The 121,517-nt window shown below is 49.1% G+C and overlaps 1 protein-coding gene across 17 annotated transcripts; it reads right to left on the bottom strand.

Annotated features, from left to right (window-relative positions):
* Positions 1 to 16,815: 16,815 nt before the first annotated feature.
* MBNL1 (muscleblind like splicing regulator 1) lies at positions 16,816 to 120,889 on the bottom strand. Of its 17 annotated transcripts, none has more exons than XM_074878343.1 (11): positions 120,672 to 120,889; positions 93,659 to 94,627; positions 46,728 to 46,898; positions 40,774 to 40,974; positions 33,633 to 33,890; positions 32,613 to 32,666; positions 31,590 to 31,743; positions 26,112 to 26,147; positions 25,321 to 25,415; positions 21,944 to 22,018; positions 16,816 to 20,198 (listed from the first exon to the last, which is right to left on the bottom strand). In XM_074878343.1, exons 2-10 carry the CDS (start codon positions 93,830 to 93,832, stop codon positions 21,962 to 21,964), a joined length of 1,200 nt encoding a protein of 399 aa, XP_074734444.1. In that variant the 5' UTR covers positions 93,833 to 94,627; positions 120,672 to 120,889; the 3' UTR covers positions 16,816 to 20,198; positions 21,944 to 21,961. The 17 variants fall into 17 exon arrangements, with proteins under 17 accessions (XP_074734444.1, XP_074734442.1, XP_074734445.1 ...); XM_074878341.1 differs by lacking the exon at positions 120,672 to 120,889 and adding an exon at positions 113,358 to 113,525; XM_074878344.1 differs by lacking the exon at positions 120,672 to 120,889 and adding an exon at positions 113,141 to 113,262.
* Between the last annotated feature and the right edge of the window lie 628 nt (positions 120,890 to 121,517).

The following is a 121,517-nucleotide window of genomic DNA, read 5'->3' as shown; positions in this document are numbered from 1 at the left end:
TTTTATAGGATATTTCTTTAAGGATCACGCCGCCTTACCGGAGGAGCTATTAGAACAGCACAAGCTAACATGTTTACAGCATCACGTGTAAATTTGAAAATGTGTTTTCTAAACTGATGGCTGTATATTTTCAGACCTTTCCAAAGCACTTGTTTCCCTTTGTATAGCTTCTGTTTCATTATTCTAATTTAATAGAACCGTAGCTAAGGCAGAGAGCCGACTCTTTCCGGCTAATGACAGACTTTGATTTGTTTGTACTTATTGTTATAGATTATTCCTAATTACAAGCATTTTTCAGAGGCAGTTGAAAAAATAAACGAGCAGCTGGTTTGAATGTGCAACGTATTACTGTATTTCCTAGAGCTGTGGAAAAAGTATTACATTCACAGTAGGATGGTTTTCAACAGAGGAGGGCAGAAAAGGCATTTTCCAGTTGGGAGTCCATCTCACCTCCTCCCTCTCCCAGCGTTACTGCCAAGAAAAAGCTAATTTTTCAGCCTTTCTGGTGGCGGGTGGGACCCACTGCGGTGATAAGGAACGGCATGTAGGCACCACCCGAACAGGGGCTTCAGACATCAGCCCACTGAACAAAAAGCCTTCCATGCCAGTTGGTTGCAGTGTGACCCAATTCAGACGTATCTATACAGCAATTTCCCGTTAAACACTGATGGGGATAGCTCCCGAGGTAAATGCAGATATCTTTTTCCATGCAGATGATGTTATTTGCTGCACAAATGTACATATTTTAAAGTCATGTGTGAGCTCTTGCAGTAAGTGAGGGAGCTTGTGGTTGCGGGCAGGACCATGCCAAATACCGAAGCAGATCTCTCTTACCAAATAGTCCTGCAGCTGCCAGTCACAGTTTTGGCCACTTCTTGTCATGCAGTTCATTAGAAATCACGCACATATTATAAAACTGTATTGCTAAACTCCTGGGTAACTCATCCAAGTCAAAGTCCCTGCATGTTTGATTCATTCTGCGAACAAAGACTGATTTTCCTATGAAAACAAACCACTACATGCTTCTTTCCAACCCTGAGGCAAGAGCATTTCTGGAGGTGGTTTTGGTTTGGTTTTTTTTTTTTTTTTCCTTAAAGATAACATACTTGATTGGAGAAACCATTTTGAGACTCAAATCAAAAGAAAAATTGATCAGGAGCCTGTATTCTTTACTAGGGCAAGTTAGGAAAAAGCTGTATTTAAATCAAACAGTTCACATTTTTTCCCTTGGCACCATGTTGTAGAAGGGCTCCAACCCCAGAAGAGCCAGCCACCACTTAGCAAGTCTGTCTTTCAGCTGCCCCAGCTTTTGCAAAGCAGCAAAGAAACACAGCAACATGGTCATTAAGATAACACTGCTGGAATTCCTCTGCTAACTCCCCGGCGCGTCACTGCTCACTGTAGCAAGGTGCATTAGGCAGCAAATAGTTGTTCTGGATAGCAAGGTGCAGAGAAAATGCTGAGTGTTACACACAAGAAGAGCCCCGACCGCCTTCCCCGCGCGCATCGCTGCTGTGAGTCACCTAGAGATTGGCAGTGAACTGTCCATCCCTCCCAATGCCTGCCGGCGCGTGGCCGTGCGTCGCTCCTGTGCTGAAGTGCCGCAGAAGAGTTGGCAACTGGCGCTTCCCTTCACTCCCTCCTCCTGGAGGATGATTAAGTTAAAAAGTCATTAAACCGGAGCATTTAGGTAGTCCTGACGCTACATACGTGGCTCACTCCGGGCCCGCCACACAGCCGGGGGGTGATGCAGGGCAAGCGCGGGGCTGGCGCAGGGCGGTGCCATGGGAGCACCCGGCTGGGGCGGCAGCAGCGGGCAGCGACTGCAGACCCGACGGCGGGGAAGCACTCACTGCAGGGAGCACAAACCCGAGTTTGGGTTTATTCAGCCCTTTGTCATAGAATCGCAGAATCACAGATGGGTTTGGGTGGGAAGGGACCTCAAAGCCCATCCAGTCCCACCCCCTTGCCATGGGCAGGGCCACCTTCCACTAGCCCAGGTTGCCCAAAGCCCTGTCCAGCCTGGCCTTAAACCCTTCCAGGGAGGGGGCAGCCACAGCTTCTCTGGGCAACCAGTGTCTCACCACCCTCATTCCCATTGAAATAAAACTCAAAGGCCTTTCCATGGCTGCGTGTGTGCCTGCAGCGGTGGGAGGGAAAAGTGGAAGAGAAGCCCCTTGGCGCAGGTGAGGAGGGGGCTGTGGCTGCAGGTCTGTGGGTAACACCACATCCCCCCATCCTGGGTGCTGCTGGCTCGCTGGGTGCCCCGCGGGGAGGCCACTGCCCGTGAAGCAGCAGGTCACCAGCAGCAATTTCACCATGGGAAAGCAGCCCAGGGATGGGCAGGGCCTGGAGACAGGGAGGGGTGTGGGTGGAGGGGGCAGCTGGGGCTGGTGGGAGGGCAAATCTCCCTTTCGGGACCACTTTTACTCTGATGGGCAATAAAACCAAGATGAGTTTTGCTGAGCTGCCCCTTCCCATCGGGATCGCATCAACGTGGAAGCAAGGCCACGCTCCCCGTGGGCACCGGGCTGCAGTCCTCACAGAGCCTCTCCCAGGCTGGGAGCTGAGGGGGCTTTTCAGGAGGAGGGTGGTGTTTCATTATTCATGGATTCTGCCTGCTGCAGGGAGCGGGGAGGATCAAGGTTTACTTAGCCAGGATGCCTGCCTCCTGCAGGCAAGGCTTCTTCCGGAAAATAATCCTTCCACTCCCGCGTCATGAATTTTTTAGCATGATTCATTTAAAAGAAGAATTAATTCCAGTGTGGTTGGCCATGCAGGGCTTTTCTAATAGAAAAGTGGAGGCAGGATCACTAGTGGGAGGGCAGGAAGCTGCCGAAGGGCAGCCTAGTGTTTTCCTCTAGCTCTGACCCTTCACTTGCCCCTGCTTCAGCTTCCTAGTAAGTAAATGAGGATAATCAGAAATAACCACCCTGGTAAAACACTTGGAAATCTAGAAATGCAAAGGGCTGTAGAAGAGCTAAATCTATCGTGGAGGGCTAATAGAACTTTAACATGCAATAGTTACTATTTATGACCCAAGCGTTAAGAGCTGGTTCGGTGGTGGGGTTTGCACCCACTGCCCACGCGGTGTGGGGGGACGTGGGCTCTCTGGCCATGGGCAACACTCGCCGATCCTCCAATGGGAGCAATAAAAGCCAAAAAGTAGCAGAGGTGGAAAAAAACCCTCAGAAGTCCGGTTTGAAAACAAGGAAACAGCGTTATCAGCTCATTCAAATCCTCCTTGGCCATCCCTCAGCATGCATGCAGCCAAATTCTCTGTTTTTTCTCCCTGTGCTCGGGTGTCAGTGCCCTTGCTGCTGGCGCTGGGGGCTGGGAGGGGCGAGGGCTGCAGTCACAGCTCTGCCGAGTCCTCTGAGCCCCTGAGGAACCCCCACCGCTCCTCCAGCCGCAGGAGCATCCGGAGCCAGCCGGGCTGCCACGGCTCGCGCCAGGCAGGAAACAGATTTGACTCTATCTGGTGTCTTCTGCTGCTGCCCCAGCCCGACCACAACCGCTTTACGGTTATTTTCTCCTCTTTGAAATGGAGGAGCACCGAAGGAGGGCAGGCGCGGGGGGAGATCTCCTCCGGCAAGCCAAGCCTCACAACAGCATCTCTGTTTTCTGTTCAAGCTGGCACCAAACAAAACCCCCTCGGGAAAATCTTCCCTGAAATTAGTGGAGGCCTTCGACACAGGATCAGAATAAACCCTCAGCAGTGCACTACACTGGGAAGCAGCACATACACCAGTGTGCAGTTAATTGTGCATCTGGCAGCAGGAGACCCTGATCACTGATTTACCTCTTGCTAAAGCAGAGCAGAGCACAATCCAGGCACAGGAGCACCACAGCCCACTGCAAACGAGTTTTCCCTGAGCCCGGTTGTAATTAGACCCCAACCACCCCCTTCGCTCAAGACAGCATCCACAGGGCAATGCTTTCCACCCAGTTTGTGCCCGGGGAGGGGAGCAGAGCAGCCCAACACCAGCCTCCTCCCGGGCCATCCACCGCCCGAGTGCCCTGCTCTCAGCCTGGCAGGAACAACAGGGGATTTTAAACCTGGTTAACAAGCTGATTTTCAGATACACAGTGTTCAAACAGTGACAAACAGACTCGACTCACTGCTCAGGCCACCCGAGAGGCCCTTCTGCGTCTGCCCTCACACCCCTCTCCTCAGCACCTCCAGGATCCCGACCACTTCTCTGCTAAACGCAGCAGTTCTGATGATGCATAATTAATACAGGAAACTGCATTGCGTTATGCATATGAGCTCAATCTGACCTGTAATTGGAAATGGAAATACCACCAGTTCCTGCTGCAGAAGAGACAGCTCCCTCCCATCAGTCTGAAGTCAGAGGGGTGAGCCGAGCAAAGAGGTAAAGCAAAACCAGAGCCTTTGTGTTCTCCTTCTAATCCCAGGTGAAGGATTTTAATGGCATCCGTTTAGGGTTGTGGTTGGTTTGGTTTTGGTTTTTTAAGTGCAGAGTTTTTGTTATTTAAACAATAAAAAAAGAGATTGCACTCTTCACACAACTGGCAACCACACCTGCAAATGCCCATCCTCGCAGTGACGTGAGAAAGGTCACTTGAGTGGTCTAATTTGTGGTTCCCACAGTCTGGAAGCACATTTCTAAGCTAATCGCTCCCATGCCCTTTCTCTTTTCCTCTGGAAGCTGCTGTTGAGCAGTGGGCCAGGCCCCCTGAGCCCCGGGTGGACTGAGCGAGGGTTTCCCACAGCCCTGGGCAGTGGAAGGCAGCTTTACCCTCCCTGCCCGCAGCCCAGCTTCCGTTGGTGCTGCCCTCGCCTCCTGTCAGCCGCCCCGTGCCTTTCCCAGGTAACGCGGAGCTTAATGGATGCATTAGGAGCCGAGAGCTAAAGTACACACGCTTTCCCAGGAAAGCTGATTTTGCACAAGCTATTAGGGGTGTAAGTGCTGGCAGATGACAACAAGACCAGAAGATGGAGGGAGCAGCCGCTGCTCTCCTCGCCCAGGACGCCAGATGCCTCGCAGAGAGGGTATGTGGGGTGGCTGGCCAGGCTCAGGTCCTGCCTTGCGGGACAGGAGGAATGGATGGGATAGGACAAGATGGGAAGGATGGATGGGATGGGGTGGGACAGGACGGGATGTGATGGGATAGGAGGGGTGTTTGGGATGGAACAGGATGGGATGGATGGAATGGGGTGGGACAGGATGGGATGGGAGAGATGGATGGGATGGGACCAGATGGGAGGGATGGGATGGGATCGGGACAGGACAGGATGGGATGGGATCAGCTACCCTGCTCCAGCGCAGCTCCTGCTCCTGGATATGGGGCAGGGGGATGTGGTGACCCTGGAGGGCAGAGCCCAGGGGCTGGGGGGGCTCCAGCCCCTGACTGCAGCAGGACTGTGGGGTTGGGATCACCCTGGGGTTTCACAGGCAGGTCAAACCATTTTTACTGTTGCAAAATGCCAGCTGGTTTTCAAAGGCTGAGAAAAGTGGCCCCTAATGGCTCCTATTTTATCTGAACTTTTGGCTATTCATACCAGGGCCTTTGTTGACATTTTATAACTTTTTTATTTATAAACGTTCTTCCCTCCACAATAGGCTGTTCTGCAGAAACAGATGTTCTGCACAAACAGCTTTGCAGAGTTACATCTCTTAGGCTAACTGACCCCAGATACATGCCTGCTTAATAATTAATGACTTTTCTTTAATTACTGGAATACTGCACAGATTCCTCTGGCACACTGAAGAGGGAAACCAGACCCGCGCTCGGAGTCGGCAGAGGCGAAGCAGCTGAGCGCGGGGGCAGAGCCGGCTCCCCGGGATGCTCTCCTCTCTCGCTGGGCCAACACCCCCTGCAAGGTCACGCACTGGAGGTTTCTAAAGTTCGCCCCTTCCCACAGTTCTGGGGACTGTTTTCAGCCATGGAAAACCATCAGGCTGCTTAAGTAAGTCACCAGCTCTCCGAGACACCAAATGCTGTGATTTTCCAGCGGCAGCTTTGGTGGTGCTGGCTGGTGTCTGGCACCTCTGAAGACCATCACACATCTATTGAAAAGCCAAATATCGAAAGCGAGGCCTGGAAGTGCCTCCCCACACAGAAAACTGAGGGCGCGTTTCCTATCGGAAAGGGCTTTGACATGGGACATCAACGTCAGGCTCTGCCCTGGAAAACCCCAACGGCCTTTAGCCCGTCTCTGCTGCAGAGACCCACCACAGTTCATTGGCAAGATCAGAGCTGGTCAAAAAAAAAAAAAAAAAAAAAAAAAAAAATCAAAAAAATCAGTATTTCTGTTCCCTGGGAAATTTTGCCACATTTTGAAATGAGCTGCGAATTTTTTAACATTCGTATTTGCTATTCAGTATTTTGAGTCAAAATATTAATTTTTTCACATTGAATAGTGTTAAAACAAAAAGTGCTAGAGCATGGCAGCGTTTCAAGCTGTTAACAACATTTTACTCTGAAATGTTCCCATAAATAGGGAAGACTAGATAAATTACACCATACAACTTCATAAAACTAACATAAACTCATGAACAAAACTAACAGGAAATGAAACTTCTCACCAAAGCTTAATTCTGCACTGTAATTCTGTTCTCCAAAGTTTTCCTTGGTTAACCCTGTTTTTAAAAGACCTTTGAAAGTGTTCATGATTTTTTTCCTTTTTAAAAAAAAAGATCTGTGCAGTTTTGCAGTTTTGGCTGCCTGGGGCGAGCGGCTGGGCTGCCCTTTGTGTTGGTCGGTTGGTTTGGTGGGGTTTTTTTGATGTTAACATCCTCATTTGTCTGCAGTCACAATAAATCAAGCCGCTGTACTCCTCCCCCCACAAAAATCCAAACGATGGCCAGCGTACGTCCCCCGCACCCACGTCCTGCGGCCCGCGCCGGCCGGCCTCCTCCGGCCAGGGAAGCTAATCGGCTAATTAAGAGATAAACTCAGCTCTCACAGCCTCCGTAACCAGCGTGTGTCTGACAAGGCAACACTTAATTAAAACAAATCCCCACACGATTTGCAAACAATCTTTTTTTTAATTACAGCACATTACCCATCAGAATAATGTTTTTAATGAATTGTATAATACCATGGCCACCCCCCATCCACTCCTGAAGTTCAGGAGTATTCGTTCATTTTCTTGTATTTTTTTTTTACCCTGCACAAATATTCAAAGACCAGAATCCATCTGGAGATGCCCACGGAAGGGCTCGGGCATTACAAGACCACAGTGCCCGTGGGACCCCGTCCAGTACCACTTGTCCCCGCTGTGGCTGGGGGGACCAGAGGCTCGGCACCATTCCTGGGGGGGTCTGGGGGTGAGCACCCCACTGGCTCCATCCTGGTGCCAGGGTTGCATCCAGATTCCTGCAGGTTACACACAGAGGACAAAAACCAGCAGCTCCCCTGGGGCCACGGGATCAACATTTTGCATTTCAGCGTGTGAGCTTTGCCCGAAGCAGAGCTGGGGGGCTGCTGGCGGTGCTGGGTCGGGCTTGGTAGGAGGATGTGCTCCCCTTACCAAAACCACCTTGATTCAACCATTGGAGCAAGTCTGGGAAGGAAAGAGGTGCATGAAGCCAACACTGCGACAAAGATGCAGGACAAAATACAAGCTCCAGTATGGTTTTAACGCTCATCTCCTTCTTTCTAGAGAGAAGGTGTGAACACAGCCATATTTTAGCCCTAATTAAGCCAATCCCAACATATGCGGTGACAATGAGTGACCTGTGAGACAGGGCGGTACGGCGCCGGCACACGCTGTTCTCCAGGAACAATGACATTCAGGATGAAGTGGGAAGCCACCACACTCGCACGGGGGCTGAAGCCGTGCGGCACAGACGCCGGCACGCCTGGCGGGGAGACAGCTGGGCCTCCTCCGGACTATTAAAAACCAAGGGGATGACTCAGCCTCCCCCTCGAAGCAGCACGGGGAGGGAGAAACCGTGGGGCTCCTGCCTGCCGGCGGCAGGCGGGCAATGTCCCCGTCACCCACCCCGGGTACCCGGCCGCGGGCGAGGGCCACGGGGCTCCAAGCAGCATCCCAGGGGTGCTGGTGCCCGCGGCGCGGGGATGCGCTTGGCAGGCAGCGCGCCTCGCCGAAAGGCATTGCCGACTTGGCAAGGGCTGCTGCTTTCCAGACAAGAAGAGACACGAAGTTGTTGACACATTTCTTCCTGTTCCCATTCAAAACTACATCGCAAGCGGTGCTGCGAGAAAGTCACGTGCCGGATTTAACAGATTTCTTCCCAGAATGAGTCTTCAGCTCAGAAGGGTAGGACATGAGGGATTAAAAAATTAATACAAAATTCTGTTTGCCTGAGAGGACTGTCACAGCATGCTCGAAATAGGGTGCCAAATTCTTCACTGATTTCTGCCCTGTAGTAGCCTGAACTGATGCCACTTGGAAAGCAAAAGACTTAAGTAGCAGTTTAGTTTATATAATTATTAATATCCGCTCTACTTTACAAATAAAGTACAAGAAGATGTTGCCCATCCGTCACAAGTGGGTACCTTCAAGGTGCAGCGCTGCCCTCTGGGAACGGGGCTGCAAGGCACTGGGGAAGGGGAGCACCGAGAGTTACCGAAACAGGGTGAAATCTAAAATACCAGAAAAATCCATCGGGAAGCGGCGAGGCCAATGTTTTAGCGCTGAATATGAAATGACACAGAAGAGACACATGAAAAACAAGAGTTTGGTTCTGGCAGTTTCTGACGCTGGGTGCTGCACGTGGGAGTCACCCTGTACCAGCACATTGGGGCATCGCAGGGCATAGGGCCAGCCCCGTCCTGTCCCGTCCCATCCTGCCCCGTCCCTGTGGAACAGTGCTTGGCCCCGGAGTGGCCCCAGCTCACAGGGGGCTCATGGCCTCCAGCTGCAGCGTTCACCCCAGGAGAGATTCGGGGTTGGCAGGACCCCAGGACGTGGCTTGGGCTGCAAGAAGGGAGTGCAGGGGAGTAGGTCACAGCCCTGCGAGGTTGGGCGGGCAGGCAGGCACGTGGCTGCCGAGGCGCCGGGCACAGCCTCGCCTTCCTTCTTGTGAAAAATCAAGGCTTTTGCCGGCATCTGTTGAGCAGGGAGAGAGATGCATGTGTGAACTAGCAGCTGGATTAGGTTTTAGCTGTCCTGAAAGCAAAGCAAAGACTGAATTCCTGAGAAAGAAAACAGATTGGGAAACAGAAGATTGCCCAATTTACCTACCGGTGAGTCAGAAAGTGGCAAACCTGGCACATTTGCTCTGCGGCAGCGAGTGCTGTGTTTGAGGGGAGTACCCGAAGGCAGCCAGTAACGACCTGGGGGGGGACAAAACCCCTCGCTTTGCTGGCAGAGTACCTGCACGCCAGGCTCCGTGCCGGACTGAGCTGTGCCGCTGCCGAACGCAGAGAGTTCTGAGGGGGCTGAGCTTGGTTTGGCACCCAGTGCTGTGGCAGCACTGGGCAGGTCTTCCCAGGGACCCGGGGCCGGAGAGCCGTGGGGCTGCCCTGGCCAGCAGCATGCTCGCCCCGCGGTCCCCGAGACACAGCCTGCCCTGGTGACATGGCCACTGCCCCCTCTGTGGGGCTGACGAGAATTGAAATACCCCAATGTTTTCCTGACCAGTTCCTGCAATGGTGGTAAACAACCTCCTTAAGCTTACAGGGGTCGTTTAATCATTGCCATTAATACGTCTGTTACCGAGTGCGGGTGTGCAGAAGCCAGCCTCTGACAACAGGCCCATGGCCGTGTCTGCCAACACCTAGTTATATGAGGTTCCTCCAAAGGAAAATAATCTAAGCAAACTCGAGGGCATCATGTATTAAAGTTCAGTTACTGAGGCAGCATTGGACACAGAAGCTCATTGAGCCTGAAACAGGAGTAGGAGCCCCAGCAGCATCGCTCGAGCATTGCAGGAGAAGGCAACATGCAGCTCGGTGCTCACCCTCATTTTTTCACAATGTTTAAGGCTACTCACGGGCAGGGCCCCTGCTTAGGCAGCAATTTGCGGGTGCCTAAATATGGGCCAGCCACAACCCTGGGCTCGGCCTGTGTGGCTACAGACAGGCTCGTGCTCCCCACAGCACAGGAGCCAGAGAAACCACGCCTGGGTTGGACTTACTGCAGCTGAAATGATGGAGCTGCTTTGTTTTGTCTTTGCAAGTCCTCAGCTTGGTGATTTAACTCAAGGACAGAGCTGTAGATGCAGTTAAAAACCCTTTGGGTTTAGATTTTCTCTGTTCAGAACCACTAAGAACTGCCCACCCTTCTCAGCGTGTAGTAGGTCCAAGATGACAAACATCTTTTCAGCCGGTTTTGGTGAAGTCCCTAATGTACGCACTGACTCTCCCTGACCTGCTCAAGGGATAAATTACCTCCTAAACTGCTTGGAGAAGGGCCAGGATTAAGTTGGCATGATCAAGCCAAGCTCCAGAATTTTCTGTAAAAATAGTAAAGATCAAAGCGATGCCCTACAAAATACAGCGGGTGTAGGCTGTGACACCGGGGGGTTTCCAGGCAGCGGCTGGGTGGGAGGACTGCAGAGTTCCCCAGCATCCACCAGCACTGCGTATGGAGCAAGAGGACAAGATAAAGCTTTGTGTTATGGACAGCACGCGATTAAAAAACGTAAAAAAGCCTCAACCACACAGTGCTGACACAGGCATCGGCACCTGCCCCACCGCCGGCGCACAGCCTCCCCAGTGCCTTTGGCTGCTTTATTATGTGCCCAGGCTCAAGACTAAAGGTGAGCTGGACCACAGCTGTGCCGGGAGCACTGGGCCCCTGGAACGGGCTGCTCCAAGCTGCACAAAAAGATGAACAGACATAATTTAATTGCAGACTCAATTCAAGCTCCATTATAGCAACCCATAACCCCAAGCACAGTGGAAGCGGTAGGTCGTGCTCAGGTGTACGTTACCATCCTGGTTTTCCACACTGCACACGGTAATTCCGGTGTAACCAATGGCTGCGGCAGCGAGGGCACCAGCGGGGAAAACACCTCTGGGGTGCGTTTGTATTTGTGTAACCCCGTCTGCAGCCCCCCGGGGAGGACTGGGGCTCCTGCATGCACACGCTCTCTGCTTTAACTCAGCCGCGGTGTCAGCAGCTCCAGCAGAGCCCGGTCAACCGAATGCAAAGGGGTTTCTGAACCGAGGGGGATTTTGCAACAAATCGTGGCTTACCAGGGCCGCAGTGTTACAGCGATGGAAATGGGAAAAGCTCAGTTCCCTGAGCAGATTTGGCTGCAAGGCGGTTTGTGCCCAAGGTGCTGCTGGCTTCAGCAGACATGGGGATCTCCCAGCTAACTGGTTTGGTGTTACAGATAAAAGAGGGGAACACAGATCCAACGGTTTCACCGCGCTTCAGAGACGCACATCCTCCAAACAGCGTGGAGCTGTTGGAGAGAACCAACAGTTAAAGCGACTAATATCTGGTATTGGGAGAAATTCCTACAGCAGTGAGTGAAGTGAGGAAGGAATGCTGATAGATGCTCAGCTACCCCCAGAGCAAGTTAGATTCTTGTTAATTCCCTCAAGCTCTCTTCCATAAGTTGCTCCTTTTCACTCTGTATCTGTGCGCCTATTTTAGGATGAGATTTTCAATTCAGCACAGATGTTCAGAACTGGGTTTCATGCAGTAACAATCTTTTCACATCGTTTTCGTTTTTGCAGTAGAAATTACTAACAGAGGAAGGAGCTGGAGCCAGCAGCAGCTGTTGGAGGCTGGGTAAAACAGCCCCCTGGATGCTTTTCCCCCTCTTTGCTTACGGCTGCTGATGCCACAGGCCCTGTGACTGCAGTCACAGGCCCCTTCACCATCAGGCACTGGAGTGTCCCACCTCCCTCCCATCCCAAACCCCGCGCTGGGTAACGCACTGCGGTAGCTGGCCCGGGAGCAGCCCATCTCTCTGGCATGTGCACCAGAGAGATGGATCCATTTAGCACACGCACGTGTACTAATCATGAAAACAGCGTTTGAAACACAGGCATTATTTCACCACCAGATGAGCTTTGCTGTGGGATGTGTGGTACGGTTGCAACAGCCCCGTGCAAAGCCCGCGGTGCCGAGTGCGCAGCAAATGGCAAGGATGGGGCACAGATGGACCAGGTCACCCCGGGGCTGGGACCCCCCTTGCCCAAGTGCCCCAGACCATCTTTGGAATCATCCAAACCCAGCACTCGGCCCCTGCTCCTGCCCGCCATGGTGATGGTGCTGTGTGGGGGGACAGCATGGGGGCCACCATGCCGCTGGGTGCTTGGGTTGACAACACAAACCTGCAGCCCCCAGTGGGACACACACCCCGCGCGGGCTGTTGCCACACTTTGGTGGCAGAAATACCCCCTGAAATGAGACGCAGCGCATCCCACAGACCCGAAGTGCAGCAGCTCCCAGTGCCTCACGCTGGTTTTTATCCACTAACGAGCACACACTAACCGAGAGAGCCCGATGCTGAGCCAGGCCCTTCCTCAGGCTTCTCGTTCAGGATTTCAGTGCACCCCAGGCTTCCACCACGGCGTGTCCCATGCACGTGTGCCCAGGGAGCACCCAGGCCCGGCAGACACCGCTCCATGCCGAGCCAGCCCCCAAACTCACCCCGTGTTAAATGTGCTGAAACAGCCAGCGAGCACTGGAGCAGCTCTGCCGTGGGACAGCAAAGCCATCACTGCTCCCGGCTGCTCGGCAAGAGGCGGGTGCAGGAAGAGGAGGGAAGGGACGAGCAAAGCCCCTCCAAAACCTGGGCTCTGTGCCCAGACACGGCATGAAGTTGTGACCCGGGCAGGTCCACCTCGATTTGCCAAACACACACACAACTACCGAGATAGACTCCACGCTCAAGCAAGCGCCCAGAGCAGCTTTTTGTCTGTCACTAATGGCAAGACACAGTGCCAGACCCATGGAAAGCGTGCTATCAGCCCGACACAGGAGTCTGTTTTTAGCCTTACCAAGACAAGCAGCTCGGCTGAGACTTGCCCGCTCAGCAGAGGTCAGCTTGTCGCCACAGGAGTTTCCTCTGTGACACTGCACCCTGCTCACGCCAACAGTAAGATACACAGTTTGTTTTGTATAAAGTGTGGTTTAAGGCTCTTAAAAACCAGCCGTACTTGAGAGGAAGGTTAGAAAGCAGCAACTTCCACTACTGACCTTTTCCTGGACCAGAGGTTATGCATTTAGAGGGGAAAAATGAGACGTGGGTGGAAAAGCCAATTAGCAACACTGCTTTGCAGAAGGGTTTGGTTTGTTTTCCTTAAGCAGCGTTTTGCAATGTCCCTGCAGAGTGCCACGGCCAGGAGGCAGCCCCGGCTGCGCCAGCCTGGCTGCGAAGCTGCTCCTGGGCTGTGTGCCCGGCCCTGTGGCCCACACTGTGCTTCCCGCAGCGAGGACAGCCCCAGCACCACGTGCTCTGTGCACGGCTGGGGCTGGGTAACCAGCACATCCAGGCGAGGATGGCTTGGGATTCACCCCAGTGCCGAAGGAAGAGCGGAGAAAAAACAGTTCCTTTCTAACTGGGTGTTTTCTCTGGTGCCGCTGCTGCTCTCCAGCACGAGCATCCCACCTCCTCCCTGGCCAAGCCCATCTGGGCATCTCACCAGCACCCCATGGCTCAGCGGTTTTGTTCTCATCCCCCCGCACTCGGATACATCCCCCGTCCTCGGGAAGTGCTGCAAGTGCCTCCCACCTTGTGCCTGAGGACACGTGAGAACTCACATTTGCTCTTTCCACCCCCAAAGCCAAGGGTCTGCACCGTGCCTGCAGCACCCCCAGCCCAGCCCTCACAGAGTGGCTGCCAGGGAGGGGCCCCACCTCACCTCAGACCTGTCTTTTCCCATCCCGTAATTGTCACTCTTCCCTTGCCACTATTTAACCGAATGTTTCCCTGCTGGGGCTGGGTAACTGCCAATCTTTGCCACAAGCAGCGTGCTAAACTCCTGCGATGGGTAAGAGACTCCAAATTGGCTATTCCTAGGTACCGAGGAGGCGTGTGCGAGGAAAGCCGTTCGGCCGTACCCCCGCTGCACTTCGGGGTGCTCAGGAGTAACTGCACTTTTATTTCCAGCGCATTCCTGAAATATCACTGTGATTCATTTCCTCCTGTGGTTTATTAGCACAGGGATAATGCACCTTCTGACGTCTTCACCAACTCCCATGAAAAACACAGCACACAGACTTTCTGACCTGCTTTCAGTTTGTTCCTTAAGCCTGTATAAACAGGAGAGACTTCTGACGCCCTGGCCCAGGGGGCTGCGGGCAGTGGGCACCCCGCAAGCGCCGCAGCGCTGGGCTCTCCCACAGCACATGGCACAGCTCCTGCACCAGGCAGAGCTTTCGCAGAAGCACCACAAAGCACCATCGGGTCCCATTGCTCTCACCAGCCATCCCACCCCCCCCGGGGGCTTCCAGCCAGCAATGTACAATGAGAAATAGTGGCTAAAGCAGCTGCACATCAGCTGCTGCAGGGCCTTTCAGCCATGCCTTGCCAACGCTCTGCACAGCCACAGGCTGGAAGGCATTTGGAGAGGGGTGCACCCGTGCTGCAGGCAGGTCCCCTCCATGGAAAAGCCCCCCCACCTCGGGCAGGGCAGCTGCAGGAGGTCCATCCCCCTCTTAACACCTTAAAAGCAGCATCACAGACCCGTTACCATCCCGCACTTTAATCACCCGCTCTCACGGTCACAACAGAGGCATAAACCCAAGGGGAACCCCACGGCATCCCACCGCTGCTCCACACCATCACCCAGAAATGAGGCAAGTCAGGCTGGACCTTGGCCAGGCTCTGCAAGCACCAGGGCAAGGCCTGCCCCAGCGCTGGGCTGTTTCTGAGGCTGTGGATGAGCCGCTTCCCAAAGCATCTCCCCCAGGGACCCCCAGCCGTGCCTGCCCCAGCCACCAGCAGCCACCAGCTCCTACCTGCACGCCCAGAGATCCCCAGCTCCCTCCTGCAGCCCTATGCCACTGCCTCCAACCCTCTGAGCCCCAGCTGAGCCCCCTTAAGCCTGTCCCCACCTGCCCTCCCCACCCCGAGGCCACTCAGCACCACTGCCAGCACCTGTGTGATTCTCCAAACCTGCTTCTCTGCCAGCTCAGGGGCTGCAGGGGCTGATGCCCACGATGGGTCCCTCAGGCCCACAGCCCAGCGCGAAGCACCGAGGCAAGTGGTGCAATCAGCTCTGTTCAGGCAGGAAATAGGCTTTTTTAATTACAACTAATATACATATGCAAAAAGACCCTCAGAATGACTCTATTTCCCTCCTCCTGACAATTCCCTGCTCTCACAGAATCATCTGGGTTGGAAAAGCCCTTGAAGCTCCTCCAGTCCAACCATGAACCTCACCCTGACCGTTCCCAACTCCACTAGATCCCTCAGCGCTGGGTCAACCCGACTCTTCAACCCCTCCAGGGATGGGGACACCCCCCTGCCCTGGGCAGCCCATTCCAATGCCCAACAACCCCTTCTGGACAGAAATACTTCCTAAGTAAGTAATAAATATAAATATTTCTGGAAATATTTAAATATATAAATATTTATAATATACAAATATATTATATATCTATACATATTTAAATATCTATAAGTATTTAAAATATATAAATATTTCTGTAAAGAAGTACTTCCTAAGTGGGGAATACTCTCATCACAAATGGCACAAAGGCAATTCAAACTCCTTTTCAGGTTTCTGCTCCTCCTCCCCTAAAGGCTGAGAACCCTTCCCTCATTTCAGAAAGCATCTCAGCTGCAGACACACGTGGATCCCTTTGAACAAAACGCTTTTATTTTGGTTTTGACAAGGTCGCGGTGGCTCCTGCTCCCGCAGTTGTGACCCAGGCGAGGTGCCACGGCTCTGGGCTTTGCGGGCCGCAGGCGCCGACGCCGCTTTGGCAGGAGCTCCTTCTCGTGGCTCCCCTCAGCATCTGAGTGGTTTTATTTCTCTCAACTCTCAGGCGAGAGCCCCGCCGCGGGCAGAGCAGCTGCTCAGCCCCTGCAACACTCCCCCCAGACAGACCCAGCCTGGAGCAGACTCCTGCTCAAATCTGGCCGTGACCGAGAGCAACCTCATTAACCACGGGAACCTCCGTGGCCACCCTCATCGGTTAGAGGGGAAAATAAACTCATGTTATTTTTGACAATACAGAGCATTCGTGCTGCTCGACACATTATTTTTTCGCTCAGCAGCTGACTGCAATGACAGATTAAAAGACTGGTGTCATCACAAGCATCAACGTGAATGCAGTGCAAACGAGCCGGGTGTGCAGCGACAGGAATGAGGCGTCCTGGTGTGCCGAGCCGAGAAACGAGTAAATAAACCCTCTGACAGGCGAGCGCTTCGGTGAGGTCTCCCGGGCTGCGCTAAGGGCACAGGAGACACCTGAAATCCTTATGAAAAACAAGTGTTGGGATTCATTTCCTTTTCCGATGAAGCCCGTAATTTTTTTGGCTGGGAAGTCTGACTATCGGAGCGATTTGTGGGAGGCTACTGGAGGGAGACTAACGCGTGGAAACGGGGCTCCCTCTAACGTCAGCCGCCGCCTTGCTGCACCCCGTTTGCCTGCCGCGGGCCCCGGGGCAGATGTTGAGGGTCCCTTTCCCTCACCTGCAAAGAGGGTAACAACAGCTGGGGCTGGATCCGTGGCATCCTGATGCCTTTTATCCTCTGGATTTAACTCAAATATCACGTACACTTGGCATTCTTAATATATATCCCGTGTATTTAACACACTATGCGCTGTGGAAGAAAAAAGCCCAATACCAGCCCTTTTTTCCCACAAATAAATTATATCCCTTCAGTCAAACGTGCAGATAAAATTAAAAATGTGTACAAAAGCAGGCGGTGTGGTTTTTAACCTGATATAGAAAAACATAATTAAGAAAGAGAACTTTTATTAGGGCAATTTCACTTTATTTTTTCCATACAGCAAGGTCAACTATAGCAGTAATAATAAAATAAGCAGAAAAACAAATTGCAGCCCAGGACAGAGTACATAATTTGGAGCAACTACAAGCAAAAAGTAAGTCTGTGATTACATAATAGTAAAACCAAGCACATCTGTCCTTTCAGCAGATGAAAGTTGCGGGGTTGCAAATAAGTGCAACTTCATTAATTATTCAGTGTGAGTACTGGAGAGATCAGATACAGTAATGGCCTAATCACTTTTTCTTCCAGCTTTGGCATACATCATGACAAGGTTTCTTGAACGCTTTCCATTAAAACGGTAAAATTTCCCAGGGCTTTTTTTTTCACCTGCTAAAAGAACAGGACCACTACAGCAATAAAAAATAATCACATAACAACTACAGCTACGGTGTGCTGTTTGGTTTGCCTGTTCATGATTTAACTCTTTTGTGAAAGTCAGTATTTGTTTTGAAGAATCCTTTTTGTGAACAATAAACCACTGAAATTGTCAGAAACTGGTTTGAATAGCATATATCTTTAATATATTTTTTGATACTTTAAACATGCAGTAGTTTTTGAATAATGTACGGAATATTTGATCCATGATTTCACCTTGATGGTTTGAAGTACCTGCTTTTTTTTCTTTTTTTTTTCTGTTTTTTTTTTTTTTTTTTTATTAATGATTTTCAGGCAGATTTGAACCAGTGGAGCTTTTGTCAGTCATGAGATCTTGGAAGGATGGCATATCTTTCCAGCTGAAAAAATCCTGGCAAACTACAAGCTGTCCACAAAAAGCAAAGCAACTTTTTTGAAGGGGTATGGAGTGCTAACTCTGTGCCACTTTTGCAAGCAATTTTGTTCAGCCTGTCATTTTATTAGCCTTAACAAAACTCCTTGTAATTATAGACATTTTTATTCAAAATAAGATCTTACTATTATACAGGTTTCTCTCTTTTTTGACTATATACAGAAGTGCAAAAAGTCAACCTTCTCTCTATACGTTCCCACATGCTAAACTGCAGCATAATCAACCCTCAAGAGTTTGCACACACACACTATAATTCTTGTTACGTAAACTTTGAGTATTTGGATTATCAACAAAAAGTCCCTTGATCTATTGATTATGCAGCTTATTTATAACAAGGCCTGATATTCAGGGATTTCAAAAAATATTTAAACAATATTTTAACATTTGAAATGGATACAGTAGAAAATAAATTTTCTTCTAATATCTAGGAACTAGATTTTCTCATAATAACTAATTACAAACAAAATAAATCATCAAAATATTACTCAATTGTCTGCCAGGATTGTTGCGATAGCAACAACTTAACTTCTTACTTAGCAATGATTATATAATTATAAGATATCCATATAAAAGATCTTTGTTCTTTTAATGAAAACTAGACAAGAACTAACAATGACTGACATTCTTACATTGTAATATTAAATCAGTAAAATATAAATCATTTAGTTAACAATAATACGAATACTCATATGACACTACATGTAAATTTAAAACTGAGTATGTTATGAAGAAAACTACTTTTTTTTTGTATTTTGAAAAAGTCATCAGTAAACTCTAATAAAACAAAATTCTATAAACTGAAATGGTATTCAACTGGTAATAGAAAATGAAAACAATCTAATAAATGTAAGAAACAAAAACTACACTTTTAACAAGAAAAAAATAAGTAATATTCTATAATGTTAAGTAACTACAATAACATGTGAAGTCACCTATACTTTCTTAACACGATTGAAATTACATTGGTATGGGTTTTAACCCGTAATGTAATAATCTAAGGCTTTAATAGATGTACAGTACAATCAGTAAAATCAACACATCATTCTTATACTATAAAGCATCTCTCTCAAGCATAAAAACTCGCAGTAAACTTGGAAGTATGGAGAGTTCTACAACCGAACTCGCGCTTCTTCCACTCCACGCTACGCTACCAGTGACCTGGCCCCCACTTCAGCACTTTGCTGAACAGAGCAAAAATATCCTTTACTAGCTGCAACATCCAAACCACAAAAAGGAATTCCTTTGGATGAATCCATTCTTAAAACTTGAATGCACATCTATTTTTTTTGTTTTTATTTTGTAAAGGCTTTCTAAGGCTATAAGCAGTTAATCTGAACAAAAAAATCACATATAAAACTCACCCAAGTATTTAACCCACCCAATTTCTACACTAATTAACATGTCCGCTTTTTCATATTTTGGTTTGTCATGCATCTGATGTCAGTGCTTCTTTCGTCTTTGTTTAGAGTCACCATGTAAAGCGTGACTTTGATGAAGTGAAACCCATCTCTGCAAAACATTTATAGTCCTTTTGACTTTCGACAGAGGCTATAAATAGAAGCAAAAGAAGTTCCTCAAACATTTGTTACTGTGTCTCAGAAATGGCTCTTCCCTTTCGTATATCATGTTATACAGTAAAATATGCATAAATATTACACTACAATGCCTTAAAATAGTTTATATATATGTCCAGTAAGGGTTAATTTGTACGGCTAGAGTATCTTTCTTGTGCTGTCTACTGTTACTGTAAGGAATAGTTGGCCATTTCTGAGACAGCTTTGGTTTGAAACAGAATGGTGCCCTTTGACTGATCAGTACTAATAAAGTAAGTGAAAACGTGGTTCTGAAAATAACACTGCAGAAATAATACTCTAATTGGATGTACAGTCTATGGCACTTCATGAGAATCCTTAACAACATGGTACTTAAAGCCATTGATGTGCTTTAAAATATACACAGTTGTGGTTTTGCTTGGCACATTCATCTGTCAGATACCTCTCTTACCACTTCTTACAATCTATTACATTAAAAATATTACTCTTAAACAAAAATTACTGTGCATGCACGCTCTCATCTATAATGGCAATTTTAAATACAAGGTGCACCTTTGTTATTTGTAAACCTTGAAAGAAATAAACTTACTTTAAAAAATTATATCTTGGTCTACAGACGTACCAATACATAATAGATTTATGGTTACACCATCGTCTGTCTTTTCAAGGTGACGTACATGATTATGTAGGAAATAGACTACATATGCATATTCAAATCCATATGCATACTTCTGTGCTAGAAAAGATAGACAATGCTGTAGTTTTTAGACAATAAGATCACCTCAGCACAAATATCAATTAAATGTACAAAGTATATAGGCAACAGTGTGCAGTGGATTTCCAAGTTCTCGTTTCATCTCGTTAACATGCAATGTGTGATGTCTTACTGCTGAGGGAGTTTCCGAGTGTTGCTTGACGGTATATACATTATGGCTAATGAGCTTGTCCTCTTCTCAACCCAAACACACTGTCCGTTTCTCTTTAGTTATGATCTAGAAAGGAAAGATCAAGCCTTTTCAACACAGCTGTAAAGTTTTCTTAGCACTGCAGCAGCCCAAACTTTACACTTGCAATGGAGAAATCTGCCACCGAGTGCGGGGGAAGCCTGTGCCCGAGCCCCAGTGGGATCCCCCCTCGGTGATGTCCCCGCCACACACATTCACTTAGGCTGCCCAGAGAAGCTGTGGCTGCCCCCTCCCTGGAAGGGTTCAAGGCCAGCTTGGACGGGGCTTTGGGCAACCTGGGCTACTGGAAGGTGGCCCTGCCCGGGGAAGGGGGTTGGGACTGGATGGACTTTAAGATCTCTTCCAGCCCAAACCAGTCTGTGATTCTGTGATTCACTTCACACCCGAATTCTGCCGTGACACAAGCGCACAACACACCAGCCTCCCGCTCCTCCTGAGCCCCCCACCGTGGGATCAAATCTGGGGGGCAGCCTCCCTGACCCCAAAGCCCAGGCCTGGGGAGGCAGCTCCCCTCCAAGCGCTGCCCAGCAGTCCCCTGCCCCCTGCTCTCTTCCCAGGCCCTGCTGCCCCTGTAAAACCTGGGAGCCCAACTGCTATTGGAGAGGCACCTCAACATCCTTAGAAATATGGGCCCTCTGTTCCCAAGTAATTTTTCTTCCTCAACTGCCCACCCAGTGTAGCTACTTCTCTGGTCTCTGTTGCCTGTCACTCGAGAGACGCCTCTAGAGAGCGAGTCCTCCCCTACCTCAGGGTGGTCTCTGAACCGGGGACACCCCAGTCCCTGCTGATGGCAGAGGGAAGCCTGCTAGCGAGTTTAGGCTGCAGAGAAGAGCTGTCCCACCTGAGTCACTCGAGCACTTTAACAACGTTTATGCTCAGCTGAAAGGACTAACTACTATTATAAACCCAGCGTGGCAAATCAGTTAATCCTCCCCATAAGGAATAATTCCATTTTGGCTGGGCCATTCAGTAAGAACCACAGCAGAAATGGAGTGCAAGGGAGAGGAAGGTAACACAAACGCCAGCTATCCTAGGGAAGGTGACGCGCTGTGTGCGGTTTTAATGGCAACAGGCAATTTAGTGACGGGCTGGAAACTGCAGTTTACTCATAGGAGGGTACAGGGAAAAAAAATCAAGTTTAGACACACAAACCCAGGTTTCGAGCTACGCGGGATAGAGGTTACAGTCAAAAAGCTGACGTAGGCTGTCTACCATCACCACCGACACAATGCAGGCACAAACGGCACCTGCGCTGGGGGACCGCTCCTCGCCACAGCACCCACGCCAGGAAAGTACTGGGCATAACGCACCACAGCCTGGCAACCTGCGGGCAAGGGGGATCAGGCTTCAGCTAGGCCGGCGACTAAACCTGTATTTTCAGAGATGCTGGCTTTCCAAATCTGGAGATCTAAAATTCGTTTCCTAAAGGCAGCTTAACATAACCAATTCCCCCCTAGACCTGCCCCTCGGCTCACGTCAGTGCTGGAGCCTTCACCCTTTACAAACAAAAGGTGAAACTGGTTTTAGGCTCTCTGGTTTTGCTGTGTGGAGATGTACAAACTAATACCGACATCTGGTCTGACACACTAGCTAAGGTGGTCACTAACTACGGTATCTCCACTCAGACAAGGATGGCACATCAGTGGGGTCAGAGTCTCTTCCCCCATATTAGTTTTCTTAGTAAGAAAATAAAAACATTCTGCCCCTGAAAAAGACAAATTATGCACACACAAAGGTAAGAAAAACACAAGAACAACACATTGGGAACTTACTGTTTGATGACAAAATGTCTACATCTGTGTAACATACTTGTGGCTAGTCAGATGTTCGGCAGATATTATGGGTATCTATAGGTAAAAAATTTAAACAATGAGTAACACGTGCAAGGAGCCAACCCAGAGACACAGCATTTTGCTATAGAACATAAGTTTGGAAAAGTGAGGATCAGCTGTGAGTTGGTGGATTTTATATTGTAACTATAAGTTAAAGTCAACTGAAGTGCTACAATAGCAACTTAGAACGGGAAAACATTGTGTTAAGTACTACTTGGCAAATATAAATAAGTATTATTGGTTGTTTAGGAAATAAGAGAAGTTAAAATCTACCAAAGTCATGCAGTGCAGTAATTGAAAATAGCCCTTTTTGTTGGCCTACACAAAGTTCTGTGCTTTCAGTGTATCATTTAAAATGATAAATTCTACAGCGGCCTTGTTTCAGTCTGATTTTGCGAAGTGTTCACTGCTTCCACCATCTTGGTTTCTGAAAGCCAAACCTAAGATGCCCTGAGCTTGATTTTCACAGCTGATGAAAATCCGCTGTCGGAAGAGCTGCCTGCTCTTCCCATGGCCGCTGCGGGCATCACGGCCAACCGGCGGAAAAGCGAAGACTCCCCAAAGCAGTGAAACAATTCTCAAAATCTTTGTCTGCGTAAACAGAATTTAGTACGTGGCTCTCTTGAAGTGGCCCATCAACTCAGTTTCCCATTAAAAAAAAAAGAGTATTAAAATCAGAGTAGATTACCAGCAGTACAAATGACAAACTCATATTCTGCGTCCCACCCGTGGGTGAAGCCCTCGGCGTGCGAGAGCGAGCCCTAAGAGGCCTCGCAGGTCAGCACCCTGAGGAGGGCCAGTACCCTGAGGAGGGCCAGCACCCCGAGGAGGGCCAGTGCCGGGGCGGGCCGGCGCGGAGGAACCGCGAGTGGCCCTGAATTACAGACAGCACCCTGTGTGCGGCTGAAGGGAGCCGGCAGATGCGCCCACGTGCAGGGAAACATGCTGGGGCATACGACACAAAACTGATTTGTATGACCACAAACGGCTGTTGCACTTGAAAAGACTCTTTTTCCTGATCTAAGGCCAACCTGTTAACCCGCACAAGAAAGGGAATGGGGAGGATTCTTAACTAAATAATTTACAGGTCTTGGTGTCGCTTCTTCCACCCCTTGTGCCCTCACCTCCCCTAGCAACTCCACACAACTCTACAACATTGCCAACTTGTACAGAAATGTGCTTCAAGCATAATGAAGCTTCTCATACCATTTTTTTCTACTGCTGCAGGACAGGCTGTTGCACCCAAGTGTGTAGAAGCATCAGGGATAGTGCTGTCGGAACATACCAAGGACCTTCAACACCAGTCAATGAAGATGAAGGGCCAGATCTTAAGACTTTTGGCATGCATGCACATTGCATCGTGTGGCATTAAATAATTCCAGCATTGCTCACATAGTATATACATATATTGGTCATATATGTATATATTGAGGTTTGGCTGCAGTACTGTACTAAGTGTGTTATGAGGCTCCAGGGAGGATATGCATGAAATGATCAGATTCTACAACAGAAAGTTTCCCTATTATCTATTTGGGAAAGTGCATGGTTATTTAGAGAGGATGATTTTAAAAAATAATAATGCTTTTCTGTGGCTTGGCTTGCCCTCACAACTGTCTGGACTTACGGAGGATATAAAGACACACTTAAAAGTAACTGTACTGTGCAATAAATGACAATATTAAGATGCTTTGGGCATACAGGGGTTGCTTGCTTAAGTGACACGTATGCAGAGGCAGTCTTACCGATAAACTAGCTTTTCAAAACACAAAGTAATTCTTATGCTAGTTTAAACCCATGAGTGACATGGTCATTCAGCAAACATTTCTCAAGAGCAGAAAGAGCTACCTGCTAAGCAGACTAACCTGAGTAATTTTTTGGAATTGTAAAATACCGAGGTCCCTTTTGAGACTCGGGATGGTGCATGCCTGTGTATCACTGCAATAGTGTAATTTTTGGAATAACACTTTTGAGAGATATGGGTTAACAAAGAACGTACAGCTGGGCGCAGTACAAAACGGCAGCGCTCAAGAGGCAAAGGTGGGAAGGCTTGAAGGGCAGCGCCATCCGCGCCGCGCTCAGAGCGGGACGTGCAGCCGGGCACAGGCACCACTGCCCAACGCCCAGCCCCAGCTGCAGACCCGACAGCTTCACAACGGGACCTGGGAACTGTTCAGGGAGTTAGCTCTAACCACTCAGGGAGCTGAGTATGTCAGGTGAGCCTGCCTTAAAAACTGACATTTACCTCCAGAATTAATTACACGTACAGAACCACACCTGCAAAATGCTGAAGAAAATGTTTAGTTCCCTTTTCTAAAAGGCACACGTGTGACTCCCAGGGAGTGGAGAGCAATGCCTGCATATTCGACCAGAGCTGAAGGCTTCATGGCACAGGCAATTCTAACTTCCTAGTAAATCTCAAAAAATAATATTTTTTTGTAAGAGGAACAAGACGCTCTTTAAAAAGTGTTTACTGTTGCACTTACAGCCAGATGTACTGCAGAAATCTGCATTTTTGACAACCCAGCTAGGTAAAGACAACAGGCCACGCTCCGTTGTCAGGGGCAGCTCCAGCTGGTACGTGTGGGGACTGCAGCTCCTCTGGCCCCTGGTACTCATCTTTAGAGCACCGTTTCTGCCTTTTCTGGGAGGACTTTTAATTACTTACTTAGCAAAACATTATTCTTCTATTCCTGAAACACATCCAAACGTGGCAACAACCGGGGCAGCTATTTAGAACTAAAACCAGACTCTAATGGACATTTTCTTAACTGAAGTCTGTCTACGGCAACAAGTAATTGGCCATTTCCAAGCAGAATCACAAGCTGAAACAAAGGTTTAAAAGAAGCTTCTGTGTGGCCCATGCTCCAACGTTTTTGTTTTGCTCTTGGAAGAGGAGAGTCAGAACATGTTCAGACTGCTAAATTCAGACTTAAAACTGTGATCCTGCAACCCCTCTGCACAAAGGTTTTACTGGCTTTCACTGGAGTTCTGCACTAAAAGGAACTGTTGGCTTCAAGGAAATAGAAATAAATAATGGGTTCCGTGTATTATCCCTTCCTCTATACATCTCTGAGAGCAGAAATAAGCAGCGTGGCCCATAAATGTTAAGACTGAGTCAGAAACTCTATTATCAATTATTTTTAGCATCAGAAATGGAACTGCAGCACCTTCTGAGCATGGATAAAGGCTTATTAAACTGTGCTGCAGGTCTCAGAGAGAATGTGTAGGCCAACAAGAGGTAGAATCAAAACCCCCATGCTCATTAAAAGCACCAATTTCAAGTTGTCTGTAAGGAACAAAGCTGTAAATTAGCAAACCTGGTTGGCTGTGGCTGTTGCAGCGAAGGGAACACTTGTGGCAGATGTTGTTGCTGCAGACACAGTGGCTGGCGTAGCACCGTGCACCATGGGAACTTTCGGAAGGAAAATCATATAAGCAAACATACAGAAGAGTGTAGCAGTATGGGAACCAGAGCGACATGTGGTAGGAGTTGAGCATGGTATTTATCACAGCAAAAAGCCCGAGACATCATTGCCAGCGCGTGACATGCAATCACAGTGCAAAGCAGGACAACATTCCAGGGAGAAAGAGGGGAGGGAAATGAAAGAGAAAAAAAGGGGAAAATGCTTGTTACCATCAAATCAAGAAAATCGACACAAACAAGCTTAACCATTTCAATACAAAAATCAACAGAAGAATTTTTAAATGCCCTTATATTTACAAATTTTTGTCTTTTAAAAATTCAACCCAAATATTTACTGCAAACAGAAATTAATCTTGTTGAAGGACAGTATACATCTACGTGGCTATGGTAAGATACAGTCTTTATTTAACACAAGATAGTTTCTAAACACTGGAACTCATAGTCCAATCAAAATCCACCAAGAAACAATGTGCAATTCAACAAACTGCTATACAAAATTAACAACGTCTATGTGTCCATGTCAATTAAATAAAACAATTGCATTTAATTGACAGGTGTTAGTGCAGGAGGCTAAGGGAGATGGATTGGCACAAGAGCTATACGTTAAAATCTAGCAGTGGATTTTGAGGGTCTGTGAGCTGCACCACAGGTTTAAGATAATCAAGAAACAAAGCTGGCACCTACCAACACTTGTAGCGGGTGTCATGCACAATATTGAGCCTGCCCATCATGCATTGCAACAGGAAGGTGGATTTGGAAAGGGAAAAGAATTAAAACAACCCATCACACGTGTCATTAGAAATTTCATTTGAACAAAGAAGAAAAATTGTTATTATGGGAACAGTGGCATGTAACTGTCAGCACAATCAAACGATACAATAGCACAGTGATCCATTAGAACTAGTCCTCAGTGAAGGGGAAGGAGCTGACCGAACTGTGTGCTGGTGCATCCTGTTTGCCTTTCTGGCACCGTGGAATATTAGCATGGCTAGGAAAAGCTTCCTTAGCTTTATTTTAAAACTCTTTCAGTCTTAAATCTTTTTGCCTTTTGACACCTCTCCTCTCCCAGCCTTGTCAGCCGGGCCCTTCTCAGGCAGGCTGGGGTGGAGCGATGACTTGACCTATGCTGTTTCATCAGCCACACCTGGACTGCTCCAATATTTAGGTAACATCTAGGCAAACCCGGGCCAATCTGGCATGCAGGACTTTTGTCGTATCTGCACAACCCCAGTGAGCTGCCGGTGGCATGGAAGTGACCCTGGCTGCCCTCTGGTCTGTCTGCTCAACACGCAGCCCAGCGGCGTGACCGAGCAGCTACAGCCTCCCACACAGCTCATGGCAGCACCTCAGAATACTTGTTCAGCATTTGCTTCTATGTTAGGGGACGTATTTTAAGCTGCTGGTGTCTGGGCTCACAACCTGCAAATCTCTTTCAGCTACACAAAAATAATTACAGTGACAGCACCTGGGAATTTTGCCCTGCAACTAGAGAGCCAACAGCAGTGCGGTGTTTTTAGGAACATTATGGTATCATCTTTAAAATACCACTAAGTTGGTAATTCTGTTAACTTTACAGAGCAAAATGCCTTCCACCAGACTGAACTCGGAATCTTCTGGGTTTGCTTCCAATATGACAGATAAATACGTACTGATATTTCAGAATATCCATTTTTAATAAACGATTTACTTTTTTATTTAATGAGTAACATTTATGAACACTGCTAATTATGCTTGACACAGCAGAAACTGAAATAAGCTGTGAAACCTGGGAACAGAGGTTGCAGTGGAGATGGAAACACATTCTAGAAGGCTGGTGGTGGGAGCCACAGCAATGCTGCTCCCTTGACATTACGTGACCGTAACGGGGGACAGGAAATCGTTTTAGCCCGTGCCAAGCACTCTGGTGGCTTGCACAATCTCAAGAGCATTTAACTAAGCAGGGACAAAGTCAGTCGGTGTAATTACTGCTGGGGACAAGGTTATTCTCTGTCATCACTGTATCTGTAACACTACAAAGAAAAGGGCATAATCATGTTTCCTAATTACTCTTCTATTTCTGTGTCATGGAAGAGACTGAAAATATTCACAAAGAAAGGTTAAAAGAAGGGCAGCTTTTCTGACTTCCCCATGTACACATCATGGCTGAAGCCAATGGGATCACTTGCAAGATTAAAAAATGGAGCAAAATTTGGCTATAAAGTACATGCAGTAAGTAAAACTGCTTTCTTGGTCCCTCTCATGACATTGCTATGGTGCTAATGAGGTTACAGAGAAGAACCTTTGAGCTCTGTCTCTGTGCAGAAGTGCACTATTTATAAGGTTGCACATACTTCATTAGATCAGGAATATTATGTCACTCCATGCATAATTATGTCTACATGCTAAAGACGAGTTAAATATTCATAATGACTCTAAAATACCACTGTAAAGCTTTTCAGCTCAGAATTTTAGTCTGAGTTCTCATCATTACCATTATAACCAGTGCACACAGTTTTGAAAGGGAATTGAAGCAAATGAACATAAGGCAGAAATGAAAATACTAGCTAGGGTGCAATAACTTGCAAATATGAAGATATAATGCTGTATGACCCTCTTACCAGTAGTAAAAATAATTTTTGCTATGACCTTAATATTCCTCCGGACTTCAGAAGCTTTGACTGATTAATGAGAATGCATGAATAATAAATGTGCAGTTTCAGATGTTCCCTAGCTTTTCAGTACAAGGCAGAATTTTAATTCAAGGATATGCTCACTTAACTGATCATAACTTCACAACCAGATTATTTCTGCAGTGGAATAAAGGTATTTTTTATAAATATTCTAGGTTTACTGGTGTTTTAAGCATATTTTTTTTCTCTTCTCTCCCTTGTATGATTCCCCTCAGTCTATTTATTCTGTTCAATCTACTAAATCTTAATTAAAAGTATCACCACAGACAGCACAAGCACTCCTGCCGAGGTGAACAGTCGTGCCTGATCCTTCCCTCCCTAACATTCTGGAGGAGAGCAGTGTTTTCACACAGACCCAGAAGCCCCGGGGAGGAAGGTGCTTACAGAGACACCGCTTTAGGAAAGCATCTGCGCACTGACTGCATCCCCACGACGAGTGCGGGAGCTCCCTGGTGTTGAAGCTGCAGTAACTAAATAAATCCGCGACACGTTAAGGGCAGAGGTGGCTGAAGCCTCTCCACGGCTGGTGACGTGGCTCAGCTGCCCTGCTGCAGCTCTGCCCCTTGCAGGGGCATCAGGACAACAGCTCCTGGGGGTATCCTACACCCTGAGCCCTTTCTTCGGGAGGATTACGCTGCCCAAAGACTGGCTGGTCACCCGGCTGACAGGCACAGGCCAGGAACAGCTGAGGAGACAGTGAGCCGTGGCACACGATGGTAACAAGCACCAGGGCAGGAATTTCATGTAGCTGCACGTAGGAGCTCTCTGTCCGCACGTACAAACACCCCCCACCAGCTCACGGTTACTGCAGGACAAAGAGCGTGTGCAGCAGCGGTGAGCACCCAGTAACCGGTGCTCTGCGAGTGCACAGCCCCACAGCGGAACGTTCGCCCGCACGCCTGCCGTGGCGTCAGGAGCCAGCAGCCAGGACCAACGTACCAAAACAAGCCGTGAACATCTTGTAAGTCGTGCAGAGTCTCCTCACTCAGCAGACTGACTACACTTACTTCAGCTAGCCAACACCACAAGTGTTCCCAGTTCTTTCTTGCAACACCTTTTAGACTCCCCTCTCAGTCTGGGGACAGCTCCCAGCAGCCAGGCCTCCTGGGAGACCTCAAGAGGGGAGCAGTGCAAAGAGGGAGCTTTATCTGAGAGCGGCAAGATGAGTTTCTCAGAGCATTTCATCAGTTAAAGTGTGCTGGAGTGCCAGTGTCCACCCCTGGCACTGACGATCCCTTCATTTGCTTTCACATGCCCTGGCCTACAGGCAGCTAGAATTACACCTTACAATTTAGAAGAGGTGTCCAGGATTGTCTGGGACATGAGTGGAAAACTCTCCAGGGTGAAACGTCAAGAGTGAAGCACCCTGCAGAGAGGAGGGTGCTGCCGAGATCCTCCATGGGGGCACATGCCGACCCCGTGGCGGCTCTGTGAGTGTCCTGCCCGCCAGACTTGCTGCGTTTTCCCACTCCACAGCTGAAGCAGCTGAGAACACATCTCAGTAATTACACCTGGGGTGTCTGAACCTGAAAAATGTCACTTCGTTCGGACACCACTGAATTAACCTGCCTCTGCTCCATGGCAGTGCAGCTGAGGGCACCACGCTCTGTGCTCTCCCGCTGGTTCTTAGGGACTGACGGAGAAACTCTAGTCCCAGATGACTGTGCACCAACGGGGCTGACACTAGTTAATTTTAAGTGGGGAAAACTAAAAAGGGCAAAGTGGCAAATAAAATTCTCAAACTTTTGGAAAAGTACTGGATTACTGAAAACCTCAAACTGCTGCTATCTGAAAAATATAAAAAAGAGAATCTATAGTAGCTCATGCTAAAAAATCCTTTGCTTTCCTTGTTTAACATATGCTAAACTTCGGTGGTCAAGAAAGGTCAAATGAAGCATTGAGAACCTCTGCACAAACTCCTGTAGGTCCCAGGACAGATCTGCCAGAGGAAGAGCCGAGGTAGGTTGTGTACAAGTGCCGATGTGAAAGCTCCCGGTCAGTGACAGAGGGCAAAAACGGGGTCTGGCACGCATGAACCATAACCCCCGTTTCTAAGTTCAAAGGGCGTGATCCAAAGGAGCTCGAGTACCTCCAGAAACCATCCAGCCCCTCACTGATTTAATGGCAGCTGGAAGATTGAGTGGTTTACTAACTACATCAGTTACGCTTTGCCAAAACAAATCTGTGAAATTGTTTAATATCTACAGGAAGGACTGTGATTCCATAAGCATTTTTATATGGATTTTAGTATGTGGACCAGGGATCTGATCTAAAGCTTATTCTATCATCCTCCTATTGACTCCAACAAGCTTAGCAACAAGCTTTTACCAAGATATTTCAGTGGCTGCAATGCCTTTTTGGAACCTAAGTAAGTTACTACAATGTATTACACCAAGCAACTGATTTTTGTGCCATTTAAATTATACCTGTTGGTTGTATGCCAGATCAAGAAAGAGTGGTAAAGGCATTATACCGAATTGCTGGGAACACACTTGCCAAAAACGTTTAGGATAAAGACTGAATAGCTGTATCTTCTTTCCTCCCCTCAACTAGTCTGCATTACGAAGGGCTGTCCGCACAGGCTCCTTCCAATTTTCTGAGTACAGATCTATCAGATGCCCTCTACATACCTCCTAGAACGATAGCGCTGTTTTAAATTGGGTTCATATGTAAAAAACTAACTCAGTTGTGTTCATATAGGCATAAACTCCCATGACACACTAGGTAGATAATTTTTCACAAAGTGCTGTTTGCAGAACCAAAACAAATATTCCGACTTGAAGTCCCATCGCTTGTCCTCTGAAGGGATTTTCGCTTAAGTTAATAGTGCAGGCACCAACTCTTCAGCAATTACACTAGGATGAGTGTAGATTTGATCACTCCTGACTAAGAACAAGTGCACCGTGCTTCTGCTTAGTTCAAAATCAGCCCTGACGCTTTAGTGGTAGAGGCCTGGACCTTGATTTCTTGTGTAGGTTCCTGATTAGCCTATCTGCGAGACTGCCTGCCTGTGCCTTTTATGATCACTGCACCATAATTAAAATCAAAACCTTCAGTGTGTGACTGAACAACTGTTGCTAAGCACATGAAGGCAAAGGGGTCTTACAGCAAAGAGAAACAAATACAACAGCTTAAGAGATGCATAAAGAAGAGAAGTTAATCGAGGGAAAGAGCAAGGAGAGAGAAGATTTCAAATTCTGATTTGGGATGACAGAGCGTGACGCTGATTTGTATGTTAGACCGGAAAAACACCCACCCAGCTTCCGAGAGCAGGAGAGAGAAGCCAGCCTTCCCGCGGGCAGCACCTCCTTGCCCGTCCTCGCCCGGCACCGCGGTGCCGCAGGCTGCAGAGAGCCTGCCCGCAGCCAGCACCCGCGGCCGCCGCGCCAAGGCCTCTGCACCTTTGCCGCCAGCAACAAACCGTTATTTCCTAGTGGTTTTCCAGAATTCCCCCTTCTCCCTCCCCAGAAAAAGGCAAACGAGAGGCACTTACCTGGTGGGAGAAAGGCTGTATGCTGTTGTAACTGCATGTTGGCAAGAGCTTGCTGGTACTGGAAAATACCAGTGTTAAAGACCGCAGTGGCACCATTGGTTTTTTCAAGCGCAGGCCTCTTTGGTAATGGGGGAAGTACAGCTTGAGGAATTCCCTGAATGGTGGATGGGTATAAAAATAAAGTCCAGTAAAAAAAAGAAAAGAGAAAAAAAAAAAAAGAAAAAAAGGAGGGTGTGGGGTGTGGAGGAGGATGGGAGGGACGGAGAAGAAAAGGAAAGAGAGAAAGGAAAAAAGAAAAATCAGTAGAAGGCAAAAAAACCAGGCAGCACCATGTTTATCCATGAGCAAGCAAGCAGCATAGCAGACTTAACTACCAAATAAAAGGCGAGGTCAAAGCTTTACGAGGGAGCACTACTTTAGCCTACCATTACAGCGGCACAGGTAACGTGTCGGAGCCGTCCCTTCTAGGAACCGGCATAAACATTACGCTACTGTAAAGCTTCAGGGTTTCGATCAGGAGCGAGGCTATGGGGTAGGGGGAAGCAGCACTGCTAGCTCCATGAGGATCAACACGTAGAAGCGATGTTAATAGTCACCGTCCGGAGCGGATGGCAGGGCCGCGGGCGCCAACCCACTCCCTGGGCCCCAGCGCCTGCCCGGGCATGCAGAGCGCGCGCCGCATGCCGGCACCCCCGGGCCACCTCCGCGCCATGAAGCCATGCCAACGCACCCTGCGCCCGCCGCCGGCTGCGCGGGACCCTTGGGGAGGGGACGGGAAGGGCGGGGGAACGGGAAGGGAGGGGGCCGGTGGGGCGCGGGGGCGGCGGGGTCCCGCTCTGGAGCCCTGGCTTTGGGGGGCCTGGCCCAGCACAGCCTGGCCCGGCTGCCCCTGCGCCCCGCGGATGGGGTTGGGGTTGGGGGGGGGGGGGGGGAACCGGGGATGTTCCATTTCTACACGTTAACCCCAAACTCGACTCTACGATACAGCTACATGCCAAGCTAAAAGGTGAAAGGTCATAGTACCAGGTCAAAGGTTGCCTCGAGGGGTCGCTTCAGTGATTTGACAGCCGACTGAGTCTTAATTAGCAGGCAGCGAGCACATGATGGCAATGGCCAGTGGGGTCAAGCGCATTAACATAAACAGCAAGCAGAGGTGCATCATGGGGGCAGCAGTGCATTTGGGTAGGTGAGAAAAAACAAATAAAAACAAATCACCGGATGCCGTGTACAACGGTAACAAGACTAGGCATGCACGGGGGGCCGGCGGGCGGCCCCAGGGAGGGCAGGGCAGGGCAGGGCGGCCCCCTCCTGCCTCGGCCCCCCCTTTCCCGCAGGAGGCGTGGGGCGCTGGCGGCCTGGCAGGAGCGGACGCGGGGCTTCCCGTCACCGGCCGCCGGCTTGATGCCCCGCGCCGGCCTCCAGGAGCCCGCAGCTCCCGCCTCGCACCGCCGCGTCCCCGCCGCGCTCCGCTCCCTGCACCCCCGCGGGGCTCTGCGGCGGGAGGACGATCTGCCACCACAGCCCCCTCCTGGCTCGGAAACCAGGCCCTGAGGAGTTCCAGATCAAAACCGCTGCGAGGTTTGCTCGAGCGCCTGCCCTCGGGCGGGGACGGGGAGCTGGGCTACGAGTAGCATGAACACAGTAAGATCGACTTCAGACTAAGTCTCTACAAACATGGACTTAATGGGAACTGAAATACGGGTTTATCTATCTGTGCAACTAGATAGATACACATCTACCCACACACGAACACACAATAAACTATATATACATATATGCACACACACGTACCGACACGCACACACATAGGCACACATATATGTACATATAGCTACTCTGTACATCAGCAGGCAAAATTAGTCAAACACCTTAACGGTCTGAGACTACTTAAGAGCAAATCTGGCACCACATGCTGAGAAAGCTCATTGCACCGTGTAGTGACTGGGGTCCCCGAGCACACACACCCCCCTCCAGCGAGAACAGCTCCCGCATCAATTACTGCCTCTAACCAACATCTATTCCAGAGGCGTTTCCCAAACTCACCATGGCAGCTGCAGTCGCTGCTGCCTGGGCAGCTGCAGCTTGGTTAACCTGGTACTGGGCAGCCTTGATCTTGGCTTGCAGGTGTGCGGGAGGGTGAAAATATTTGCACTTTTCCCGTGAGCATCTCCCTTTGATGTAATCCATGCAGACAGTGACCGTGTTGTCATTGGTGTCAATCATGGCGCTGTCGGCGGGGTGGGCGAACCGGCAGTCGTTCTCTCCCCGGTTGCAGTTGCCACGCTGGTACTCTCGACATACCTGCGACACCGGGACAAAGAAAGGTGCTTAGTTTGGGTGATGGGTGTGGCAGGCACAGCTCAGAGCGAGTCAGCATTTCTGGAAGCCCGTGAGAGCGCCGGGAGGAGGGTGCCCGGCCCCAGGCATGGGGGGACAGGGGGCTCAGAAACCTGGCAGCAGGGACCCGGCTTCTCAAAAGCCACTTCTGATGTCAAAGAGCATCCAAACCCCACCAGGATCAAGAGCCAAGCACACAGCCGGTTTTATTTTGGCCTAGCCACCCACAGGGCTTTTTCCGTTTTGTGAAGAAAGTCTCCGAGATCACCGCAAGCACCACGGCGCTGGGACGCGGTCGCTCCACCGTGCTCTGGCCGTGCCCTGACGCTCGACGCATTAACTCCGGGGAGCAGCCGGAGGTGCGGGGAGGAGGGGTGCATGGCCACCCCCTGGCCAGGCACCCCGGGCAGTGAGCTGCACCCACGGGGTGTGTGGCGCTGTGCTGGCCCCCACGATCCAGGCGCCTGCCACGAGAGGGCAACCCAAAACCCGCGGATGGCCCTGCGCAGCAGCAGACGGTGGCCCCTGACAGCCAGAGCGGTTGGTCACCGTCCCACCGTCACAAAGCAGCCTGAGGAAGCTGAGGGAATCAGAAATGGCACAAAGCAGCTGCTGGGCTGGGGGGCACTTCATCACCGGTGCAGCAAACACCGGCTCCCTCCTCTCAAAGCCTCTATTTAAAAAAAACCAACGTGTGTTTTTTTCAGGGTCAGCTCTTCACAAACCGCAAACAAAAGCGGTGTTTGTCATTTTTGTCTTCTAAAGGCTATAGGAAACAGAACGGGACAAAAGCAACCAAGTTTGTATAAAAATAAAACCACTTTAGTAGATGGAATTTCCTTTTAAAGGTGGGTGCCCATGAGCTTGGATCACCAGTATTTCCTCAAGGACCTTGGCTCCGATGCCTGCAACAAACCAAATTTGGTTGTTATTTGGTTTCCATCCATGCTAGAGCTCTAGCTGCTTTTTAACCCCTGTGCTGCTTCAAGTACCAGCTGCCCATCATCTAAGGCTTCTCAAATCACATCCCCGAAGGACAAGAGCAATGCCATTTGTGAACCCGTTCACAGGAAACACCCATTTGTCCAGGGTCGTTCCAGCATGACCCTATTTATAGTCTTTTTCCATGCGGTGACAAGGGCTCCGGGTATGTATTTGCAGCAGAGCCAAATGAGGCAGTTCAGGCACCTCCATTGCCCTCGCTCATCCCCGCGACCCCACCGCTCACAGCTTGGTGCCTCCAGAACTGGAGGTGCCTCTCCAATAGCAGTTGGGCTCCCAGGTTTTACAGGGGCAGCAGGGCCTGGGAAGAGAGCAGGGGGCAGGGGACTGCTGGGCAGCGCTTGGAGGGGAGCTGCCTCCCCAGGCCTGGGCTTTGGGGTCAGGGAGGCTGCCCCCCAGATTTGATCCCACGGTGGGGGGCTCAGGAGGAGCGGGAGGCTGGTGTGTTGTGCGCTTGTGTCACGGCAGAATTCGGGTGTGAAGTGAATCACAGAATCACAGACTGGTTTGGGCTGGAAGAGATCTTAAAGTCCATCCAGTCCCAACCCCCTTCCCCGGGCAGGGCCACCTTCCAGTAGCCCAGGTTGCCCAAAGCCCCGTCCAAGCTGGCCTTGAACCCTTCCAGGGAGGGGGCAGCCACAGCTTCTCTGGGCAACCTGTGCCAGGGCCTCACCCCCCTCACAGGGGAGAATTTCTTCCTTATAGCTAAGCCAAATCTGCCCTTTTTCAGTTTAAAACCATGACCCCTTGTCCTATCACTACACAGACCACTCTGCCAGCTAGCGTGATGCAGGCAGTGACTGGGGAAGGAGGTGGCACCTGTTTAAGCCATCAAAAACGCCAAGTCTTCTTCTGGTGTGCACTGCGTGCTAGCTCCATCCCTGCTCACATGAGACCCCGCTCTCTCTGCCCTCACTCTAAGCGTACCCCAAACAGAGCTGGCACATCACTGCTGCTCCGAAGCACTGCTGGGCTGCACAGCCCCAGCACCTGCATCACCACTTGCCCTCCTGCATCGTCCAGGAATACTTTCTGGGTCACCAACCAGTGTCTTCTACCCAAACACAGGCCTCCCAAAGAGACAAAACCAGATAATTTCCTTAGATTATTTGTTTGCAGTCTAGATGTAAACTGAAGTCTCTTCCTCTGAAGATAAAGAAAAGGATGCAACTAATGTCAGTTGACTGTCTTTGCTCTTTGTCTTGTGTTGGTGATCCACTCCACACATAGGCAAGAACTACTGCATTAATAACACAAAGATGATATATACCAATTCATATATAAGTGTATATATAAAGTATCTATGTACAGAGAGAGAGAGAGAAGACGCATCCACAGATAAGCTGATTTTATCATAGTTAAAAACCAAAGAAGAATGACCAGAAAACTGAAATACTTAGGCAGATAGAGATAATCTTTGGCATGTCCAGAGCAAATTTTCCCCACGCTGTCACGCAGTAGCTGAGATAAGGCAATGAATGGCTCTCAGTGCTCCTCAGGAGATCTCTGACCGATGCTTCACAGCAGTCAGACACAAACCATAGTGCTGCTAGTCCTTTTAATCAGTGTGACCAGCAATGGCTTTTCAACCACTGTGACGGCAGTCAAGAACGTTTCCAATTCTTGTTTATTTAAAAGCAAGCATTGAAAATGGTGTTATTTTTTGCCACGGGCACACAGCAATATATCATTCCTCTGCTTGAGTGAAGAGAGGCACAGAAGCATGGTATGTTGTCTGGTCTTTCAGATCTGGAGAGCTGTTGTTTAGTTATTTATTAATAGCCCTGTAATTAGTATCATAATTTTCAACTCAGCATGTTAAGAAACATAAACAAGAGAGGCACCTGTACGCCCCTAGCCTGTCTGCAAAAACACTGAGTTAGTGCTGCAACATTACTGATTCCCTGCAGTTCCCTTAACTTGTTCTAACTTTGGGCTGAGTTCATTCTGATCGCCCTGCTGGGATTCCAGCTGCCCACCCAGGGGGGAGACAACTGCCGCATCACCTCGGCTACGGCAGTGGTGCCACGCTGCTCACCCCAAACCTGTTGAGGTGTGGCTGGAGGGACACGGAGAGTAGAGCCGAGATCCCTGCCCTGCCACAAGCAGGTCACTCCTCTGGTCTCCTTCTCTGCATCGAAGAGAATTTATCAAAATGGGCATATTGTTATCCAGTAACTTCTGAAAGTTTAAAGAAATGGAACCAATTGGTCAGATTTCCTGATTACCAAGACCTGAAAATCTCCAAGAACTTCTAAACTGCTTCTTTCTGGAAAAAAATGGTATATATGAAACAGGCAGGAAACAGCCGCTTGGTTGTGGTCATTCTTGACTCTTGAATGCTTCTAACAGAAACTGATGGCATTCAAACCGAAACACATGAGTTTTAAATAAAACGGTTAGGCAACTCCTCTCTCTCTCACTTCCCTGTTGTCCTTGCTTCTCTTCTAGTTCACTGGAAGAGCCACACTTTTGTTCAAGACATTTCTGGCAGGAGAGGAGCGGGAGGAAAGCTCTAAGAAAAGCCCCAACCCCTGAAGTTTCCACCCTCAGATCTAGGTTCCTTCCAGAAGTGGCTGAACACGCTGGACACCCAAACACCTGTGTGCTGTCTGTACAGGCGCCACGGTCCAAATACATACAAAATCAATCTTACTGCTACCGACCTGATCTTACAAATATTCATATTAATTCAGAAGGCCAGGCACACTGCCTGACAGACCTGTGTTGTTTAACCGCTTTCCTTAAAATCCCAGGTGTATGTATCAAGAGCTTTTAGTTGTGGAACAGTACCCCAGAACATGTGTGCTAACTTAATTAATGCCAGAGTACATCATTCTTGAAAGTAAGTATTTAAAATTCTAAGCAGAACAAATCATATTCCAAGATTAGACGCTAACATCACAGTGGTTATTTTTCTCAAGGACAGTTCATTCCAAGGGAGAGCGAGCTAAGCCTTATAAAGCTCTCTAATCATGTCATAACAAATGACAATACCAACAGCAACAAGCTCACTTAAAGAGCAGGTAGACACACGCTGCCTTCTCTGAGAGGCAACAACCAGATCATGTAAAATCTTTCAAATCAGTTCTGCATTTCTGTAATCTATAAAGTACATTCAGATGGTTTGGTGTTCATAAAAATTATGTGCTTATTTGGTACTTGTATAGTAAATTTGGATACTCCAGATTAAACGACCAATATGCTGGAAAGTAGCAAATAGCAAATTATCTTCTCACCTACATATTTCACTATTTAAACCGCATTTGCTGAAAGGAAAAAAGGAGGAGGAAAAGCCACCCCCTTCCCCCAACAGATAGTAATTTTGTAAGACAGCAGCGCAGTGTGGAATTGCAGTCGGTGGGTCAACCTGGATGTGCTCCTGATCCCTGTCAAAATAAAAACCAAAACTTAAACAGCTTAAAGGGTAGAAGAAGGTGGATCTACGTGTCACGACGGTCAGAGCAGAGCCAAGGGAAGGGCTCTGCAGGGAGGCAGGGCTGGGACAAGGACGAGAAGGGACAAGGAGGACCAGGACACCTCCCGGGAGCAGAGCCCACCCGGATAAAAGCAGTTACAGCAGAAAGGTGCTGGGTGCTGACGAGCTGGGGCGAGCGCACAGCTGAGAAGCACGTGTCCTGCCCCAGCTGGGAGGGGGGCCCGGCACCGCCAGCATTCCCTGCTCCGGGGGGATCCCATGCCGAGCCAGTTCACCAGGAAAGGGGACGGGAGAGGCACTCCTCGGAGTCTCAGCGCTTGTTTTCAGGGGTTTCCAACTTGGCCATCATCTTCCTTTCCATACAAGTTCAAAGCAAAACCACTCGGCCTTTTTTCAAAATTTTACTGATTTCAGATGTTTTTTGATGGCTTTTCCTAATTGATAAAAATGTTTTTTACTGCAGACTGTGCCCCTGGGTGTTTTGTGTGAGTAACACTCTCACAACTCCCTCTCACGCAGAGGAGGGTGGCTCAGCAGCGTATCACTTCTCTAAATAGCTATGTAAAGAGAACGCAGGCGTCTGGAGGACCAAACCCTGCGCGCTTAAGTCCCAGATTTCATGAGCTCCCCGTGTGCTTTGGCCAACACAAGCTCTGCCCTGGAGGCAGCACGTCAAGAGGTGCCCCCACGCGGCCCCCCCGGGGCTCCCGTGTTTCCCTGGCCATGGGCAGAGCGGGTGCTCGGGGCCTTCGGGTGTGCCCCGCTCCCCCTTAGCAAGAGAAAGGTTCTGAGCCCCTGCGTCCCCTCCGCCACGGCCGCTACGCAGGTGGAAGCACAAACACAGCAGACGACCTCGGCGCTGCTCCCTGCCACCAGCATCCTCCTCTCAGTACTGCTTCCGAATCTAGCGTGACTTGTTTATGAATTTATCTGATTGAATTTTGGTTTTAATCCACCTCTGGCAGGTATCCATCATAAAATAAGAGTCCTCAGAGGAAAAACATCCCTTGGTGATTCCAAGCAGCCACCCGTGCGCCAGCTCTCAGCTCGGTGTGGCTGCCTCTCCTGTAACCTGACCGTGCTTTGGGGAACGCTCTCCTCAGAGAAAACATGTCTAAAAAGGGAAATGATGCGATCCCGCAGAAGGGGAACCTGTGGTGACGTGAGCTCTGAGAATAGTGACAGCGGCAGCGGGAAATGCTCGCTGCCAGATGACCCTCCACACTCCTCCCAGCCCGCAGCCTTGCGAGCAGCAGCTCGTCAGCCAGAGATACAACTGGGAAAACGGAATTAATTTTCCTTGTAAGGTGAATTAATCCCCAGATGTGTGGGCAGAAAGAAAAGCATTACAATTACAACTGGCTGCGTTTTAAAACGAGGGATCCTTCTTGCTCCTCCCGCTGCGCTCCCTGAGGCTGGGGACCATACCCGAGAGCAGAACCACCCATCCACCCCTCGCACGCTGTCCCCACGCAGAGATGTCGCAGCACCGGGATCCCCAACGCCACAGGGATGCTCCCGCTGAGCGCCAGCCGCGGGGCTGGGGGCTGAGGGCCGAGCAGGAGGGCTGAGGCCGCCAGCCCGGGGCCACGGCACAGCTCAGCTCCCTCCACCGCCCAGCAAAGCTGCTGCGTGGCGCCGGATGGGGAGAGCAGCACCGCACCGCAGGGAGAGCCAACACACCGCCGTGTCCAACAGGCAAACGGGGTGACGGCGGATCACCCTGCCTGCTCAGCCTCTCCCATCACCACCTTTTAACCACCAGACCTGACCGGGGCTGCGAACACCCGCTCGCAGGCCGAGCTCACAAGCCGCGCTCCAAGCGCGCAGCAGCCTGCAGCACGTCACGTCAGTGGCTCACCGCCCACGTTGCCGCAGCGCCGATAAGGTGCCGAAAACACTGTCAGGCCTTTCAGATAAGAAAGATTCAGGGCAAGGGAGAGTTACCAGCTCGAGAGCACCAACACTTGTCAGGGTTGTAGCGAGGCTGATAAGCCAGGCGCGGGAGCGCCGGCACCATCTGTGCACAGCAACAGTAAGAGAGGCTGAGCGCCAGCTCCCACCCAGGCAGCCCAACCCCTGCCCCTGCACCCGCTCCCGCTGCCCACGCACCCCTCAGCCAACAGCCTCTGGGCACACACCGACACAGTTTCGAGGCGCTCTTGCTGCTGCCACGGTTGTTCCTAAAAGGGCTCCATATTTCTGTTTCTTTCTGCAACGGATTGTCAGCAACAGAACCCCAAGCATTAACTTACTGTATGATCACTCGTCCTTACCGGTCACCAAGATACGACTCTATCAGCTGAAGTGAAACCTGATTTTCTTTCTCAAGAAAAATATTTTATATCTAGGAGACATAATAAATAATACAACTCACGAGACTAAGTTACACATATCGGCTCCTACCTCCAGCCTGTCTGTCCTCATCAGCTTCTGGGCAGCGGCGGCGGCAGCAGCAGGAACTGGGACACCGGGGTTCCCTGTCACCAGCATCGGGGCGGTGGGCAGGATCTCTGCTGGGACCAGGCCTGGGGAGACAGGCCCCAGGTAGGGGTTGAAGGCAGCTGATGCATTGGTGGCTAAGCTCGGTGCAACAGAAAACATCGGCTGCAATCAGAGAAAAGAAGAACGACACTCTAAATATTTATACTTGCTATGTCGTCAGCATAATAACTTTTTGGCTGTTGTCTTGAAGCACGACAGCAGTGAGTTTCTGTTACTAGCAGGAAAGAAGCATTTGTCGTGTCTGTGGAACACGAAGAACACCCGCGCAAACGTCACACACGAGCGAGTCCACGAGGGCAGGCATCGCCCGCCAGCCCCCCTGGTCCTCCTGCTCCAGCTTTCCCTGTGCCACCGCAGCTCTTGGAGCAAACTCTCATCTGATCCGCCCCTGAGCAACGCCATCATAACCTCACGGCCACAGGAGAAAATCTGAGGTCTTGAGGCGGGGGGCACATCCAAAATGTGTCTGAACACCCACTCTCGGGGAAAAAGGCACCTGGACGAGAGCCCCAGCAGACCGTCAAACCACACTCAACTTCAGACACAGATAAACACCTTTCTGACCCCGATGACAGCCAGCATGGGTTCAGAAATTACAGGGGATTAACACAGGAACAAAACCAGACAACCATAATCATTTATTTTTACAAAATTAAACAGGCTGTCCGTGCAGATATTCAGAAAGAAATACACTGCATCAAGGATATGCTTTGTTTAGACTAAAACATTGAGCCAGAGAAAGAGAGAGAGTGAGCATGCAAATACTATTTTGTTTGTTTGCTTGTTTTAAAAAAAGAAAGAGTCAGATGCCCTTGTGGGCTATCACATGGTGTGAAGATAATTGGATGTAGAAGACCAAATAATGTTGTAAGACCAAATGTGGAGCTGTTACACTGCAGTAAAGATTAAATAACTCTTTTGCCCCACTGAATGCAAAGGCACTGCGCTACCAGTGTAATTGCCAAATAAAATTTAGTCTGGAGTGTTTATCTTTAGTATCTAAATAAAGTAGCTGCTCAAGGCATTCAGATTTTTCTTCCAAACTATTTTTTAGAGGGAAAAACAACTACAGAGTTAACACAACTCTTTTTCTCTGTTTCATATCTATTTAAGCCAGACAGCATATAACACCACATGTATTTGTATTCCTGAGGAAATGACTGAACCGTTTGGAAGTGAGGAACAAGTCCATTTGAAACACTGGACAAAAACACACGCAGAGATTACTGAAGAAAAAAAGACTGAAAGTTGTGTAAATGGGAGTAATTTCTTTAACATCTCTGGTTCTTCATCCATGTGAATGAAGACCAAGAAAATTTTACAGGAAATAAAATATTACTCTTAAATACAGTATTAATTAACTGCACTTTTCATTACTGTGTTATCAGCTATGTAATAAAGAACATTAAAAATGAAACTACAAACCAGTCTGTTAGTGTGTAACTTAAGAGATAGCAATGTTTGATTTCAGCCCAATATACTCACTGTACAGTAAATAAAAGACTACCCCATTTATTTTCTACTGAGATCATTTTGTACTAATATAAATATCCTGAGGCCTTTAGATCCCTGCAAAATAATAGCACATTTTGTCAAAGCCACTTCATACTATTCTGAAAGCCGATGTGCTGTACACATGTAAATGAGGAGATAAAAACCTGCCCTGCAGTGGTATTAGCCCGGGCTCTGAGCTGTGCTCCTGGGCAGCACACAGCAGGAGCAGGAGGCTGCCAGGGCACAAACCCCAACACTCCTGCACCCCAAAAAGATTCCTGGCAGCGCAGAGGCCTCGGAGGACACGCAGCAGAGCCTGGGGCTCACAGGGACTGTCTCCAGCCATCTCAGCACTGCTCCAAGGCTTGGGCAGGAGCAGGCTCTGCCCCAAGGGTCACCCCAAGCACAGCCCTGCCACCTGTGAGCATCAGCCCAGGCTCAGCCTGGGCTCCCCTGTAACTGCAAACTGGTCAGAACTGGGACCTCGATGACACACAGGACGAGGGACAGGTCAGCCCGAGCTGCTGGGCTCCTCTCTGCTGTTCACTGCTCACTTGTTTTCCAGCGAGCTTTCACTTCCCGTCTCTAGAAGCAGAGGAAATATTTCTCTATTGCCACAAACAAACCATACAACTACTGACTGGCCTTGCAGTTCGGGCCCTACCATGCTGTGCCTCATGCAGAACAGCTAAAAAAAGAAAAACACAGCTCCTGTAGATCAGCAGAGAGAACAGCGGTGAAGGAGGACACAGCCCTGGACGCAGCTCCATGCTGCCAGATGTCCCCTAATCTACATTGTCTCCTCCACTGAATAATTCTGCTCTAACAATGCCTGTGCACCAGCAACGTGACCCTGAGCCGCAGGTCTGATCTCCGCGGGTCTGCCTCTCCGGGGCACTGCTCCCTAACGGGCTCCATCGACTGGCAAGGAGGCACAGGGGCACCTTCGGAAACTGGCCTCTGCAACGCAGCGGAGCCACAGCTCCTCTCGGGACAGACAGACAGATGGGCTCTCTGCCAGCGCTCCAGCCCTGAAATATCAGCTGCCCACAGGGCAGGAGCTGGACTCATTGAACACATCTTTTCCCAGTCATCAACCCAGCACCTGGACACTGAGGAAAGCGCAGGCGGGTACCGCATCCACGGGGGACCCGCAGCTGCTCCTGAATGACAAACACCCCGCAGGAAGGTCTGGGGCCTCGTTCTGCTGCAGGTTTGTACCCGCAGCGCCCAGCAGATCCCCTCTGTGGCACGGCACACCCCACTAATGGCCCCACGGTTCAGGCCTGCGCAGCGCAGCAGCCTCGGGGCTCCCCGTGCTTCCGAGGAACGGCCTCCCAGTCTCCAGTCACCTTCACCATCCATCTCTGCTCTTCTGGTCTTGCATCTACAGCTTCCTGCTTCTAATTAGTGCTTTTCACACAAAATGTGACCTGGAAAAGGCAAATCCAGGGTCTGACATTGCTATTGCGAAGCAGCACAGCATCACTCACTGATGCCCTAGTACCAGCTGATGCCAAACAAGCTGTAGTCTAGCTGAGCCCAACTCCCCCCCACCGGTTTAGAAGTGAGGAGGGCAGAGCTGACCCGAGCAGGCTGAGCTCTTCCTCAGGATCTCAGCGCTTGCAGGCAGCAGGACACGCAGTCCCTGCTCACTGTCTGAAATCAAGTCTGAAATCAAGTGCCAGCTAAAGACAGATAGAAGAGTGGACTAAAAAGGGAAGATGGGAAAAGTCCATTACTTGCAACTAAGATAATTAAAATATTTATCAAACAGAAATATGAGCGAAAGGATCCTACTGCTTTGCTTACTAAATTAGAGTCTCTCATTAAGTTAGTTCACTTACTTTTATTAAAGCATAGGGTATTGATTTTTGTAAAACAAAACAAAATGACTGAAGCCTCGCTAGATGAGATGATAAAAATCACTTGCTAGAACACCCTGAGATAACATCCATTTCAACTGGGCTAAAAAATAAAGTAATTTTAAGGCCAAATTAGTAGGATGACATCCATTTGGAAACACTATTGCTGAGACAGCCACTGGGCCCTGCTATGAATCCTCGTATTGAATGGAACTGAATCCTGAAAATACACTGTCTGTGATGTTTGAACTCAAGCGATGTACGCAGAAATTACCCAGGCACGGGCAGGAGGTTTGTGCTGCACTTCAGAATACAATGACTTAAATTTTGCTCGTTAGGGACAGTGGGAGTGTAGCATAAAGGAGAATTTAAATTTGATTTAAATGTTACCCTCACACTAGCCTCTCTTTATATTAAAAAGGAACGTTAATCCAAAGGACTGCATTAGTGTTTTTTGTCACGTTTACCCAAATGTTGGTGTGTGCCTACACACTGCCTTGTATAAACCCGAGAGCGCATATTTGGCTACAATTCATGAAACAGACACACAGGTTAACAGGGAAGAATATTTTAAGCAATGGTTCTTGCTGTTGGCTGCATTTTGATTTCAGCTTTCTCATAGTCCCAAATATGAATTTGCTGGCACTAATGCTGTACCACTGTACTCAAATCAGGAAATAAAAACAAAATTGTGGCCTGTGCACACGTCTGTTTTGAGCTGCTAAAACTGAAAAATCCTTCCAAGGTTGCTCTGGAGTTACAGCACGTAAAATCCTGCCTGCTTTTGAGCCGCCTGGCTGTACAGACCCTTAGTTTTGTTTGGGATCTAAGAGCCATCCGAGAGCTGCGGCCGCGGGAGGGAGCAGGGAGCAGGCTGTGGGGTGCAGCTCCGGGCCCCCCGAGGCTGGCACTGCCGCTGCCTCAGCTCTTCGCCTTGCCTCGGTGCCACGGGGGATTTTATTTAAAGAAAAGCCAATCAAAAGGGAGAAAACAAAGTGCGGTATCTTGCTGTGCTAACAGGCACTAAAGTCAATTTACTGTGACAATCCGACCACAACGTTTTCTGCTTTTCTCCCCCACATACTTTTTCTTGAAACAGCCGAGGCATAAAGCTCTGTGGGAGAGAAACAGTTGTATTAACTGAATCAAATAAGCTACAAAATATTTACTGGTATTCTGTAGACCCACAAAAGGTGGAGCCAAACAACCATTCGGCCCAAGCATGAGAGTCCTTTCTGCTGAGATGACTTTTCCTAAGGATTCAGCTATATTTTCAGGACTATTAATTGTCACTATGTTTTCTGAAATAAAAGCTGAAGAACTCATCTAACAGTGAATATAGGATTCCTAATGGAAGACATCTAGAGGTAAATTAAACTCCCTAAATTCTACCCGTGCCAGCAAGAAAGGAGTAAAAGAACTGTCAGAGAAGTGCTAATGCAGATATATTTATTTTATATATATTTTTCAACTTATGTTCTCCTTTTCTGCCATTTTACCCATTGAAAGAGAGAGCTTCAGCCAGAGAGCATTGTTTGCCTTTTTATGCAGAATGTATCAGCCGTGCTCATACATTAATCAGCGCCAGTCTCGCTCATACATTAATCAGTACCCTCTAATGTCTGAGCTAGAAATTTATATCAAAAGGGTTCTGGGCCAAATTTATCCATAGGTCAGCTCAGCTGACCTCTCTGGATCTGGCACAGGGTGTTCAGCTCCCAAATGCGTATGTGCATGGTGGGTTGATGCCAATCCCCGTTACGTTTGCCGAAACGAGGGATTCCTGTGGAGCAAGAAACTCAGCCATGGCATTCGACTTCGTGGAACGCGGCACTGCGCTTACTTACTACGGTACAAGAGAAACTGGTATGATGTAACATATGATGACACTTCACTGCGACCAGATGAGAGGTTCTGACAGATTCTCCTTCCCCCACCCCTTGGCTTTCTGCAGAAAGTGTGATTATCTGTACTGCTTCCTGCCAAGCCCGAGCTGTGGATCGTGCAGGTCTGGCTGACAGGAGCCATACATCACCCAGGGCAAGCTTTCTGCTCTGCCTGATGATGTGCTATGAAAACCAAAGTCCAATTCCCGCAAGTAAATCCCTGGGAAGCTTCCCCCGAGTGAACGGGAAACATCCAATGGGAATCTTCTCAAACCCAGGAACTTCCTAGAGCGCAAGAAATTGTAAAGGAAATGTCTATTTATGAAAATCAGATGGTAAAAGAGGTCATTCCCTTTCTTAATTTTAAGAAATAAGTTGCAAAAAATGAATTACATTAACAAAAGATTAACCAAATTAATTAAATTAGCAGTATTACTGCAGGCAAGGGAGCATGAAGCAGTACGAAGACATACAGACCAGCATTGATCGTGTTTGATTTCTCCAGCAGTTAGCGACGTTTAGGGGCTTTTCCAGCGTGTAAGCACGCCTGCTAACCTCCTCCAAGCCCAACTCCCTGTACTCACTGAGCGAAGCCCAGAAGCGCACGTACCACAGGCTGTAAGGGGGCACCGGGCATCATGGCGTTGGCGAGCTGCATCTGCTGGGCCAGCATGGCCATATTCTTCTGCTGAATCAGGTTATTGCGTCCATTTATCTCCAGCTGCGTTTTTAAGTGCGGTGGCGGGTGAAGGTATTTGCAGTTTTCCCTTGAACATCGACCCTGAAGAAGAGAATCGGCACAACTGGGTTAGAAGCTACAGGCGTCTCCTCGTTCCTCGCATCACTGGCTAAAACAAACAGACCTAGGAGGAACCCCCCCAGCTGCTCCTCCAGGCCATCATACTGACCAGGGCAACCTGGCAAGCTGTATCAGCTGCTTGCTTTGCTTTTCTAAACTATGTATTTCTGCAGTACAACTCTAAAACCCACTCTTTCTTTTAAAAGTTTGCTGGAGGCGAGCTTACACCAGTTGTTTCCAAAGCCCAGCGTGCCCATCCTCTCTGGACACACGTTTTTGCTCAGGGGAAGCTGCGCCCACAGGGACTCGGCACGGCCCAGACCTGCCTCCGGGAAGCTGCAGAGCCCAAAAGCTGGCGAAAGGAACGTGGTCCGGCTCCAGGGTGAGCCTACAAAGGCTCAAGGGCTACCCGGAAAATGCTGAAGGCTCAGTGGCACACGCAGCGCTGAATGCACAGCAAGACGTGTGGCCCAAGTACTGTTAACACCAGGAAAACAGCACCAGCAATTCTGCGCTTTCACTAGACCTGGAGTACAGCCTCTTTGAAGAAAACCTCTCACATATGATACATTTTTGTTGTAGTTGCACAAAGCAAACAAGAAAATCAGGATTGACTCGTTACTGAATTTTTTATTGAATTCAGATGTGGTAAACAACAAATTTCATGCACTAATTTTATTTGGATGAAAGGACATTCATCAATTTGACAACCATCCACAGCAAGAAAGAATAAAAAGTAATTCTACGTATAACAATTCTAGATCCAACCCCCACTGCACCTCCCTGTGACCAAGTGAATCAGCTTCGCACGTACGACAACCCTCTTGGTGCATCCCCTCAGCACGGCCTCTTGCTCTGGGTGCCCCTACCCGTGGGGTCCCAGATGGGAGCGGGGTCCCAGGACCACAGGCAGCTGGGCACGGTGGTCACTTCTGAAAACTAGCCCCAGGTCCCCCCAGCTGTGCCCCCACTGTAAAAACCTCTAGAACACGAGGCCCAGCCAGAGCAACGGGTGCTGCCTGTGCGGCCGCCCAGACACGTTGTGCGGCAGAGGGAGGTTGAGAAGGAGAGCCCCCTCTTCTCATGAGCTGCGATTCGCATGCCAGGAGGCTTCAGAAAATGCAAATTCATTAATGTGGAAGCTTGTCACACTAATTGCTCTTTAAAATTGTAACACTGGAGCCCATACTTTCACTAAAGTGATGGTAACAATAAAAAAAAAAAAAAAAAAAACCAAACAACTAAAAAGAATAATTGAATCCTTGTCTGGGAAAAAACAGATTCCTTAAATTACATTTTTTTTCCTTTACTCATTCATCTTTGAAATAAATCCAAACAGGAACAGTGACAAGGCAAAAGACAGCCTTAATTTATGTAAGAAACCCTTTTTATCAGGAAACGTTAATTCAATAGTTTGACCTTATACTGCAATTTTGCTCAGAAGTTTAAAATGTATTCTTGTTATAAGATCTGCCAGAAGTCTAATTTGTGTGATGACTTTGGTCTCCCCTTAAGGCTGGGATAAACGGTTTGCTGGTGTCTTCCTCCCAACCCATCTCTCCCGCTGGCAGTCCGAAGTTCTTAAAATTCATTTTCATTGTTATTCAACTGACATCCGAGCGATCCTTGTGCAGGAGATAGACCTGACACACAGAAAAACACGCCAAGTTTTGTGGGTCTCTTTAGGCTACACACCAAGACCACAGAAAGCCCTATGGGTATGAAGACGGCTACTGCAACGAACAGCAAAGAAAGTTCAACTTCCCGAGCCCCCGTTCATAATCCCCGAGCACGCTTCCTTGACTGGATCGCATCTTCCGTCACACGATCTACCACGACGCAGACAATGCAGCCGAGCCCAGCGACCACCGCCAGCCCCAGCGGGAAGGCACAGAGGAACGGACCCCCCGGCCGAGCCGTGCTCGCTGCCGCCTTGCTGGCCCTGGGGCTGCAGCTGTTGGCCTTCTCGGCCGTGGCAGGAGCTGGGGGGCTCCCCTCAGCCCTCTGCCTTCCCCCTCTGCAGCCCCGTGGACTGGGGGGTGCTACGGGCTGTCCTCGGGAGAGCGGACACATGGAAGGGAACGCTGAAGCCGCTTGTGAGCGAATCTCCCCAGTAACACAGCTCTGAATGTTGGAAAGCAATCAAGACAGGGCCAGAGAATGCACAAAAGCCAAAAGCACAACTATACTACAGATAAGATGGGGGGAAAAAACACATGCAGCTTGAGAAAATATTTTTACAGGGGAATGGAGTTTCCTACTGCAAATAAGGATTAGGATACCTCAGTAACAAACATTAACGATTCATAAAAAAGACAAATTGGTGGTGGCAACAGGAATGGGTGTTTATGGCACGTGAATTTTAGTCACTGTGCTACTGAGACAGTGTTTTTGTATGTGTGTGTATATACACATAGACATGTGAGCATATATATCTGTATCTATACATTTACCTATGCATGTGCTGGTTGCTGCTCCACCTCCAGCACCGCCGGGGGCGGCTGCACCCGGCTGTGTCCGGGGGGACCCACGCCAGCACCCAGCAGCAGGGGCTGGGCTGGCCGGATCCAGGTGGGAGCTCTCCCAGCCGGCCTCCGCTCGGGGCAGGCACTAACCGACCCGCAGCTCTCTCCGGTAATGCCGTACTGACAACACAGTTCAGCGTTTAAGCCATTTTGCACAAATAAACGAAGCTCATTTCAGCACCCCCCACCCCCCCAAAGCATTTCACAGTTACATGACCTGGCAGGTAAAAGGCAAGTGCTTCCCAACAGCTTTATTTATGGCAATTTTTCTCTTGATACTAAAACTCATGTTAATTGTTGCTACCACTAAGTAACACAGGGCAAAATGACACATTTACTAGCTGCCTGGAAGATGATATCTTACATTAGCAGAGTGTAAAAGTCAGACTTAATTACTGCTAAATGAGTAACGTGAAACTACAACATGTGTTGCTGGAATCAGAGAGGAGCAATTAACAAACCTGATTCCAAAAGGCAGATTAAACTCTATGTCCTTATTTCAGTGGTGGGGTTTAGGCTGCTCCAGACCGGATCCAAAGTCTGGCAGTACGTGTTGCACGTCCCGAGCACTTAACGTACTTCACATACGCAAATGCTTCAAGGCCAGAAGAAACCACTCCAGTGATCTAAGGCGATGTCCTGGGGCTCCTGGGAAACAAGGAGCCCCCTCCACTGCTTCCCCATCAAGGCCATCATTTCCATTTGCTTAGCAGCTGATCTTTAAGACAGACAATTTACTCTGAGTTAAAGACTGCAAGAATATACCACATCCCCAGGTAAACTGTGCTTATGCTTAGTTATCATCACCTGCTATCAAAAAGTCTAAATCATGTTTGTATGTTGTTTTGGAGTCTAGTGCAGCATTTAACTTCCAACCTTTTTGAATTTTCAGAATCTAGCAAATTTTCCAAAAGAAATGCAGACTTCTCTGCTTGGGAACAGGGTTTCTTGTCTTTCTAATATTCCATGGACTTTCAGAAATGGTCCACAGAGCATCCAGGAGTTGGAAACCGAAGGCTGAGAACCCTGTCAAAAGTCTCAACCAAGAACATGGACTGCATTCATCTTCTTTACACTGCGAGCAACGAGCTGCTTAATTACCTTTTCGCTAGAATCTGGTAACTTCAGCCAACAAAGTTTAAGGCAGATTTTCATCTCTCTGAACCTCTTCTGAACCCTTTGCTGGTTTTGCAATCATAAAAGAATGAATACTATAGGGAAGTAAATTCAGAGAAGTGGAAACTGAGCACACTGGCAGCATCCCAAAATGTTGTACCAGCATGCTGGTAGGGTTTTACCAGAATCCTGCTAAAACTTATTAAAAATGCTCCTGAGGCTCCTCAGGTGCGCTCTTCAGCCAGGCATGGACATGCTCCCCACCCGTGTCCCCGCTGCCACTAACCAGCACCCTCGGGGTACCACAGCCCTGGAGCAGTGTCGCCGAGGACGCGCTGCCGTGAGCCTCACGTGTGCCCGGCTCGCGAACGTGCCTGCAGAGCCAGGGGCAGGCGGGTGCCTCAGCCTCCTCCCAGCAGGAATGCCGGAGCGGGAGGAGGCGCGGGCTGCTCTCACATGATGTTTTTCTCCAGCCATCGTATCAACAACGCTCAGGCAGAGCGCCCAGGCTGAAGGGAGCAGCCAGCCTGACCATCATTCAATCAGGGCAGCATGACATCTGCAGTATTTTAAGCTGTCTAGTCCTGGCAAAAGTGGGCAGTGGGGACTGGGACAGAGGAGCCGGTGGCACTCGCCCACCCAGGGACCTGTGTGGGGTCCCAGGAGGTGCCCCCACACCCCCCCAGTGCAAGGTGTGGGTCTGGCCCCTGTCAGGGCAGGGGCAGTGAGGGTGCCATCCCTGCCCATAACACCTCCTGCTCGCCCCCCAGCACTTCCCGTGCCCCTGTGAAATATCTACAGGTCACTGATCTGAGTGCATGGCAAGCACATGCCAAACTAGGGGGGCCTCAGGCCCAGCATCACCCTGGGGGCTCTGTCCATCTGTCCATCCCCACTGCCTGCTGGGTCAGGCCCACCTCTGAGTACCTGCCTGATCTAAACGCCGTGCAAACATCACGGAACGGCGAGGGCTGGCAAGGGCAGCGCCAAAAGACATTTGTTTGCAAGCTAATCTACCTGTGCCTTGCCTTCTGCACCGTTCTTCCTTCCCAGCAGCGTCTCCGAGAGCCCTTCCCATGCCTGTGTGCCATGCTGAGCTGCTGCAGCTTCAGCACCCCAGGGCTGGCACATGCTGCACCTCCACCCAAAAACACCCCGGGGTCCCCGTCTGCCACTCGCTCCCCACTGCTCAGGGCCGGGTCCTGCGCTCCCAGGGCATGGGCAGACTCGTTGCTGGCTGTGCTGGCACTGCCAAGCGGCACCGGCACCCAGCAATGCTCCGGGAAGGCTGGGCTGGCATCCTGGCCAAAACCGTGGCAGCCAGGGAAGTGAAAAAAAATAAAAAGCCAAACCGGGAGCAGCTGTAAAGATGGCAACTGCCGAAGAGCAGGAGCTGCCACGCTGCGTGAGGAGCTGGCGTGGGGTGGGCGACCCCGGAGGGCCAGGGACACCGGGATGCTACGTGGAGGCCATCAAACATGTCTTTTGGACCCGTGCACAGCTTCTAAGAAATAAAAAATAGATGCCAAAACATACCTTAAAAAATTGGTTATTGCTAATCTCGAGTTTTTGTTATGACCCACACACCACATGAATATGTGCAGGATTGTGGAAGAGGAAACACGCAAAACTCAGGCAAAAAAGAAACCCCAGTCAATCCTGTCTTGGAAAAAAAACCCCAAAAAATTCTGCATTCTGAAAATAACAGCCGTAAGTATTCTACAAAACTGGGATCATCTGACAAACATGTTGGATTTCAATGTTACACCTAGATATTTAAAACTTCACACAGATGAGCAAGAAATGAATCCATTTCTGTGAGGTCACTACCATCATCTTCTCTACACCACCATTTTTCTGTGAAGCACACCCTGTTTTTCATATCCCACACTAAATGTTAGAAATACAACAGCAATTCTTGCTCTCTGAAAATAATTGCCTTCCAGAAAATACCCTGATTGTATGTTTAATAATGAAAAAGTGTTCTTGGGATTCACTTCTGAGATTGCAAACTCCTTCATCCGCTGCAGTTACAGCTTAGGTAATACGGGTACTAACAATTTTTACGTTTTCCTTGAGGGAATATTTAATGGAAATACCAGCAGATGTCGATAACTAATTAACAAGAAGATAATTTGAGCTTAGTCTGCTGCAGAGCCCTCCATGCAGCCGTGCCGCTGCCCAGCAGAGAAGCGTGATCCACCGGCAGCCCTGGGGTGCTGCAACAGCCCCCACGCTCACCACTGCCCCAGCCAAAACCCTCCGTGCCCTGCAAATGCTCTTCCGAAGGCCAGATTAACGACACCCAAGTTGCCTTCACCCAAGAACACCATCTGCTGTGATGAGCTCAGGGTGGCATCGGGTCCAGCTCCTGCACCCGTCACGCCGGCATCTCCAGGTGCAAACCCTCAGCCCCACCGCACTTGGGTCCAAGGTCTAAAAAGCTGGTCCCTGACTTGAAGTAGTTGCTATGAGGCCTTCAAAGCTGTTTTAAGAACTTGCAAACATCCACGGCTTTCAGTATCTGCATAAACTTTAAACCAATTCAAATTCCAAATAATCACTTTCCAACACTCTAATCTGTCCCACAAAGGAAGAGCAGCAAAATCATCACCCTGGTAGACTTGGCTCCAGCCTAAAACCTTCCTGGAAAGCACAGCCTGGTGATGCAATAAATAACGTCTAATTAGCAAACTGTTCTCGCAAGGTCATTACTCCTCCAGGCACAACCTGCCAGGAGCCCACCTAGGCGAGGGCCCTGCGGGATCTCGGAGCGGCCTCCGCGCATGGGCACTGCCAGAGCCGAGACGCCCCGTCCTCAGAAACTCTGCGAGCAGGCAAGGGGAGGCGTTCCATGCCAGCCCCTCACGGGGTGCAGGAAGGCAGGGAGGGTCCCGACCACCCCTCTGTGGCCTGACCCACTGCGATGCCCGACATGAACCCCTCTGTCCCAGGAGGAGCCCTGGGGAGCCCACCACGTCCACCTCCAGTACCCCTGAGTCTCAGGCTGAGGCTCCCAAAGCTGGACCATTTCCACAGGGACACCATTCCCAGTAACGGAACATATAACTGCCGTCTGTACCCCCTCAGGCATCCAGACGGGTCCTGGGCTGCAACGGGGCGCGCAGCCATGGGGGGACCCTGCTTGCACAGCGGGAGAGGGCAGAGAGGTGACACCGCGTCTGCATTTCCATCTGCAGTGTCACCAGTGAGCAGACTGGTAGTTCTGGGGTGCCTGCAGTCTTGGAGAGGGGCCCCCTTGGCAGAAGAGTTGCTGTAGGAGCATCAGCAAACATCAGACTGGGCACAGCCGAGGTAGAAACGCAGAATTTTGAATGGACATGGACCGAATGAAGATCACACTACTGCTGTCGTTTGATAAACACTGGAGAGCGCACACTGAGCACAGCCATCCTGCCGTCGTTGTTTAAGGTTATCCTTCTCCAGCGGTAAAAACCCAGAAAAAACAAACAGACCCAGTGAGCCGGTGTGTGCCACTGTGTCCGCTCACCCCTGCTACGGCACTGAGCCCTTCCTTCAGGCAGGGCTGGCTGCCCGCCTCCACACCCAGCTTTTCTTATGCTGCTGGCATTAGGCAACACTGACCACCCTCCGCAGATCTGAAGTAAATACGTCTGTACGGACAAGTTTCATAAATGCAGCTGGTCTGGGAAAGTCTTAAAACTAAGCTGCGCCAGCCTGCTGGGTCTGTTTATTTATGCTATTTTTATACCACTGCAGTAGCACAACCCCAGTTACTGAGCACTTGCTACACCGCTCTGCGCGTGTTTATACAAGAACTACTGCTCGTGAAAGCAAACGGGAAAGCTACTTGTTTTTCATCAAGCCCCCAACAACCGTTAAAATATCACTGTAGAAGTCCAGGGGCAGAGGAGAACCAAGAACACCAACGTGCCACTCGCTGTGCGCGGAGACGTTACTGGAATAAACCCCGGCTCTTCCCCCAATGTCCCTGGAATAAGCCCCCTTGCCCTTTCCTGCGGCCGCCTGTCGCAGTGGGCAGAGCCGCAGCGTCCTGCTGGCACAGCGCGAGGGGCAGTGCAGGGTTCTGCATCCCAGGGAGGGGGGGAACAGCACTGGCCACGGAGCCTGGGGGGCTTGCTCGCCCCGACCCGAGAGCCGAGACACTCACCTGCATCCTCGCAGCACTGCCCTGCCGGGAGAGCGGCCACCTCCCCCCTGCCCCCCTTAGCTAACAGAGTCTTTACAAGAAGGGACTGTCACCTATCGACACAACCTAAGTACAGGACTGATGCAACCACCTTTCGACTGAAATTTTTAGCATATGTTGCTGCTCGGGATGTCCTGGAGGCAAATTAATTCTCCAATTTAAAACTGTTGCTTAGCAACAGGGCTTGAGATGCAGGAGAGGAAAGCGGGGTGCTCGTGCCGGCTGGCCGCGGGTGGGCAGGACGGGCGTGAGGAGCCGCAGCTGGCGCCGGACCCCCGCCTCACCAGAGGGGGTACGGGGGCACCTCGTGAGCAACAGGTAAAAACAACCCTCCAGTGCCACAGGGAAACGCAAACTGCGGCCCAAACTCTGCTCCAAACTCTGCTCTTGCTTATTCCAAAATAAAACTGAAGTGAGAGAAATACCAGTGGAGTTGCTCTGGGTTTTGAGCAAACAGTTTTTCCTCAGGTGGTTTTGTGAAATTATGGTTAAACACGTGATCCGGCATGCAGCACTGCTGTCGTCATCGCTACCGTTATACCAACGAGACACACCAGAGGATGCAACGAACCCGGCTTTTACGCATAAAAGCGTCAAGCAGAAGCAGGCTGCAATCGCTGCTGATGGCCCTCGGCAGCTACCGCGGTCCTGAACCACCTGCAACATCACGATGGACTCACCACAGCATTTCTGTGCTGTCAGAGTTACCAAGCTCTGTTTCTCAAGATCAGACCTATAACCCTCTAATATTTAACTGTCCTCCTCCTAAAACCAAAAGAAAAAGCTTCCTGTGGCCAACAGACACTGCTCTGAGTGCTGCACACCCCACCTGCGCACAAACGTTTACTGCCCTGCTACTATTTAACAATTATTAATGACTGATGTAATTAAGCCAACCACTTTTGGGTATTCCGAAGGTGCCACGACACGGAAGGACCGCAGCCGCTGCTGAGGATGCTCCGCCAATGTCTCCTCTTGGCCGGGGGGGCTCTGCCCCGGTGCGGCTGGTCCCCCTGTGCTGCGGGTCCCCGACCCACCGGCACCCACGTGAGCCAGCGCTGGCAAACCGGCAGCCACGCTGAACAGCACAGCTGTAACAGATTAAATGTTTTTGATCCAAAACAAACATGCAAACACCTCCCTCTTTGAGGGAGCATAAATTCCTTCCGACAGCGGAGAGCGCGGTGTGTTAAAACCCAAGCAGGAAGATGACTGTTATGTAAAATCTGAATATTGCCTGTAAATGGTAAAACTATTTATACTGATGCCCATGTGTTTTACAGGAAAACATTTAACTACACGTAAGCTACGGTTTGCTTTTTAAAAATAAACTGTTTGCACACACTTTGTTGTAGTAGCTGGCCTGCCAAGCACACATTCAGATAAACTTTATAAATGTTAAACAAAAAGAGTTACTGGATCTACTTTACTGACCCAAAGCATACCAACTGCAGTCCTGGTGAGTCAAGAGCTACGCTTACGGCTCCGACGCCGGGCAGCGATCCAGAGGCAGGACCACATCGCTGAGGCACTGCCCGACGTCCCTGCACGGCCCGTTTGGAGACCCAGCCCAGCACACACCAGAGGAGGAGTCGCTGCCCCTCGGCTCCTCTGCCAGTTCCAACGCTGCCCCGGCGCAGGGCCAACTGCCCCCCGTTGCTGTGGGACCGCAGGTGCCTCTCCCCAGAGCTGCTCCAACACTGTAACCTGGTTCACTGCCAAACCCACCGGCCGGGAGCGATGCTTGCTAACAAACCCTCAGGCAGACTGTCCCTGCACCATGGCCAGGCCCCGACAGCCTGCCAAGGAGTTGGCGCGGGCTCGGAACCTCCCAAATAATTTTCACGTGCGACCAGATGCCTGCTGTTGGCAAATGCACATCTTCCGAGGCAGGAGGTGAGGACACTGGCCCCGTGAAGACCCCTCAGACCTCACCAGGCCTGGGCTGTGGCACAGGATGCCGATGGCGGCACATGAGCTGGTGCTCGCACCCTCTGCAGACACGCTTTTTCTCCTTAAGGTGAAAGCTGAAAATGAACTCAGTTTTTTTCCAGGGGGAAACAGCTGTGATTGATTTCTTTTGTCCAAAACTGCACACTCCAGACGCGTGAGGAGCTTGGTTTTCACTCCCCAAGGGCCGTCCAAGAGGGTGTGGGCATCCTTCACCCTGATGCAGCCCGGAGGTTCCTCCAGAGGCTGAGCCAGCCAAACCTGCCGCTCGCTGAACGGGAATGAGGTGAGCTTCGTCGTGAGCCGCTCACGAGCCATGCGAGCACACAACCGCGTCACGCAGGGACCAGATTACCGCGGGAGGTGGAGATCACACCCGTGAGCAGTGCTCTGTCCCAGCGAGCACACAGGCTTTTATGTGAAAAGTATGCACTTATCCATCCCAGGATGGAAAAATCCGATTTAATACTTTGCACAAACCATCCTGAGGATCCATCCTTAAAACCAAATTTCTATTTTTTTCAATTAGGCTGTTCCAAAACTTGTTAAAATCCCGGCCGTTGGCCCCATCACCAGAGCCCCTGATCCCTGTGCAGGCCCTGGCAGGGCTGGCCCTTGGCACACCCGGCTCTTGACTTCAAACCAGTGACAATCCCGAAAGCAGAGGGATGGGGGCACTCAGGGCTCCAGCCCAAAGTCCGATCCAGTTCATCAAAACAGGAGCTGCCCGCAGCCTCGTTGGTCTGCACCTCCTGCCCCGCGGCGACGTCGCTCCGAGGGGATAATGAGGGATGTTGCTGTGTTTTGCTGGCTGCGGAGCCACTCGAGCAGCATGCTCCTTTGCTGCTCCTCACTGCACTGGCACAATGGAGGAGAGCCGACCAGCTTCAGAGCACCCACAGAAGGGCAACTACTGAGACAGGATAATCGATGCTTCGTGCCGGAGTAAAAAAGAGGAAAATCATCTGTGTATTTCTGTTTTTGTAAGTGGTTTTCAGGCATAAGATGAGAATACATGACAGCACGGCAATATGCAGCAGGCTCTTGTTTCTACACAGAATAACCACATTCCTAGCACCATCGTGACTGGGCTTCCCCACGAGCAAGCATGCTGGCCCGGCTGCCTACGATGAACCCATGGAGAATTGAGAGACACAAATGCTCCCCCTTGAAATACCCATTTCCCCCTCGAGTGCAGCGAGCGACCCGGTGACAGGCGGAGTGCCAGAGGACTGCGGGCGCAGAGGCCAGCAGTGATGGATGTGAGGGTTTATGTCTCCCCTCATTAGCAGCTCGAGCTGCCCTTCAGCCCTTACCTGGTTCCCCAGTTATCACTGTCACGCTTCGATGTGCCCAAGCACAGTTCTCTGGTCTGGAAAATCCTCCCTAAACGTCCCGCTGAGTGACAGCCCAATTCCACCTCCCCACTGGTCCCACCTCCTGCTTCCAGTGGCTGTGGAGCTGAGCGGGCTGCCACCAGCCCCAGATTTATATACTAGCCCTCAAAAGAATTAAAGAAAGTTATGAGTAAGGTAGAACCCAACCAAGCACAGAGTTGCAGTTGTCGAGGTAAACCCCTCCTGCAGCCTCCGGGGTTGGTACGGCCACGCAGAGACCGGACACCCGCGGCAGAATCCCTGCTTGCAGAGGGAATGCAGCAGAAAATGTGGTAAGGTGTTGATTAAACATCAGCCGACGAGAATAAATATCAACAACTGCTGAATTTCTATTAAACAACAATAAACGTGCTGAGCAGGATATCCCCGTTATCAAACATCGAAGCTGAGGAGCGCGGCACGGCCATAGCACCGAGTGACACCGGGAGAGGGGCCACGTCCACACCGAGCCAGGCTTGCGGGGTGCAGCCACCCACACCCCCAGCCCCCTGCTGGCCAGGGCAAACAACGTCCCCCTGCTACCTCCTCATCCCAGCAACCCATCGGCCAAAATAACCGACATTAGTAAATTATGAGTTTTGTATTGCTTAAGGTAATCACAAGCAGAAAAAAGAAACAACTGCGGGGAACCATGGGAAGGTGCCACTCACACTCCTGCTCCCCTTCCTAATAACTGCAGCAGTTTTGCTTCATTTATATTCCTACAAACTTCCATTTGTTTTTACATCTGTGTTATGTATCCAGTTAGATTACATTTCACCATTTAATAATAGTAATAGTAACAGTAGTAATAATAATAATAGTAATAAACAACAGGATGACTGCCTCAGCACTTACAGAAACCAACCTCTTCAAACTACCGGCACATTCCAGACCACACATCTCTCTCTCATGTCACTGCCCTGTACCAGCACCCCAGGAGGTGTCACCGGCACCGGTGGGAGCCAGGGTGGTGTCACTGCTGGAGTTCAGCAATAACTGAAATAACAAGCAATAAAAAATCTGTACCTCATCTCTCCCTTGCCATTTCACAACACTTAGAAACCAGTGCCCGGCCCTCTGCCTGCTGATTTTTGGGAAGAGCCTCCAGCTGCCCCCAGCCCCCCGGGAGGTGCCGGACACACACACACGTTTTGCAGCACGGATGATGAAATAAATCGTGAGCAGCACCCAGCAGCCACGGCCCCACGCTGCCCAGCAGAGATTTCTGTCAGCACTGACATTAACGAAGTTCTCACAGACAACACATTTTTAATGAATAGCAACAATAAAAGGATAAAAATCATTGGAATAACTTTCCAGAGCCTTCAGTTCAGCTTGAATTTGTCTCCCCATAAGGTTTTCTCCTGGACTGCAACAGCTGCCAAACGTTAGCAAAGAAAAGCAGGAAGTATTTTTAACAACAACAAAAAACCGCCCTGGGTTTTATTAGGTAGCTGAAATATGCATTTATTCAGCCCTTAAATACGAGCCTTGGGGAGTGGATTTGTAGCGGGTAGCGTGACAACGCCACGAGAGCAGAGGGACCTCGCAGCGGGCGGTGATGCCAGCACAGGACAGCACGCACTCCACACCGTCGGCACCAACACCTTCCCTTGCTCGTGTTCCGACCAATCCCCTCCGCAAAGCCCCAAACCAGCCAGCTCACAGTGTGAACAAGACTCGACATAATTTTGCTTTTACTGGTCTTTGCCTTCCTCCATTTGCCAGTGGGCTTTAGCGTTAATGTCCCTGCGGAGCAGGAGCTTCCCTGGCAGCCCCAGGCAGGCTCCCGGCACCCCAGGGACCACTCTGGGGACCCCCCCATCCTCATCCTGTCCCCATCCCCATCCCCACCCCAGTCCTCACCCAGCTCTGCACAGTGCCTCAGCAAACCTGGTGCAAGGAAGTGCAGCTATTTCATTTCTGACTATAAACTTATTTATTAAACTTATTAAACGGCCTGTAATAGAAAGCAAGTGAATAATTTCTGCTTTTAAAGGAGTGTAAACATTGAGCAGATACACTGAGTACGTGTGGGTAAGTCCTGTTTCCAGGAATACCAATCAAAGCTTGGCCACGCTCTGGAACAGAATTCAGCTTTGGTTGGGAGCTGTTTCAAGCTTGGTTTAAGCCTGCTGGTTCTCCAAGACCTCAATCCTGGGCCGTCCTGCATCCCCCCACATCCCCACCATCCTCCTGGCGTTCCTCCTGGGGTGCAGGTACCTGGCCAAAGCGGAGCCCCTCCTGGCCCAATGCTGCCTTCCTCGGGGCTGAGGAGGAGGAGGGGGCCAGGGCAGCATGCCTGCCTACCTGCCTCTGCCTCCTCACCCCCCTGGCTCAGGACGGCCGGGCTGAGCCGGGGCTGCAGGACATGCTGCCCGCAGGCACGTTCCCTCCAGCGTCAGGCTTCACCCCGGCCACTGGGCCACGGGACCACCTCACCCCAGCTCTGATAAGCCCAGCTGGAATGTATATGCTGTGCGGCAGCTATCGCAACACAGTGGTTTGATTTATTCAGCTAAATGAAGTCATCAGTGGCTGAGCAGAATTATTTCCAAACACCTTTCACTGGTTGCTTTATCATGTATTTCTTTCTATGATTTTTATGGCTGTTATCACAGAAAGGAGGAAAAATAATAATAATAAGAGGCCTTTTTTCAGTTACTCCTGGTCACTTTGGGAGCTCTTTGCCAACACAGAACAAGTATTTCCCAACTCAACCCCACAGACAGCGACAGGGCCCAAGAGGAGCTGGTGGCACTGCAGCAGCAGCACCCCCCCCCCCCCCCCCCCCCCCACCCCGGGGCTGCAGCACCCCGACAGTGCAGGCGATCCCTGCCCCTGGCAGGCACCTACTGTGCCTTGACAAAAGCAGAAATCTGACTCATTTGAATTTGCTAAGACGCTTTGTCTCACTTTTTTGGCATGATGTGATCTTGGTTACAATAATTAAATTGATTCAGCTACAAGTTTTATATTTTTTAATTATCTTTGTGCAACTTTTCATAGCCAGCGTAGCCATAAAACACACCGAAGTGACCACTTAATGACGTCTTTGTGTGTGTATCTTGTAGATAAAAGTCTCAAACCCCCTAATTTATCACTTTGGCTTACACTGCTAATGGCGCTTGTACGGGAAGAAACACAGAGGAGCCGTCGTATTGCCATGAAATTCAACAGGCTTAAAAAAAATAAAAAGAAAAAAGAAAACAAGAGTAATCAGACTCCCAGCATGAAACCAGAAGGAAAGAAAAACGTGCAGCAGCGAAACCCGCCCCGCTGTTCCTGAAGGCTGCGGGAGCTGCCCAGGCTGTGCTGGGAGGGCTCAGCACACCCGCCAGCCCCAGCCCGGGGATGCGGTGCCCCGGCCTCTCCCCCCGCCACTGCCTGGGGACCGGGGCACCTTCTGCTCTGGCCTGGGCAAGCCCTCGCCCTGCCGTCACCCACAGCTCAAACTGCACAACCCCGGCCCGGAGCCGAGGGAGAAACAAGGGGAAGCGCAGAATGATCCCCAGCCCCAGGATCAGCGGCACGGGGCTGGGGCCGCTCACGCCTGCAGCACTCTCCTCTGCACCCTCCTCCTGCGCAGCACCCACACCACAGCGCCTGCCCAGCCCAAGCCAGGATGTAACTGGTGTGAGGTGGTGGCTGGACACCACCAAACCACCCCGAATCCTTGCTTCACAACAGCCACTGGCAAATGCATCAGTAGCTTAAGGAAATATAAATATGTTTCTGATCCTTTATACAATTTGGGATTGATATTCACATTATTACAAATACTTGTATATCCACATGTGTCTGTATATACACATTATATGTAGCAATTTATCAATATTTATATTTACACCTCAGCCACTCCCAAGTCACACAAACTCTGCAGACTGAGATAAACACTGGATTTCTTCCCAAGTGACCCTCCACCTGCCCCCCAGCCAGTGCGGGACTGCAGGATGAGAGGGAATCGCTTTTTTCCAGGCCTATAGAGAAAAACCAAACGCCCCCCCCCCGAGTGGCTTATCTCCCAGGGGTTGCACGTGGGTAACAACAGTATTAGAAACTACAAAACATTTCCAGCAAGGACTTCAGAAACTGCTCTCCCTAAACTCCTAAAGCCATAAAAACCCGTTAGAGCAACCTCTAGTAATCCGTATGACCCTTACTCAAGCATATAACAACTAACATTTTAAGAGTAAAATGAATGACTTGATGTCAAGATCAAGTAAAACACATGCAAGATTTAATCGATTTATCATTACAGCTTTATGCAGCGCCAACTAGCAAGCGGCTGCGACCAAAGCCGCTCTGTCCAAAGCCGCACCAGCTGCAGGTACCCAGGATTACTTTTATCAACATTTCTGCTCACAGGGTATAATCGCCCTGAACATGATTCGGTCTGAAAAACAGTCCCTTTGCCGCCCAGCCTCTGCACTTCGGAACTCAGCACTTCCAAGGAAACGATTAAAATGAGCAGTAAGCTGAAGTTCCATCAGGTTCCACTGCAACTGTTTAATGCATGTACTGCAGCGTAATTAATATTTAATAATATTTTCAGGCTTCTGATTGGTTTTGGTGTGGTATGACAGAAAACAGGCAAGTTGTCAAAACGCTGCATCCAAACTGGTGGAAAAAACAAAAAGGACACGGCCCCTGCTCAGCAGAGCTGCTGAAACAGGTCAGTGTTACTTACAGCAAATTTAAAAAGGGAATACCACAAGGCGGATGACACCACATACGTTATCATGGATTTTTTATGCAGTTGATGTATTTTAAAACTGTGTAGAAACCTGCCCTGGCTGTCTGCAGGGGTGTTTCCCAGAGTCCCAGACACAGCTCCATGGCTGTCACCCAGGGCGACTGCTCTGTGCCTGCCCACACGCTGTCCCCTTGACTCGAGCATAGTCTTCTTATTAGATATCAAACGTAATGTTTAAGGTAGATACATGTAAAATACTAAAAAAACCCCCCATGTAACTATTTTCACTTGTTTCTGCAGCGCATTGGCATTTTAAGTCTCTTCCACCTGGTGAGAAAGGGGAGGTGGTTGGCGTGATCTAAATTGGATAATTAGTGTCCTCGCCCAAGTGTAAATATGCAGGAGAATTCTCCATTATAGGTGCTATACTTAAAACTGAATTGCTGCAGTTTAAAAATAAAATCTTGCTTTTGTGATTTCAAGAGAGAGACATTGCCATTCCCTGTTGCTCTCACCTGCAAACAGAGAGTAAGCTGAGGCCAAAGACAGCGAGCTCGAGCATGCAGCGAGCGAGACACGGTGCCGCGGTGGCTCCGGCCGTGCCGCTGCTCCAGAACAAGGAGCAGGAGGGGAGAGGGGGAAAGTGTCTCCTCTTCATACTAAATCCCTTACTTTCCCAAGGGGAAGTGTGCTTCTCCCTCCTTTAAGCTCTGAGGAGGCTTTACGGCAAGGATACGCCCTCGTGCTGCAATTATGGTGGCCGCGACGTGAGCTACGTTAACAGATTACAGCTGCAAACAGCCATGGACGGCTCTTGCTGAACGGAAGTGACTTGACAACCGATTCACAAGATACTCCCTGCAAAACCAAAAACACCCTTTAAAAAAAGATAGAAAATATTTTCAGAACATCTCACTTTAATTATACATGTGATTAATTCCCCTCTTTAAGCTCTGCATCTCATTTCCAGCGCGTTGCTCCAACAGCTTTCGACAACGCTGTAGCTGCACTCGCAGCTGTGCCTGCCTGCAATTCCACCGCTTCTGCAAAGCGCCTGCTTTTTTAAAATAATAGTAATTCGAAGGCAGTCCCATACATAATGAGGGAAGCAGCAGAAGCTGGGGAATCCTCGGCAATACTGTGGCACCTGGAGCTGCCCGCACCACTCCCCCCCACTGCTGAAATGCAGCCCTGTTTTTCACAGCACAAGACGGGCTGCGCACTGTAGACCTGTGGGACTAATTTAAGACCAAAGCTAAAACCAAGAGCTGGTAACAGGCTGCCACAACACTCAAACAGGCGCATTCGGAGAAGGAAAGCCTGCAGGCAGGCGCTCGGGCTGTAACCTTCACCATGCTGCACAGGGGAGTCGGTCTGAGACAGTCAAACGGTGACAAAAAGGACCTTCCCCAGCCTTGCTCTCCTGTACTGAAGTAATCTCACTGGGTTTGTTTGGATGTCTGAAATCCTCATTGCTGTAAATCTCTTCTGTAGCATCCTACAACCATCAGACTTAGTCTGAAAGCTCATCCTGCATTTACTCCCTTAAGAGAAGCGATTCCTACAAACTTTCACACAGTATTACCCGCTACGATACACGTTATTTTTGCTAGTATATTTTTGCAGTGCTGGTGTTTAATCCCTCCTAAAGTCGCCTGGTGCTGGCCCCCTTGTAGGGTTGGGCTTTAAGCAAGTTGGCATATTGTATTAGAGAGGTAGTGAACCTGGGGGGGGTGGGGGGGGAGGGGTGTCTCATCAGCCTCCATCCTAATTAACAACTTGACTGTTGAGGGATGAAGGCCCAGGTGAAGCGAGGACACGGACTGCAATGCTCTGCCGCGCCGGGCCAGACGTCAGCGGCCACGCAGCCTGCCAGCGCCATGCAGCCTCTTCCACATTTATCGTTAAGGTCATTGCTGAATAACAAAAAAATTAACGTCATATCAATAAATTGTTCTCTACTTTCCAACAGTACACCAGCGGCCCTGCTTTAGCAATCTGAAGGTCAATTGCCATCATTATTTTTTGTCTGGATTTTTACTGAAGAGAGGTTGATTTAAAAGCATTGGTGAAAACCGAACACTGGAAATCACTGCTGGAATCGCAACCTGAAAATGCCAACATGTTGACGCATTTGGGGCTTTTTACTGATGTGGTTTACATAACAATCACACATTTCTCTATTTTCTCACCTTGCAGATGGAGTTTTTAGACCTTTTGTAGCACTCTTCCTTGTTCTTAGCAAATACAGTATCTCAACACCTTATTTTAAGTACAATTGGAATGAATTTGTCAGGTAAATAGTTAATTGATTGAAAAATGACTGTGGATTGACTGAAGCTGTTTCTAAATTTTACTGAGAATAACCTAACATCTGTGGGAAAAATAACCGGTAAAGTACTATTTTATTCAAGTAAAGTTAAATGACACATTCCGATTGAAATGTGGAAAATTATTAATTTCAAAATAGCATTTGACCTTGCAATGTAACTGTGCACAAGTGAAACAAAGCTTTCCCAGTCTGTATTCTGGGCGGTCACAGCATCTGCACAGAGCACCCCACTATCTGCTTTCTGGGGGTGAAACCCCCTCACACCCTCTCCAGCGCAGCAGACGGTGCTGCTGCTCTCCCACCCACCCCACCCCGGTCCTGTCCCTGGGCCGGGCACCTCCATGCACCCTGCCCCATCCGGGTGTCCAAGCCGTGCCGCCCTTCTCCGCTTTTGATTTCTTCTCCTGGCAAAGTCTGTCTCTCGACACAATTCTGTCCCCAAGCAAATCCAACCATGCGATGTGCCTGTTCAGGTCCAATTCTGCAGCAGCACTACCCTAACACGGCCCAGGCTGCCTCACCACCGCGTACCCTCTGTTTCCAGTTTGTGAAGTCAGAGGTGAACGGATCCAACAAAGGGTGAATTAGAGGCTGGAAATACCAGAACTGTGATTCTGACCCAAAATGCAGGCAGCTCCAGGACCTGCTCCAACATCTCTTTCGTGACAGGACAGACACACTGATTTGGGATTAATGAGAGGAGCCTGGGCAAGGCCAGCTCCCCTCCAGGGATGTTACCAGCCCTGAATGTTCACCTAACCCATGGGAAGCCGCAGGCTTTCAGTGCCTTGCAGGAGATAGCCAATATTTGGCAGGACTCCCCTGCGTCGCTCCTGCTGGTCTCCCTCCTCTGAAGGCTAGTTTCAGCTGATTTTGGCATCTCAAAGCTGTGCTGAGAAATTATCTCACGTGACAGTCAAATGCTGAAAACTTGTACTCCAACTTTTAAACATCTAAGTGGTCATTGCCACCACTAAAAGGTGGGCGAGATCCAGCGGGAGGAGCGGGGGTTCCCCCGTGAGCAGGCACTCGCGCAGGATGAAGGAGACACCTGAGCACGTACCACCAGCAAAGAGCTAAATGACACCTTCTCCCTGCCCATGGCTCGGTTTTGGGGGAGAGGAGCAGTTTCTGGGGAAGGGGAAAAGAGAGAACATGAAATCTGCCAGGTATTAAGGTACTCATTAAAATGCAAAAATTATTTTCAGATAAATAAAACATTTCCCTGAAACCAAAGTCAATCAGTCAAATGGGAACTGTTCTGCAAATCAATACCAAAGCCTGGGGAAATGATTTAAAATGCATCCACTGAGCTCTGCTCCGTCTGAACATGGAAAGAAGACACTGAATCTTCACCCAGCGAACACTAAGCACCGGCTCTAACAAATCTTTACACAAGTAACAAAGAGCAGGTTAGCAGCACTATGGGGAGCAACTGCAACTTTTACCTGGAAAAGTGAACAGTTACTTTCTCACTGCTAAAACCTTTCTTCCAAAAGTTTGCAAAGGATAACAATTTTGAACCACCAGCATGAGAAATAATCTTGAATCCCTTTCAGTAATGCCACACTGAAATCTCCGCTGAGCAACACGCTCTGCTTCTCTGTGCAGTTCTGTAAGAGCTGGCTGGCATTTTTAGTCAAACTAGAGAAAACAAACCCAGCACATTTCCCTTGCTAGGAAAACCCACTAGCTGCACGGCGTGGCTGTCCACTGCAAGTCGCTGAAAGGAGGCACCCAGCAGTGACCTGATTTTCAGGAATGCAAACAGCTCTCCGGTCCCTAACCTCCACACGTGTGAGACATTTTACAGCACAGTTAACTTTCTTAGATGGAAACATATTGCTTCAATAACATCCAAACCTTTCTACTTAATTACTGCCCGTACCCAGTACTGCCAAAATAAACCGAGAGCAGCGGCCACGGAAGGGGAGAGGTGTCAGGAGACCGCGACAGAGGTGCTCTCAGGAATTACAGCAAATAACAGCACTTTTACAGCTGCGGGGACAGCTCTGCGGGTGCCGCTCGGGCAGAGGTGTGTGACAGCAGAGGACAGGCTGCCTTTGGCAGATGACACTGAGTTCTGCCCTTGGGAACTGAAAACACTTTTGGCCCTTTTTGTACAGTTTGCTTATTCTGTAATCAAATTAGGGCCATTCAGTCTACTCAGTAATAAAAAAGTGAGGGACTGAAAGAACACACGCAGGCACAGAAGAAAGCCCTGCGCAGGAGGGGTGGTTCACATTTACCATATTTGCACTGGATTTCAAGACCAGTTTAGTCTAATGTCACTACACCACAAAACACGAAACCTGGAAGTGTAATTTCCACGGGGGCTTCAGCTCTGAGGTACGTGAGGATTCCGGGGCTGACGGACCACTCACATCCACCACAGCGGGCAAAAACTGGACGTTGTGACCCTTCGAGTAATTGCGTGAGGCCCCACAAGCCAACCCGAGCTGGCCCGTGGCACCACCACCCCACGTGGCTCACATGTCCACAGTGACCATTTGCTTTTGGCTCGCAGTTGCCACCACCGCGGTACTGCTGATGGGAGGTGCAGGGAGAACCGGCCAGGTGCCGCCCGGCCTCGCAAACCCCAGCGGTGCCACTCTGGCTTGCTGCTCCCCGCGGCCGGGCAGTGCCGGGCCCAGCTGCGGCAGTGGTGCCGGGGCAGGCCCGTACCACACTGCTCGGGGCATCCTCTACCGTGGGGTGAAGGATGCGCCCTTCGTCTGTGCCCGGCTGCCACAGGCCCAGCTAATCCCAGCGCCAGGTGTGAGATCAGCAAGTCAGCGCAGGACAATGAAACGGCACTACGGAGACTGATCTTGTGGGGTTGTTTAAAAAGAGACACAAAAGAGAAAAGGAAAAGTTCACAATGCATAGAAAAGGAAGGAAAAACGCCTAGAGCTTCTAGTAACGGGACACATCAGGCCCATGGACATCCCTCCTCCAGCCAGCATCACTGCTGCGACCCAGAGGACAAAACCACAGACGTACTTGAGCAAAGCAGAAAATACTTTCTTTCCCTGTCCAACAAGAATTTTAGGAACTCACAAAAGCTGAACAGTTTATGTTCTGAAAAAATACAAAAAATAATGAGGAAATATTTAACAATTTTTAAGAAAAAATTCCAGCTGTTTTCCACAACAGGGAACTCAGTGAAGCCAATGGCTTCAGCTCTTGACAACAGGGATTTCCAACAAAACACACCTTTAAAAACAATGACCAGCAGCCCCCCTGCAGCCAACACAGCCCTCCCGACACCGAGGGCGGGAACGAGCCCGGTGAGCAGTGGCTCATGGCGTGGCCAGGCCCTGTGACAGCCCCGTGCGCTGGCACTGCAGCAGCCCCCATGGCACACGGTCCTGCCACCCTGCGGCACGGCCACTCGTGTGACCGCGGTCCTGGCACCCCCCCGTGCCCCACAGCCAGGCACGGGCGGCTGGAGCCCACGGAAACGCAGCCAGGTACATGCACCCTGACAGAACTGCACTCCATAACTCAGCTGCACCCCTGGGATGGGTGCAAGAGGAATCCAGAGCCGATAGTCGGCCTGCGTAGCCAACCAAGCCAAGAAGTGTCAGCATCTGATTATTATTTATCGCACTGATGGAGCTGGAGCTGACAGACGCTGCTGCAAGCAGAAAGGCACTAAACAAAGCGGTAATTAATGTGCAATCAGGCACCAGCGCAGGACAAGGCCAGCTGTGCAAGGGTCAGCGGGAAACACGGCTCCTCACATCTCACCACGCTGCCTGGGCTGCAATTAGACAACTGCAGAGCTTCCCGTAGCTTGACACCACTATGCTTAACAAGTTATCAATCGCGATGAAATTTTGCAAGGATTAATGAGCAGTTCAACAGGAAATTAGGGAAGGCAGCAGCATCCACCTACAAGCAAGGACGACACAGGGACCTAAGCCTGGAAGCACCCCCAGGCCAGGAACAGCCCCTGAAGCCTGGAGTGCCACCCCCCCAGGGCACTGCCGCCTCCCACACCCCTCCATTTCTGTCAGCCCATCCCTTTGAAATTGTTCTTTTAAAGCTTAATTCTGCCTTTTTTGAAGTGAAAATCAAAGAACAATCATTAAAAGAGGAAGATTAGGCTGACAGAAAATTAGACTTGCATTTTTCCTTAGATGTGCAGGACAGAACAAACACTGCTCTTTTTCCTCCCTACTGCATCACAATTACAATGGAAGTAAAATTGTTAGCTTTGGCCATTTTTTTTTTCACGTGGAGATGCACGTAAACACACTACCTGAACTTTATACTCCAACAAACAGTGAAATCTTTCTCCTAGAGTTACAGACTGATTACTAGAAATCATAGGTAAGAGTGAGTTTTCTGTTAAAGGAACAGTAAGTGCACTTCAAAATGAAACAGGAAGGGCTGGCTACCCGGTACATAACTCTTGTGGACACCTCACAAATTAAAAAAAAACATTTTAAAATTGCCCATCTGCCACAGGGTAAGGCAGGGGATACTTTCTGTTGCTTTTCATAGCTTCTTCTCGCTCTCCTTGCTGGCTACTTGGTGTGGAAGGAAAGGTGTTTGAAGAGCAGAGGATTTAGTGGAAAAGAGACATCACACCTGAAATCTGTCAGACAGCAGGTACCCAAAGGTAAGGGAGATGCAGTAAGCTGGGTTTTTAAGAGGCCTGGAGGCCAGCTCTATGAAATGTGCCAGGAATAGCTGCTGACAGAAAGAGATGCCCTCAGGACAGGTAAGCAAAGCTCTGGAGAAGCATCAAAATTGGTGCCATTAGAGAAAAAAAGGGCAGGGAATAAAAAAGAAAATAGAACCAATTGATTTTGGTAAGTAAGACAAAAAAGTGTGAGGAAAAAGCACTGCAGAGAACACACCACAGGGCAAGCGAGCGGAAAGGAGAGGAGAGGGGCGGAGGAGAACTGGAGAGGAGGAGAACAAAAGGCTTGGCAAGAGGAAGCGGAGGCCGGGAAAGCCCAGAGGTCAGGCTCTGCCCACCCCACCAGAGCAGCACTGGCAGGGCTGCGGTGGGAAGGTCACACCTCTGGTCCTGAGGCACCGGGCGGGGACTGTGGGCAGAAGCCTCGCTAACAGTTCACGGTGTAATTGGTACCACGTGCCCTGACCGCAGCCATGGCCACGGCCCAGCCGCTGTCCCCGTGCTGCCCCATCTTCCTTTAAACCTTCCCCGGACCAGCGCTCTGGAGAATCCTCTCCGCTCATTACCCCTGCTCCTGACCTTCAACAGAGAGCAGAAGGCTTCCTCTGGCTCTGGTGAAGATCCAGAAGTCACCCATAACGCTCGTCCCGGCGCCTGTGATACTGGGAGCTGCGGAGAACGCCGCGTCAGCACCTGCGGCCGCCAGCGCCTCGGAGGGAGCCCAAGCCAAATGCTCGCCACCGGGCACAGGCAGGCAGCTATTTATATGGCTGCAAATAAACGACGAGGACTTGCACTGATGCCTTTTAGAGTCACAATGAGGGGCTTCCTTCCACAGACACCTGACGGCTGCTCAGGCGGCCCCTTGGCCAATCCAGCCAGCCTGGTAACCAGCGTGGCACTCGACAGAGCTCTTCCCTGGCCACAGGAGAGCGTGCCCACTGCAGAGGTGCATCTGTGCAAGTAAAACATCAAATCTAAAATACAGGCTCTGACACAAGCACTGGTGGCACGCTCAGAGCCTTGCCTGCTCTTGGAAAAAACCTCTAGAAGTGAATAGGGAAAAACGACAGAAATGAGGAGTGCCCTGTTACATGGTCATTGCTCATCACCGTAAAACCCGTAGAGCCTAACTGGGAATGGGTGCTGTTCCATATAATTCAGTAATTGACAGAATTCAGCACATGCAAATTAAAACAATATTTTTTACAGTGGTACAGTGTCATAGAAAAAAAAAAAAGAGATGCTCTTCCCCACGCAGCCAGGCCTGCTGTGGTCTGTGGGTGATGAGTGTTTTAATTCTACATAAGAGAAACTATTTTCCGTCCTGTTATATTTCATGCCCAATTTCTGCTGGGTACTCTTCGTTTTCTATAAGCTTTATCCCTATTCACTTTCAGAAAAAGTTTCTCTGAAGGAAAACAAAACTTTAAACTTGTCCGAAGAGAACATATCACCGCAGCGTCCTGCGGCGCAGCCAGAGGAGCGGGCAGGGAGGCTGCAGTCAGCCCTACCAACTTTGCAAACCAAGTTCTTTTCCTTCCATTTAACGGTGTCAGCAGCATTTCAAGTATTATTAGTTTAAGAACTTAGGTATAAATTTCAGGTTTTTCATAAATCGGCTGATTTCAAAAAGGCTGAGTGCTTTGGATCCCTCGCAGGTTGTTGAAACGCCAGCGTAATTAATGGTACCCTGGGCACAAACACCACCAGAACTGGCAGTGGCTCTGGGACTTGGTTCCCGCTGCTCCAAGCAACAGCAGCATCGCCCGGCAGCCAGCAGCCCCTCCCAGGACACTGACACCCCCCACACCTGCCTTCCGAAAAACAGGGGAAATGCCTCAAGTTGTTTCTAAACACTCAGGATGTCTGAGTAAGCCCTCGGTGGCAGAGCAAGGCGAGGCCCTGAGTCACTTACGTACGGCCACCCCTAATACACAAAAATAACTTGTTTATTCCTCCTGATGTGTTATTTTTACACTGCAGCTCCGGGTATCTGTGGCAGTTTGCTGCCGCTGGTCCCAGCAAAGGCACGGGGCAGGGGCCGGGCAGTGAGTTTGATTTCCAATCGTCTGGAGGAAAGTCCTTCTAAATCAAAATGTGCCCGCAGTTTCCAGTGAGGCAGAAACAATCCCTTTGTACACACGAGCAGCATTTATCAGCTCCGAATAGCTGAGGACCACTTAACAACGCCCACCCTGGCTGCACCCGTACTGTTGCTTAAAGGAAGAACCAAAGTGCAACTCTCCCTTCTCCTGACTGGATGTTGGTTCACCCTGCGTTCCTGGAGCAGCTAGTTAAAGGTCTTCTGGGGCTTGCTTCTCCACAAATACTGGTTTTGGTGGATATAAGCCCAGCTGAGTGAATGTGAGCATCTGCAAGGGCTGCTCCTAACAAAGCGTGGCTGGTGAGAGGGACGTGGTAACACAGCGGAGCCGGAGCGGGACAGCGGCAGAGGAAGCCGCTGGCAAGTAAATATTGCTCAACATGACACCAGTATTGGGGAAAAACTGACAGAGTGGAATAACAGGAAGCTTAGTCACTTCTGGACAAAAAAAGCAAAGCGTATGAGAGAGGGGTGGGAGGGGGCTGAGCAGCAGGCCGGAGCGGCTGGGCTGGGAGGGTGCAGTGAGCGGAGCTCAGCTCGTGGACAGGCAGGCAAACCCTTCGGCAGCACAAGCTCCTCTCATCCCCAGGCGACTCCAGCTAATGACTCCTGCTAAGGACTGAAGTTAAACTGTGACCTAGTTAAGCCATGTCCCCAGCTTCTCCTCTGCCTTGCTAAGCACAGACAGCACCAACTGCTCAGCTTGGGGGCAGGTAAGAAAATACCAGGGGAGGCCAAGGAGGGCTGAAGTACAGCAGTTAGAATTTAAGGACACGTTTAACGCTGAACAATTACCATTATCGTTCAAACCTACCGCAGAACAGCTTCAGGAGGTGAGCCAAGCTTGACCGACGCCGCACAGGACTCCCGCCGCCTTCCACAGCCAGCGGTCGCTTGCTCCCACGAGGAAGGGCCATAGAAATGGCGCTGGAGGTGCCCAGCGCCCGCACCGGGAGGTGTGAACTGCGGCCAAGGGAAGGCCCCAGGCGGGCAGACCATGGACTGTCACGCCGCAGCGTAACCCTGCAGAAGGTTTGGCTGCTGTGCAGGATCAGCACATTTCTGGTGGCTCTCGAGTAATACAGTGTTCAGAGTGTAAGAGTACTTTACAGAAGCCTCAGAAGCGAGGAGAAAAGTCGAAAAGAAGATGAGATTTCCCTGATGGCAATCTTCCGCGTTGAAAAGTACTCGTCACCCTTAAAATGCGGTCTGTGCTGCTCACCGACGGAGGGGTAACAGCACTGGATGTAAAGTATATGTAAAGTATGTGGATGTATATAAAGGGACTATTTTAGAAAAACACAAATCCAACATTTTCCTACATCATCTGGAGGGGCATACACGACAAGGGAGAAAGACAAATTTAAAATAATTAAGAGGCTAGATAAAGAAAGCAACCAAGCCATGCCAAAATGAGCCAAGTGTAATTAATGAAGTTTTTTTACCACTTAGGCAAATGAGGGAAGAAAAGGATGGAATGAACAAATGGTTCAGCAGCAGAAAAATTAAAAAACTTAACCAAGTTTACGGTTTAAGAACTACCACCATAAAGACCTGTCTGTAAGTAATTCAGATTTCAGTGGCAAAAAAAGAGAACCAGCTGATACATTTGCTATGAGGAGGAAAAGGGAGAGTTAAAAGTCTTTAAAAAAGAACAAGTTTAAGCAAGCAAAGGGAGCAAAGGAAAAGTGTTGTGGGCAAATAAAGGCTGATACATCGGGTTTGTTTTACCTAGCAAGTGTGTGCTAAGGCACAATAAAAGCTTCCTAACCAAATAAACAACCTGCCAGTCCCTGCAGGCCAACCGCGGCTGTGGCAAGATCAAGCAACGGGGCGTACGCTGGAGCCTGGGCCAGTGAATCCCAGCAGCGGAGCAACATGGAGACCTGACACAAAGCACTGCTAAACCGTGCATCTGGGGACACACGTGACGTGTTTATTTTAAAAAACCCCAAACCAACACAAGCCTGAAGTGATCTAACAGCGAGGTGGGAAAACAAAAGGAATGAGAGGAGGACACCAATCGTAGCTGGTGGGAAGGGAAGTGTTCGGACAAGCATGTCAGGGACACACCACACGTGAGGAGGTCCCAGCAGCCAGCGCGTGGGACGAGCCCCGCAGAGCCTTCCCAACCCTCACCTGCTGGACACGGCGCACAGTCCACGCCCATGGCACGACAGGCACCAGCGGCCCTCCACAGACCAAAGCATCAGGGGGTGCTGCAGGCGCAGGCTCCTTCGGGTCTCGGGGTCGGCCAGCAGCGCCAGGACACTCTGGAAGGGGGTCCGCGGCCGGCGGCAGAGCCACAGAGGGGACAGAGCGGGACAGCTGAGGCAGGCCGCAGCCACCAGCCCAGCCCGCTTCTGCCCAGCTCCGGAGGGGGTCACCCAATGCCACAAGTAAAGTTGTGCTTAATTTTTAATTTGTGGCGGCCAGCTGCAGCTTGCCTTCACCACGCAATAAAGAAACAACACCCACGGCATGGCTCGGTCCAGTGTCCAGCCACTGCGCCCTCAGGTCAGCGTCCAGCTCCACCACTGACACGCCATGATATGATCCAATAATTGTTAACACGGGAACACGGAAATGTTAATGAAAATTGAAAGTTTCAACCCCTATGGATGAAGAATTTCCTGCTCAGAGCTCTGTACTGCACCGCCTGAAGCAGGCGGGAATGGCAGGACCCAGCAGCAAAGCTGGACTCGACAGGCCCTGTATTGGACACAGATTTTTTTTTTTTTTCATACAGCTCAGGAATAATTTCCTACACTAAGTGCTTTCCAGGCCTCATAACACTGATATTGTAGATCAATATTTTACAAAGACAAAGCTGCATGACGGATGTATGCACTAATTAAACCCTATCTAACAAGCAGCGCTGCCGTAATTGCACACTCTGGATCCCTTTTAGCTTTTACACCAGAGGTTTGGCCTTGCTCACTTTCTACATAAAACAAAATGACAATAAAACGACAGAACAAAAGATCCACTGTAAGTCACAGTGTGGAAATAAAGATAGTATCTACGTTGTCCGTACCAGTGCAGTGCAAATATAATTAAGGTTATGAGAAAACATCACTTGCTCTCAGAGGCTATCTTCTCTGTTAAAGCCCCTGTGTAGGTTTTACTTTTAAAAATGCAACTCTTTGTTAGAGCAAATACACAGCACAGATCTGTGCTGTCAGGACAAGCCTGAGAGTTCTCACACTCAAGGAGCTGGCACTCCGTAGGGCCCCAGACAGAGCTGGGACCATGCACCGTGGAGTGGGCTGGGGGCTCTTGGCGCAGGCAGGGACGGTGCCCGTCTGTCCCCCGCGGCTGCCAGCACATCCCCACACCTCCCGTCAGCCCCGGGGGCAGGCTGCTCGCTGGCCAGGGCACCAGCCAGCAGCCCCGATACATGCATTTCTCGTTGGAAAGGACCCAGGTAAAAGGCCGTGCGTGCTCAGAAACAGGGCTGCAGGATGAATATTCGGTATCAAAGCCTTGAAAAGCCGAGCTCTGTCGAAGTCACAGATTGGGGGAAAAACAGGCAGTGATAGCTCAGAAAAGTTTATGAAATATGTGACAATGACATCAGAGGAACCAAAAGCACATATACACAGCAGAAGTGTTTTTTCAGCATTTGTAAGGTCTTACAGAGCATCTGGGCACTGAAGGAATAAAGAGGTGAAGACTAATTTGCCCTCGCTATTTTACTGGAGTTGTCAAACAGAGGAGGTCACTGGATGTGAACTGGTGGGAAACACAGATGGCAGGAGTTATTTTTCCAAAGTGAAATAATCATGAAATATGCCAAAATACCACTTTGTGGTCAGCAGTCCCTTTAATTGTTTATTTTAACAGGGGCACTGACAATTGAAATGTCCTGTCACAAAACCAAAGTGTGCAGAGAGAGGCAGCAGCTTTGCCCTGGATGGCAGCTCAGTCCCCAGGTCCTGTCCGTGCCCAGGCTGCAGCTGCAGACCGGGGTCCCCACGCCAGGAGGAGGGTACAAAAACCCAAACACAGTGGTGAAAAGGGGGGAGAGAGTATTTGTTTTACAGAAGCAATCTTTCTGTAGGAAGTGGCATTTGTACTAATGGCACTTTTAAGTAAGACATTTCAAGAGTTCCACTACCTTTCCTGTACACACCAAGAAAAAGAAAATAAAACGTCTGCAGATATTATCTGTGGTGCATATGAGCTCAAAACCATGCCTCTGACCTGAAGACTTGAGCGCTCTCGCTTGAAGCTGCATAGCTGGTGGGAAATTAAAAATTTTCCATGTGTGGGAGCCAACTGAACCAATGAAACAAAAAGTAACATTCAGAAGGAAGACCAGCGTATCATGATCTCACTTGAGAAGCACTTTTTCCCTAAGTTCAGCATGTGTGAGGCGGAATCAAAGCCACAGAGATGAGAGCATCAGCCTCGGGGCTGGGCTGGAGGGCTGAGTTACAGGTGTCTGCTCTTAAAAACCTGAATTCTCCTTTAATATATTTCACACAGATCTACAAGACAGGGAGCAACTTGTTTCTGAGTATTAAAAGGAAATAAAAACACCATTAAATTCCCCTCTTTTCCCTGAATTTTTTTTTTTTTTTTACAGTGAGACCAGATTGACTCTAAAAGTAGTAAACCACAAAAGAAGTGAAATAGCAGAAGAGAACTTTCTAGACTATAACCTCCCCACAATTAAAACAAGTTCAAGCTGAAAGCTTTGCCCACCGCTACTGCCAAGCCCTCAAAGCCCCAGCAAGGCATTTCACTGCCCCGGAGACGTGCTGCTGTCCCCTGCACTGCCCCAGTGCTGACCTCCGAGGGCAGTGGCCAAGGACACCGCCGGGGAACACGGGGCCCAGCCCTCAGAGCACCCGAAGGGACGCAGCAATGCCACCGCCACTGGAAACCCCTGTGTCCCTCAGCTCCCGAGGGCAAACACATCTTTTAAACAAAGTTAAGGAGCAGAAACTGAGTGATTTGTCAGGTGATCAAAACAGAACATAAGCAGTCACTTAATAACATTTAAATTGTCATTTAAATAGAACTGAGAGAAAAGAATGAAGTAACTATGGATGGTACTGGTCAACCGACCTTTTGCTGTACTCCAGACAATAAAATTCAGCAATGCTTCCCAAATTTTAAAAATTAAATATGGGCGTATTTTTAGCAACTGCTATTTTCGATTTGTTTAAGCTCAAAGCAGAGTTTCTTAATTCACAAAAGGCCTTTCCAGCTGCCGAAGGCTCCTTTTTACACACAAAACCAAAGTGAATGCACAAAACACAGCAGCCTGAAAAAAAACCTAGAGAAGCCACCTGGCACCAGTTGCTGCAATCGCTGGAATAATCCATAGCAAGGCCAAGAATTCCAGAGACATGGGGCAAAATTGCTGGTGTCCAAGGATGCCGCCCCGGCAACCCATGGCCACTTTATCTCCCTGCTGCAGGCAGGGTCACGGGGTGTATCACGATGATCACAACTCTGCCGTCCCAAACTACCGAGCTCTTACCCCGAGGGAAATCCCCACTCGGGTCCCCGGCGAGTGCCAGCCTGCGCCCGCCTGCCCAGCGCCACACCGAGCAGCAGGAATACCTGTTATACATAAAACCCAAGGAAACCCAGCACAACCATCCATAACTGTATCAGAAGACACACAGAGACAGAAGAAAGTCAGACAGGAAAGGGACATTTCAGTTCCAGAAGCCTTCTGGAATCAGCGGTAGAGAAGGTGTAAAACCAAAAAAGTCATTCTGACAGTGTAAAGTTTAATTTTTAAAAACTGTCATGTGAAATAAAATAGATTAATGCCAAGCTCAGCTATTTTTCAAACCAGTGCAGTTAAAAAGGGAGAAGACCATAAACAGAAATCAAAATCAAATTACTTTCAGGGTTTTCTCCCGCCTCGAGTAACAGTAGGTGCATGCAACGGGCTGGGAGGTGAGACTGGCCTAACCCTGCATCGCTGTGGGGCGCGACTCACAGCCCCGTGTGGGCTGGGCCACCGCGGCCACCAGAGCCTGTCCTGCTTACCACACACGGTGGCCACAGCTCCGGAGGGGGAGCACGGCGATGCGCGGCGTCTGCCCCAGCCACGCACGGCTGAGTGGGTGCAAACTCTTCTCCCTATCAGCCTTCAGGAAGAAGGGGATGTCTTGCGGTGGGGTGTGAAAGGAAAAGACTAAGCCTTAGCTTTTGTGAATGTGTTCCTTTTCCTAAAATGTTTTTTTTATGTTTCAGATACTTCCCTGTAAAAGTTTTATTTACAGACTTTGCCAATCTAAAGATGGGTATCTTAAAAAAATAATTAAACAGTTCATCTACTGCGTTTCCTCCACTATACTAAGTCTTTAAGCTTTACCACTGAGAAAAAAATAGTCAGCGGGTGTCTAATCCTACTCAGGTCACTTGGTGTTTCCCTCGTGTCTTTGGAGGGAACAAAACACTATCCTTACCCCAAAGCCCTGCTTCTGTTCAACGTAAGGAGAGAACCTCCCCTGCCTTTCACCCACGTGTTCGGGGGGAGCTCCCTTTCGGTTTCCTGCACGCTAGTCAACCAACGCCAAAAAGCAAACAAGTACAAAAGAATTCTGCAAAACAGCCTGACATAAAAAACCATACATGATGTAGATATTTCCGTAAAGTCAGAAGAAAGCAAGGCACTATGATTAGTAAAGCATGTAACAGTCGGAATACCTCTTGCTGCTGCCTGCATTATGCCAACGGGCAGCATAGATATTACAGACACCTACTGCTGACACGCGTGTGCACTCACACGCGTGCGCCTGCTCCCACGTACCGCAAGCCTGTCTGCTCGCCGGTAATTAATGAACGACAACACCTCTCCGTGCCTGGGTGCCAAACGCTTTCATCAGAATCCAAACCCATCGCTGGAACCTCAGAGCGATTTTGATAACGGATCTACTTAAACTTCGTGATCCTTTCAAGCACATTCGAAGCAGCCTGGATGCGAAGCCAGGCAGCTGGCATGCGAACTGTGAGAGCCGCATTGTGTAAGCAGGGCCGGGAGGCACCTCGCAGCTCCATCCTCCTCGCAGGCGGCACTGGGAGCACTGGGGCACGTGCAGCCGCCCGGGGGAAAGGAAAACCGAGCGTCTCCCAAAGCTGCTCCCGCTCTCGCCCAGGGCCTGCCCGCACCTCACGCCACTGGGCTGGCAGCGAGCAGCCCTAACAAGCCCCCAAAAGCAACACAGCTCGGAAAGTTTGCACCTCCTGTCCCTCGCCTGACTTCAGTGAACCTTGCTTTGGTTGTTTTCTGTCATCAACCTCTGATGTTCATATACAGACATATATATAATATATATAGTATATACCAAGCATATATAAATAGTATACAGTGTGTATATACACATATACTTACAGCACAGAGTAAACACTTAGTTGAAAGCTTTATAATGAGTAACTCTAAACTTCCACTGTAGCCATTTTTTCATTGTCTAACCACTTATTTACACATCTAAAATCACCAGAAACATCTAAGCAATAAACGGGTGACGAACACCATGTAAAAACATTTTACGTTGTTACAGACATTAAAAATATCTTCAGCTAATGGCCTGAAACATCAAGAGGCGGCCTCTGCTCCCCTTCGTATTTCCAGCGCCTTACTTCATTAAGCCAAATGTTAGAAGTTACAACGAGGCAAAATTAGGTGCACTTTCCTCCATATTCAAAAAGATCCATCGACGAGTATTAGCTTCCACTTCTGATGTATTTAAAATCACACCGGTAACCATGCTTGCAACTAGGTACAAAAAACTGTCTCGCAAAGAGCTGGCAGAAACTGAGAACAAATGCATTTCCTCCGGGAATTTAAGAGCCTTTCTGTATGCTACATCCAACCAACACATTGCCCTGAACAGTCTAGTTCTCGACGTCTCTTATGTTTTATGGTTTCTTTCTCCTCCCCTTCTGTCTGCTCACACTTTCAAAACCCGACTCCCTTCTCCTTTGGTGTTGTTCAGGTGGTGTAACAGCATCTGACCTCCTCAAGCTCATGCCTTTTTCTCTCTGCTGTCTCTCCCTTTAATTTCTTTCTTCCTTGTGCTTTGCCTTCTTTCCTGGTTAGAGATTTAATCACCTCCTTACACATATTATTTCTGTAAACTGGAGAACGCCCATGGCTGTCACCTCCTCTTCCCCTCTGACTACTTTCTTTTCTCAATTCCCTCCGAAGATCTCCATTTCTGTGCGTGCCGAATGTGCCCTCTCACCGAGGGCCTGCACCATCTCCCCTCGGCCCAGCCCCAGGGTGAGGACAGGTGGCCAAGCCCAGCCACCACCGGCCGTTCTCTGACCAGGGCCTCAACCACGATGCCATGGTCACGAGGAGCCTGGCAGCGCGGGGGCCACTTCCCCGGCAGACCACAGACCCCCAGGGCCGTGCTTGTGGGATGGGGTGAAGCTGGGCAGCCCCAGCACCGATTCACCCCGGTGCAGGGTAGGCCAGTGCCGAGCCCCGCGTAGGGAGGGGGTGGTGGTGACGCTCCCCCGGCCATGCCAGTGCCTTCTGCGGTTTCGGCAAGGCGGCCGCGCTTCCTGCGGTTCCTGCTCGCAGCTGCAGCTGGGCTCCTGCGCCCAGGGCCAACCGTCATGGCAGGAGCCCTGTCAAAGACAAAATGGGGAGGTGAAGGCACCCTGGGGGGCACGACCCATCCCACCATGACGAGGGGCTGCCCAGCACTGACCAGCCCCCTGCCCGGTGGAGAACAAACCCGCTGCTCCCCGCCAGACCAGCTGCCCTTTGGATGGCCGCAGCTTTCTGCCTCAATGGGGTGCCCCCCGCCAAGGTGTGAAGGGAAAATACACGCACGACAAGAAAGGGTGAGCTGACCCAGGCAGCCCCGCCGCGGCTCCTCCTCCTGTCCCCCAGCTCTCCTCCAAAACCCAAAACACGGATACGCTGTCTGCTTCCACTTGCAGCTAAAAGCATTGTAAAAACCAAGGCAAAATGGCATTAACAACGTACCAGCTCCTTAGCTGGCTATGATAAGGCCATTTACATAAAAATTTTAGCACCGAAGTGTCTTTGTTCTTCCAGCCTTGAATTAAAACAAATGAACCAACCCCCTCCTTACAGAACTTCCTGCAAAAACATCTCTAATGTACTAAAGCAATGAAAATAGACCAAAAAAAAATGGTTGAATTTCTTATATTCCAAATAGAAAGAGATTTAAAAAACCCTTCTGATTTCAACAAATACTTTAAAAAGGAAGGAGTAAGTGCAGTAGCTGCATTCAAAATCTTGCATACAGCAACGAAATGGTATTCTTCCTTCTAAACACAGTTGTACACATTTTTAAAGAAACTACTTGTAACACATTCTGTTCATCTCAATATTCATGGCTCCTGTCCTGTCAACTGTCAGGTACTTGACAAACACTTCCCGGTGGGTTACCCTGGGAGTTAAGGGCGCTCCCCCGGGCACAGACCCTGCTCGCCCAGCGCCTGCGGACGGCAGTGCCGTGCCAGCTGCACCCAGAGCCCGCGACCGGAGTGTGGGCATCGCCCTGACAAACCCGTGTGATGGGGGTAAACGAACCACCCTGCCACCCATGCTTTGACCAGGTCCCACGTAGGGTCAGTAACATGAATTATAATTAACCACTTCATGATATGTCTGTTCCAGATCATCTGATTATGAGATATTTGAGTTTATACTCAATAAAGTTTGTTTCTATTTCTCCCCACCCTTCTTTTTTCCTAAGTATAACATCAAGCCATCCATAGTTCAAACAGGAGATATGATATAAAAAAGCAGCCAGAAATTCTGGTATTTTGAACCTTAACCAACACAACTGGCACATCTCCTTAGCAAGAGCTGTTTACTTTGACATAAAGAAGCCATATCAATTTATACCTGCAGTGGATAATCAAAAAAACCCCCCAAAACAAACCCAACAACTAGCACTTCAAGGAGGTTTTAAAACCAAATGAGAAATAATTCCCAAGTCAGTTTTCTCTGCGTTTTCTACATCAGCATTTGAATTAATTATCTGCATGATTCAAAACTTTGAAAAGTAAAATGAGCAACACTGCATACCACTTGCACTTTGGAACACTCATCTCTATTCAGAGGAATCAGGCACATAAAAAACCTTAATCATTTACAGCTACTTTAATTAATGCCTTTTAGCGGTCCTGACTACAGGAGCAGGCAGTTGTGGGCTCTGAGGACAGAGGGATTAGGGACGGCTCTCCCCAGCCCCAGCAGCTACTAGCCTCTCCAACCCCACGCTTGCCCCTGAGCAGAGGGCTGCCAGGTCCTGCTCCACCGACACGGAACTCAGGAGGGCAGCGAAACGGTTGCACCATACCGGGACTCACTGTAACACCCCTGAAGAAGGCAGAGTACATAAACCAACTTTGTGTACAATTTGAGCTTATTTCAGTCGATTTCCAGGCTTTAGGAAAGAAATGTTCCAGGAAAGCTTTAAACACAGTAATCCATGATCTAATAAACTGAATACAGTTGCCAAAAAGCTGGTATTTCTGCCTTCTCACAATGGCATTCCTACCTTTGCCAATTTATTTATTTTAATGATGCAAGTAGCTGTACCACAAACAAAAGTCAGCTGCATCTCACTGTGCAGGCATTTACATTTTGGTTTATGTATAATCACTGTGCCCTTCTCCCTCACATACATGTCTAGATATTTCTGAAAAATTATGCAAGCTATTTATATGGCTGGTCTTATTTTCCAGTTTATGTGATAGCACCCATTCTTCTCTCATTCAAGTCAATAAGAAAACCACTGATTTAAAAAAAGAAGAATACTTGTCTCCCTTCAGTTTTACTGACGATGCTTCAGACTGGGTCCTCTCACCGTGTCAGCAAAGGGCCAGTTCAGGGTGCAGCATCTTACTGGGTTGCCACTGAAATATTTTTGAAGTCTGTTTACCTGGGCTGACTGAGGTCTGCCACAACTGCTCCCGAGAGCATGGCAAGCCCTGGCCACCTCTGGAAGCAGGGCTCGAGCTGGCGGCCGCAGCAGGGGACGAGTCCAAGGCCAGGCGCCAGAACAAAGAGGGTTTGTGGAACACAGAGGGTTTGTGTCACCCAGGCCAGGTGACAGATCCCACCGCCTGGGCTGCCGGCTCACTCAGGCGCTGGGATCTGTCCTACTCTCCCCCTCCCGTTTTGTTTCAGGCCTCCAGTAATACCTTCTTCTACGTTTTGGAAAAAGTCCTTGCTTAGTGCATCAGTTTCCTTATATTGAACACATATTTTAGCCAATTTGTTGCCATTAGGCTTATTTAACAATTGCATGCAGAAAAGTTCATTTCTCACCAACATGATCACATTTTTATACGCCTTTAGGTTTATTCTTCCTGAAGAGTTCAATAAGGTTCCTTGCAAATTGATCTCCTCAGCACAAACACTGCTCCATACATCCCACACTCCCACAGGTGAGAGCGCGGAACTGGCACCCATGTGCTCACTGCTCTGTTTGCACAGTAATGAAATTAATACCAGGAATGTTTTCTGAATACAAAATACAACTTGCAAAGAGGTTGTTACAATGAAGTCACTGGGGTAAAAAAAACATTTCAGTACTTCTAAACACTTTTCCCAGCAATATTTTAAACTATTGTCCAATCCTACATTGATACCACCTTCACCAGTACGGTCAGGGAAGTGCAGAGATTTTTACTTTCAGCACGATGAAAAGCTGAGTTGACTTTACAGTCTGCAGACTCTTTTAACTCATGCTCTCCAGAGTTTATAATCATTTCCAAAAAAGCCAGTTTTAACTGAAGCTGCATGGTACTACTGTTCTAAAAATCCCTTCTTTCCTCCTGTTCAGTCCAACCACAGAAAAAGATTCAAATACTCAGAGTTCTGGTTACAGTGTGCTTACCCTTTTGCTGCAGATATATTTTGCCAGGCTGCAGCTCCATGCATTCACCTCTGTGCAACAGACACTTAGCCAAGTGAGACGTTCCCCTGCCCGACAAACCCCACCACAAGCCCCCCCAGCATCAACTGGAAATATTTAAACCGCAAATTACTTTTCTGGCTATGAAACAGTTCCTCGCATTCCACTATCAAAAAGAACTTTGCGTTCCAAGGTACTTTACTTTGAAATAAAGCTGCCATGTATATCCACGTGCATCCACCCACCCATCACCCACATGCCCTATGCAAGGGCAGCATCTTACTCTGCTCCATAAAACACCAGGTGCAGTCTCAGCATTCAATAAACAACAGGAATAAATAACAACATACTAAATACAGAGAACTGACTCCTCTGAGGAGCATCTAGTTTGAGTGTGAAACTGACTCCTCAGTTCCTCTGAGGAGCAACTATATGTTAATGCCAATGACCTTTTGAGCATGCCCTACCACCAGGAAGCTGAATTACAGGCACAATTTACCATCAAAAGCTGGCTCTAAACCCCAATTCTATCTGTACAACACGCTCCGAGCTGAGAGCTGCTGCACGCTGACAGCTGAATTCTGCCCAAAGAGCAGGACCAAGCGCAGAATTTGTTTTTCTCCAAGTATTTGCTTCACCAACGTTAGTTTATAGTGAGTCCCAAGGCCCCAGAAAACATTTCATTCTGTCTGGTGTTTTCAAAAGACTTCAGTTAAACATGTGTACTCTTGTTCCTATATTAACAAACAAAGAAAAAATATGCACTGTTCTTGACACTGCTATGCTAGCTACTACACACAGCTAAAAATCTGCCAGGCTCCTGTGAAGTGAAAACCTCCCTGTGGGCCAGTCAAGGCTGGAAAGAGTTCCCTCAAAAAACCCATGCAGCCTCTCCCTCACCCAGTACAGAAGACTAGCACCGAAATCGCACAGGAGTTTAGGCTGAATCCCCTCAGGATAAAGAAATTCACTTCTGCAATGGATTATCAGTCTGTGCTTGCAGAGTGTGACCACTGTTACAAGTTCACCACGGAACTCTGCTTGCTCACTTGCACGCTTTTACACATGGTTATTCCTTTGATTTCTCTCCAGCATGTGTAAAGCCTGGACTAGCCAAATTTGTTAAAATTCCCTCTTGCAATCTTCTTGCAACCTCAACCTAGTAACCTTTCTGATCAGCTTGTATTTATATTTTCAAGACAGGATGTTTTTAAAAGGATGCATATCTAGAGAAAGGACAGGAAAAGGCAAAACAACACTGGAAACGCTGGAGATGGAAGCAGCATTAATACTGCTAGGGGCTAAAATGCCACAGAGCTTCTGATGTTTCTGAAGTTCAGCAGGTGGGTACTTCCCGTGGACAGTACCTCAGTCCAGGACCAGGAGACAGGAAAGGCTGAAGAGCAGAAAACAATGACCTTTACTGCTGCAAAGTGGTGGTCACCTACTACACCAGGAGCTACCCTGAGTTTGTGTGGTGCTCCTGGACTGTGGGGTTTTTTTAGCATGTCAACAAATGACCCAGCTCTCCAGGTACACCACAGCCCTCCCTGTGCCTCAGCCGACTCTCGCCCACAAGCTGCCCCAGCCTCGAGCTGCTGTGCTCCATCTCGGGTTCAACAGAGCGGTTGCTCCAAACGGTCCCACAGGCATCTCCCCCAACGGAGGCGGGCTCCGAGCCACTGACCTCCCGCGTACCCACGGGCCCCTCTCTGCATCGGCCGCTTCCTGGCCCCTTGGGCACGTATGGTCACGTGTGCTCCCGTGCAGCTGGCACGGCACGATGGACAGTGTGCGCGCACATGAAGGACAGTTTCCTGCCATCCTCTTTTTCAAATTTAAACCTCAATCTCCCAACTATTTATATTTAAGCCTGGAAGCTATCCCATTTAAATGCCGATAAAAAGTAAAGGGCTTTGTTTCTTCAAAAAACTGCTCCTTTCTTCAAATAGTACTCTCTTCCTTTTTTGCTAACTCTCTACTATTTCGCCAAGTTAGGAATGGTCCAGAGGAATCTGGAGCCGAAGGGAGCCTTTCCAGGAACTTGACAGGACTTGAAGTGCTCTCGAGATGCAAGCCCGATCCAAATCCGCTCCCCCAGCCGGCCCCTTCAAACCCTCCTGCTAAAGCACCGCCACTCCTCGGCAGCCTTTGAGCAAACTTCTGAAGTATCAGCGTTTTCCCACCCGAGCAGCACTAGTGCCCCATCATCCTGTCTCTGAAAAGTGAGAGAACTTTTCAGGATCTCCAGGGCTGAGAGCCGGCTGTCAGAGTGTGCTGGGGTACATAAGGCTGCTGAGTTCAGCGCTTTTATCAGCCGGGAAGTTTATGCAGTGACTGTGATGAAGAAAAATGCAATCTGAGGAAACAGATCCTGTTTATCACACCAATATATCTGGTACTTTCAGGAATGCCTGTCGTCCCTCTGAAGCAGGGACACCACCTCTCCAGGCAGCGCCCACGCAATGCCAGCCCTGTTTCTCTGTAACAGAGCAGCTCTCGGCTCCAGGCTGGGCACATGGACACGCGGGGCAATGCCCCCACGGCTCTCAGCAGTTCTGCCCTGGTGCTGCCTGGCTATCCAACAGCTGTTCTGATTCAGCCAAAGAATTAGATGTTCCCTAACGAAGGGCATAAGTCCTAAGTATTTCAATAAATTCAAATGCAAACCCCACAAAGGTTTTCTTATTTGCATAATCCTGTGCTTCGGTACCTGACAGTTCAGTGTTAAATCTTATTCCAATAGCAGTAATCCTTCTAGTGGCACTGTGCAAATGAAGGAAAAAGACAGAACTTTGGATCAGAATAAAAGTGTCTCTCTTGGTATTTTATACAGGGGCCCATTTAAGTGCTGCGGTGCAGCCCTGGATGAAGCAACTAAACGCCTTGATCGCCCCACCACGGCGTGGGGCTTGCAAAGACTGGCGAGTGGGCAGATTCACCTGCACAAGCTGGGCCCCTCGCGATGAAGGCTGCCAGCAAGCACGCCAGTTAGCACCACCAGCCAGGCAGGGACGCAGTGAGCTGCCTTCAGCTCCTTCACAGAGCAGAAAGATCACCCTCTTACTTCCCCCAAGCGTTGTAACGCAAGCCCAGTGGGAGGAAACACCCAGCGAGGCAACCGGTGGACAACATCAAGCAATGAGCATCACTGGAAGGGCGCGGTGTCTGGGATCCTGGTCCTCAAAACAGGAGAGCTGACCCGACGCCGCAGGCAGCGCTCCCGGCAGCACCGGACTCCGCTTTCTCCCTTCTGTTCCCTTTGAAGGCGACACAGAGCAGGCGAAAGCCACAGCAGACGCAGGAATACATTTTAATTGCTCTTCACCAAAGCCTGCTTTACCCAAGCCTGTGCTCGAGCGCAGGGCACTGCTGCCCTCCCCGAGTCCAGGCCCCGGCCAGCGGCTGGACAGTGCTGGGAGCTGGTTCCCTGGGCGAGAACCGCCGCTGCGGAGTAGGGAGAGCCAGCACTCGGCTCCCCACCGAGCCCGGGCCCCACGCAGCCATCACCCACCCACGGGGAAAAACAAGGCGGCGCAGAAGGAAGCACAAGAAAACAGCGAGAGGATTAAGGAGGCGCCCATTACTAACTGACCCCAAAACAATGCTGTTTTTTTTCTCTCAGTGGGGTTTTCTGAACCTGACCCAATTGGTAGGAGGGCTGCAGACCTGCCTTGGCTTTGGCGGGTCTCCTGCAGAAGGGGGTTCATGCTCAGACATCAGACATGGCTCCGACACGGGAGCTATTCCTGACCTGAAGCACAGGCTCCTAAACAGCACCCAGGGCAGTACATCCTAAATGGCATCCAGTTGGGCTAGCAGGGCTCTGCGGTCCCAACGAAGAAATACTAATGCTTCTCCAAAGTCAAAAACCAGATGTGATCATTCTTGAATGTAATCTGTTGCTTCCAACAAGTTTAAGAGTGAACCTTGGCAACAAGGCATCTGTATTTAGAAAAACAGGACTTGGGGTCATCCCGGGAAGGAGAGAGGCCTCACAGGCTGCTTCTGACCACTCATGGGAAGACTTGGGACAAACAACTGAATATTCCTGACGTGAGGATTTCTTATTTTATGCCTCTTTAAATTTTCCCTGCAAATTAGTTCAGAATTTTACTGATTCTGACTGTACCCAGCAGAGCTCCTGACTGTACATAACACAAACCCATGCTGGTTTCTATTATGTACAGCCTCTGAACAAATGACAGTGCAAATGCTGCAATGAAATGTTTTAATTTTTTTTTAATTTCTTCCTGCAGATGTAGAGCTGAAACTGTAATATGAACTCTGAACACCGTAGTGAGCCATGACTCTTTTGTCTGAATATCTGATAACAATTCAAAATGCCATTTATATTCCCACAGAGGAACACGCATGGTTTCGACTGTTTGTTTTTTTAATGGACTATTTGCCACTCAGCCTAACAATTGCACTATTTTCCCAATCTATTTGCCACTTTCCCTTTGCTTCCTCTTCTGGAGCTCAGCCTACTGGCAGACACACAGGCTGCAGAGGAGAAAAATGGCAAATCAGATCTTAGGAATTTAAACAGTGTTTATATTTTCATTTTTTTCCAAGGGTTACTGCTTTACGCGTTTCCTTGGAATCAGACAAGTGTACATCTGCCTCCCAGCCCTGAGCCGAGCTGAACCTCTGCGCCCTGAACGCTATTCCTGCCTCGCGCTCGAGGGATGCCATATACCACCAAGTTAAAATTACCAGAGTCACCTGCTGAAGTGTTCTGTAACTCCGCTTCTGGAATTTTTCTTCTGCCTTAATTAAGGGAGAGACAGAGCCAATAATCTGCCATTCTCACACTATTAGTGAAATACGCTTACCATGATTTTGAATAAATAAGGTCCTTATTCTACACCCTTAAGTAAGTATAACACGAAGGGGAATGACAAGCCAAAAAACCATTATTTTTTGAAGCAGTGACCAAGTAGAGAGATTTGAACAATTAACAATTACATCTCTGAGGTGGTAGAAATAAGGTGCTCACCAAGTTCATCTATAATAATAATAATGCATTTATATTTTTTAAGGCTTCTCAATAAAAAGTAGCACATCACTTTTACAGAGTTCAGGAGTTTCATTTTTTTTAAAAAAATAAGTACTTCTACAACAGAAGACAAAATACTAACACACTATGTATTGGTGGATCTTAGACTCAAGACACCAGAGCTTCAAACTCAGACATCATCAGTGAAAAGACTTGAACTTCTAGTCTCTAGCTTTTTCTTAGAATTTCAAAAAAGCAAAGAAATGTGGAAGTTCAAGACTTTTCAGCTGTTAAAGGAAGAAGCTTTTACACTTCATTGGGGAAACCCAACTCGAGCATCAGGTAGCCACCTTAACAGAAGCATAATTTAAGAGAGCTAAAACTTATTTGAAAGTTGCAGTGCCTGTAGTGAACACCAGCTCCGAAGGGATAAGCTGTGATTCAGCCCAAATCCTGCCCACTGAAATCATGTGAAGTTTGGATCGGTTAGAACCGGCATGTTTTGGATCCCAAGAGTTCACCCCCGTAGAAAGCCCCTAACAGCAGTGCCGACCACAACCAGGCAGCGCTACAGCAAAGGCAGTCTGAGTGCTCACCACCCTTTCCCCACTTTCTTCCTCATTGTTTTTATACTTTCAAAAATCCACGGCTAGGAAAGCCCGTGCGGCAGCCAAAGGATGTGGCGCGCACAGACGAGCTGCAGGCTGGCTGACGGGGTGTCCTCAGCGCATCTGCAGCCTCCCACAAGATTTGCATTTGACATCCATCTCCCCATTGTTAAGACATCTTTCTATCCGTTTGCAGGAAACGTCAGATGACTCATCTATCGGAACATCTGATGAAACTAACGTAATTTCAAAATTGAAATCTACTTAGGCATATTTTTCCAAGAAAAAAAAAAGAAGAAAAATGTTTTAAAATTATGCTAAAAATCTGATTTCTGTTGCAAACCGGTTTCCTGATTTAGGAACTCGAGAGCTTATTTTTGCTGTAGACAGTTTAACAGGCTTTTAGGCATCCAAATTTAGGAAAAAAAATCCTACGGCATTTAAACAACGCAGAGCCAGAGCTGGAGCTGACTCAGCCGCTCAAGCGCACAATTTGAATATACTACATAATCATTCTTGTTTTAAAATTATCCTCCTAATATCTAAGGGCTAGATTATCCCATCCGCATTTATCTTGATTAATGCACTACCCTAAGGACAGCCTTGCAGATTTCATGAGGACTAATTATGAAGCAGGGTATTCAACAGCAGGATGATAAAATCTTGCTCTGATTGACATGGCCCTGACCTCTTCCTTGCACTACCCTGCCGAGGTCACAGACAAGTGTGTGTCCTCCTTTTTCTCCCCCACGCTCCTCATTAACATGCAAGAGCCGCTGCTTGTTACCAATTCAGAATTCAGGAAGAAGCCGCAAGGTGCGCACACAGGACGCGTTTTCCTGCAGACGACACGCGCCCGGGGATCAAGGCTGCCATGCCACGGCTCCGCCAGCAGCCCTGGCCGACACCGTGCCCGCGGGTGCCAGTGCAGCATCGAGGGGACACTCTTGGGAGCAGATGCCCCTTGCTTTTTGCTCTAGACCTACATATAAAGTTCTTGCTTTCATCTCACAGACAGGGAAATTAAAAAAAAAAAAAAAATTATTTTACCCAAGCTGAAAGTTCCACTTCTGAAATCTATTTTTACCTCCTACGAGCAGACCCGATGAGTCGCACTTGCTTGCGGCCGGCTGCATGCTCCGTCCATGCTCTCCCTGCACAACACCCGCGGAGGACACCTGGGATGGAGGCCAAAGTCTGGCCGGGCAGAGCTGAAGGGTACTGCCATTTCACCAGGTCCCTTCTGAAAGTATTTGCTTTGCCTGTTTATGTTCTAAATATAGCAGAGCACACCAGCCATCTCCAGCTCGTCAGGCAGTATTGCTGGCGGGGCCGCGGCTCTCTGCAGCGCTGACACACACCTGACTGATGTCAGCTAATATCAAGCATTTTTTCTAAGCCACACTAATTCTTGGGAGCGCTACGGGTGCAAGAGGCATTTGTAGTTTCTAAAGAAAAATTCAGTGACTAAGTATCTGTCTTATGTCCAAGAGACAGTGCAAGAACAGCTGTTTAGTTAACGCTAATATTACATACATTTATAAGAAATCAAGTATTTTAACATTAAGGTCAATTTTTAGGTGTACTGCTATTTTAGTAAAGAGCAGGGGCATTACATCCACACTGAATTACTGAAATATTAAAAATTACTTTTGAATGGCCTAATCAAAAATATTTTTTTTTTTCTTTGGTAAATGATTAACTGAGGGTCTAGACAAATCTGGTATAACACACCCCTAAATAGTTTTTGTATTACATCTAAAGTATGTGATATTGCAGAAAACATAACAAAATAACCAGTGCTTGTTTAGCTCAGCACACACAAAAATTGCCAGAGCTGAACCAAAACGAAAACTGAGCAACTGCTTTTCTGCTTTCTGGATTTGACAGGGAATTGACTGAAGGGATCTATTTCATTTTCTGTTTACCAAAGGTATTCTCATGCATCATACAAGCTCCTTAGCTTAAAAATAAATAAATAAAAAATAGACAGAAAAAGCTCCAGAGCCCGCTCACACACACACACACACGTGCTGGGCCCGCTGCGGCACCATGCTCTGCAGCGAGCGGCTCTCCGGGCTCCGTCGGGCCCCCCGGGACCCTCTCCAGCACACAGCACCTCGGCCACAAGTAAACCTTTTAGCATGAACACGAGTAAACACAGCTGGGAAGCAGCGCGTTTTTAAATAGCAATTCCTTCCCAGCTTACAACTCGGCTACTGCGCTGACTTGACGTGGGCAGCAGAAGACTCTTTTCCACAGAGGGTTCTGAAGCAATGCTGTGATGTTATTGTCCACGGACCTCACTGCTCTCTACGAAGGTGGTAATTATCCCCTTCATTAAAAAAGGAAATGGAAGGGCCCTGCTGATGGCAACAGAAGAGCCAGCCGTGCCGCCGGGGCTGGGGGAGCACGGTCAGTCCCTGCTCCGTCTCTCATCCAGACACAAGCCCACGCTGCTGCTCCGGCTCCAGCGCCGCTGGCCGCCTTGTCCAGCGCCAAGATTTCAAGGCGCTTCCAATGACCGTGGAGGTCAGAAATGTGAGTGGAGGACACTGATGAACAGAGCACTCAGGTGATGCCTCCCCTAATGAAGGAGATTCACGTCCAGTTAACTCCAGTGCCTTTTTTCAACCTTTCCGGTTGGATCCTGGCTCTGGCAAGCGCTGGGCCACCACAGGCACTGCTGTACCTTCCCTCTCACACTCTCCCGCGGAGGGAGATTGGAGTCTTGAGGCCAGGCCTGTCTTTCTGGCAGGTACACCACGGCGGGAGCAGCACGGCCGTCCTCGCAGACGGTGACGCCACGCCTCGCCGCAAAGAGGAAGCACCAGGCGGGCTCGTCGCCACCCAGGGTGGTGGCCACAGTGGCCACGGTGGGCAGAGGTGCCGGGCCGCTCCTCTGCTGAGGGTGATGCCTCGGGGCTGGGACTCCCCCATCCGTGCTGGCAACCCCCCAGCACTGCTCCTAACTCCAACACTTTTTTAAGGCACAGAAACATTTTATTTCCACATTTTAAAATGAGTTTTTCTTCCCCCCCACATGCGTTATAATTATTGTAATTTTAAAATAAATTTGAACAACACAGAAACAAAAACATCCCAATATCCATAAGTGAGAACATGGCTGGGGGTGGTGGGGCTGGGTATTTCAGCTCCAAGAGCATTTTAAAGGTTCACCCCCTACCCTGATCTAAGACAAGACACATTTTTAAACTCAGGAACGTTGCAGGATTTATACAAAACTGCTATAAACCCTCTTCTTGCCCAGCTCCCGCTGCGATGGGGGCCTGGCTGCACAAGCAACCTGCAGTAGCTGGTTACAGCTACAACTCCCTCCCCAGAGCACATCCCTGCCGCGAGCCAACTCCACGCACTCGGGCTCTGCTCCGCTTCCCGGGATTTGGTCCCAAGAAGAGAAAATTATACTGTAGAAAATCTGACAGGCATATTTTCTGTTTTCCAACTTTTGATTTTTTTATGACTCTACTGAATTAATTCTGTACCATTTGTGGGATGAGTATTTTAACCGTTAAGCTTATTTAACTCATAAAAAATGAAGGGAATGGGCTGGGATTCACACATTTAACACCTATTACTGAAACTACGGCTACAGCAAAATAGCAGCCACACATTTACAGCACCTAACTCGGATACATCTCCTAAAAACCACGGTGAGGCTGCACCCTCTCTGCTACAGCCCTGCCTGCACATCTAGAGGCACCTTGCCTTCTGCTAAGCGTCGTGCTTCCTTTAAGCAAGTGCATTTGTGAAAAACACAGGCCAACCACAGCAGTCCCAAACACAGAAATACAAGCAGGGTGCTCATAGACACCCAAATAACCTAGGGAGGAAAACACTCTTCTAAGATTCACCATCAGCTGTCCAGAGACACCAACAACCCACTGGTAAGTTATGAGATGGAAACAAATCCTCATATTGCTTACGTGGTTTGTGCTATTAAAAACAAAGAATCCTTACAGTGACTTTGCTGTTTCTACGTGAAGTGCCCTTTATTCCAGCTACAGGCAGAGAACAACTTGGAGGCAAAGAACCAGTCACTGTAGCCATACCCGAGGATTTGAGCCCTGCCAGGTGTATTTTCCCTTCATTCCCCCTTCCCTTCCCCTGAGGAAAACAGCAAAACAAATCAACAAGCATCAATAAAATAAAAGCAGCAAAACATCCCACTGCTGGCAGCCAGCAAAGGCTCCCTTTCGGGCTGCAGGGTTTTTCTCTGGCTATAACTGCTTCTTTCATTAACTGTATATCCTTGAAAATAATGTAATATTTACTCACTTTCAATGAATCAAAGCAGGCGATTACGCGTCCGTTTTCAACTTGGCAGCTTTTCGATGGGTGTGCAAATTTACATTCCGTGTCTGGTCGTGAGCAAGTCCCCCTTTGGAACTCCCTACACACTTCCAGCGTTAGCCATTTTGTGTCCCGAATCGGCGTGACACTAACAGCCATCTTTAGATTTTACAGGTAGTTAAGATTTCCAATAAAACAGACAAACGAATAGCTGAACTGATAAACTGGAAATGATGAAAGCACCACCTCCAGAATACTCTTTTTTTGTTTCCCCTGCTCCCTATTTTAAAAGTACATGTAAAATTGGGTGGCCACAATCTCAAGGAAGAGACGTGCCACCAGGAGTTCACAGCGTGACACTGTTAATCAACAGAGGTTTCGTACTTAGAGAAACGCTAGGATTACCAGCAAGGTGGACGTTAAAAAGTGGGGCCCGGGAGTAGCCTCGTGCGCTCAGTACCCCATCCTGAGTGCCAACTGGAGCCCACACTGCAAGCGTGAAAACGTGGCAGACCCTCTGACAACGGGATTTCCAAGCTGCTCTTGGTAAAGTTGTCTGCAAGGTAATCTCCACGCAGCTGGATTTGCAACGGGGTTTTGTGGTGCAATCGGTATCGATTAGTTTGGCATAGACAGATGCAGCAGTTTAGAGCAACGATTGAGATTGGAATTTTTTTTTTTTTCCTCCTCTCCTTGATTTTCAGGCAGAAGATCTCTGACCTTCTCAGCAAACTTTTTTTTTTTTATTATTTTTGCAGTAAAGCAGCCAATGGCAAGGCCCGATCGCGCCTTTCCCTCGGTTTTGGGTGGCAGTGGGGGTGTCTGGCTAGAGGTGGCGGGCGGATGCGCTGTCGTCGCAGTCTAGCTGGCAGCAAGCAAGGCAAAAAGCAGCGGCTGCTCTAGAAGCGGTCCCAAGCAGCAGAGACGTCAGGAAAGGCACTTCTTAGTACCAACCTGTAGAGAGAAGAGACACGTTACAATTCACCGGGCGGCATTTCGGGGTGTCCCGCGGAGCCGCCGCCGCCCCGCGCCGGGCAACTCACGCCAGCCGCCGCCGGGCTGCGGGGAGAGGGGCCGCTTCCCCGTGCGGAGCCAGGCATGATCGGGAGCGAGCCAATGGCGGAGAGCGTTGCAGCGATACTCCGGGCAGTGAGCCAATGGCGGGGGCCGTCTTATGAAAGGTCGCGCCTGTCAGACGCTTGGCCGCGCTGCCCCGAGCGCGCCCGCCGGGGCTCGCCCGGCCGCCGGAGGACGGAGCGTGTGGGCCCGGGCGCTACCCGACATGCAGCGCGGGGGGGGGGGGGAGGGGGGGGCGGCGAATGGTACCGTCCGCTGACCCGCCCGCCCGCTTCCTCCCGCCTGCGCGCCGCCCCGCCCCGACGGGTTCCCCCCCCCCGCCCCCAGGTGGGGGCTCCCGGCAGGGCCGCGGCCTCAGGTGCCGGGGGGGGCCGACACCGCCCCCCCCCGCCCGGCCCCGGCCGGGCCCTCCCGCCCCGCCGCCGGTACTCGGCCAAGGACAGACCCGAAACGCCGCCTCCCCACAGGCCCGGCGCCGCGGCCGACACCCCCCCGGCAACGACCGCGCACTCGGACATAAACCGGCGACAAGGACCGCGGCCCCGCGCCCACCTCCGCCAGCAGAGACCCAGCGCTCCGCTGCCTCCCGGGAACGCGCTGCAAGTGAACTACAAGCTTCGTGATAAACATCACCCTCTTAAAAAAAAAGCCGAAACAAACCAAACAACCCACCACCCAGGCACTGAACATCTAGGGGCGAGGGGGTAAACCCTTCCCCCTCAGACGGCCCGGGGGAATAAGGGGTGTTTGTCCGAGACTCTGCCCCAGGAGTCTGGTGTCACGTGTAAACAGAGCTCGGGAATAACGGCAACCCCGGTCCCAGGCCGCAGCGGGGAGCAGAGCGGCCTCACGGCACTGCCCGCCGCCAGCACCCTCGGTGGGGCCTCCCCTGCCAGCGCCACGGCCCCCCGCCCGCCTTCAGGGGCAAGGTTGTCTCCATCTCGCCCTTCCTAAAGACACTGCTCCATCATCTCCTTATTCCCCACCACCCCCAAAAGCAGCATCACCGACACCGTCCTCACAAACATCTTGGGCAGTGATGCCAGTCAGCGCGGATGTGACCCAACAGACGAGGAAAATCTGAAAGTCTTTTTCCAGGGACTAAGCGGTTAGAAAAACGAACTACAGGAGGAGTAAAGCACACCTCATACAGCTAATAAGATTATAACGGGCACCGCGGTTTCCTTGCCAGGACGCTTCTAATCATGCCCGCATTTTTAATCCCTGCTAGCAGGAGACAAACAACTGTGCCTAATTACTTGCAAGCCCGAGTTAACAGCTAGGTGTCTTCTTGGTAAACACAGATACTTGTTTGCTTCAACTGCCTAAAACTCCAGAGTCACCCCGTCCCAGCAGTCGCTGGGGATGCAGCAGAGACTCGGGTCTTGAAAACTCGTTCTGTAACAAGTGCTCAGACAGACAAATCTGGTTCTCCCGCCCGTGCCACGCTACCCAGCCGCGATGGGTTCGCACCGAGAGCCTGGGAAATGCAGAACAATACGCCGGGACCTCACGCCGCCAGCAGGCCCCTCCGCTGCCCCTGCGGGACAGCTTGGGTGGGGCTGCCCCTGGAAGCAGCTTTCGGAAGCCTAAAACCCATCACCCAGCCTCCAGCCAAGGTATACTGCAACTCATCCTTGTCCTCCACAGACACTGGCAACAGAGATACCCACCTCCTCCCACCATCGCTCTGGCACAGCACAAAATGACAGCTTCTGAGTGTTACTTTGTTATGAACGTTTATGCCCTGCGAGACCCTGAGGAGAGGGTGATGCCGATGCAGGCGTAAGAGCCCTACAACGAAGCTGTGAAACAGCTCTAAGTGGGGATTTTCTCCCGTTTGTCAGTTTGGTATACAATCCATACCAAGCATTGATTTTTCCGAACACCAAGAAGAGTTAGAGCAGCAATTGATATATTCTACATGCTAAAGCCAAAGCAAGTTAAAGGCCACATTTTCAAAACAAGATATCTGATTTCACTCTCATTACATGAGTAGTCACCCCTAACAAGGAAAGATAGATAGCACGAAGACAACATACAAAATGCAAACAGATTAAAACTATCTTTTCCGCTCACATGCTGTGAAAGGAATAATCTTCCTGGTAAAAATCATGAAACTATGTTTTATGCCTAGCTTTGTAATAAGTTTTCTGTTTGGAGTCAGACTAGCCACTTGCAGCAAAATCCTGCTCCTGTTGAGGTCAGAGACACATCTGTAATGGCAGTAAACGAGGCTGAGTTTCACTCGTCATCCTTCGGGCTGCCAGCTACAAAAAGAAAAGCATTACTCTGAGGAGCTGTGATGCCTCAGAGGTAAATCTTCTGAATATGAAGAAATGCTAGATGTATATTTTGTCTCTACAGTTACTTGACGAAGAATTGTTTTGTCAGAATTTGTTATCTACCTGAAAACACAGGCAGAAACGTCAGATTTAAAAATAGCCTTCTAGCAAAAAGACTGACTTCAGACCAGAGGTATATCTTCAATATCCCCAGTAAATAAAGATGTGAGCATAGAATTATAATTTTTTTATCTGCATAAACTATTTTCCCCTCACTTTGAAATTCTCTTGTGATATTCCAAGTCAATGAGTCCCCAATAAGCCTCAGATACTAAAACCCCCAGCAGATACATGTGAGTCTCTCTCTGGGCTGTCTCTGATCAGCTAGGAAAGACTGCAGCAAATCCAGTGAGAGGACAGGAAAGGGGTTGAGTTGATGTTTGTTTTTCTTTTAAATTCAATTAAAATTTGTTTGGGGGCTGACAGTTTCCAGACTCCACCTAGCAGGCCATTCAGTACTAAAGGCTGTTCTTAACCCACAGCTTGGTTTTGAAGTTCACCTTTTGAAAGTATTTGCTACTTGTCTTGGGACTGCTGCAACATTGGTTTGGACAAAGCACAACCTTGCCTTCACTGATTACTGGGAATACAAGGAAAACAAAGCTAAAAATATTGCAAGCAAATTAAAAAGCGATTCTCAGAAAAGGCAAAAGAAATAACACTGAGAAGTCATTCCTTAAGAGGGCAAGAGAGATGGCTTAGTTGTCTGCTGAGCTGGGTCAATGAAAACGATTAAGAAACAGCTTGACAAATCAATGGGAAGGTTATCTGGAAATGCCCAGGAGACTGAAACTAACACAGAAAGGACCATGTGATTATGGTTTCCAAGTTCTGATTATATATGTTCAATTTTTATTACTTCCCGTTACTGCTATAAATGTTGTACGGCCACGTTAATGACAGGTTTTCCCCCCCCTCTTCTCATTGCAGTCTGACACAAAACCAAAACCAGGGTATCCGACAGGAGCGTCCCACGGCCCTGGGAACTGTTCCCGAGGAGCCACTGTTTTCACTCGTCCTGTAACTGGGTTTGCGGGACATTCCTGTTTTCTCTATCTCAATTCACAGGCATCTCTCAAAAGAAAGATGTATAAAGCTGGACAGGCAAAAAGCACAACACTGAAGAAGAACATGGCAGTGAACAATGCTATTTTTATGCTCAGAGAAAGTGGAAGCTGAAACGCCAATCTCAATGACATGAGAACTGTCAGCAAGAACAGATAATTACACAACATGAATCCATCCTCATGACAATGACTCTAATGACATAGGAAATAGAATAAAATCAATATTCTATTTACATTGACAGTACAGTCTCAAAGCTTGAAATTGCCAAATGGCTGTCTTTTAAATAAAGAAATACAAAAATTACTGACTGCCTTACAGTATTTTCAAAACACCTCTGCCAAATTCAAAGTTTACCAATAACATATCTCAACATAAAATTTGGAAAAAATACAGTAATTACTTCATGGCACAATTGAGGGATATAATTATAGCACTGTCGCAAAATTAAGCGGAAACAATGAGCTAATTAACATCTTGGCCACATAACAGTGAAGGACTGGTTAAAGAAAAATATTCTTTAGTAAACTACTGCCAAACAAACTGAATTGGTCTCCTACTCCAGCCCTACAGGAGCTGTACCCACTACAGCTGCATGACAGCATGCAAAAGCAAAAAGACCCCTCTCAATTTTGTACTTTTGCATCTATCAGGACAAAGTAGAGTGCAAAGGCAGCAGCAGAGAACATCCAGCTCTGAAGTGGGAATGCCAGGATACTGTACCCTTTGAGACGGATTTCACAGCCCCCCACTGCCCAGCAACCTGTGACTTAAGCAGAGCTTGGTAAAGTCACCAACACAAATTAGCACTGAACTACTAAGCAAGTCCCACACCGGGTTTACAAAAAAACCTGCCAACACTACTTTTATGACCCAGATATTTTGCATGATATACATAGTTTTAGTAGTCGTAGTACTAGTAGTAGTGTTTTAAAGGTTATTTCTGTACTGTTTTAGCTCTGACAGAGTTGCTTGGGAAGGCACTGCAACCTCCCACTGACTTCAGTGGGATTCTTAGGCAGATCCTCATCAGACCTGTTTTTATCTTGAGTGTATTTCACAGTTTCTGAAACCGTTTTAGCAGAAACACCTAACCGCGACGTTACATCTGAATTTCATGCATCAAGTGTACTCGGTTCATGAAAACTGGATAAATGATGAAAAAAAGAGGCAACATGTCATAAAGTGCCCCCAGTTGCGCACACATTACTGCAGTGTGCAGAAATAAGGGATTTCTCGAAATCAGTTCTCCAAGATTTACGTCCCTAATCGAACTGTGAACCAACTCCCAACAACAGTGTAATGGCACTGACGTACAAATTCCATAGCTCAATCCTTTCTTACTTTAGATTAATTAGAGTAATGCTGTTTTCAAGTGAGAAAGTTATACTGCAAATTCCATACACCCTCTTTCCTTTAAAGAGTAGATGGTTAATTACAAAAATAGTGGTTATTTCATAAAAAAAACCCTTTAAAGTCAAGAAATACGCCTGTTAAGTTTGGGGTTTTTTTAATAACCTATGGTATATATCAATTTCCCTCACAAAATTTGGGACTTCAGAGACATGCAGAATTCACATTATCTGACAGCATTAGATGGATGTGTATTTATAAACTAAACCAGGGAAAGGTCAGTGGTTGTCTCTAGACTGGGAAATGTCTATACCAGCTATTATTCTGCTCTTTCAACTTGTCAGCCAGAGACACAAAATGGCAGGAAGGACTACCCTGCATTTAATCCATTTTGCTGTTGATTTATGTATCACAAAGCAGTCACACATCCCTCCACACCACTGAAGTTGCAAATACTGTTCCTGGTATTAAAAACATATCCATACTATAACTCCTTTACCATAACATTTACATAATACATTTTAGAAATAGGAAGTTCTGTATTATCCTGGTGTAGGGGAATTTCAACCATAAAAGAAGTGACATTTCCCACGCAAGTCTAAAAAGAAGTTGTTTATCTTTAAAAATAACAGTAATCTGGTGATTTAACTTAAAACTCTGAGAAGTACTTTTTTAAAAAAAAAAAACAAACTGAATTGAAATAACCAAACACTTTTATTAAAATCAGTCTTATGTGTTTGTTCTAATTAATTTTAAACATTGCGTTCCTATACAAAGACATTTGAGAGGCTGTAACACAATAACTATGCACTCTTCCAGAACGTACAGAGCTCTTCCTTAATCAGACTCTCACACATTAAAGATGTTTTGTTTCATTAACTGCAAACGTATGTAAGCCAAGTGATGCAGGAGAGGAGCGAGATGACCTGCACCAACGGCATCGCACCGGGATGGGTCTCCCACAAACCAGGGTCCCCCCCGGGGCAGCACCGGGTGGGCGCGCACAGCCGCTCACTCCGAATCGCCTGCACCACACTGTCCCCTGCCCCCAGAAAGGCACAGCTCACCCGTAAAGGGTTCCTACTCTCTCCTTGGTGTGACTTTATAATTCTTGTCACTTTTCCTGCTTGTTTCAGCAGGAGCAGGCCGGAGGTGCCTGTCGATTATGCAGCAAAATTATGTCAATTATGCAGTTAACAAAAACCGCCCCACGCGCAGCAGGTTTGGGGTGTTTTCCTCGAGAATGGAGCCACGTGGCGAACTCGGGATGAGTCCCACAGCTGAGATTCAAAACTGGGAGGTACTTGCAACAGTGGCAGAAAGGACAGCTACGCATCACTGAAAACCACTCCCCTATTGACAGGTGATTTCTACATGTGTGTATATATACAAAATGTTTCATGTTTATAAATCATGATTATTAGCATCATCCACGGTAACAACTACAACAGAAAAAAAGCCACATCCATGACTCAGCAAGGGAAGCAACCGCTTCCCTCTGACACCAAATTCAGCTGATGCCAATGGTTTCAGGGAGGAGAAGTGACCCAGAGGAGCCCTCACTGGTGAGAGATACAGCAGACACCCAGGCTAGCCTCTTGCAGGCCAAGTGCCTTAACACCCATCCACTGTACAGCAAGGGAAAAATACTGGCCCCTTATTACTGCGAAGGCTCTAAATTAAATCTACATGTTACCTCTGGAAAGGTTCCCACTTTTTACAATCAGCTATACCGTTTTTCACTTCCCTTCCTAAAGCAGCTGCCACATGGCCCTGGTTGCAAAGGGCGGCTTTTTCCCTCCCCAGAAATGGATTCCAGCAGTGAGTAAAATGAGTCTTGAGAGACCACTCTGGTGAGCATCTGATGGAGTACAGCATATATATGGTCAGTACTAACATTATTATTAATTTATTAGGAATACTATTTGCTCCAGCCAACGAGCTCCTCCGCTTCACTTTGCTAACCTGCCCCAGGCCGGGCACCCCCTCCCACCTTTGCCCTGTCACCAAACTCTAGATTTCAAAGCCCTTGCCCATTCACATGATGATTGCTTTTGTTATGTGAATAATTATGAACGAGGAGCCTGGATGCAGCCGCCACACCCTTGCACACGGGGAAGGGGACCGCCGCAGCAGGGCCTGCTGGGGAGGACCATGGCGTCTTCAGCAAAATTCAGTGTGGGGCACCTTCCCACCAGCCGCCTGCCACCTCGGCGGGCGTGCTCCTAGCGAGGCGAATCAGAAGTTATAATTATGTGGATTGCTTCATCTTGCATCTGACTTGAGGGCAAACAAAAAGGGACGTGAATACAGATAATGAGGAACAGGTTATACAGAGTTCCGCTTTCAACAGCAAGTTAGAGCTCAGGTTTCGACGGCCTGGTCACTTCAGCTTGGTAATGGTGGGCTGTGGCAATGCCGTGACAATCACACGCTTCTCGCCAAGGATGAGAAAATTATGCAGGAATGGGCAAAAATGGGGTCACTGATGCATCAGGGACTGAAGGAGAGCCATGGGCAGTGCCGAGCCATCGCCCTGGCACCGCAGCACGGCAGAGCAGCACCCCAGCACAGCACCTCTGAGATAGGCCTGGGGGACCCCGCCTCCAAAATCACCCCTGACTCCACACCGGGGACCCCCAGAGCCGCGAGGCATCGCCAGCTCAGGGCAAGGATGTGACTGCCCGACTCCTGCTCATGTTAACATGAATCACGAGGCAAAGACAGTGCTGGAAAACTGCTCCAGCATCTGTTGCAAGACAGGAGATAAAGCCGGCTGCGTTCCAGTTCAAACCTTTCTGTTTCGCAAAGAATCTCAAATCCAAAATAGAGCATTTTCTATGGTTTAATACATGCTGGCCTTACATTTAATTTATATTTATCAGTCATATCCCTCCAGCATAGTAAAAACTTCTAAAACTTATCAGAAAATACAATGAATCTGAAATAATTTATTTTCATTATTTAAGAACCTAAATCCTAGAGAACGGCGTTTTCTAACTCTCTATGCTCTGCCACCATCCGAGGTATCCGAGATCATCACTATGCACTAATACAGAGCAAAATGATTCTTCAGTATACAGCAAAACTAATCAAGTTTAGGAGATGCTTTCCTTGCCTTAACAGAGATCACTACACATACAGGGCTCAGCAGCACTGAAACACTTATTGATGCCATTAATTCTGCACCGTGAACAATCTCACCCAAGCTAAATAAATACACGTGTCTTCAGGTACCAAGGAAAAGCTCCAAATTAGTCACTGGTATTAAAAATAACAAAAACTGAATGATGGTGCTTTATTTTAGGAAAGAAATGAAAAATGTCTTTGAGGCCATTTTTTAAACAGTATTTGCTATAATTTATTGTTATGCTTGTTCATCTTGAATCATGATATTTATGTAGTTAACAATAATCATGAAAAACAGCCCACTAATGGCCCGATTGGAACAGTTTCTTCTGCACAAAGCCTCAGCCAGAAGCAACGCCACGGCTGACGGAGGTGAATTCCAAAGGGGCTTCTGAGCAAGGCTGTTCCCAGCGCAGCAGCTGAGGGGGACGCCCTCCCGGTGCGCTGCGCTGCGCCCCGGGTTTAAGGCCAGCCTTCCTCCCCTCCTCCCTCAGGAGCCTGGTTTGGTGATGAATTTCGCTAACGCTTGTTTTGTTCACGGATTCCCCGATGTCTGAATGACCCAGCTGGCGTAATGCTGCTTCAGTACATGCTCGCATACAACTTCTCTCTCGTTTTTAGCCTTTTGCTGTGGGTAATAAAGATGAATTTCCGGGAGGATGAAAAAGAGGTTTCTGGTTACTCCAGCGCCCAGAAGGCCCTTCCAGAAGGTCCATGCTCATACAGGAGGGAGCTGCAACGCGCTGCAACAGAGCTCTGGGGCGCTCCCGGGGCCACCAAGCGAGAATGGCTTCAGGGACACCCATGGTATAGCACACAAAGGCACACAAGATCACCCACAGGCTGTTATCATCTGAGCTTGATAAACTTGTACTTTTAGAAAAAAAGCAAGCAGCAGCCTGGTGTGGAAGGTGCAGTGAGAGTGGTGGCACCTTCTGCATCACCACAAATGGTAACTACAGGGGGTTTCCAGCTTGCCCAGTCAGACCTTTAATAATTTTTGTTTCTTGGTTATGGATCGGGTCATAACCCACTACCTTGCAAAGTTTTTATTTACAGCTGTTGTACGGCTGACCTATCTGAACTATTTCTGAGCTCCCACCTTCCACAGAACAATCAAGGAACATCTCTGAGGCAGAATGAAGGTGGACCCTTCGTTACCCTCTCGCATCCTTGTATTCCTCGTGGTCTCACGTTGCAATAGGTGCCAGATCGCTCTTGTTCCACCAAAACACACCTGCAACTTGCACCCCCAGCCCGCCCCAGTCTCCAATGCAGTCTCCTTCCCCAGCAAGAAGTGAACCGTGTCCTTTCTGCTCACTCTGCAAGCAACCTTTTCTAGGCTCAACCAGTGCCAAATCACAGAACACATAACCTTCAAACTCCCATTAATTCTTCCTGCAGAAGAAATGGCCTCTATATATTCATGCAACGTAAAAATGGATCACTTTCTCCAAAACGCCTGCTACAACTGAATAAAAATGTTAACGTGTCAAAGGACCACAGGTGTGGACCAAAAATTTGAGAGTTTTTTAAAAGTCTCTCAAGCACTCAGGTTACACTCCTGTAATCAGAGTTACTTTGAACATTCTTATTTTTTAAACAATCCAAAATAACAACTTGAAGAATGGCGCTATATGAAAACCCAACACAAAACAGGTCCATTTAATGGTGCCGCTCACGCACCGAGCGCTAATTCTGCAGCTCCTTGTCTATTTTCTTTCTAGAGAAGAGCTGCGGCAGAGGCCCCCCTGTTTCTCGATAAGTCCTCTTTTTCATTAATGCACCTGTGCAAGCTACCCAAACTGAACAACACAAAGAAGGAATTGTGGGAAAAGCTTGGAAGATTACAGTTTTCCTTGTATTCTCACTCCTGCATCTAAAAGCCAATTAAAAATACTGAATATAGAAGTTTAAAATTCTAGTCTTACACAAAAAACCATGGAATATTTGGAAAATAGCTTTTGAAAAGATTAAAGAAAAAGCATTTTTTATAAAAACGGTGATTAAAGACAGAATGCTTAGAAGTTGTAGAAAACTAACCAAACAAACCCAAAGCAATAATTTTGTCAGTCAAGCAGAAAAATGAGTGAAAGAAGTTCAAATTCTTGTATTTTAGTTGCCACCATTAGCTGTATTTAATTAGAAGAATTGAACGGAGCTGCATCTACTTTTCACAAAAAATCTCATCATTAAAGATTTATTTGTGGAATATATTTGCACATAAATACAGGAGCTCAATAAAATGCTGATAAGCAGCAAGCAAGATATTTTCCCAGGGACTTTCTTCTAAGCAGTCTGTGAAGCTAAGTCATAGCAGCAAGTGCCTGCGCTCCCAGAAGAACATTTTTAACTGTTACACATCAAAAAGCTGAAAAGCACATAATTACATTATCAGTATCACAGACTCCCTACCTTTGATTTTTCACTGCTTGTGAAAGAAGTCTCAAAGTCAGTTTAAGTTTTGCCTACGTATCGAGCACTGAAGGATTCCTGTGTAAAATTACATATGGAAAGGATTTCACTGAAAACCAAGAGCGATCATACAGGGCCAAGAATGCTGCCCAGGCTCTAATAAAGTCTTCCAAACACTAGAAGAAACATTTTTTGTTTGGATTTTTTTTTTTCCCTCCAAGCTTCAGAGAATCACAGAAAAAAAACACCAGTGTTTATTTCTCACACATAAATCATGCTGTGTTTATCGGTACGTGCAGCTGACAGGACCCTTCTCCCATGGAAACCAGATGGCACAAGCCACACTGAAATAGCCGGTGTTAGCTGGGTCGGCGAGCCCTGACCCCCGGCATCGGCGAGGAGGAGGAGGAGGAAGGACGGCAGTTTGGCACAGTCAGCCCCCGAGGAGCAGTTGCCATCCCGCCCATGCCTCTGCCAGCAAACTCGGCAGATGTGGGAGCACCAGCTCCCAGCACCTGCATGCACAGAGACGCGTCTTTTCTACGGTGAATCCAGGCCTAATTACTGCTGCCTCCAGCTTGGCAACCTGCTCGGAAAACCTGACACATCTGCCTGGTTCAGCGAGCTCCCGGAGCCCGCACGCTCCTCCACAGTGCCCCCGGGGAGCACGGAGTTTAAAGGCTCGAGACCTCCAGTACATCTAGACCCAATTAACGCAGCAAACTTCACTTTCTCCTACAGCAATTTACTTAGGTTTAACAGAAAAGCTTATCTCCTCGAACGCTGCATAGGTGTCCCTGCACCGCGAGAACGTCACCACAACGCAGGGAGCAAGGGGCTGCCGAGAGGAGCGTGGAGGGCCCTGCTCTCCCTTTTTTAGAAGGAAAAATTCCCATTAACTTCTCTGGAAGCAGGATTGGGCCCAGCGCCCACACATGCTCCGGGTTCCCGAGCCCTTACTCACCACTCACAGTCGGACTCGCAGCCAGCAGCGCGGCAGGAATGTGCCCGGGGTCCGGTCCCGTGCTGTTCCCTGCTGCTCCGGCCGGTGCCGCCAGCACCCCGCCACAGCTGGGCAACAACTGGGTGCGTGGTGCTGGCTGCACGGAACACGGCGCCTGGGCCCTGCGAACGCCGGCCGTCTCTGCCGGCGGGTACAGATAACGGGGACCGGCGGGTCCCAGCAGCTCAGCTCCCCGGGCAGGCTCTCCAGGCCAACCTCAACCTACAGCCACCCAAGCCAGGAGACGTTATTTGTAACGCTTTCAACATTTTGCTTTTCTCTCCCAAATAATACCTGCTCCGAGTTCAAGCCCAAGGCGTGTTTTGCCATGCCAGATGATCTGCGACCGTCTCATGACTTATTACATTGTTATCATCACTAAGCTTAGCAAACAGGGCTGCTAAGTCTATTAATCTTCTGAAACACGGAGTCTGAAACCGTAGAAACAAAACATCTCACTACAAGATACATAAAATGTGGTATAGCGAGATAAGGGGGAAATTCAGTGCGCGCTCTGTTAATTTTTTTCTGTGGCACTGCAAGGAAGACTGACGCACTTTTGTAAGAACCAACCCTGAATGTAACATTACCGACAAGTACGTAAGTGAAAAAAAATCCCTTTTACAACAACAGCCTCCCCCAGGGGCAGACAGTAAGGTACGCTTCCAAGAGGAAAACCTGGACTGTATGCAGAAGTTTAAACTGCCACCTGTAAATTCAAGGAAAGAAGGGATAAAATGAGCCAAATACAGCTGGGCTAGCAATGGAGGGCTATGTGAAAGCTCACTTTTCAAAATGTCAAATGACTAGACATATTTTAACCTGGCTAGTACTTATTTCTTTTTATTGTACGGAAATTCATTCCAATTCAGCCACCAACATACAGCCTGCATATTTATGTCCCAAAATATTTTTCTCTGAAAACAAATATTTGGCATATTTGCCAAAAGCATAAGGTCCTAAGAGCAACACAGGCAGTTGCACACTTTCTGACAGCACTCAAATGAGGGCTGGACGTTGTTTCTCCCCGAGACGTCTTGCCAGCAGCTCCTGGTGGTAGCAGGACTGCAGAAGGACAGACAGACGTGGGGGGCTGAGCTGGCACACGGGCTGGGGAGCACTGCCCGCACCCCTGCGCTGGGTTAACGCTGATTAGATGCTTGGCTTATGGAAATGATAATCTGGCTGCACAAAACTCACAGCCAATTGTGGTTTAGTCAGTCCTGGCTTCCTCGGTTTTCCTGTGCAATCTTTTTACCTTACAAACCTCTGCTGCTATTTCTAATTAATACCAAATAGCAGTTAACCCATTGAAAATTCAAGCTGCATTTAGTGAGAACGTAAGTTAGACTTTAGTGAGGACGGATTTTATCGATTGCAAACTCTGACTTCTTTTCTTTACAGTACATGAAAACAGAGTTTTCCCAGCTATCTAAAATATTTTGAATAAAAATATTCTTTTATAACAACGCAGCATATGCACATAATTTGAAACAGGGACTATTTCACAGGGTAGTAGCTGACAGCAAGTAGACATTTAAAAAAAATAATGGATCCCAGAAGAAAAGCAATTCTCCTGAAACATTGCTGGATTTCATCCCGAGGTCAGCCGGCATCAAACCCTCCCAGAACCCTCAAACAGCCTCGTGTGCATCGACCCGCCCCAGCTCAGCGCTGCTGCTGTTGCTCTCCTGTTGCTTCCACTGAGGCTACGGAAGAAATTTCAGATCAGCCTCAGAGCAGGAAAATTTACTGCTGGTTCTCAATGCACATAACAGCGGTGAACAACATTTGTCACTGGCTTCAGTCTCCAAGCAAAGCAAGGACCGAGACATTCGCCCTGCACAAACTGCTGAAGGTGGAATGGGAAGGGATGACACCGACTGCTTGTGTGACTGCCCTCACCAGGAGCCACGCTTCATTATAAAATGCCATATGCAAAACCTCCACCTCTCGACTCTATGTTAAATGTGTATTTTGTTACCTTGGGACGTATTCAAGTTCCATCACAACTGTGACACAGTTTAAATGGTCCCTTCTCCTTCCTTGCTGTGAACTCTCATTGACGCTAACGGGAATTACAACTGCACATATTCACGGCAGAACAGACTCCAAATGTCACCAAGGATAGCAATAAAAAAACATGCACGTGTTTATCCTTTCAGTAAATAATTAGGGGGTAGTAGGAAGGAAATGTTGTTTACTTTGCTGCATTACTTGGGAAACTAAGTTTACAATATAGAATTGTTAATAAAATAAAATAAAAAATAATCATCATAGGCAACTGCTCTAATCCCTAAGGAACACCAATAGCGGAGACCACCACGCGTGCAGGCAAGGGAAAGCCTGGAGGCTCTGCCCGCGCAGATCTGAAGGCAGGAGTCCCTCAGGAAGCCTTCAATCAAACCCAGCCAGGCTCCGCGCCTCACAGCTGCCAGGTTGCAAAGCACATTCACCAAAGTCCCGGATCTACCCACCCGAGCTTTGCTCGCGCTCCGACACATCTCCAAGCTCTCTGGCAGCACCCGCACGTTTGGGTGCAGGGTTATTCTGCCACCGCTTACAAATGAACGACAGTACAAAACCGGATTATTTCAGGCAACGCCCAATTGCTGACATTAGTGCCCTTCCTTGTTCATACTGGAAAACCGTCATAAAAATATATAAACCACAATCACAGTAAAACTCCTTCTGGACAGGAGTAGTTGCAGGGATTTTTTTGATAAATATTCAGATATAGAAGTCATCCTCTGCATGGACAAACATCATAAAAATACGACAACAAAAGGGAAGAGAACTTTTTTTTGCAGTTTTATCTTAATGAGCTGATCTTTGTTAACAGCAAAATCGCCTCTTCATAGCATTTGCGTTTAAAATGTGCATGAGGCAAAGGAAAACACATATTAAGCCTTTGAAAGTAATGAACAGTTACTGCAAGGCATCTTTTATAATCCAACACGTGTGACTTCCTCGGTGTTAGCGCTGTTGGAAAAATGATGCTCACAGTTTATACACGCGGTTCCTAAGTAGCAATCATCCTCTATTCTGGACATCAAGAGGTGCTAAGGCTCATCCTTCTAATTACAGGCATTCCTCTGTCATTACCACCTCCACATTAAATCTGAAGCAGCAGAATAAAACAAGTACTTAAAGGAAATAAAACCAGAGAGGAAAGTGTATGTTTTAATCTGAACTGGCCACGAGATCATCCACACCACACGTATAAGGACGTTTACTGTGGCCACTTAACCCATCCTGGACAGCATGGTAAAAACCACGCAGCTTTAATGGTCTGTCTCCCCTGGGCAACCAAAATTAAGATCCTTTTGACTGTTTGATGTTTGGTGCGATGCATCACCATCTCCAGGACTTCACGTTTATTTTCCAGTTTCCACTGTACATGGGCTCTAAATTCAGGGAAGTCAGGTTTGGCCCCGACGCAGGGATGCAAAGCGATGCAGCTCGGACACTGCACAAAGGCCACAGAACAGTACATTCACCTCTAAAAATCCCTTGGAGGACAGACTGCAGTGAATGACATTACAGATCCTTCCCAGTAGTATCTTCCCTGCTTATGGAATTTTGGAAAGTAGCATTTTCAGTGCTCCTGAGACATGCAAACTGGACAAGCACCAGAAACCTCCATGCTAAACAGGTTTTAAAAGAAAGCAACAGTAGCACCTGCTACTTTCAAATGCTTGTCAGTGTGTGGTGTTTGTCATGGAGGTGTCTAAAAATGTTACTTCACTCAATGCTTGGCCTCGCTATAGGAAGCGGAATATAGATAAACTCAGTAATTATTACTTGGTAATACTAGAAAATGATGAGCAGCATCTGAGACTTAGTGAAGCAACAAAGTAGTAGAATTCAAAGGTGGACTAATGCAAAACAAAACTGACCTTTCTCTATAGCACACCAAGTCCCGTACCCGCGCACATCTGTACTCCGACAGGCTACATACTATCCACATGCGCTGTTCAGGCGCCTCTACAAGCACTTGCATTGGTTAGTTGTATTTGCCTACATACAACCTGAAACTTACAAACTTCTCTATGTTGTATCTTATTTTATTCAGACTTGTGTGCTTTTGCTGACCATAGTCATTCCTTCTTTTGCTGACCATAACTATCCCTTTGTTTGCTGACTTTATCTTGTCCTTGCACAGTCCTGTCTGCATTAGCTTCCTTCTGATGCAGCCCAGGCCCCTACAAGTCTCCAAAACTGGAAATGAACATCTACATGTAAGGCCTGAAGCAGCTTGGTTCACACTTACTTATTTCTGATTATACTGTTGAACTTCCCAAAGCAGAATGAGCCAAGAGCTAGTCTAAAGTAAAATCAGAATGAACCAAGAACCAGTCTAAAGTAAAATCAGCAAAAACCCCTGAAATTTTTACGTGCCACCACCAGCTGCAGCGGAGGGCTGTGTGCCCAGCGCGGAGCCGCAGCCTTTCCGAGGCGCCCATGCTGCGGCTGCTGCGATGCCGAGGCACCCCAGGAACCTGCACAGCACCCTACTCATCCCCCATGCCAGTATCTCGCTTAGGATTATGCTTTTGCCATCTCCTAAATCTCACCGGGAGGAACTGGGCTGAAGGCCCTCGCAGCACTGTACACTGACCGCAGTGGGTCAGTGAAAGAACAGCTTCTTGGCCCGGACCGCCTCCAGAAAAAAGGCTATTCTGAATTATGATTACTTCCACAATTAGATAATAACATCCCAGAGAAATTTTAAACTAAAATCCTCTGCTTCCACTAATTAAACTGTTTTGTTGATACTCCTGAAGACGGATACCATTCATTGCCTTGTTAATCCACCGGATCTAAAACTCTACGTCATCTGCCACGGGGTGAAGAACGAGGGGCAGGCGTCTGCCCAGGAGGGTCCGAGCCGCAGGCAGGCGTCGGATCCGCTGAACAGGCGCTTTCCCATGTTTGCAGTACGGCTTTCAGCCCAGAAAAACACGAAGCTCGTGCCTAGCCGGCACGTGGCACAGCTGTGCTTCACACCACTTCTGAGACGACGAGCATAAAGGAGGATTTTGTGAGTAAATGAAAAGAAACGACAAAGGCGGGCTGTTCCCACCGCAGGGAACGCCGGCGCTGCGCAGGGGATGTATGGAAACCATACCCTCCACCGCAGCTGAGAGGAGTTCTCACAGGGCAGCTTTGACACCGCTTCCTCACTCAAGTGAATTACAAATTGCTCACATAATGCCCCAATTTTGCCTGTTGATTCAACTGCCTTGTAATACAACAAAGCATCCTTGGACTCAGACCCTTTCCTGCCATTCAAACTAAATTTAATCCAATGACGGCTTTAAGGAAATGTGACAACAAATATGCCTTGTCACTTTCTCATGTATCAGATTAAGGAATCTGTTGCCTGTGTATCTTTGCTCAGTAGCCCGAGTAAATAACTGCACAATCCTGTACTTTTAGGTGTCATGTAAACTAGGCAGACTCCACAATTTCCGTTAAATCATACGTACAACATACAGAGTAGTAAGTTTTCAAAATTTTCTCAAGTCTGGAGGCTAACTAGTTATAAAACTTAGAATGGTCGGTCATCGCCATCGCTTTTCTATTTAAACATCTTTTGTTTTAACTACACCTAAAGAGGTTTTGTAGCTCGGAAGCCCAGCCTTTAAATCCAGGAAAGTCCAATTCCATTTTACAGTGTTCTAGTCTACACCCGATCCGACACGAGCTGAGGACAGCGGTGATGCAGGCCTCACAAAATTTAAATTGCAAAAGCACATGCTGCGACCGCAGAGCTCAGCTCGGCGTGCACCCAGCGTCCCTGTCCCCAAAGACGGGCTGTCGGGGTGCCCCGCTCCCCAAAACACCCCGCGGGCAGCTCTCAGCTCAGCCCACACCGCCCCGTGAGCACACAGACCCCTGACACCCAGCTTTCGGCACTGGTACGTCTCAACCTTCCACATACAGCAGTTTAGTCACCCGTTTCAGTGAAACCGAGGACGCCAAGCCTTTAATTTCTTTTTTATCTACTTTAAGTTGTCATAATATTGTTTCACGTCAGGGTCGGCACCACGCGGGAGCAGACAGCCCGGCGGCAGCCAGCGATCCACCGCAGCCTCCCAGTGCCCGACCTCAGGCTCTCGCCCTCCAACTCCCCCTGCAGCAGCAAGTACCATCAGCTAATTAGTCACGATGCAAATTATTTCCTTGCTGCCACTTTGGAACTCGTTGTCATTCCATCAGAACCTTTTCTCTGTAGTTACAGAAGACAGAGTCCAGTTATTTATTCAGTTTTGTTATTCATTACTCACATCCCTCTCTCCTGCCCATTACATCCCTTCATTAAACCTGCTCTCACACTTTCACCACCTCTACTTCGTCACCTGTGTCTTTCTGCTAGTGCCATGTTTTGCAGCATGTATTCCCCCCCCCAAACAAAATGAGCAAAATAGAGAATTTCTTTCTAAACGAATCATGCATTTTTCTAAAATAACCATTTTATGCAGATGACATCCCTGCATTTTTCTCTTCCGCTATACTAAGATCTTAACAAACTGACTTGCTTGCAGTAACAAGGTGCAAAACAAAGTTCTGAATCGAAGAACTTCCTCTAAAAAAAAAAACAAACAAACAGGGAAAGCTCCATTTCCACCCAGTTAATGTAGAAACTCCCGCGGGGCCGGGCAGCACGGCGAGTGCGCATCACGGCAGGATTTCTGCTCGACACCGCGATGGGCGCGCACCCGGCTGGCGAGTCCCTCTGAAGTTACCGTCTTCTCCAAACAAAAATTTAAAAAAAAAAAAAAAAAAAAAAATCTCACCTCAACCACTGCGCTTTTTTCTTTTTTTTTTTTTTTTCGGCGCACCCCCATCTCCCGGCCCCCGGGGCGGGAAGCCCCGGCACAGCGGCCCGAGCCCCGCCCGGCCCAGGAGCGGCCTCAGCCCCGCGGTCCCGGGCCGGGCCCCCCCCCCCCGGCCCCGTTCCCCCTTAGGCCGCCGCCCGGGGGAGGCCGCGGGGCCGGGCCGGGCCGGGCCGGGGGAGGCCGCGGGGCCGGGTAGCGGCCCCCGGGCACCTGCAGCCGCCCCCCCGGGACTCACCTCTGGCCGGCCCGCGGGGCGGGCGGGCGGCCCTGCCCGGGCACGGCGGTGGCGGCCCGGCCCGGTCAGCGGCTCATGCTGACAGCGCGGCGGGCGGGAGGCGGCGGCAGCGGCCCGGGCTCCCCGCGCCGGCCCCGGCTTCCGCCGCCGCCTCCCGCCCCGCCCGGAAGCGCGGCCCCACGGGCAGCCCCGGGCCCAGGCCCCAGGCCCCGCTTACCTAAGCCAGGCGCAGCCTCCGCGATCCGGGCGACACAAAACCGAGGGAAAGGTGACGAGCGGAGGCGTCGCGGGCTGCCCTCCCCCGGGGACTCGCCTCCCTCATCCTCCCCGCGGCGGCGCGGCCCGGCGCCTCATGAGTCACGGTGCCCGAGCCCCAGCACACGTGCCCGGCCCCGCCGCCGCCGCCTCCGGTTTCGGAAAAGGAAAGGAGGAAAAAAAAAAAAAAGGAAAAAAAAAAAAAAAAAAAAGCCAAGCGCGGGGTGGGGGGGAGGGAAGCGAGTGGAAAATGTCTCTGGCGAAACAGCTCTGCTGAGGCCTGTGCCACGAGGCCCTCAGCGCGGGCGTCCTCAAACTGTGTTATCCATCATAATGTGATTTTCCAGACCCTCCCCCCCAAAAAAATGCTTTTCCTCTAACGAGGCAATAGTTCTGATCTTCTTTCCAGAGCGGGCACAAAGACCGCACTTTCTTCCCATTTCCCACTCGCTCTTTATGTGGCGACTCGAGCAACTCGAGCGTCTCACAAACGGGTGGTTTTAACCCGTGTGGTCCCAACGAGGCCAGCCTGGAGGCCCGTGGGGTCCCCGGGGAGCTGCGCTGTCCGGCGTGGGGCGCCACGGGGCACCTGCACCAGGGTGCATGGCCGGCACCCACCCACCACTGCGGTGGCCGGGCATGGCCCCAAGCCAAAGAGACGGTGCCCATCCCCGAGGCGTCGGTCCAGCCGTGGCGGTGACACCGACGGGAGCCGTACGGAAAAAAGAGCTGCAATGGCACGGATGGGTCAGGCACCACCTCAACGTGTTCCCATGCGGGACGCTTGCATCTTGGGGCCACGCGAAGGGATCTTGACAACACGGCACTAACCTACGGGACAGAAAAGGAGAAGGACATACGCCTAAATACACCTAAATAGGCCGGGGGTTGCCGGGGGACACGTGGGGTCCAGTCCCGCCAGGACGCAGGAAGCAGGATGGGAGCTCCAGGAACGGTGTGGGGGACGAAAGGATGGAAAGAACTGGAAAGCCCCTGCCAATGCCAAGACTGGAGGAAGCACAGCAACGATCTTCCAAGATTTAAGGACACTGTAAAGAGCAGGGAACAATCTTGTCTCTGTATTTATGGTGGTGAGGACAAGAAGATGGGCTTAAACTGCAGGGAGAGAGATTCAGGCTGGACTTAAAGGAAAAAAAAGGACTGACAAGGGTACTAAATCAAGGTTAGATACTCGTCTCGAGGAGTGATTTAGGTACACTCCATCCTGCCTGGGGCAAAGGAATGGATTAAGTGACCTTTTGTGGTCCCTCTTCTAGCTCTTTCTTCCTCTGACCCTGCCGAGGTTTACTCTTTTTGATCTATACTTCTTTTTTATAGTGTGCAGTCTGTACCATCCCTGAGGCTCACAATATACCTCTTACATTGTTAATTCTTTTTTCTTTTTTTTTCTGCCATTTGCTGTGAAAGAGTCCTGTGCGTTTGAAAACTATGTTCTTCAGTTCTCTATATTTTACAATTTAAAAAAATCAGTGGCAGGGTTCTCTGGCTTCATCTTTCAGTATCAAAGCAGCAGTTGTGTCTTAGCCAAGCTCACACCCAAACCCTACAAATATTTGCACCGATTCCAGGAGACATTTTGCTCAGTATTTTTTCCAAGTATTATGTCATATGAAGCAACAGTTTATCGATAAGGCTGAGTATATTTCAATGTATATTTCAATGCATATACACATACGTTTTAAAAAAAAAATCAATTATTCTCTTTTCCCTTAAACTTTTAGTTTTATTTTCTGTTTTCTTCCATAGGGAACAATTCAAAGAACTGTCACCTTATGGCGAGGGCACCAACAGTTTCTGTTCCGCCCTGGTCCCCGTTACCAAGTGTAACGGCAGGCCAGTTACTCAAGACAAGGAAATCCCTTTTTCCCCCCTCGGCGCAGGCTCTGCCCCAGCAGCTCCTGCAGGCGCCGAAGCCCAGGCTGATGCCCGGCCCCCAGCTCGCAGGTATCTCGGCACCAGGTTGCCGGATGACTGGCACAGCTAGCCACAGCTGCCGGCCGCCAGCGCCGCGCTCCCGCCTCTCCACAGGAATGACGGATAGCACAGGGAGCCACCACAGAGGCTTTAATCGCTCCTCAGGTTGGAGAGCGTTATAAAATGAACATGTCAAACACTCGCAGCTCCGCCTCCATTGAGCTTCCTCCTCGCTTTGGTTGGGAAAATTGAGAGCCATCGAATAAATGAGTGATTATCTCCAGTATCAGGAGTGTAACTTGCTTGTGTTAAACATCTCTACCAACACAGACACCTTGTTCCAACTTTATTTTTTCTACCAAACACACTGCGGGTTATAGGCCTGCTAGAACTTTCTCCTTCCATCTTCTCCCTCTCGTGCCTCTCTTTTCCCCCCAGATCTTGTAATTGTGTTTATAACTCTGAGCATCACTTGTTACCCACACCTAGTTGTTCCGGAATACGTTTATTTTTACTTTACAAATGAAAAAAAAATCAGTGCTAAAATGGCATCTCCACTGCAGTTGAATGCTACTTTTATTCATTTATAGATACTGAGCTTCTGTTGACTTCTGAAATTTCAAACGATCGCTCAGCATTACATCTGCCACATCCTTCAGTCTGTAACAGAATAAGCCAAGCCACTTCGCTGTTTGCTTTGAAATTTATTAGGCTTGGAGACTAGAAGAAACTTGCCTTTAAATTTGCCTTTTTCCTTAATCTGTACTTGGGGCTGAACTAAGCAGAGTTATGTTTTGTGAAATGAGGTGATAACTGCTTTTCAGCTTTAATGAATAATTCCTCACTTTACTTTGGGAGACAAATAATATTACTTGCTCAAGAGATCTGAACTCCAGCTGTTTCCTTCTTAAGGCGTTTTGTTCTATTATATAGCCTGGCATGAATATAATTAACTTTTATTTCTGTGTCTAATCACACCCTGCAACAGACCCTGCAGCACTTCTGAACCCACAGGGAGAGGTGGGAGGCCTTGAGCATCCCCCCTCGGGAGCTGCCCAGACTGAGCAGCCTCAGGGAGCACCCGAGTGCCAAGTGCCCAAGGAAGCTTTCTGATATTTTCTGCTTATCTTTTTTGGCTTTTTTATAGAAACTAGAGACTGAAAGAACATAAAGAAACATCCATTTTTCTTTCAGGAAAATATGCCATGAATTTACACTTCTGTTTCCAAGAAGCTTAATTCAGATCAGTATAAAATTCATGACGATTGGTATCCCATCGTATTTTTATTTGCCTGACTTACATGGCTTTGCCTGTCATTATATAAAGCAGCAGCGGTACAGATGCACTGCTCAGATAACTTCAGCATTGGTTGCACACGCCTTGATAGTCTCTGGGAACGAGCATTGTAATGGATCATTTGTTGCTCTTCCTGTTTCTGTTCTATCACAAAGAAATACGTGAGGCCGTTTCCTCTCTACATCAGGACGCTGGGCATTTTCAAGGCAGTTGTTCCGGTCACAATGTTTTCTGTACAAACTCCTCACTGCCCAGATTTCTCCTAAATAGCTTCAGTAGGCCAGTGTCTGCACAGATGATCTTTTTTACACACAGAGCTAGCTTTAAAAAAAACCTGGTATCTGAACTGTGCCTCCTCGTCCTGCCTCGGCAGCGGCCGCAGAGCGGGTACGCGAGTGCCGAGATGCCCGCGGCTGCACCGCTAGAGTGGCGGCTCCCTCCCCAGCCCCCCACCCCTGGTTTAGAGGCCTTGCTCCACAGCCGTTATTTGGTGGCACTGGTAATTAGGTTTATTTAGTTTCGTTTTCCCGGCAAGTCCATTTTCACATGACAGCACACAGTGACCTGCCTGCTGGGCTTGGTGCTTGCTGCCTGTGCTGGCAGCAGCCCTGCCAGCCTCTCCTGCCTCCCCTACCAGCCCTGCCTCTTCTGCCAGCCCTGCCAGCCTCCCCTGCCTCCTCTGGCAGCCCTGCCAGCCTCCCCTGCCAGCCCTGCCTCTTCTGCCAGCCCTGCAGCCTCCCCTGCCTCTTCTGCCAGCCCTGCCAGCCTCCCCTGCCATCCCCGCCAGGCTTTTCTTCTGGTGCCGGCTCCTGCCAGGAGCCCTGCTCAAACTCTTCCCTTCTTTGACCAGGTACAGTTCCAGTTTGCCTTATTGCTGCGTTTGTGCCCTGTTCACCTGCGATGTCATGTCTCACTACATCCTAAAAGGGAATGTGTTCTATTTCACGTAGGTTTATGGAGGTTACAGGGGATAAACCCCAGAGCACGGATGCCAAGCACAAGCTCTGCAGTAATAAGATGTCCAGGCAGGGCACAGTAAAGAGGAAATGATAAGGAAATCTCAGATCCAGGGTCTCCCAGATTATCATCTGATAATGAGAACAATCACCATCTGGGAGACCAAACAAGGCAATGGACTAATTACCTTCCAGCAGAGCAAGATAAAGAAATATGTCATTGTACACTTAGCTTCATATGCCATTCAAACAAAAAGACTTAAATTAGGAGATGAGGGAAAAGAGAAACAAGTTGTGTACAGAGAAAGTATCTGGAGAGACATTTTATGTTTTAGAGTCACTGTGTGTTATTACAATTGGAGCAAAAAAGAGGAACTCTCTTGGCTGAGCCCTGGCTTAAGTGAAGCAAGAGCCTGACCTCTGAAAATTGTGCAAGGGTTGCCTGCCCTTCCCTCCGAAACCCAGCGAGGAAGGCTGCAGGGCCAGCAATGGCCCAGCCCCAGCTGGCAGGAGCCCCGCAAGCACAGCAGTGGCACACCGACATGTCCTGAGTGCCTGATGTCAGGGTGGCTGCTGGCATCCTCTTCACAGCTACACCTCAGGCAGAATAAAAGCGCTTTCCACCTCAGTTCCTACTTCAAAATGATCTGGAGGGAAAAGTTTGAAAGGAAAACTCTGAGCGATAGGTCATGCTGTAACAGGCATGGCATTAGGGACATAGGTGAAAATATATTTAAATTTTCTCTTTGTCATTACAAATGTGATGAGTACTCTTCAAGATGACTGAAGTCTGCAGGATTAAGAAGCCTGTATCATGGAAGCCTTATAAATCATTTCTAGCCCTCCCTCAGAGATGGGTTTCTTAAGCCATTCGGTATGGGCAGGAGAAGGTAACCTGTGATGCACGAACCAACTCGGCAACCGTCTTTCAATCGTTAACTCCATCAAAGCAGCCACCCTGGCTGCCTGCTGCCTCCCCATGTGGCCGCAGGGGCCCTATAGAGTCCTGGTGCCTATCGAGGGGCAGGTGCATGCGGCGGGGGGGTGCAAACTGATGCCCACACAGCCCCGAGCACCAGAGCCTCCAGCTTGGCTTGCACCAGCACTCTACTTCAGACCCCAACTCCTGCTTGAGTGAGGTGGTTCTTCTTTTGCTGAAGAAGAACAACCAAAAAAAGTCAGCTAAGAACCTAACTGGATTCAGAATGAGCTGAAAACGTCCCCAGACTCCAGCCAGCTGTGTAGCTGGTGCTGGGTGAGGGCAGCTGGGGCCAACGCCCAGCATGTTCCCCGCTGGCACCGCACCAGTGCCCGCAGTACCCCGGGGCTGGCACAGGCATGAAACGCTTTGTTCAGCTGTGTGCCCGAAAGCAAAGCTTCTCCCCTTAGTAACTCAGCACGTAAAGGGAAGTAGCTTAGCGAGCCGTGGTCTCCTCAGCAGTCTGTTCCCGACCCACTGCCCATCTCCCCCCGTCAGGGGGTGTCGGGCGCTGCCGTACCCCGGCCTGCTGAACAGGCGAGTAAAAACCACAGCGCAAACCCCTCCAGCTTGAGGTATGTCTTACTGAAGGCAGATACACAGTTACTGCAAACACAGGCGCAACACACGTACAACCCTGGAGAAGCTATTCGCTTCCTTAGGCTCTTATTTGTTCAGCACTCATGAAACTGAAGTTCCCCAGGAAGGTCTGACATGAAAAGTCAGTCTCGCCGACAAAGCAAGCGATCATTACACCTCTCCTAGCACAGGAGGTGTAACGGACTTCCGCTCCCGCCTTGCAGCGACATGGAGGCCATCGCTGTCGCACTACGGTGCTAAAAGATATTTTCTTTCTGTTTTAATTATATTATCTGGACGTGCATTTCAGTAAAGAGAAAGTACACATTTCAGACTTGGTCCTTCCACTGGATTGCCCTTTTATTTTAAAGCCTCCTGCAACTATTAAGTGATAGTATTTTTGTTTAAAAGCAATAAAATACTTAAAATCTTTACTAGTCCCCAAGCAAAATCCACACTGCTAATTTCACTGGAAATAATCATTACATATGCTACATTTTTTGCACTTTCTGTAAAGATTTGTTTTTATTGTATTTATCTGTAAAGGTTTGATCTTTATTGCCCTCCATTTTGGGCTGGAGCCCAGCCGGCAGTGCCGGGATCCACTCAAACCTCTGCAGGGAGCAGCGTGGCTGCTCAGGCTGGGCGGACCCTGCAGGAGATCCAACATCGTATTTAATCACCGAAAACCGGCGGGTCGTTCGCCGGCAGCCATGTATTTCACGGCAGGAAGCCGAGGGCTCACTCTCAGGGGATTAATGTCATTTTAATTTCCCGTGGGCTTTACCAACGGCTCCCAGGGAAGCCGGAGTGGGGCCAGGGAGCGATGCTCTGGGGACAGGCACCCACCCGCCTCACCCAGGGCCAGAGGGGACCCCCACACTTGGTCCCCGTTGAGGAACACACCCAAATTGCAGCACAGCTACGGCGCTGGTGCCACGGTGCCGGCGGCGGCCCCGTCCCCACTCCACCAACAGCACAAACTGCTAAACCGACTCATGGGGCTCTCGTAAGCACGAGAAAATCTTTCTCTCAACTTTTCCAGCGGAGAAAGTACCATGGGAGATTAACTGACAAAATGATAGTAAAAACAGAAGAAAAAAGAAAAAAGCACCCACTAGTGCCAGGGGGGCTGAATCCCATGCTGGGTTTGTGCCGCGTGTGCCTGGGAGGGGGTCGGGGCTCGCTCAGGGTCCCGGAGCAGCTTCACACCACAAGCGCGCCATGGAGGCTCTGCTTTGAAACCTGACTGCTGCATTCAGAATTGCTGAGTTTTGTGACTTACACTTTGCATAACAAAACTTTACATTTAGTGCTCAATTCTTTAATGTATTATTTAAATCTTCCCTAACTTATCTCAAGATAGCAAGACCTATACGCCAAAGTAGGAACAATGAAACACAGACATAATAAAACAGTTTAGCTTCCTGAACAACTTACCGTAACCCACCAAACAACTCTACGCTACTCTGCTGCAAATTTGCACGGCCAGCACGGGCCACAAAGTGGGGTAAAAAGCGTAATTCTTACCTGGGGGCCTCCTGCGCGGGTGCATCGGAGCGTGCTGCAGTGCTCTGGCAGCGCAGCCACCGCCTCCTCCAGCAGTGCGCGGGGCTGAATTACAACATGCTTTTTTTGCAACAGCGGGATGGTGGCCTAGCGAGGGGGGAAACGGTGAAAGGCCAGAAGAATTATGCTTTCCAAACCCCATAGGTCTAAGGATGTGAAATTAAGCTATTTGCAGTAGCATACAGCAGTAACCATGGCGACAGGCTGTGGTTTGCATATATATTTTCTTAAAGAAGCAAAATTTACTTTCAGCTAATAAAAAAAGAGACGCAAGGGGAAGTGCTTTTGCATCGCAGCCACATCTCGAGTTGCAGCGTGGCTCGCTGAGGGGGAAGCTCGCCTCTCAAACGCACGTTTTGAAATGCACCGGTTGAAGACGTCGCTGCTGCGACCCGCTAATCTGCCCGTGGGCATCTGGTGGGGGAGCCGGGTTCAGGCCATCACCCACCATCCCTGGAATCGGGGCGATGGTTGGGGCGGTGCCCCCGGGGCTCCCTTCCTGCTGCGAGCTGCAGATAACGGCGGCCAGGCCGGCACTGTCGCCGGCAGCGCCCACAGCACGGCTGGCCTCACCGATCAGAGACATTTAGGCTCATTTTTGTTACTTCTGCTGCGGCCGCCGCCATCTCCGGTCTTCCTGGGCGAGCAACAGCCCTTCCGCCTGAAGGCCTGCAGAGCTAGAGCTTGCTCGAAACATCCCTTGCTCAACCCAGGGAGGGAACTGCTATCCTCCTCAGCTTCCCCAGGCACTGCCAGCCTTGGTAAAACCACAGAGCAGCTCACGGGCCGTGGCAGCACCTCGGCTGC

The sequence above is a fragment of the Strix uralensis genome, chromosome 9, assembly GCF_047716275.1.
Source record: "Strix uralensis isolate ZFMK-TIS-50842 chromosome 9, bStrUra1, whole genome shotgun sequence".
Taxonomy (NCBI): domain Eukaryota; kingdom Metazoa; phylum Chordata; class Aves; order Strigiformes; family Strigidae; genus Strix; species Strix uralensis.
This window is presented reverse-complemented; position numbering and strand designations above follow the sequence as displayed.

Bases quoted from the DNA above. Each gene is read 5' to 3' on its own strand.
- MBNL1 (XM_074878343.1), bottom strand. From the start codon at position 93,832: ATGGCTGTTAGTGTCACGCCGATTCGGGACACAAAATGGCTAACGCTG. The intron at 46,899-93,658 runs GTGAGTAAATAT...TCTCTTCTTCAG, and splicing joins CCTGCTTTGATTCATTGAAA to GGTCGATGTTCAAGGGAAAA. The intron at 26,148-31,589 runs GTAAGTGCCTCT...CATGATGGGCAG, and splicing joins TACAGCCTTTCTCCCACCAG to GCTCAATATTGTGCATGACA.